This window comes from Callospermophilus lateralis, unplaced genomic scaffold (genome assembly GCF_048772815.1).
Source record: "Callospermophilus lateralis isolate mCalLat2 unplaced genomic scaffold, mCalLat2.hap1 Scaffold_63, whole genome shotgun sequence".
Taxonomy (NCBI): Eukaryota; Metazoa; Chordata; class Mammalia; order Rodentia; family Sciuridae; genus Callospermophilus; species Callospermophilus lateralis.
Window position 1 is genome coordinate 306,905 of NW_027514713.1, and position 144,179 is coordinate 451,083.

Here is a 144,179-nt window from a genome sequence, read left to right on the forward strand (position 1 = left end):
ATCCATTTTTTCAAACACTGTTATTAAAAGTCCTCTATTAATATGCATTGAAGTCTCTCTCTCCCTTTAGATAAAGTAGTGTCTGTCTTATGTCTATGTGTTGTAGTATTATGTGATTTTATATTTATACTTATGATGGTTTCTTGCTTAATTAAAACCATTTGTCATTATATAATGACTTTTTTTCTATTTTTACTTTTGGTATTAAGGTCTATTTTTTTGTAATATAAGAAAAGTTACTTCGAATTTTTATTTCCATTTTCTTGAGATATCTTTCTCTTAATCTTCACTTTTATCCTATGTGTTTTTTTAGAGGTGAAATGAGATTCTTATAGGCAAAATATAGATTTTGTTTTGTTCTATATATTATAGAATTTTATGTGTTGAGAATTTATGCCATTAAGGTGGTTCTTGACAGGCCAATATTTACTAGTGTCATTTGAGTTATTGTTTACTACTTGTGCTGTCTGACATTTCTTCCTGTCTTACTGTCTTCTATTTTTGTTATCTTGTACTAAATAGATTTGTACCACAACTCTTTGAGAGTTGAAAATTAAATGAATATGTAAATCTAATTGATATAGCATGTGCAGAATCAAATAATTAAAAGGTCTGAAGAGGCTTAGGTTTCTTACCTGTGACAATATCTACCCTCCTGACAAATACTATTTACTCTTTTATGTTTGCATTTTTTTGCACATTATTATTATTAGTAGTAGAAGTAGTAGTATGATTTTATTAATCTTTATACATCTTAATACTATGCTTTAAAGAAATATGCATTTATATAAAAATATGTTATAAGTAAATAACAGTGGTTATTTAGGGATAATAACACTAACCTATAAATCAGGTGAAATAAGAAAAATCTGATTTTAAAGCTTCATATAACAAAACAATAACATTAAAATCAGAAAAGATTAACCTTTTGGTTATTGGGGTAACTGGATATGATTGAACAATTAAAAGATTTTTTGCATAATTTGATTGAATTCCAACTGCATTAAAACCTAAAGTCAGCTGGGTATGGTGGTGCACACATGTAATCCCAGCACTTCATGTGGCTAAGGCAGGAGAATCCCTTGGTATTAAGGTGTAAATTTTGTGATATAAGAATAGCTACTTCTGTTTAATTTTTGTTTCCATTTTCTTGAAATAACTTTCTCTTATTCTTCACTTTTTTCCTATGTGTTTCTTTTGGAGGCGAACTGAGATTCTTCTAGGCAAAATATAGATTGTTTTTGTTCTATCAAAAATCATGTGGTGGTTGATACTTTTTGAAGTGCAAGAATCTCACAATAGATTTCTTGGCTCCTCTTAAGTAGAAGGGAATGGGGAATTGACATCTCATGGAATCCTAGCAGGCAGAGCAGGAGCTCACGCCTACAGGGTGTGATGTTCACCCCCAACTCTGTCCAGCCAGCTGTCTCTGCCCAGCATTGACTTAGATGAGCCATTTGGAATGGGAGTCATACTAGGGGTTCTGAGATTTTGATTTCTCCATTCGTAGCTTAAAATTTTTATAATGAGCACCAATCCTTAGAAATAAAAATATTAAAGACTTTTGAGGGGAAAAGTCCACTAGGTGTCCATCTAGCTGTGGGGCCTGCAGTAGTGTAGAGAAGGGAAGCAGTACCTTTCCAGCCTGCCAGGTGCCAGGTGCTGGCTGGACCAGGCGGGTGACAGAAGGGAGCCTATCTGCTCACTCTCAGGGGAGACTAGTCAAAGCCAGTTGGCCACAGGTGTTCTGGAGCCCTCTGAGGAGGGGAGAACTGCACATCTGTGACCAAAACCTGGCATGTAAGTATCATCTAGTGGGTATATTAGGGACAGTCACACATGATTCCCTTCTGGAAAAAGAAAAAATCAAAGCAGATTTTTTAAAAAAGCCATTTTGACCACTGGAATTTAGAAATGAGTTCTCTGGGCTCTGCAGTGAGCCAGTCAAGCCTGGGGCATGAGGGCACTTGCAGTGTGCTTTGAAGCTGGCATGCAGCTGGTGGGCCAAGGAAAGGGCAAAATCATTGTGATTATTTACAAGTCACACCTATTCTAGCTGGTAAGAGCCTGTGCCACTCATTAGGAAACATTCTGAATGCCACCACTGCTCTTGTGTATTCCCTCTTTAAGCAAAACTAAAAAGCATTAGCATTAGCATTTCCCATATGTGCATTATGTGGCATTTGTGTAGGTTTTTTCTTGTGTCTCGCCTTCACAATAACTGGTAACACAACACTGCAGAGTCCATGTGACCCTTTTGCAGATGGGACAACCCAGGGAGAACTGCTGAAGGCACAGTTTCATCAGAGAGTGAGTCAGACAGGAACTGATCAGCTTGTCTTAGTGAGAGCACAGACATCTCCCTGGTCCCCAGCTGTGGGGAAGGGCTCTCCCCCGAGGGCAAGCACAGAGACTGGCAAGGCCATTTGTTGGCAGGAACTCTCATTCATTTCCAAACAAAAATAGAAGGCTTGTGGAAGTCTTCTGAAAGCCACAGTGCCCATGGACAGCTCCCATGGCCACGGCCCCATGCCATGATAAAAAGCCTAGTTCACCTGCCAACAGTCAAATGGGTCTTTTGGTTTTTCAGAAAACATTGTCTCCAGACAGGCTGTCCTGATGATTCACCACCTTAAATATGGTGTCAAAAAGAACCTGGAGTCCCTCGCATAATCACTCCTAAAGTTGTCACTCAGGCCTCATGGCCCACAAAATTGAATGCTCCCAGGATAGAAGCCCTTGATGTATGGGCCACACAATGGCTGTTTTGTGGGTGGATCATAAATATTACTGCTATTGACACAGCCCTGAGGAACACATCCTCGAATCTCTACACACGAGTGCCCAAACCCTTTGGGGTGGTGCCTCTGACTGTCACCACCCGCTTCTCTCTTTCCTGAACTCCCTCCTCTGAGTCCATTTCTTCCTTTCACCTTCAAAAATTAGAAATCGATAAATGTTCTTGACAAAGATGCCGTTTGGCTGAACCAAACACCTTGATGGCCTGTCCCTTCTCTTGCACTTGGCTGACCCCAGCTGGCCCTCTAGGAGGCAGCCTTGTACACTGGTGTCTTTTAGTGTATGCTGGGCAGAGGCACAGTGTCTAAATCCAGCTGGGCCCACAGCAGATGTGGGTTCAGGAAGCACGCTCACTACAGCCATGTGCTGGAAAGATGCTCAGCTGGGCACCGGCGTAGCACCCATGTGGTACCCACGTGGCACCCACTCTGCTGCAAATGTGAACACCAGCTGCACAAGCTTGTGGTTCCCCTAACAAGAGTGGTTATTTTTGGCCATGTGTAATGTGAGCTTATTGAACACACATTGACCTTGACAGTTTGAAATGGCACCTTTTACCTGTAAGTAGGTGAGTGTGATGAGGATATTGGATGAAAATAACAAAAACTAAATATTATTAACTGCATGCAATATGCAGGCCAATGTACAAAGACTACCTGTAATGTCTCACTTAATCCTCAGAAAACTCCACTAAGTAACTGGGGTCCTGAGCGTGATTACACCAGACACCACTTCCCTATGTCCACAGCACTTTCCAACTGCAGATAGCCACACCATGAGTGCCCCTGAGTAAAGATCAGCCAGGTAGTGGTGTTAATAGCCACTAGACAAAGAGCACACAGCAGAATCATGGCCTTGTGTGGCCTCAAGACACTCAGCCTGCACCAGCATGGAAGAAACAGGGTGATGAGGTCGGTGACAGAGAGTGCACCTCACCCAAGCTGCAGGCATCCACCCATGGGGGTAGCACCCAGCTCTATCCACAGGCCTCTGCTCCAGTCACCAAGAAACTGATAGCCTTCTGGGGTCAGTGGCAATGCTTGTAAAAGACTGTCTAGCTGACCTGCATCTTGACCAAAGGCCACTAGTGTCACTGAGCCCTTCATTCACAGTCATGAAGTTGTTGGCAGCTCTTCCCCCCAGTTCTGCTCTGTCCCCACCCTGGGACCTGACCCTGTGAGTGACATCTCAATTAGCCCAGCACCTGAGTCATGTGACCCAATGAAAGACAATGTGATCACTGGTCAAAGAGGGCTGGAGTGCATTTGGCAAAGTCTTGTTTAGTAATAAAAAATGCTTAGAGTCAAGAACAATGTTGCCTAACAGCAACAGGACAGCAGCCCTCTCCTCACCTGCCTCCTCACAAATTATTACAATGTGCTAAAATTAAAGTTCAGCCAAAGATACTCTCTGTTGCAAATCCTCAAATCCACCAGCATCACGATCCAAGCAGCCATAGACTCTGACAATGATCATGGCTGGATTTCAATACAACTATATGTACAAATCAGGCACCAGGCTGGATTCATCCTGTTCTCTGCACTTGCCCAGCCCTGTTCTCCACTCCTGCTCTGGTCCCAGGCCCTGACAGGTAAACACTTCTTGCTCCCCAGCAACTCTAGAAATTGGTGCCTTCTCTAGAAGAGACATGAAGCTCTCTGCTGAATTCCACCCTCGTAAGTTTCAGGAGGCTTTGGCACCATAGGGAATTCAGGGCTAGAGATGAAACACTGGACAAAGGGCAAGGACTTGAGTGAAGATATTCCCCAACTGTGGCCCAAGCTAGGTTGAGCTGGAGAATCTGCAGGAGAGCTCCCAGGGAGAGGGCTGTAAGGATGCCTCATTTCTCCCTGAAACACACACCAGCCACCTCTGTTCCTTACCAGCTGATTTCCTACAAAGTCATGCCTCCACCACACCAAAATGTGGATCACTGCTGACAGGATCACATAATTTTCAAAACCTCAATGCCCTGGAACTTGGATTCAAGCACGGGCTTCATTCATTTATTCGACAACCATCAACTGTGCCAGGCCTTGCTATAGGTGCCACAGAGACAGGGGTGAATGAAACTGAATAGGATCTCATCTTCTGGGGAGAGAGTCAGTAGATGACTCCAGATATGGCAAGTGGTGAAATCTTTGAAGATCATGAAATAGGAAGACATGGACAGAAACAGAAGAGCAGGGAGTGGCTGAGGGCTGCACAAACCAGTGTGATCAGGGAAGGTGCCTCTCTAGCAGCCAAGGTCCAGGAAAGGAACCAAACCCAGGGAGAGGCAGAGAACATGTGTTTCAGGCAAAGGGCACATACAAGGACCTCAAGATGGGGGAATAACAGTAGATTAATTAATGAGCAGGGCTTTCATCTGCAATTGGCTCAACTCTGGTATCGAACTTGAGTGAGAAATGATCCAAAGCAGCCACAGATTTCCCCAGAATAGCTGTGTGTGAGATCCTGGCAGGAAGTTCAACTCAGTGCAGAATTTACTTGATAATTTCCAGGACAGAAGAGTATGGAGTGCATGGCCCTCCCACAGACCCTCAGCACCCTCCTTTTTATGAACTGGAATATCATCAATGACTCCATCCTCAAGTGTGGTCCCTGGGCCTTAGTTGTGAAACGAGTTTCAGTGAAACACAGGGAAAATCCCAGCTGCTTTCTGACCCATGAAGCAAAACCACAGGCAGTTTCGTGGGCTCTGGGATCCCGAATAAGTTCATCTGGGCAGTTGCCAACAAGATTCTTTTGGTCCACCTCCATTTCAAAGTTTGCCAATCCCAGCCCACCTGGGGACTCTCAAAGCAAAGCCAATTGATGAGGGGCTGGTAACTGGGCACACAGAACTCTGTCCCAACACACACCCTACCATACATTTCAATAAAACTATCTTCCCTCAGCACATCACTTGGTCCTGACATGCACAAAGATGGAGACAATAAAGGATGCAGGCTCCCCAAGAAACCATTCCACAGTCTCCAAAAATGAAAAGGGATTTACACACAGACCTACATAGTTTCCAGGAGGCACCATGGAAAGCAGATAAAGGAAATGCAAGTTAAGAATATTTTTCTTGTTTAAACAACATGTACCAAGTGAATGCGAGAGAACAGATGACATTCTGCTTCATGACATTAGAGTAATCAAAGTATATAGAGAAAACTTCTCTGTTCCTCTTCTCCTAAAGCCATAATTGTGTACCATTGCAAGAGGGACAATGCCCACAAAGGTGGTATGGCTGATAAAGATCTCAGAAATTACCAGCTTACTCATGAAGTCCTCGATTGGGTATACCACTTGCCAGGTGATTTGCTGGGTCCCAGCCAGACCATTGCTGTTGATGCCAAAGTCCCACTTGTAGGATCCCGTACACTGAGCCATTTACTCTGGAAACAAACACATATTAAAGTTCAGATTGAAGCACTTAACTTAGCATAATGTGAAGAATGCAGTAAATGGCCCATTCCCCTTTGTCAAATAAGGAAAAGATTGCCACCTTTGATTCACACATGGCAGGGTTCAAAGAAACTGACCCAAAGCTGCCTGTCTGTGGCCCCATCTCAGGATCAGCTTTCAGGATTCTCTGTGGACAGAAGGATGCTCCTTATTGAATGAGAAGCTGCAATGTATTCTTTCCCAGAACAAGGTGACAGTTCCCTCCCCTGTTCATCCGAGGAGGGAGGTGCCAGTTCCTCAGTGAAGGCCACCTTACAGCCCACATCAACCACCTCTGGAAAGGCCCATTGACCAAAGATCAGGCAAACAAGTTCTGGAGATGAGAATGTGGGCCTATCTTTGGAGGAGCCTCTGTTGCCTAGGTCCATGTGCTAGATGGCTACTGGCATTGTGGGAGCTACTGCTACTGAGCATTCCATCCAGTGGGGCAGAGAGCTGCAGGATGGGGACCCATGTAGGGACCCCTTGACAAGCATCTTCAGAGCCCCGAGCAGTGGTCCAAGCACAGGCTTTGGAGTCAATGGCTTCTACCACAAACTGGCTGTGGGACCATGAGAGTTGCTTAATTGGGCCTCCACTCAAAGAGCTGTCAAGTGGGAATAATGACAGATGTCCACTTTAAGGACTCAGGTTTCTAATTTTTGAAATGTTGTTCTCCTTAAAGACTTTAAAAATTATTCCTAGCTCCTGATTATATATATATATATATATATATATATATATATATATATATATATATATATATATACACACACACACACACACACATGTATATGAATATATATATATATATACATGTATATGAATATATATGTGTGTGTGTATATATATATATAATTTTATATAAGTCTGTCTATATATGTGTTTGTGTGTGTGTGTGTGATTTTAACAAATTCTTTTTTTTAAATTTATTGTTGGTTGTTCAAAACATTACATAGTTCTTGATATATCATATTTCACACTTTGATTCAAGTGTAACAAATTCTTTACATAAAATAAGGTATTGATGACCAAATCACACAAGATGTTCCTGAGAGACAGACTGACCCTTCCTTGTTTTCTTTCACTTTTCAGTGAGCCCTTTAACACTAGGAGAGGAGAAGCTAACACCAAACGGTGGTGAGGAGGGGGCAGCTGCACTGGCAAGGTGGAGAGGTGCTGCATGGCCGGATGAGGACCAGCTGGCAGCTGCCTCCTTCTTCTCAGCTCAGGTGTGAAGTGTCAGCCCACTGGGAGACACAGCCTGATGCATGCCACATGACCCATGATGTGCTGGCTGTCTTAATCAGCACTGTATTATGGTTCCATGGCCAATGGCTAAATATCATCAAAAAGCAACTGGGTTTGTCAAATTGATTGACAGGGTGGCCCTTCCCTCTTTCATTAGTGATTGCTTTCGTTTGGATCTGGGTGGTCCCCAGAGGCCAGGTGTTGATGAGGCTCCTTAGCCTGGTGTTGATGGTTTGGGGAACCTTTGGGGACTTTGCAGAAGGCTCTAGGTCATGGGCCTTAAGGGAGGCTGTATGAAGCCAGCTCCCTCCTCTTTCTCCCTTGTTCAGGGCAATAGTGAGTGGACATTTTCTCCATACTGTGCTCCCTGCCACAGGGTGCTAACTCACCACAAGCCCCCAAACCTGACCACAGTCTGAATCCTCTAAAACTATACCCCAACAAACCCCTTCTCTCTGCAAGTTGATCTTTGGTCCAGTAATGGAAGCCCGCAAACTGTCACCATGTTGTCTGGATGATAGCAGCAAAGAAAAATCCCAGAAGGGAGCTGGGGATGGATTCCAGATTTCCAAACATGGTCACATTTCCCAGTGCACATTGGACCATGGCGACAGCATGGGGAGGGCCTGTCCTCAGGAGAAAGCCTTGTCTTTGCTTCTCCTCTTCCCTGTGGACAACAGAGCCTCCCTCTGCCCCAAGCACAGTGCTCAGAAGAGGAGGGCTTTGAACTATGGGTCCTGGTGACTCACCTCCTGAGGTCTAGGTCCAACAACCAGTAAAGGCAGGGAAGCACTTGCCCCCACTGGCCAAAGGCACATTGCTTCTATGCAGAGAGCCATGTCCTCTGTCTTGTTCCCTTGGCTTCAGCTTATCTGTACTGAACCTTTCCAATTTGCTTCTTTTTCTAATCTTTTGTCTTTTGGCAACACAACCCTTTATCTTCTGGCTTCATCTTTATTACTGACATTCCCTCAGGATTAGTAGTCATTACAATATTTTAAATTAAGACCTGCACTTCCCTCCTAATTGTGTGCATCAGGGCACCTGACACAACATGTGTAATTCTTATTACAGAATTTCAGGCAGTTTGTACATTATGTTCTATTAAAAACTCAGTTCTACTCAAGGTTGTCACAACTCAGAGATCACAGCTTCCTGCCAGATGATGTGCTGAGATATATTCAAAACATTCCTGTTAGCAGAAAGTTTTCTCCACAGGCCTGTGCTTCACACCTCATTTGATATCACAATGCAACTGAAGGCATAAAAAGAAGCAGTTATTTATTTATATTATGGAATGGATTCTAGAGGGATACTAGATAAGCATAAAATATCACACCACAGCCACAATCCCTGCCCTTTTTCAGACCTAGGGAAAAGGGTGGGGCCAGAAATCTGTCAATCACACATCTCTTTCTCAGTCACTTCTAAGAACTTCAAACTCTGCTCTCAGAAGACAACAGTGACAACAACCTCCAAGAATTTGTGTGGTTCTCTGCATTTGAAACATTACCATTTGACCAAATATTTCAACAAAATTCCTTCTGCATGGAACCTGGACACCATCACCTACCCAGTGTCCCAGGATGCAGGGACAGATGGCACCCACAGCATGCTCTGGGGGTATCAGGACCCCTGACACTGTGGTGACTGTCTGGCTCATTCTCATTCAAGTCCCCCATCAGAGTCCATGGCCTCCAGATCCCCTCCCACCTTCCATCCCAGACCTTCAGCTGAGGTTGATGGGAACCCCTGACTTCAGGGATGGCTATGGCAGTTGCTTAGGGGATCACATGATCATAGTTATATCCCCAGGGCCATGGATGACCAGGACCTCTGCTGGGCCTGTCTGGGAAGAAAAGCTTCTATCAGAGTGAACACATCAACAGATGGATGCAAATGTAGTCAAGAATGGAGAGCACTTGAGAGGTGTACAACCATGGGAACATGGGGACAGGCTCTGAGTAGAAGGTTAGAGCCCCAATCTATCCTCCTCAAGAATGGAGAGCACTTGAGAGGTGTACAACCATGGGAACATGGGGACAGGCTCTGAGTAGAAGGTTAGAGCCCCAATCCAATGCTCCTGGTGCCCGTCCATCAAAAACTCAACCTGCCTGAATACCTTCATTGTTACAGGACCAAATGGACAAAACCACCTGATAAACCAAGCACTGGAGAGGAACTTTTCTACCAGGAATACGCACAGCAGTGCTGTTTGTTATGGTTTGGGTCTGGAAAGTCCCCCAAAGTCTTATGCATCTAAAGGCTTAGTCCCCAGTGCAGAAATGTTCAGAGGTGGTGAAGCCAGATTTAAAATTAGGTAGTCAGTGTAGTTAGGTAAATCGGGTCTAATATCAAGAGAAATCTAAAATGGAGGTTATGTTGAGAATAAATTTATGGAAAAGCTGAGCAACTCTCGGAATATTAATGAAGCCCAGAAAACAGTCTGCAACAGATTTGAAGACAGCCCATCCCAAAGAAAGTTAATGAAGCCCAGGAAACATCCCCCAACAGATTTGAAGATACCCCATCCCAAAGAAATGTTAATGAACATCAAACTTTACTCAGAAATGCCCAGATTACTTCTTTGGTCCACCTGTGTCCCAACCCTTCCCACCAAACTATAAAAAGGGGAACACATTCACCCTTCCATCACCAAAATCTATAAAAAGGTGAACACATTCTCCCTTCAACTGATTCCACCTCTTGGATCCCCTTCTTCCTCTGGGAGAAGTCTTTTCTGCTGTTTTTTTAATAAACTTCTAATTTTCCACTCTGACCTTGCCTTGGCATGCTTCTCTGGAGTTATTTCTCAACATTGGGGAAGCAAGGACTCGTCACTGGTCAACAGTGGAAACAGTGGGGATCATAGGAAATGACTCCATCCCCAGGTGCTGACCTCCTCATTGGAATAATGCACCAGATGGATTGAAGATGGGAATGGATTATTGGGAGTGGGACCCTGTTGGAGGAAGGTTATCACTGGGGATGTGGCCTGACAAGATTCCTCTCATCCCCAGCTCCTGCCTTCTCCACTCCCAAGGCCTGGGGCTGAGCAGCTCTCCTCACCACACCCTCCAGCCATTATGTTCTGCCTCACCTCAGGCACAGAGCAATCTATTTGGTCAACCATGAACTGAAGCCTCTGAAATGGTAAGACAAAGTAAACCTTCTTTACTCAGAGCTGCAGGGGGTCATGTATCCTGGTCACAGTAATGAAAAGCTTCATCACACACTGTGCAAAACAGAATAAAGCCACATCCCTTGACAGACACCAACTCTGAAGAGTACTATCTGCCCTCTCCCCTCTTCATTTCCTGATGGCAGAGACCATCTCCCACTACAAAGCCCAAAATACTACCCAACAGTTACTTCCCAAGAGCACCTGCTTCTTGGGCAAAGGCAGAGATCCCACGACTTACTGTTGAGCTCTTAAGGGAAGACTCCCCTAAAGACTGATTGTAGAAGAAGACACTTAGGACAAGTCCCACTCCTTTTCTACCAGTGAATATTTCTGGGTAAGTTTTCAATGCCTGAAAGAGCTGTAGCCATTTTGTGATCATGAGGAGATGAGGTAGAGGATGGTGGTCAGTTCTCTGGCTGGATTGGAGTAGAAGGACAGAAACACTGAGCAAACATGTGGTACCACTTTGTCACCAATAACAAGACCAACCAGATTTGAATTGCTTGGGATGGGAGATGACAAAATTCTTTTGTAGCAGCCATATGCAGGCAGATGATCTATTACTTGCAGCTGAATGCCCTGAGCTAATATTAACAACTTAAGAATTTGATGTGATCAAGAATTGGGGTGCTCAGTATTTGGGTATGTTCAGGATTTGGGGATGCTCTGGATTTGGGGTGCCTAACATTTAGGGGGGAGCAGCAGATAGACATAGATTTCCAGAGACATTGTGGTCACCTGAGGCTGCTAGAATGAGATTGAAGGGAGAAGTGTCCAGATCACCCAGACAGTGGTTCCTAACAGGCTTCTGACCAGCACTTATCTGAGGCCCTTTTTCCCCTGAAAGAGCAGGCATAGGGAAACACCAGCTGATGCTGTCAGGGTCACCAGGAAGAGGCAGCCACACCATGCCACTTCAGGGAACAGGCTGTCCCCACCACTCACACACCCACCAAAAATCCTGTGTTTGTGGTCCTCAAAGAATCTAATAGAGAAGAAAGGAAAGAGAAAATACCATGACAATGCAGCGTGACAGAGCAGTTGCCTGAGGGGCTCATGTACCCAGATAAGGAGCTGATGCCTCATTCGGGGTGAGGCCTGAGCCATGATTGTGGCTGCATAGCTGCCACAGTAATTAACCTGAATAACCACTGAAGATGCTTGCCCCACATATGGGACAGGGCAAGGGCCGGGACTTCAGGCAAGGGATCTCGTCACCCACAAGTTTTCCCGATGCAACATCATCAGTGAGGGCCTCTCTCTGCAGCAGAGCTGAGCACAGCCCACATACCTGAGGTTCGAGCCCCAGCTGTAAAAGTAAGGCTGCCACCCAGCAGTGCCACGAACCTAGCTTAAGACCAAAGACATGCACCAGTCCCCAGGTGTGACATCAGAAAAATGACTATTTAAGTGGAAAGGAACAATGACCCCCTCAGTGGAGCTGCATCGGTCTAGACACCACCACCAGCCCTGGGTTCCCACACAGTCTCTCAACTGCCTTGGGCCTTGGACCATTCACCTGCCCTGGGTGTCTGGTGGCCCATGCAGGCCAAAGTGGCCATAATCTGGGTGCTGCTGTGGCCCACTGCCCACTGGTCTCTATTGCTGGTTCTCAAGGCTGCGATCTTCACACCTTCTGCCACCTTAATTCTGAGAGGTAGGAAACAAAATGTATAATAAAACATCCCAGGACAACTCCACAGGCCAACACGACCTATAAGGGGGAGTATGGGCATACTATCCTCTCCCCAGGAGACAAGAACACTGTGAGTGGCTTTCTTCTGAAAACAAAGTGTCCTGTTATTTTTACGAGTGCCTGAAAATCAGAGTCCAAAGCTTTGGCCATTTCCATTAATTTTCAATTTAGTCTGAGTTTGGACAGGTCACTTCCTGCCACTGGGATTCATTGGGTGTGATAGGCATGTGGGGAAGTAGATGGACTCTGCCCCTCCCCTGCAAGTGGGAAACAGTCACCATGGGATGGGGAAGGCCAGGCGCTGCCACATCAGGGACACAGGAGGCCACTGCACTGAGCACTCAGTGATGGAGAATGCTCAGCAAAGCTCTCGCAGTCTTTCCTATGAACAGACAAAAGGAATGCCAAGGGCAGACGAGGCCCATGTGCAGGAGTCAGAGAGCAAAGACATGCATAGGGAGTTCATGTTCAGCACTGCTGAGACCTAGGGAGCCAAGATCCCCTCAAGATTAATCATCAGACCACATACGGTCCAAGGTGCTGCTGGTTAACACAAGATGAGCAAAAGTGAAGATATAGTAGACAGTGACATGGGAGGAATGATCTACAGATCATCTGATAAGAGCTAATATCCAGAATATGCAGAGAGTTCTTTCAAATCAATAACAAAAAGACAAATCATGCAAAGAAAAAATAGGCAAAGGTCTTGACTGCATAATTCTACAAAGAAGACATACAGATGGCCAACAGGTACATGAGAAGATGCTCAGCATCGTCAGTCATTGGGAAATGCAAATCAAGACCACATTGAGCCACCACTCCACACTCACTGGTTAAAATATGACATAAAGGAGGTGGCAAGGTCCTGAGAGATCAGATCCTCACATGTTGCTGGTGGGGATATAAAAGGCACAGCTGCCATGGAAACAGTTTGCCAATTTCTCAAAACGTTAACCTAGAACTACTGTAGGACCCACATATGCTTTCCCTTGTTAGGAAACTAGAAAGCAAAAAAGAAAAAAATCTGGGGAGGGTCTCATGAAAATAGATGAAAAACCAGAAGAGGAGGGAGTGGCAGCAGGGAGGAGGGAGTGGGGAATGAACTGGACCAAATCATGTTTGCATACTTATGGATGCAAGAGATCCCCTAATATGTATAACAATTAGTTTCTTATAAAATGACTACAGGACCAAGCAATCCCACTCCTAGGCTTAGAGTCCAAAGAATTGAAAACAGGAACTCAGTAAAATACACATACAAACGTGCACAAGAGCACTGTTTGTTTGTTTGGGGTTTTTGATTTGTTTTGTTATGGTACCAATGATTGAATGTAGGGGCACTTAGTCACTGAGCCACATCCCCAGCCCTTCTTAAATTTTGTTTAGAGACAGGGGTTGCTAAATTGCCTCGGGACTTCCTAAGTTGCTAAGGCTGGCTTTGAGCTTGTAATCCTCCTCCCCAGCCTCCCAAGCCACCCAGATTAAAGCTGTGCATCACCACCTGGCCAGTGCTGTTTATAATGTGCACAGGGGGCAAGAACTCAAATGTCCATCGACTGTTGAGGAAAAACTAAAGCATGGTTCATTCATGAACTTGGAGTATTACTGAGCTGTTTAAATGGCTGAAGAAAGATGCATGCTCCAACAGTGCCCATCAAAAAACTATTATATGAAGTGTGGGTAAGTGAACATATTGAGTGGTATGATTCATACAGAAAGTGAACCACAGAGACAGAAATGCAGATCAGTGGTCTCCAGGGTCTAGGAACAGCAGGGGAATTGGGAGGTACTGTTTAGATAGTGGGTACAAACTATTTTTTTTTTTTTTTTGGTGATGTGCTAAGTGCCACTGAATTGATGGCTTTAAAGTCGTTAATTTTAGGTTACATGAATTGTGACTCAATCTTTCAAAAAAGAAAAAAGTTTGCGGAGGGGACAGGTAAATGACCCACCATAATTCCATGTGGATGAAACTTTAAAAAATTTCTAAAAGGATTTGTCAAAATCCTAAGCTTTGTATGGCCCAAGCGAGCAATGCTCTTGTAGCAGAATTTGAGGTATTGAAGGATGGAGCTTGGGGGTGGTATGAAGCTCTTGCTGCTGCCTGCGCAGGGAACCCTGCAGTGGGACTGGGGACTCAGGTGTGCCTCTCTAACTAAAAAAAGGAAATGCGGTATTGTCCCCTCCAGTTGCTCACTGTCCTGCTGCCCTCCACTCCTGTTGCTCTCCCCTTCCTGACATGGATCCCTCCCCAGCTGCCCTTCTTTCCTGCCTCCCTCTTCCTTATGCCCCCTCTTCTGCATCCCCCCTCTCTCTCTGACAAGTCTGTCCCCAGACTCCCAGCTGCTTGGCTGCCATCTCTTGTTCCTGGCATTTTCTGAAAAACCTCAGCCAGGAGAGATGGCATCAACTGGAGACCCTCACAAATCTTCCCTGACTTTTCTGTCCCTTTTTCTGTATCCTGTTGGCTTTTTTAATAATGTGCACAGGTGGCAAGAACTCCAAACTTTCCAGTGGGTGAGTACAGTGGTCCCTATGTGCCATAGGTAGGGATCACTAAGGAAGCCTGTGACCAGGACTCAGTGATGCTCAAGGCTGCCAAGCACCTTCTCCCACTCACTGTTTCCAACATCCCCTGACACTTAAGAACTTTTTGGGATCAAGTGCTATGCACATAGCCCAAGGAAATAAGAAGGCACAGAGCTAAGGTTGGACTGTGAGTCTCAGATGGCATGGGCCACAGGCCAAGACCATGGACACACATTCCCAGGACCAATTTAACAGTAGGAAAATGACTTAGTAACCAATGACAACATGCCTCTGGCCTTCTGCTACAGGCCACTCAGCCTGAAGACTCTCATAGATCCATGGCACCCTCATCCCACTGGGTGGCAGGCATGCTTTCTGCTCCCATTTTCCATGTGATTACGCTGCTGAGGTGTCACTGGACAGGCTCTTATGTGGGTGGCCAAAGAGAAAACTGTCCACTTCAGCCAGCAAAAGTAAAGATGGCTCATATTTGGAGAGCAGATGCCACCATCTCTACTGGTAGCCAACAGGCAGGAGAGTGAAGTCAGTGCATCACTAGATCAAGGCCCCATGACCCCCAGGAAAAGCACTCATGATCCAAATGCAAAGGCACCACGACCAACCCAGGTCACAAGTGAGAACACCATGTCTGGTGTGAACAGGACAGCAGCAGCTGAAGGCCCACAGGGCTCTCATGGGTCTGTGTAGCTTCCAGGACCAAAATCCACGGGGGCCATGGCTAAACCAGTGGGCTCTGCACAGACTGCCTCAGGCCCTGCCTGCACCAGGCTGACCCCTCCAGCACAGCAACAGGACTCATTATCTGGCCTCCCAGATGAGAAGCCTGGGGAGCCAAGCAACATGACCAGAAGGTACACCTACTGCAGAGCAGGCCAAAGCCCAGACACTGCCCCTGGGAGGCAGAGCATGGCTGGCCACACAGGGGCCAGTCCCAGGCCCTGGCTCTGCCAGTAGCTAAGACTGTAATGGAAAGTGCTGAGAGTAAAATGCAGTGGTGTCTGGAGAGCTCCCCAACCTCACATCCACCCAGCACCTATGATGTGGCTTTATGTAGAGGGGGGGTCCTCCACCCCTGGAGTTCCTTAAGGATCTTCAGAGGAGGCTTGTTGTTTTAGTGTGGGTGCTGAGTCCAGGGAGTCGTGTCTTTATGAGACAAAACAGGAAAAGACACAGAGTCATGGATAAGATGAAGAGCAGAGGCTGGAGCACCTTCTCCATCCCACAACATCTGCACTGTGAGTTTGGGCACCCCATGCCCAGAGCACAGATCCCCACTGCTCTAACCACCACCTCCTTGGTCATTGGTGTGGTAGCTGAAGGCCACTTGTGCAGGGCAGTTTCATGAAGTCCTACGATGGTGTTGTGGGATGCAGGTGCAGAGCAGGAAGAGGGCAGATGTGTGCAGGGCAGGTGTGGTGCAAGTAGAGAACAGGTAGAGGGCAGGTCCTGGCATGCATGTTATTATACATATGATGCACAGAGGAGGTGTCAAGAATTTCTAGGGGACAACAACTATGCAAATAATACAACATGGCAAGTGAGGAGGAATGAATGGTATGAGTTTGCCGTGGAGGCTTAAGAAGCCCTAAACACGCCATCCACCAGCCCTCAGGACAGCAGGAGTCATGCAGGATGAAGGAGGCAGTTGGGCCAGAGAGGATCACAGAGGCACTGGAGCAGGTTGGGGTTCAGCTGACTCCCAGTGAGACCTGGGCAGTGTACCTGAGCTGCTGGGACTTGGCATCCATGTACATGAATAGTAGGTGATGACACTCACCCTCCTTGCCATGATGAATGTTAAATGAGCCACACATGTGCCCTGCATGGAGTATTAGAAACTGATCCATGTTAATTACTGATACTTTCTGAACATGAACCTCCAGATAATCCCCAGAGAGGACAAACTCAGCACTTGATCCCACCTGATCAAGTGGGATCACCAGTAAGCACCCAACTACCTCTATGAAGCCCCTGGGAGCTGCTCTAAGACCCCAGCAGCATCCCAACCACCTCCCCTAAGGTTCCTGGTAATGGCTCTAGGACCCCAGCAACATCCCAAACACCTCCCCTGAGGTCCTCTGGGAACTGTTCTAAAACCCCAGCATCACCCCAACCACCTGCTGTCCAGATATGATTTCCTTATCCACCTCCTGTTTCTTGGCAGAAAATTCTTCCCACACACCAAGGCAGGGAAAACTCCTCACTTTGGCATGGCAATTCCACTTCTTTCATAAAATATTTTGCTCTAGAGAACATCAAACTCTGAAACCTTTGGACCCATAAGACCTCAGTGCATATCTGAAAATTCGCAGAAATTTTATGGTGGTTGCAATTGTAAACACACACACACACACACACACACACACACACACACACACACAAACACCAACTCTGCTTCATGATTGCTCAAGTTCTATTCATAGAGCCATTTTCAGTGCAGCTCACTACTGAGGTTTAATTGATGCCTCCATTTCTTTCAGGCAGCTGATCCTATTAAATTTACACCCGAGGCTTCTCATGGTCACAGTGTGCCTGCCACAGCTCCAGATCTTATACCGACATCCATAAAGAAAGAAAGCATAACTCTCTTGCCCATAACAAAAATTCTGGAGCCAAAATTTTATGAGATGAATCCTATTGAGTATACAATTTTTATTCCTGCACCAAGGGCAAAGTTAATCCCATTTTAATCATCCATGAAGGGTTATCAAAGAGAAGCTCCTCAAAGAAGATTGAAGTTATAATTAAAGTGGAGTGCTGTGTATTAAAAGTATAAGCCCGATGCCAAACTATTGACATTTTGCACCTTTCTTTAACACAAGTTAATTTTTTTTCCCTAATCACAGTCCTTGGTCCAAATCTTCCCTCAATTTAGGTTACATTTGTTTGGAGCAATTTAAGCCCAGACTTCAACACTGATTCAGCAAAGATAGATATCAAGAAAACCATCCCATTCACAATAACCTCAAAAAAATAAAATACTTGAGTACTAATGTAACTAAGAAGGTGAAAGATTTAACAATTAAAATCATGCAACAGTGAACAAATAATTTGAAGAAGACCCTAGAAAATGGAAAAGACCTCCCATGTTCTTGTATTGGCAGAATTAGTACTGTCAAAATGGCCATACTACCAGTATTGTAATATACACATTCAATGTTATCTTTATTAAAATGTCAATTTTTTTTCACAGAAATTGACAAAACAGCCCTAAAATTCATTTGAAAGAATAAGATACACAGAATAGTCTAAGTGATACTAAGCACAAAGAGTGACATAGGAGGCATCACAATGATGTAGAGGATTTCAAATCATACTCCAGAACTGTAGTTACAGAAACAGCATCGTTTGGCATAAAAATAGACATGAAGACGAATACAATAGACTAGAAGACAAAGAAATAGACCCGCACACTTACAGCCATTGTATACTTGACAAAGTTTCCAAAAATTTATGTTGGATAAAAGATAGTCTTTCTAACAAATTGTGCTGGGAAAACTGGATATGTATATGTAGAAGAAGAAAACTGGAGCCCTGTCTCTCACCCTTCACAAAAGTCAAGTCTAAATGGATCCAAACCTTAGGAATCAGAACAGAAACCTTGCAACTTCTCAAAGAAAACATACAGTCAATACTCCAACATGCAGATGCAGCACCAGCTTTCTCAAAAAACCCTACACCCCCCAAAATAAAACAAGAATCAGTGAGTGAGGTAACATCAAATTAAAAGCTTCTGCACAGCGAATGACATGATTAAGAGTGTGAAGAGAGCACCTATGGAATGGCAGAAGACCCTGGCCAGCTGCTCCTGTGAGGGAGATCAATACCCAGAACACATAAAAACTCAAAAAACCTCCTCCAGAAAACAAATAACCAAATCAGTAAATGGCCAAAAGAACTAAACAGACACTTCCCAAAAGAAGAAAAACAAATGACAATAAATATATGACAAAATGCTCACCCGCCCTAGCAGTCAGAGGAATGAAAACCAAAACTGCATCAAGATTTCATCTCCTTCCATCTGCATAGCAATTATCAAGACCACAAAGAATTATAAATGCTCAGAAGAATTTTTGGGAAAAGGCACATTTCCACATTGCTGGTGGAACTGCAAATTAGCACAATTATTCTGGGAAGCAGGATGGAGATTCCTCAAAAATTAGGAATGGAACCACCATGGGGCCCAGCTATCCCATTCCCTGGTATTTATCCAAAAAACACTAAAATCAATATACTACAATGATGTGGGTACATCAACGTTTACAGCAGCAAAAATCACAACAACCAAGTCATGGAATCAACCCAGATGCCTGTCATAGATATATGAATTAAGAAAATGTGTTCTAGCCCCACAATGGAGTTGTTCTCAGCCATAAGAAAAAATGAAATCATGGGAGTGGAGAACACTGTGCCAAGGAAAATGAGCCCAGTCTCAGAGAATCAAAGGTCAAATGTTTTCTCTCACATGTGGAAACTAGAGTGAAATAAAGGAAAGAGGGAGCAGAGTGTCCAGGGAAGGTCAGTGGAGTAGAAATAGACTGAGAGGGAGTAGGGTTGGTCAAGGGCAGGACAAGGGAGTGAATTCTGAAAAACCATGTATGTGCATATATAAGTACACCACAGGAAATTTCAACTTTATATGTAAATAGAGAGAACCACTCAATATAAATAAATAGATGAGAAACATCTATAGAGTGGAGAAAGTAGAATGGGGGAAGGGAGCGGGGAAGGGAGTCCATGAGCTGAAATCAAATCCCATGCATTTATGACTTTGCCAGGATGAATGAAACTACTAGAAAGTACCACAATGCTCTCAAAAAAATTCCCTGCTAACAACTCAATACCAATCGGTGTCATCTGTTATATGTGTCCTGGCATCATTAAAGTAAAAACTACATGTAATTTCTCAAGTCTCTGCATATGGTCCCACATTTGGTACACACACAAAAAAGGAACATGGCTTCCATTATAATAAAAAATTCTTATAAATCCTTATACCACCATTCCAAGAATTTTCTTTTAAAGAAAAATGAAGAAAGGAAAGAAGGAAGGGAGGATGGAGTTGGGGGTTGAGGATGGAAGGAAGGAAGAATGTCTGCCCTCACTTAGCCATTGTCCTTGGACAACAGCTGCATCTATCCCACCCACTACTCTGACATCTCTGCCATCTTGGTTGTGCGGGCTCTGCTTACTGGCAGCTTCAAACAAAATATGCATGCAGTGCATCTTTATTGCAAGTCTTGTGATCCTGGAGGATTGACACATGCCAGGAGGGTGCTTGGCAACAAGAATGCAGCAAGGTCTATAGTCACTCCTCAAGGGAGAGTCATTGACAGTTAACAAGTGGAGAGGAGAAGACCAAGGAGAGCAGTGCTTTATAAGAGAGCAGCTTATACTGCCAGGCACAGTGAAGCTGGTGGGGACTGCAGAAGCCCTTGAATATTTCGGCTGAATTTACCCTTTCAATGATCATATTGGCAATGTCAAATGTGAAGTTAAAAATTCAATATTACGTGACAATATAAAATTGAAGAAGGGTCACAGATGATCTGCATGCTATAAATTCTTTGTTCTGCATATTAGAACATGCAAATTATTAAACCTGTGTTTTCTTTAACATAAGATCAAGTAAACTTATTATAATAATCTGAATTTCATTTCTCAAGGAATACACCCAATCAACATTTTTCTCATTTTTTAATTTTTGTAATTCTTGTGAAATCTTGGTTTCCATTTTAATTAGGCAAATATTCTCTAGGTACAGAATAATTTCCCTTAATACCCTCCTATTTTTGAATGGCAATGCTCATGAAAATGCATATTTTTTTGTGTGAAAATATGTGAATATTCTATCTTGGAGAAGAAAAGAACTCTCCCTTCCTTCCCAAAATAGCACCTTCCTTCCTGCCTCTGAGCCTCTGTACATGCTGTTCCCTCTGCCAGAAATACTCTCCCATGGGTGCATGTGGGGCTCACTCCCTAGTCTCCTTCATGTCTGGGTAGGTGTGACCTTATGGATTCAGCTTACATGACATGTGGAGACATAACAACATGGTTGCTCCAGAGTGCCCCAAGGGGTACTGACATAGGTCATTTCTCAGCACCATAAATGCTGACAAAATCACTGTGTGCTGGGTGGAGTTTGCTGCCAGCCTTGCTAAGGCATGAGTCTGACTGTCTGACATTCAACTAAGGTGACCTGAGGTGGGTTTCAGTCAAGAGAAGTCACCTGCACCTCAGTCCTGTTTGTGGTGTAGAAGACGGGGATGGGCAGGGCCAGGACCCCCCTTCCCCAGCTAGAATCTTCCTGTGAGGGAAACTGAGGCATCTGTGGTTAAGGGAGGAAGTCAGATGATGACCCTCAAGTCAATACCCTGCAGGGGGTAGTCCCTATCTTGGGCATGACATGGCCCAAGGCACTGACCTGCAGCTTGCTTGTATATACATGGTTAGCCCTGAGCTATGTGCCTCTCCTGTGCCTTTGCTGGGGGAAAATTCATGGGCACTATAGCATTCACATCAAGTTCAGGAAGTGATCGATCAGTGCACATTATCCCCAGATCTGCTGGGGGGAAAGGGGAACCAGCACATTCCAGCACAGAGGAGCTCACTGTGTCCATGGGCCTTGAGCTACATGCTCAGCCTTTTCTGGGGCCACAGTGTGGACTTTCCCCTTCATCAACCCCCACTATCTTTGCCCACCAGCCCCACATCTTACTCCATTCTTTGTTTGGGATGCCAAGAACCTGGACCAGGTACCCCCTGGAAACCCCTGCCCATGCACCAGCAACATGTAGACAGCCCTTCTTCTTACCCAGATTTAAGGGACCCACTAGGCTTGCTGTGCCCAGGATGATGGTCCCAGCAGGAAGTGCCCCAGTGGTCCTCCCTGTGCAATCCTGAGCCTTGGCCTCTCTTCTCAGTCTCAGGGCCTCCAGGGGCTGCCCTCACATACCTGGGGCAGGAATCAGTGACCATCACCTCCATTGAGCCCTCCCCCCAGGCCCCAGTAAGAAATGTCACCAACACTGTAGGGAGGGAGGGATCCCATGGACCAGCAATTCTCAGATTCAGAAGCACACAGGATCACTGGTGCCACCAGGGATACTTCAGAGTTCTGTGCCCACCCTCCAGAGCTGAGACTGGGCTGATAAAGAGGACACATGGGCTTCAGGGTGTGACTCTGCCATGGGCTCCAGGCAGCCCTCACCAGGCAGTGTGATCTGGAGCACATTTAAGGGAATCCCATTATGTGGGAGGAAGATGAGATCATCTCACAGCCCCAGAGCTAAGCCCAGCCCCAGGCGCAGTGCCTCTGCTCTGGTTAAGGGGAGCATACAGATTCTGTTTCTTTGGCCAACCACTCTGCCTATGATCAATTAGCAGAGAGCCCCTTGCATCCCAATAGGGATATGGAGGCTGGCAATGTGTGCCCTGCCAGGTGTGCCTTTCAAAATGGGATATAAACTTGAAAGATGATAGGGCAGAGTAAGGAGCCCTGAGAGCAGGCGGGGAGATCTCTCTTCACACCTGCCAGGAAGTCCTGGCCCAGTGGATCTTCCTTCTGTAGGTGCCTTCCCAGGAAGCAGAGAACCTTGAGGATGTAAATTTTTTGCCTCTGACTTGGAAAGGGACCAGGAGGACCAGCAGACCATGGGAGCTGAGAAAATGCATCTGCCAAAAATATGAGCTGGATAGGCCAGAACACAGCTCCAGGGTAATGCAGGAAGGGATCTGGGTACAGGTGAGGACCCCCAAAAGTGCCCTCGCTCCTAGGAGGGGCTGTCAGCTCTGGTCTCACCACTCAGCCTAACTGTCCATCTGAGAAAGTCAAATATGGCAGGTGCAGCTCGGAAGAACTCAGGAACAACACTAAACCATTTGTTTTACTTTGATGTCTATTCACCAAGACCCTGCTACACACCAGGAGTTGACTACCTACTTTTTGCTGTGGGAATGGCCATCCCCAGAGGCACCCGGGTAGCTTAGTGAAGTTGGGACCACACACCTGCCTTGAGGTCAGACTCCAGCATAAAGCCATAGAAATTACCACACCTCTGGCCTTCCAATGCCTCATCTGTAAAATTGGGATGCTGGAAGCCACAGGTACCTCTCAGCATCTCTGCAAGGATCAGGATCTTATGTGCAAAGAACTTACTGCAGACTCTGCCATGCAATATGTACCACACAGGCTTATGGTGATAGGTGATGGGGTCCAGGAACTGCCCCCTCAGAAGCCATTCCTGTCCACCTGCCACACTTCAGTCACCTTCAGTCCCACCCTGCCTCAGGGAAACACAGACCTGGAGAAAATCTCTCATGAATCATCAACAGCTCCTGCTCTGTGTCTCTCCATAAATAGGGTCCTTGGGAACAGTGCCACCTGCCCACACCCAGCGACTCAGCACCAGGGCTTCCCAGGGGAGGGGCACCCTGTGCGTTCCAGGCAGCTCAGGATGTGCCGGCTGTACTCCAGCTTCTGGGATTGACATGTGTGGCCAAAGCACAACATCTTTATGGAGAGAGACTGGTCTAAGAAGGAACTGTGCAATCACCCAAGCGAATCAGATTTTTCATCTTCTGGCCACAGTTGATTGACTCACAAAGATACAGGTGACCAGAACTTGTCAGGAATTGTTGAGCTCATTTGTCCTTCTACAAAGCACTGATTGCTCCAAGTATCCAGCACCTGCCAGAGACTAAAGCCAACAGAGGAACACAAAGGCAACAGATGGACATAGATCACTTTCTGGCCATATCTCTGAACACCTGGATCTAGCCAGCCCCGAGGCTATCCTTGAGCTTTTCAGTTATATGTGCCAGAAAATTCCCTTAAGCCACATTGGGTTGGGTTTATTCTATTTGAAATTGAAAGTTCACTAGCAAAAACAGTTAGGCACTGAAATTTTCACCACTCAGAAGACCAGACAAAATCCACCTGAGGTCCACAGAAGACACACACACAAGTGTATCCCCTGCAATTCAAGGTAAAATTTAAAAATAAATAAATAAATAAAACAGATGGTGAGTGGGTATTTATTGTTCCAATCATTTCTGTGAATACAGAGAGAAAATATTAAGTAAAGGGGATCCATGGAAATAGCCAGAGAGCCTCTCCTGTCAATATTTATCACAATAAGAATAAATATTAATAAACAAAGCTAAGATAGAAAAAATCAATTTATAGCTGCAAAGCAATATGATCTTTTACACAATTTAACTCATTTTGTGTCCAACCTGCTCTTTGTATAATGCTTGTTGACATAAACTTTCAAATGCTCAAGAAAGAACCACTTCATTGTGGTGATTCAAAGTAGTCCATGAGCCAGGGTGAAATGTTGTCACTTTTCTTTCTCTCACTCAAACACACTCGAGCTTTGCCCTGGTGCTCTAGGCACTCCTATCCTTGAAGAGCTGTCGGACACCTGGGTACTCACGCCACCGTGACACCTTCACAGCTCACCTACCATCTGTACTAAGATGGTCATCAGAACTGCACAGAACTTTCTTCCAAATACCAAATTCATAGGCAAAGGAACACCAACATTGCCTCCTAGAATTTCCAAGAAAAATAAAACAGCCCAAGCCAAACTCAAGATCAACCCACCCAAACAAAAACACAGAACTCCCCCTTCTGTGCCCTTTTAGAAATGACCACCAACCACTATGTGGACTTCACCAGCCACTGTAGTCTCAAGGTGCTGCTCACATCAAGTGACTGGCACCATAGAATGTGTGTGTCCCTATGCTCCCTGCCACTGTCCTCCCATGCATGTCCCCAGAAGCACCCAGGTTCCTAGCCACACCCCATGCAGCCTCAGGGTGGTCTGCTGGAGCTCAAGCCATCTTACCACACTCAAAATCACACTGGAGTCTTCTGCTTTGGGGCCTGTGCTATGCCCCTTCTGGCAGAACTACCTGGAAGCCAGTGTGAAGGGAGGCTGGACACAGAGGCAGGCTGATTTACATAGATAATAGGGCTCATCCCCCAGGAACTTGGCTCTGCTGGAACCTCTCATCTAACATCCTTCTTCCTGTAAATCACCCTGCTTCCTGATCATGGGTGCCTCTGGCCCACCTTTAGCTAAATCCCCCCACTGTGCTCTGTTCAGTGTGCACCAGTTGCTGCCTGCCTTTGCAAGGACACTCTAGGCCCTCTGAACCTTTCCCCCTCACACTTGGGGGCCCCTGGTTGTCTGGACTTTCACTGTCCATCCTTCAAGTCTCAAGGTGATGGTCCCTCCTCCAGAAAGCCCTCCCAGGGCATAAGATCAGGCTGTCTGCTGCTTCCATGAACTGCTTTCCTTCAGAGCACCCACCATGCTACATCCACCATGCATGCTTCATTAGTGTTTCCCCTCCTGGACTGCGAGTCGTCATCTTGCTAATTGTTGCACACCCTCCACTTGGTACCATGCCCTGCACACACTTGGTGCTCAGGATGCAATTATCAAATTAAACAACAAATGCCATGGGCCCCTGAGACTGACATATCTGGACTTTTTCCTGCTCAGAAGAGGTTGGCAAACTGCCGTTGAAGGCAAACTTCTCAGGTCTCCCAGCTTGGGGATGATGGCCCCCCTGCCACCCATGGCCTACAGCTGCTAATGAAAGATACGCCTTTTTGAAGTCTTATTAGAGCCAATGTTGCAAATCTGGGCACAAAGGCAGGTCAGGGAGAAGGGATGGAGGTTGTCTTCAGGGCCTCAGGACTGCATTCACTTGCCCTCCCATCCCATTTCTTACTGCCACCACTGAGGGCGGCTCAAGGCAGCCACCATGAAGGCTTCCAAGTGTTCTCACTTTACCTTACTTGCCCTTCAAAAAAACAGATGACTGAAGCAGAGAAACAATCCATATGCTCACAATCTCCCAGGGTTGATACAGAACCGGGCTGCAATAGGACCCTGCCAGGAGGACCCAGGAAGAGTCAACCAGCCAGGGCCACACAGCTGTGCACCCTCTTGGAGGTGAGATCTAGGCTTTGGTTTTACCCCTCTCTCTGTGACAGTTTATGAAAAGGCAGCTTACAGAAGGGCCAAAAACAGTGTCCCCAAGCCCTGACATCCAGGTTCAAAGCCTAGCTTTGCCCTGTTGGACCTGTGAACCTGAGGCTATTTATTCAGTCTCTCTGACCTCAATGTCCCTGTCTACAAGATGAGGACAAGCATGCAAATGTGGGTGGCACCCACCCCCAGGCACTGAATGAAAACATTCACACACACCTGAAGCACAGTACTTGCCTTGACTGTTGCAAATGTCTACGTGGCCCTCCTTCTGCTCTAGTGTAAATCTGCCTGTCCCCCAAAGGCACAAGTGGAAGACATTGGGAGTGGGGAACTACTGGGAGGCATTGGTACTCTTAGGATAGGAGGCCTGGTGGGAGGGAGTCCAGCATCAGGGGTGCCCTTGAGGGGAGAGATGGGTCCCAGCCCTTTACTCTTTCTCCTTTGTGCTCACAGCCATAAGGGCAACAGCTTTAATCCCTCACCAATCAGCACCACAGGTTCACAGCAACAAGCCCAATCCTTAGGATTGAAACCTCCAAAGCTGTGGGCTGAAATAAACCTTCTGACTCCATATGTTGAAATCATCTCAGGAATGTATCGCAGTTACAGAAAGCTGACTGACACACTTCCAACCATGTCCAGCTTCCTTATCCCCACTACATGCTTCCAGTCTTTCAGAGGGGTAGAAATCTCATTACACCCTGCCCCTAGCTCTGTCCCTGGGTGAAGAGGAAAGCCCAGAGCAGGCGTGTCTCCCAGGCCATAAACTCAGAAATCATTTTTGTAACTTTCTATTATTCAAATCAGTTTTGATTCTCAGCCCCTTTGGTCAGGCTAGTTTTTAAAATAAAGCTGGAAGAGATATCTTCTTAGATTTTCTGCATCCTCTTGGGGATCAAAGGCAGTGGGTAGTTCCGGAGTTCTGAGGCTGGACAAAGAGGAGAAAGAGAAGACCAATAGGACTTTTGTCATCTTCACACACAGGCCCTGCAGCCTCAGCACTATGCCTCCTGATCTTTCAGGTCAGCCATGGGTGAGAAGGGGGCTCTGATACTCACCTGACAGGCCAGAGGATTTTCTTAGGTCACTATGTCCCATTCCCAAAACCCTGGGAAGATCCAGTGCCTCCATGGGCCAGGCAGGTAGTGTAGAGCCTGGGAACCTGGTGATCACATTCACAAATCTCCAGTGCCTCCATGGGCCAGGCAGGTAGTGTAGAGACTGGAAACCTGGTGATCATATTCACAAATCTCGATCCAGAGGCTGCCCCTCTGAGTGGCATCAGGCCCCTTTCAACCTGGAGAGGAAGCAGCTCTCTGGCAACAGGACCTGCCATTCTCGTTTCGTTCACACCACTGGGCAGCAGAGCTGCAGCTGGGGCCCCCTCTACAGAGGTGGTCTCAGAGAAGCTCCTGCCCTTGTCCTTCTGACTATTCTCCAGGACAATTCTTCTCTATTTTTACAGTCTAAGGTATACCTCCTGAGACCACACTTGACAGAAAACTTTAATGGTGGATGGAAGGATGGATGGTGTAGGATGGATGGATAGATAAATGGGTGGATACAGGGATAAATGGTGGATGATGAATGGAAGGATGAATAGATGGATGGTAGATGGAAGGATGGATGAATGATAAATGGATGGTAGTTGAATGGATGGATAGAGTCAAACAGAAGGACAGACAGATGGAGATAGGTATTTCTCCATCTCAAGGATAAGCCTCTTAGAGTGATTATCATTTTTTACTCCAGACTTCCAATGTCCTACCTGATCCAGTCACAGCAGCTCCATGAATGACTACCTACAACAATGTTTGTGATATCTACAAACTAAGATTACAAATAAGATTATAAAAGCTATATCTGCTACTGCAGCCACAAAAGTTACCAACAGTAGCTTTCAGCCTAAAGTAGAAGAAAAGATCACTGAGGAATGGCACAGTGTGGTGGTTCTAATCTACATGGGGGCACACAAAGACCAAGGAAACCAAGCACCGGTTGACATTGCCTTGAGTGGCCTTCCTGCAAGGCCAAAGTCCATCATCTGCACACAGACCAGGCACCAAACAATTCTTAATTATTCAATAACCCAAAGAACCAATTTGGGTGCTCACATTCAAAACTTCTCTCTAAATGTTCAAGCCAAAAAAGCTCAGGACCCTCTTGCTTTGACAGTATCCACCCTATGCTCCAGATTCCTAAAATGTACACCACCACTTCTGATAGTCTTTAGACATAGCCTGCAAATACTGCCTGTAGAGAGAAATAAAATTTAAAGAAGCCTAAGGTCTCAGAGAGCTCAAGATGTGTTTCAAACAAGACCAATGTTGATCAAATAAATCATCACTCTTTCTGGTGCAAAGGCAAGCAGAATCTATTCATTTTCTCAAGTATGTCGGACATTTTTCATTAGTAGTCATTGCTACAACATTATTCTTTATACATACAATAATTCAATCTCAGTATGCCACTTTCCAGTATTCAAAAGTACCAACTACCCCAGTGCCTGTGCATGTGCTGACCACAGCTTGGTCTGGCCTTTCGTCCATTCCAGTCATCTAACCTTGCCTACTTCTTGCTGTGGATCCCTCTGCACTCTTGCTCTATTAAACATCAACAAGTACTTAAGCACCTGTTGGGCTCAGAAAATATGGACATCAAAAATAAAACAGAGTGAGCCCCTGTTCCTGAGGGGCTCACTCCCCACACATGGAGAACTGCAGTATTCTCAGCCCAGGACAGGTCAGCACACACGGCACTAGCCGACCCCACAGGCCCCTGGAATGCTGCCAGCAGGCCTGGCAGGGAAGGTCTGCTGCTTGTTTAGCCAAGCACACGTGGTAACTGGCCCATGAACCCTCCTTCTTGGAGAATATTCTAATGACGGCTTGCAATAGTATGTAGCTGTCACTGACAACTCAGAGCAAGGTATAAGAATTTCATAAAATAGAACCATCAGAAAGGACAAGCTCTGTCTTCTGGACTCCAAAGGAGGACAGACCACTAACTTAGGTCACAGCTAGTGTAGGTAGACAGAGGTGGTACTGGGTCCATGTCACCAACCCTTGGTGCTGGGTCACCTCTTTGTCTCAACTCCTGTGCTCCCCTCCCTCATGGTCCCTTTCTGATGCCCAGCCCACCTTTGCACACACGTGAGGGCCTTAGCTCCCTCCTTCCAGACAAAAGTTGTCCTGGCCACTTTAATTCCTGGCTATGTTTATTGATGACAAACCCCAGCCAACGACTGACACCATCTATCAGCCGGTAGCTTGGGGTTTCTAAGAATTGACTGCCACTCAACCCAACATGGCAAAGCCTCTAACTGAAGAGTGAACTGGTCTGTCATGCTGCCGCTGGTCAGAGATCTGAAGGGTGGTTGTATCCCCTTCACAGATGAGGTTCAGCAGAACAGAGAAGGTGATGTTCTCATCCAGGCTCAACAGGGACCTCTACAGGTTGTCCTGGGTCAGGTAGACTGCAATGCTGCAGATGCACTCTCAGGCAGAAGGCACCTGTGTGGGGCTGTCCTGGCCCAAGTGGATCTTGTCCTCCCACTCACCCTCCTCCTCTAGGGGATGCTGGACTGCCTCATTGGCCAGGTAGAAGCTGAAGGAGAGCTCCATGGCCATGCCCCCCAGCAGGGTCAGGATCTCTTCCTTGGGCTCCAGGTCCAGTTTGGAGCTAATCCACTCATGAAGCAGCTCCAGCTCAGCCATGCACAGTCAGGGGCCCCCCTGCAGCCAGCAGCTGGCCACCATCTCCCTGGACTCAAGAATGGCAAACATCTTGATGCAGGTTAGATCCTCAGCAGGGTCACTGTCATTCCAGCCCATGTGAGTGACATAGAACTGCACTTTGGGTCTGTTGGAGTGGATGGAGCTGTGGAAGATGTGGGACTTCACTTTGGGTCTGTTGGAGTGGATGGAGCTGTGGAAGATGTGGGACTTCACCTCCCAGTTGAAGGGAAACTTCTCCAAGTTACTGAAGGCCATGGGAATTAGCAGGAGCTCCATGGAGAACAGGCCATAGCTGGTGCTGACTGAAGGGGGCTCCAGGCTCTGTGGATCAAAAGGACTCCCCCTAGGCTGTAGGCAGGAGTTGCACCTGAGGTCTTGCTCAAGTAAGGAGTTGGAGATGTGCAAGCTGAAGGGGAGGAAGGTGGGCAGTGAGGAGAACCTCTGCAGGCCATTTATGGTGACTGGACCCTCGACCTCTGTGAGGAGGGCAGCAAAACAAGAGTGAGACCCAGTTACACTGTGTGAGAAGATGACCCAATGGAGTCCCTGCCTGCCACCCAGTGAGCCACCTGATGGCCACAGGGAAAGTCTTATAATTCCACAAAAATGTGTTCTTCAGGACCATCCCCAAAACCATGTGAAGTGGGAAGGAGCCCAGATGGTCACTGATTCCATGGCCCTGATGCACACAGCTGCCTCCTCAAAGGGAAAACGTTACTCCTCCAGATCTCAACCTCACAGAGAGAGCCCAACATCCAAGCATGGGGTCATCTTCATGGCTCATTACCCTGCAGACCAGACAGAACCCACCATGCCCATGATCCACATGGGGCCCACCCAGCTCTAGGACTTGGCAGCTCATGCTTCTCTCCTTTCCATAGGAGACAAAATTCAGATGCTGAGATATATCCAGAATCATTAAAAGAAGGGCAAATCTTTGGCTTCACACTTCTACTATTAGAAATTTCTCCTTCTGATTATTGGGGTGGCATGGAGTGTGTAAAAATTCCTCTACAAGGCCATTTGCTGCCTTGGCTAGAACTGTGAGCCAACTACCCTCCATGTTTCAGTATTCAGAGGCCCGTGTCTGGAAGGAAGTCTTGGCAGGTGGTACAGGAATTGTGGAAGTGATGGTCTGGACTAGAACATCTGCACACTCTCCAACCCCAGGTTCCTCTTCTCCACAGCCCACTCAGCACTGTCATCTCACCCTCTTCCCATCCTCTCCACTTGATGGGAATCTCCTCCCACCACAAGGCAGAGCAGGCTTCTTCCTCAGCCTGGAGGCGGTGACTTTAGCCCTCCTCTGAGCTTCTCTACTTGGCAGGGAACTGTCTACACAACTCCCCACTCTATAATCCATATACAGCCAAAGGAAATCTCTGGTAGGAGGACTGGAGGGAGGAGGCCATGAGAGCCACAGCATGTCACCCTTCCCCTCCCTGATTGTCCTATGCCTTCTGCTCTCACAGTGCTCCACCCTGGTCCCAGATTTCCCTAACAGTGACACTGGTGTCCTGCTTACTGCTGGGTCTCTGGTCTTTCCTAGTAGAAGTTAAACAAATGCTCATAGAATTCATGTCCACCAATTATGATTACAAGGTTTCTGTGCTTGAGAGAATAAATATACTGTGTTTGCTCTGAGTCTCTCTGGATTTTTCTCATTGTTGTGAACAGACACCATTTACACTAACATAGCCTTTGCCTCTTGCATTCTCATGCCATTCATTTCCTTCTGCAACATCATGTCACTGGGTTGCTAGTCTGGCAACCAGTTTTGCCAAGAAAGGTGCTGCAATTTTCATATAAAAAGGGATAATATCAATTAATAGGAGAAATACACTATTGAGGTGCCAGTCCACCTGGGTCCACACACCTGCCATGTCAGGAGACCATTACCATATTTCTGAGATGTGTAGTCTCAAAACTACTTTCCAAAAATGATAAAACTGAGCCACAGGGAAGTTCTCCAATCTGAACAAAGTCAAAGTCAGGATTCACACTTGTTCTTTCCACCTCCAAAACTTTCCAGTTCTGTCAATTCCCTGAGTTTCTCCTGGCCTGGTGGATCTACAGTGAAGGAGCTGGGACTCAGTGCTCAAGGCCAAGTTCATGAACCCTGCACTAGTCAGAAGGTTTCACTACTCTAAAATCACAGATGACTGTGTCCCCTATCCAAGGTGCCCACTGTCATCCTGGATCTCCAGGTCATTCAGGAAAATAGGTGCATCTGTCTCAGAGCATCTCAGCACAGCTGCTGGCAGAAGAGCCAGTGATGAGACCTTCAAGGCAAAAGTGAGTGTAGGAAAACGCTACTCCCTGGAAGCCCCCTGCAAATCTCAGAGCCTCAGGAGGAACAGCAGTGCAGCAACTTGAACCTTGGATGAAGGAGGCCAGCTGCAGGCCACCCTGCATTTGTGAATAGCCAACTCTGTGAGCAGGTTTCCCTTCCCCATGGCACCCAAGGCCAGGTCCTTCTATATCTCAGCCTTGGAAAAACTCATTACAAAAGCAAAAAGAGAAAAACTTCAAATAATCAACTACTGAATTTAAATGCTGCCAGTTTAAAAGATAAAATGGAAACAGATAAGTTTCTTCCTTTTCCAGCCACATGTAACACAAACTGGACAGAGAGAATGCAGGGCCACACCACAGTCCAGCATGGGTGCCAGTGCCTGTGGCTGGCAGGAAGGGTGATGCCTGCCTGCCTTTTTCCCATGACCAAACTTTTTGACTCTCAGGCTGGGTGGCCCTAGAAGCCAGCTGGGGCTCAACAGAAACAGAAAGAGGAGGAGAGAGGAAGGAGCTAGATGGAAGCAAACAGAACTAGACAGGAAGTAATCAGGAAGAAAAAGGGAAGAACATGTACTGATCCAGTACCCTGTGTCCTCTACTTGCAGGGCCTACATGAGGACAGATGGCAAAAGGAAAGGTGGCTCAGAGCCATGGCCCTAGCATTGCACATCAGAGATAAGAGGACATGTTTAGAGCAAAGAGTAAAAACTTAATAACACACACACAGTATCCAACAGAAGAGGAAACTGGGGCATGAAAGTCTTAAGTCATGCAACAAATAAATTGTGGTTTTGCGGCAGGAATCATGCAGACTCTAGAGTAGACATGATGGTGTTAAGGGGCATCTGAAGGGCAACCTCCAAGGCCAGACTTCTGAGACCAGAAGCAGGAACCCAGAATGCCAGAGCCCATCATAGTCTGTGCATGGAATCTGCCATCCTGGAAGACCCCTGGGTGTGCATCCATGGAGCTGTGGACAGAACAGAGGCGACCAGAGTCTGTAGAAGCTCCATGGGGGCGGCATGAGGGAGAGTGGGGGGTTTGTTTACTCATATTCAAGTTCAACAGACATGGACAGCAGGACAACTTGAATCAGTGATGGCACAATAGGATGAACTCCCACAGGCTCCCCCACAGAGGAAAACCCCAGAGGACACATCAGAGCTGCCTTGTTATTTAACAGGTCTCTCCTCTCACTGCAGGATGAGCTATGCCTTACACTCAGGGCCACAGACTACTCAAATGGTCTCCATGGGTCTTGAGTGTCCCTATGGTCCTCTGTTGATGCAAATGAACAACAGCAGGAAGACCACTTCTCTAAAAGTTCAAGGACCCTACTGGGCACATAGTAAGCACTTTGTGTATGCACATATAAATGAACATCAGGTCAGGGGGAGCCCATTCTGGCCACAGGTCCTGAAATGTGGAGCAGCAGATCCATTGACAGAGAGAAGGCAGGGACACACCACAGTCCAGCACTTTTTTGGAGTAAAGGGAAAGCAATAATAAAACCACCATCATCAACAAAGTATTGGTTTGAATATTTGATAGGCACTGAAACCATTATCATGATTATAGTAATTATTTGCATAATCATTATTACAGACCAAACACTGTTATGAGAACTTTACAGCATTAATGCTGTCAATCTCAACAGTCTTTCAGTTGTGAGGGATTGATTAGCATCCCATTTATAAATTAGGAGACAGAGTCAGAGAGGTTAAGTGACTTGCCCTCATTCACAACAATAGCCAGAGGAGGTAGTTGATCCAAATGGCTCAGATCCAGGTAGCCACTGTGTTCTGCTGCCAGAGGCCACTTGTTATACAGATTCTACACGGAAGGAGCCCAGTAAGTATGGCAGCGAGTTGTGAGTGTGGCTTTTAAGGGCCACATGTGGGTCATTGGCTGGACACTGTCCTGTGATGAAGCAGGAAACAAGGATGGGGTGCTCTCAGCAGTCCCTGGGTGCCAGGGCAGCCTCACCACAGAATGCAATAATCAAGTTGGGCTGATGCCTGCCCAGGCTGTAGCAGGAAGGACCAGAAGGCAGAGGGCAGCAGCAGGATGCAGTCAGGCAGCTGAGGGCTTCTGTGTGGCCTGGAATGGTGGACAAGTGACATCTTGACTAACCACAGACCACACCACACACTCTGGCCCCTGATGGCACTGAGGATTGGAGGAGACAGGCCACAGCCCAAGCCTCAGGTGCTTCACCAGCAATCACAGGAAAAGGCACTGTTTAAAAGAGAACCAAAAGCAGGTCTGTGCCCTAGTGTGATGGCCACCACTGCTATGTGCCAGAACCATCCAACCTACACCCACAGGACACATGGCCTCTGCCTCTGTGGTTGTGGGTGTCCCACAGCTTTACATTCAGTCTGGAGCCAAAAGGGGCTTTTCCTGTTACCTGATGTAAGCTGGGGCCTGGGAGCTGAGTATTCTGTGGCTGGATTCCACTGCTGGGAATCCAGGGAACTTGAACATTTTGCATCAAGTGCCCAGTTTCCACCCACTCCTGGTCACCAACATGAATGTCCATGGCTCTCCTCAGTCATTTCTGGGGTACATCTTGCCTTGATCATGAGGTTGTTGTCCCATGTGGCTAGACAACTGTATCTGTGGCTTTACTTTCCCCTTTTAGGTGATTCCTGGGGCTTTGATTTTTCCCTGAGTCCTGTCACCCAAGGGGCCCACCTGCTGGTCAGTCATCCAGCTTTCTTGATCTGCAGGTAAATTCTCACATGAATGCACTAGGGCTGAGGGCAGCACTGAGGACACAGCTACCACTAAAGTGCTGGGGACCATGTGGGGTTCCCTCTCCCAAGAAGTTATCACCCACAGCCCTGCAGAGCCCAGCTTTATGGGGGGAACAGGGACTCTGTAGAGGAAACCAAGTTAATACTTGGTGTCCTTATAAACAGAGGGACTATGAGGACACCAACACATGCAAGAAGACCGTGTTAGGACCCAGGAAGTGCAGCCCCCAGAAACCAAGTATGAGCCACAATAGGACCAGCCTGCCAACACCTCAATCTTGGACTTCCAGCCTCCAAACTCTGAAGAACAAATTTCTGTTGTGGAAGTCCTCCAGCCTGTGACCTTGGGGACAGCAGCCTTTGCAGGCTAATGGAGGGACTGCTGTTCTTTACTATATTCCTGTCAGCTGGACTAGCCTGTCTTCTGTCTTCCAAATCAATGTTAGAATCACGTGTCCAGTTGCCCAAGCCAAAACCCCCAGACAGCCCGCTGGAGGTGAGGCCTGCACATTGGGGTGGCAGTGCCCCTCAACTCCCTACCACAGGACCCCCATCAAGTATCTTATAGTTTCCTAGAAGGAGCAGATGTTCTCTTTCCATCCAACTACATAGCTCCATGTCACCTCTATAATGAAAGACCTGGAGCTCAGCATAAGCTGCAGCCTGACCACAGGTATCCCCCTGAAAGCACAGAGACACAGGAAGGAAGGGGGAGATCCAGGAGCAAAAGCTCAGAGATTTGGTGTATCCCCATAAGTATTTCAACATGTGCAAGAGAGGAAGCAGGTGGGTGAATGTTGGGGAGCAGGCAGCAGAGGCCACCTCAAGCTGTAACTTGGGGTTTGTGCAGAGTTCAGGGGCTGTGCTGCCACTGGCCTCCAGAAGTGTTCCTAACTCACTATGGCAAAATACCATGAGGTGAGGAGTGGGACATGGGGTTGACATCAAGCACTGTCTACATCCTGTAGATGAGAGCCCCCTCTCCAGGAAGAACCCATCCCAATGCCCACACCCTAACCAAAAGGCAAGATATTTGATATTTATCCCCAGTAGACATTCCAAAAAAAAAAGATAAATTATTCCCAAAGAACCCTTGAAATAACCCACTGAAAAATATGAGGTGTCCAACTGTGAATGCTTGTGCTCCATTCTTATTGAGATGGAGACAAAGCAGCCATTGTGTGACCATGAAGACCAGAATTAAATGATAAGAACACAAAGCAGGAAGTCAGAGGAGCAAGCCACAGCATGAGAAAAAAGATTCCTGCTTGGTTGAGCTTTGTGGCCTAAGATTCTGTTACTTATAGATAAATACTAACTGAAAAAAAGAAAAAAAAAACAGAAGGCAGGTAAATAAGCTAATCCTCATATTCATTTTTAATTTATAGCAACAGTTTTATATCAAATGCTTGAGGTAGGAGAGTAGCACATGTTCTATAGGTAATCACAGAAAACTGAAGACTTTGGAGAGGGAGATTGAGATCATGGTGCAATAGAAGGCTCTTATCTGTCTTTGAACATTTTCCCTAACCACTGTCTCCAGGTTTGGCTGAGGGTGAGTAGGTGGGTTCTGCAGGAACCTCAAGGCATAGACAGTCTTGTAAATAATACTGGATTCTGAGTGTAGAACAAAGAGAGTGAGGAGTCACGTCAGTCAGGGAGATTGCCACCTGTCAGGATTTATAAACACACAAACCCCTGCTCTGCAGAGCACTGATCAAAGCTCCACAGCTAGGGACCTAGCCAGCCTCTCCTGTTCTCAGGTGTGGCCGTAGGATTACTTCTGACCAATGAACTATGAGCCCAAGTGTCACACATCACTTGAAAGGCAGAATCAATTGCTGTCACATTCCACTAGGGACAAATTGCAGACACAGAGGCCCTAGAGTATGGCAAAGCCACTACCTAGAAGCAGCCTGGTTCCCTAATACCCACATGGAGGACCCTGCCTGCCATACATGCACACCCACATGGGATCTGAGCAAGAAGTCCTCTTAGGTAGTGCTGAGCCACAGGTGGAGCAGTCACAGCCATCAGTGAGAAACCACCACATGCCATCATGTGGTCTGGTCGCATGATGACACTCATATCAGGCCCCTACTAAAAAGACTAAAACCTGTCAGAGTCCAGCTCTACCAGGGTGTCTCAGGAGATGAACAGATGGTGAGGAGTCAGAAAAGGCAGCAGAGAAACAACACAGATACAAAAGTGAAGGTCCTGAATCCCAATCTTTACTTGTGAAGTTAATCATATGTACTTTTCATTTTGGCAGGCTCACAGTATTTTGTTATTACAAGACAGGAATCATTAATCAAAGAAACAAAATACTACATAGCTACGATTACATAAGAAGAATGTATCTTGGCTTATGCATAAGCAAGCATTTTTTCTTTCAGTTCACATTTTGCTTTGAGCTGTTTCTGCTTAGTTAGCTTTTAATAATAGTTAGAAATGTCCCAGACTATTGGCCTATACCTTCAGTATTCTTTCTTGACTTACTGACTAGAACCGGCACTGAGGTTATGACAAGTGGTTAACTAGATAGAGAGGCTACTAATTTAATCAAACAAGAGTAAGAGCACAAACCATTGTGCACAGGAACAAGAACAAGTTACCCAGTACCAAGCACTAATCTGTCTTTTTAACATTAATTTTTCTTCTCTAGATTTTAAATTAATTTCTCAAAAACTTCCTTGACTGTTTTTCCTACAGGGGGTTTTTTCATTAAACATTAACAATCTACATTCCACAGCTGAATCGTTGCATTTAGAGCAAACAGATTTATTCTTTAGAAATAGTTGCATTAATTGGGAAAGTCATATTTTTTCTTCATACTTAATGATCATATGAGAAGTTGCAACTATACTTATCAACAAGAATACAAAAACAAACCTCCCATTCCCAGAAACATTCTGCACTCCTCCAGAGGATGGACATCTTGCACCATCCACCTCAGTAGGGCCTTGCCTTTGCCAGAGTTAGGGGAGGGGTGCAGCAAAACCCTCTACACACTTCCTTCTCAATGCAAACTGTTTTGTTAGCAAGGAGAAAATAATGACAGAAACAATATAAAAAACTGCTGAGCCAATGTGAAGGATTTCTGGTGTATCCCAGTTGTAGAATGTGCATTATCAAATGGATTATATGGACCTCTTAGTGACAGTAATTTTGAGTTCCTATAGGCACTGTCAGCTGTTAAACAACAGGAAATTTTGATGACCTTGTTCTAATTTCTATTTCTATTTATTCTAAATTGAACACCTGGGAGGTTGTTTATATCAGAGAGAAAAATTCACTAAGTAATCCTGCCAGCTCTGCTGCCATCTGATGGGGAGGCAGCTGAGCTCAAGGGAGGCAGGGAGACACCTGGGCTGCAGCCAGACTGGTAGGTTATTTCTCAAGATGAGTCACTTCATCCCCACTGAGAATCAAATTCACTGTGTGTCAAGTGGGGTGTCAATTTCTATCACCTTCCAAGGCCACTCCATGAGGTAACCCAGCAATGTGGCACATTACAATGCAACTGAATGTACAGGAATGTCACTTAGAAAGCCCCTTGCCATTGGACTTCTCACTAATTCAAGTGAGACTTTCTTCATCAGTTCACTAGGGGAATAAAAGATGATTCCTTAAACACGAAGAACACTCAAACCATGTAAGTCTACACAAACCTGGGATAGAAGGGCAGATATATTTGTTGGCGAGTTTACAGCTTGGCTAAGCTTCAGGCCTGGCTGGATTCATCATTTAAACAAGGTGCATGTTCACAAATATCCTGGTGGATGCATGCAAAAGAAACTGTGTGCATCCATGGAGTGGGTTATCTGGCAATAAAGTAGAGCGTATGATGGACACCTATGATGACAAAGCTAAATCTCGAATACATTGTGCTGAGCAGAAGAGGGTGACCTCAAAAAGCTGCCTAATGTATATTCCCTTTAGTACTGCTCTTGAAAACTCAAAACTGCATGGGTGGAGAATGGGTTGGCTGTTGCAGGAGAGCAGGGCTGGGGAGGCTCTGGCTACAAAAAGTCAGAGCACAGAACAGGGGTGTGGGAATGAAGCTGCTGTGTGTCCTGTATTCTTCACTCAAATACACCAGAAAGTGTATTTGAGTAAAGAATAAAGTGATTTTTAAGATGCATCATCATCATCGCTCTTCACTATCGTCCATGAAGCTGACTTGATTCTCAACTTCCACATAAGTGTGGAACCAGCAACTCCAGGCTCACATTTTGCTTCCTTGAAATCTAAGTGGAAGTAAAGGGAAAACTTTCTGTTCCCCAAAGTCTCAGGAAAACTATTATCAGGGCTTCTCATTGGCTCTGAGGGCCATGTGCCCAATCCCTGGGCTAATCCCTATGGTCAGGAAATGACTTATTTTGATTGGCTCAGTCTTGGTCATCTGCCAATTTTTGAACCATCACTATGGCTAATAAATGGCTTCTTCTGATTGGCTCAGCCTGGAACATATGCCCATCCCTGTATCAATCACTATGATCAGGAAATTGTCTCTTCAGTTTGGCTCAACTGCATTCATGGTCCCTCCTCATTAGCCTGGAGATGGTGTCACCCTTAGCTGAAAATTTGGGAGGGCCCCCCAAAGCATCATCAAGATGCTATTTTGACAAGAAGACAAGGAGGTTCAAGGTACAGAACAACACAAAGTCCACTGTCTCTGGCTGCTCCTGTTTATCCTAAGTCCAGGCATGTTTTCCAGCCAATGCTGCTCGCAAAACCACTGGGGCTGCAAAGAGAAAGAAGAATTGCTGTGTCCAAAAAACATTTTAGCAGCTACCCTGTGGGAAAGTAGTGCCTTTGCAGTTTGATGATGCACTATACTTGAAAGACAAGTTGGAGATTCAGAACACAGGATCCAAAGCAAGCCAATCCCAACTGAAGCACTCCTTTGATGCTTCAAGATTGATATCAGAGGCAGTAACAGCACCAGCTCTGTGCCTGTGATCTGAGCATTCTCACAGGGCCTCCTGACCAGAAGGGAAAGTGCTGGGCCTAAACTCTGCTCATAGGGTTGCCACTTCTGAATTCTGAAGACTTTGACTTTGAACATGCTCTTTGGGAGTGACATCTGGTAGGAAAATGGGGCATGCCCACCAGCAGAAGAGCAGTGGGCCACATGCTTGCTGCTGATATCAAAATGATTACAAGAAAATGTGCTGCAACTATGATGAGAAAGTGGGGAATCCACTGCTTTGAGAAACCCTGCTGGCTGTTCAAACCAGAGCTTGCTCCAAATGAAGAGAAAAGGCAAAGATGTTCTACAAAATTGCAACAACCAAAGAACCCATCACATCCTTTACCACCCATGTTTCTTCCAGCATCAAAGCACTTTTGCTGAACATGGTCACACACGAGGAGAACAGAGACAGGGAAACCCCGAGCCATTAGCTTCCACTCATTCCCAACTCATTGGCCACTTATGGATATGAGGCTGGTGAGATGGGAACTTTTTGAGAAGTCAAATAAAATTGCTGAATGGGCTCAGGGAAGTACTTCTGTTGCTCCAGTGGGGACAAAATACCTGCACAGGCATGAGCTTCAGAGCAGGAATGGTGTAAATCTGAGGCACTTACATAAGAGTTAACTGCTATGACATTTGTATTGAAAGTTTATATTTCACACTTAAAATGAATGGGAAATATTATGCTATGATTTAGGGTTTTAATTTTTCTTATTTAGAATATCATTAAAGAGCAAATATAAATTCTATAACAGAGGAGAGAGACCCAGAAGGAGGGAAAGAATTTATATTCTCTCCTTTTAAAGGCATTTTTGTCATTGTTAAACAGAAGACTGCATTTCCTTGGGCTCTGAGTGCATGGGAATTACCCCAGGCATACATTCAGGCCACCATCCCCACTTTTCTCTGGACACCTTGTCCAGAAGATTAAAAAGCAGTCTCTGGGGACTCCATCAGACTCACAAAGTTGTTGTTCTTTTTCTTAACCTACTCAATAGTTTTTTAAAAATGAAATTGGTCACACAATATTTATATTTCTGGGTTTTCTGTAAAAATAAAATAAGCTTTGAGCCAGCTGGATAAATGCCCTGACCAGCAGCCACAGTTTGACAGCCTTGGTCACTGCACTTAACTAGTGCCTGCTCCATGAAGTTTGCCACAGGCCCCATCCCTCCCTGACACTCACCCCAGCTCTCTCATTCACATGTGTACCAGGCCTTTTCCTCCTGCCTTAAAGATGAGAACAGCACTGAGGACAGCAGACTGGAAGATGGATGCAAAATTTCAGGACCTGCATGAGTGGTGGCTGGAATCAGACACCTGTGATTCAGAAAGGTATTACCATGATTTTCCTCATGCAATGGGGGGAAGCATGTCCCTGTCTCATCTGGTCTGTGCTGTTGTAGCAGAATACTTAAGGGTGGGTGACTTATAAAGAAGAGAGATTTATTTCCTATGGTTCTGGAGGCTGAAAGTTCACAATGAGGATGCTGACAAATGGCAAGGACCTACATGCTCTGTCCCTCATAGGGAATGTGGAAGCGCAAGAGTGTACTCCCACACATGGGGACAGGGGACATGGTCAAAATCTTCCCTTTATCAGGAGCCCACCCCAGTGAGACCACATGAATCCATTGCTCAGGGGACAGCCCCTGTGGCCATCAAACCCCCAAAATTCCTTCCCTCAATGTAGTCACACTGGGGAACAAGTTTCCAACCCATGAATGCTGGGGATACATTCAAGCCCCAGCAGTTCCCCAAAGAGCTGTTTCCAAGTCCCAACCCCAGTTTCTGCAAATGTGACCTGATTTGGAAATAGGGTTTTCCCTATGTGTTTATGTTAAGGGTCTTGAGATGAGTCATCATAATGCCAATGACAGTGTCCTCATAAGAGAACTGACAGCATGCTTGAGACATACAGAGTCCCAAGAGTGCCTCAAGTGTAGATGGAGAGACCAAGAGGGACTGCAAGTGCTGCTGCCAACACCAGAGCCTGTCCCAGTCCTCTCCCTGAGCCTCAGAGGGAACCAATCCACCAACACCATAGTTCTGAATTTCTGGTCTCCAGAATATAAGAAAACCAGTTTCTGTTTTCTAAAGACACCAGCTTTCTGACAATTTGTCACAGGAGCCAGCAAATAGGGGAATAAAACACTCTCTCTAGCTGGAAGAACAGCCCTGCTTCAGCTTCCTGAGCTTCAAGGTCCCAGATGTGGGCTGCTGGCTTCCTCAGACATTGTGCTAAGTCCACCCTGCCTGGCGCCAGCAGCCCGAGAAAGCCCATCCGGCAGGCTGCTTACTGTCCCTTGCTCCATCTTGTTACAGATGCACAAAATGCACATCTTTGACTCGCAGGATTCACCTTGCACCCGGAGCACAACAGGAGACAGACCCTACTATATGACAAAGAGGAACATAAGTGACGCCCAAAACAGCTTTACTCCTGGGCCCTGACTGCGCCAGCACAGCAAACGCCTCCTGGGCTTGCTCTTGCCATTAGTGGCACCCCACCTTATGGGTTCAGCCCTCCATCAGCAGAGGGTGGAGTGCATGGATCCAAGGGGGACAGGCTGCACCATCACCCCATGTGAGTAGGAATGTCCCAAGCCATGCCATCTAGAAAAGGGAGGAGGTCAGCAGAAAGTCAAAGCAAGCCCTGGGCTCCTGATGGGTCATAGTGAGCCTGTGGCCAATGAGGAAAGCTTTGCAAAATGACCAGAACAGAAGAAGCCTCTGAGTTTATGTGCTTCAAGGCCAGCTGGTCCTTGTGGGCTTGAATTTGAGATGCAAGGTTCCTTGATGTAGAGCCCTAGGAGTCACCAAAGCAAGGCCTCTCTTGAAGGACCATGTCCTTCTTACCCCACCTCTTCCTGCCCTCTACTTGGGCCCTCACTGTGCTGTTCTCAGCAGTCTTTGATATATGGCATATACCCTGAAACAAAGCTGAACTCACTCCATGCACCATCACCTCCAAATACCTTAATGCCAGCTCTGGGAGATCAATGACTAAGTTCTCCCCATTTCACAGTAGAGGAAACTGACACTCAAGGGAACATAGCTCTTGTCTGAAACCACCAGGACCCAGTCAGGTCTTCAGCTTCTTCTGACTGATTCCCTTACCACAGTACCACCTGGCCAACCTGAACCTAGGGTCACCTTGATGGCCTGAGGAAAACCAGGACATCCTAGAGTCTCAGGTCCAGCAAGGAAATTGTAGAGCATCCAGCCCAGTGACTTAGAGGCCTATTTTTTAGCTATGCATATTTTCATTCAAACAAAACATTTTAAAATCTATACACAACACCTAAGATTAACAGGAGTTATGTGGGACACAGTGGCAACACATGTTCCAACCACCGACCTGGAAAACCTTCCTCATAAATGTGCTCCCTGTTGACCCCAGGGGACTTTAATTTTTGTCACATAGTAATGTCTCCTTATGTTGCTAAATATTCGTTTTTAGACTTTTGTGCTTCATATAAACAGCATTACCCTGTGTCTGTCTGTGATGGCCCTTTGTGCTCAACATTGTGCCTGTCAAATCACATCCATGGAGCCATCGCTGGACCTGCCCACTCTCTGCCTTTCACAGCTCCACTGGTGGGAATGCAGAAGGGGGCTCTTCTTCTGTAGGGTACTCAAATTGTTCCAGATTTAAGTGCCTGTCTGTGCCTCAGAAAGCAGTTCTCTTAGACCCTACCTAACCTTGCTCACACCTCCATCCCCACTTTCCCTGGAAATGGAGGGGTCCAGTCCTGGAAGCCATGCCTACCTCCCAGGTGGACACTGGGGCCAGTGGTGGGAGCCCATCATGGAAATACTTGCCAAAGTCTACCAACACAGAGATGATAGAACCACATCCAGAGCCTGTCTCCAAGTCCAGGGAAAGTCATGTGGGCAAGAGGTAATGCATGTGGTGGGAGATAATGCATCCCCCTCCCCACATGTGCTTCTTGCTTGTGCCTCTCTGCAAGTGCAGTGAATACACGTGTCCTGTGTTATGTTTTTGTCTTTTTTTTTTAATTGGTTGTTCAAAACCTTACAAATCTCGTGACATATCATATTCATACATTAGCATACATTAGCTTTAAGTGATTTATGAACTCCCATTTTACCCCAGATACAGATTGCAGAATCACATTGGTTACACATCACCATTTTTACATAATGCCATACTAGTAATTGTTGTATTCTGCTACCTTTCCTATCCTCTACTATCCCCCCTCCCCTCCCCTCCCATCTTCTCTCTCTACCCTATCTACTGTAATTCATTTCTCACCTTGTTTATTTTCCCATTCCATTCACCACCTCTTATATGTAATTTAGTATAACAATGAGGGTCTCCCTCCATTTTCATGCAATTCCCCTTTTCTCTCCCTTTCCCTCCCACCTCATGTCTCTGTTTAATGTTAATCCTTTCTTCCTGCTCATTCTCCCTGCTCTATTCTTAGTTGCTCTCATTATATCAAAGAAGACGTTTGGTATTTGTTTTTGAGGGATTGTCTAGCTTCACTAAGCATAATCTGCTCTAGTGCCATCCATTTCCCTGCAAATTCCATGATTTTGTCATTTTTTAGTGCTGCGTAATACTCCATGGTGTATAGATGCCACATTTTTTTAATCCATTCATCCATTGAAGAGCATCTGGGTTGGTTCCACAGTCTAGCTATTGTGAATTGTGCTGCTATGAATATTGATGTGGCAGTATCCCTGTAGTAGGCTCTTTTAAGGTCTTCAGGGAATAGTCCGAGAAGGGCAATAGCTGGATCAAATGGTGGTTCAATTCCCAGCTTTCCCAGGAATCTCCATAATGCTTTCCAAATTGGCCGAACCAATTTGCAGTCCCACCAGCAATGTACAAGAGTACCCTTTTCCCCACATCCTCGCCAGCACTTGTTGTTGTTTGACTTCATAATGGCTGCCAATCTTACTGGAGTGAGATGGTATCTTAGGGTGGTTTTGATTTGCATTTCTCTGACTGCTAGAGATGGTGAGCTTTTTTCATGAACTTGTTGATTGATTGTATGTCCTCCTCTGAGAAGTTTCTGTTCAGGTCCTTGGCTCATTTGTTGATTGGGTTATTTGTTATCTTATTGTCTAATTTTTTGAGTTCTTTGTATATTCTGGATATTAGGGCTCTATCTGAAGTGTGAGGAGTAAATATTTGTTCCCATGGTGTAGGCTCCCTATTTACCTCTCTTATTGTGTTATGTTTACACACCCAAGTCCAGCAGGGAGCCTCCTTCTGTGGATGCCCAAGGGGTGGTGCTCCAGATTCCTCCCCATTCACATGGCACATTCTGCCACATCCCTGTGTAGTACCAAACCCAAGGAATCCTCCCAACAACGACAGGTACTATTACTTGCTCCCTTTGATGTGGAAGCTGAGGCTCAGAGAGGGTAAGCAACCTGCAGAGTCACACAGCTGGGTGGAGTGGGGCCTGGACTTGAACCCAGGCAGTCTGGCAGGAGCCTGGACCCTCCCCTACACTCCAGTGGCCTCTGTGGTATGGTTTCCCACCACCCCAGGGGGCTCACCCTGAAAATAGAAACTCAGAGTCACTGAACAGCAGATATCATAGGCACAGCTGAAGGCATCAGCAGGCTGGATGGGTTCAAAAGAGTCGAGTGGCCTGGGAGCTGTGCCCCTCTGTACAAAACACACGTGTCTTCCTGGGCCAAAAGGACAGGCTGACACTACTCTGCCCCTTCAATAGGTTTTCAAAGTCATAAATTTAGCTATTCATGTGAAATCTTTTGCCATTAATTTTATCTTCTCAAATATTGTCCTGGGTGGGGATGCTGGCACTGACCTCTGATGAGAAGCCTGCTCTGCAGCTCATGCTGAAAAGTCCTCATGTCTCCAGCCCTCTGCCAGTCACACCAGGAACAAGGAGGAAGCCACAAGTCCTTTGCACTACCTGATCCCTCCATGGGTCTCTACATACAGTAGTTGGCTCCTTCTCATCACTCAGCTCCCAGCTGAAGGGCCACCTCCTCCAGGTGGCCTTTGCCCACCTCCTTTTAGGAAGCAGCCACATGGAGGCTGAGGAAGGTGTGCGGGGCTCTCTGTACTCTTTCTGTGATTTCTCTCCACATTTGACATTTGTTCAAAATAAAGGAGTTTTAAGAAGAAAAGAACCTTTAGCCTGGTGCATTGAGGAAAAGCAGGAAGGTTGGGATGATCAGGCTGGGAGAGAAGTTCAGAATCAGGCAGGAGGGGATGTACTAGGTTGGCCCGAGGAAGAAATCTGAGGTTTGATTTCTTCTCAAGGAGTCTTGAGCAGGAGCTACAAAGATCATGGGTGTTTTTCTACAGGACTGTCACCTAAAGGAGAAGCTAGATGTCCTCAAAACAACAGCAGAATCCAGAGAGGACCTGGAAAGGCAGTTTCCCCAAAGACAGAAAGAACAGAGAAGCCCCCAGAGCCTGGCAGAGAGAGGGTAGGGGGTCCTTCTGGAGATGACACTCTGCAGATTTTGGACCCAGGATAAACTAATGTTCCAAGACCATCTGAGCTCTCTGAGGGTTGACCCACTCAGAATATTCTATCTTGGTTAAAATAAGAGTATTTTACATTTTAAGAACACAGACTCCTGGCTTCTTCTGAGACATTAGTTCTAGTGGCCCGAGCTGGCCTTCACCCCAATGTGGCTACAACTGCTGGAAGGAAGACTGTATGTGGGATGATACCCCAGTCACCCCAGTCCCTATGACCCCCAAAAAACCAAGAGGCAAGTGAGCCCAAATCTGTGCTCAAGTCCTAGTTCTTCTGCTTCTTGGCTGGATAACCTTTGTCAAGTTATTCCATCTTCCTGGGCCTATTTTCTATGTTCACTGGAGCTCCGTGAGGCTGCATGTGTGAGTTGGGACACACACCAATGCTCAGAGCCACAGCTGCTAAATAGCAACTAGGGGCTTGTTACTCAACTCCCCCCAGGTGAACAACTCAGCAGCTGGTTTTTCAGGATGGCCATTTCCAGTCCTCCAAACTGTCCAGCCTGTCAGCTGCAAGGTAACTGTGAAGGGATGAGCCTTCAGCCCAAGAGAACCCTCTTGAGCCCATCTGAGGGAAAGAGGATAGAAGAACCCAGAACTGAGCAACAAAGACACCCAGCCTACAAGGGCTTCTTGGAATGTTCCCCCACTCCATGGCCCACCATGTTGTCTCCCCTAAGGGGCCAACATCCAGAAGGCATTCAAGCCACCAGAGCTACTGGAAGCAAACACGACATTGCTTGTGTAATTTTTAGTACAATCTCTGAAAGAACAGACTAGGCAACCCAGATAGTCATTATCACCAAGAAAGAAAGCTCTTGGCTTCACCTTGTGATGACTAATTTGAGCTGGAAAAAAGACCTTTGTGCCTGCCTGGCTGGGTTTGCCACGTGGAGAAGGGTTCTGGCTTTTCAGGGTACTCCGCATGAGCTCTGGTGACTCACCCTCCTGTAGGAAGACACCAAGAGCCCCTTCAGAGTCTGCCCAATGGGCACCTATACTCTGCAGAGCAAGGTATCTGTGGGAAAGCCCTGTACACCACCTTCAGGGGCCCCAGGTGTAACTTGTTCCATTACCTCACCCTCACGCAGAAGTCAGCTCCATCTTCAGAACCAGATTTGTGAGCCAGGATGATGGTCAGGCTGCCAGTGTAGCTCCAGCAAGGCCTCCAATTACTGCTGCAGCTGTCTCTGCTAATTCCTGTCAAAATATACAGGTCCTGTGAAGGAAGACTGTGTTAATGTCTCCAGAGGGCCCAACAGGACTTTAAGACTGGCTAGGCATGGTGCACCTGGCCTTGATTTCTCCCCACAGCCATATTCAGCATATACCACCCAGCAGCGGGCATATGAGAACAAATACAGAAAGGTGTGCCCTGGTTCCAGGGGGAATTAGTCCCATTCAACTGGTATTAACTGAAAGCCGCCAGGTGCTTTGACACAGAGACATGAGGAGATGCTCAACAGAGAGGACCACTTTGGTGGCACAACGACCCCCTGCAAAATGACAATACCCTTGGTCAAAAATTGTTAAGCACTTAATGACAAAATTACATTCTTATATGTAAATGAATATACCACATAAAACCCAAAATTCTAACACAATTAAAACCCCGCAAAGTATCCCTGACTGTGTGGTGGCAAGGTGTGACTGAAGCCAGACCTCAGCACCAACATGCAGATTTTGTAGACTCAACTTTAAGACACTTTTAATACTGAAATGCAGACAGCTTACCCATCACCGAGTGCAGGGTACAGCTCCTTGGTCAACAGACACTCGTGACCAGATAGCTGTCAGGTCAATGTTAAGCCAGGATTCTTTTTCATAGTTATAACTAATCTGTGCTTGGGCTTGAATTTTAATGCAATTAATTAAAAAATCCCAATGATAATTCTTCACTGAACTAGAAAATCAATCATGAAATTTACTTGCAAAAATAAGAGACTCAGAATAGTAAAAGCAACACACAGCAAGACAAGTGAAGTGGAACACATCATAATAGTTTAGCTTAAACTGTACTACAGAGCCACAGTAACACAATTAGCATTGTATCAGCACCAAAACAGATGCATACACCAATGAGTGGTACAGAATAGAAGACACAGAGACAATCTCACAAAAACACAGTTATCTCATGCTAGACAAAGGTGCCAAAAACTACATTGGAGTAAAGAAAGCCTATTCTACAAATGGTGCAGGGAAAATTGGAAAGCCACATATAACAAAAAGGAAGTAAAAACCCCTCTCTTACTCTGCATGAAACTCAGCACAAAATAGGTCAAAGACATCGGTACTAGAACAGAGACCCTGTGCCTAATAGGAAAAAAAAAAAAATAGGCCCAAATCTTTACCATGTCAGCTTAAGATTTGACTTCCTTAATGAGACTTCTACATTCCAAGAAGTAAAATCAAGAATCAATAAATGGGATAAATTCAAACTAAAAAGCATGCTCTCAGGAAAGGAAATAATGAATAATGTGAAAAGAGAGCCTAAAGAATGAGAGAAAATCTTCACCACATGCACCGCAGGTAGAGCATTAATCTTCAGGTTATATACAGAACTCAAAAACTTAACACTAGAAAAACAAATAACCAAATCAATAAATGGGCTAAAGACCTGAACAGACACTTCATAGAAGAAGCAATAAAACTGACCCACAAATACATGAAAAAACTGATCAACATACATGGCAATTAGAGGAAAGCAAATCAAAACTTCTGTAAGATTTTATCCCATCCCAACCACCAAAGCAATTATCAAGAAGACAATTATCAAGTAACAATAAATGTTGGCAAGGATGTGTGGAAAAGGATGCATGCACATATTGCTTGTGAAAGTGCAAATTCCTGTAACCATTATTGAAAGCAGTATGGAGATTTCTCAAAAAACTTGGAATGAAAACAATGTTTGACACAGTTATTCCACTATTAAATTTAAACCCAAAAGACTTAAAATCAACATATTCCAGTTACACAGCCACAACAATGTTTATAGCAGCTCAATGCATAATAGCTAAACTATGGAACTAACCTAGGTGACTTTTAACAGATTAATGAATAAAGAATCTGTGGTGTGTCGAAGTATATATAAAAATATATACATATACATATGTGTGTATATACATATATATGTATGTGTGTGTGTGTGTGTGTGTGTGTATATATATATATATATATATATATATATATATATATATATATACATATACATATATATGATGGAATACTACTCATCCTTAAAAAGAATGAAATTATTACATTGGTGGTAAATGGACAAAGCTGGGGAATATCATGCTAAGTGATATTAGCATGAGCCCAAAAAACCAAAGGTGGAAAGTTTTCCCTGATATGAATAAGCTAATCACAGTTGGGGGGGCTAGGGAAGAATAGAGTTACTTTAGATTTGGTAGAGGTGTGAAGGGAAGTTCAGGGGTATGGCAGGTAGAATGGATAATAGAATGAATCAGACATTATCATCCTATATACATATATGACTATATGACTGATGTGATTCTAGATCATGTACAACCTGAAGGATGAGAAATTATACTCCATATATGATATGTCAAAGTGCATTCTGCTGTCAGGTAGAATTAGAACAAATCTTTTAAAAGTAGATTAAAAAATGATAACATGGGCTGGGGTTGTTGCTCGGTGGTAGAGTGCTTGCCTAGCAAATGCAGAGCCCTGGGTTTGATCCTCAGCACCACATCAAAATAAAATAAATATATATTGTGCACATCTACAACTAAAACAAAATATTTAAAACAAGGATACCAATCTGCAGGAAAAACAAAATTACTATGCTATCTTCCTTAAATGGATTAATCTGGAGACTATCGTACTTCCTTAAGCTAAGTCATTTTCTAAAAAGAAAAAAAAAGGTCAAATATTTTCTCTGATATGGGGAAGCTAACCTACAATAGTAGGAGTATGTAGAATAGAAGTGTGGTAGATTAGACAATGGGTAATGAAGAGAAGGGAGGGGGTTAGGAAAATAAGGCAGAATGGGCAGAACTGAGCAAATTACAAAGTTTTAGCTTGTAAAGGAGAAAAAATACAAAATAAAGACATCCTGATATAGGTACCCGTGGGACATCTGAAATCCTACGAAAAGTGTAACTGCATTTAGCCAAGGCAATGTCTCTACGTCCCTTTTAGAAGATAAAGGGTTGCAAGGGGTCTCTAGCCCCACAGCTGCCCACACAAGTGCTCAGGCTTTTCTGGCTGTGAGACATATGCTTGTTCAGCCTTGATGCTAAAACCCCTAGCTCTCCTTTGGAGAGCTTGCGTTAAGGAGCAGGGCCTTTTGGCATCAAGGACTAGAAGGTGCTCCGTCTTCCCATATTCCCATACTGTTGTTAATTTTGGGTGCAACACATTCCCCGCTCTCCTCTTCCACTTGCATGAGTTCCTCCTTTTCTCTCCTGCTGGAGACCGACTTGCCAGCCGCCTACCAACTGGAACAATCAGCCCTCAGGCCACTAGTGGGCAGTCGTCTTTCTTGATAACACTCTGTGCTAGGAAGTGTCATGCAAAGCCTATGTGGTGTGGTGATTATTACCACAGCAAGCCCCGGGCCAGGAAGATTCAGAAGGCACACACGGTAGCCATGTTTTTCATCAGGAAGTCATCAGGTTAGTAAGCTAACTTTATGAATTAGGCTATTTTAATTGTCAGCTTGTTGATACATATATGAGATTATATAAGATTGATAATTTTAAGCAATATTTATTTTAGGCATATTTGGTTAGAATTGATTACATAGCTAGGAGGATCTTCTCTTTGCTGAATAAGTTCTCCTGGATTTCATGAATAGTCTCACTCCTGGATTCTTAAAAAATATGCTTATGATCATACATAATTTTTCAAACTAGTGAAATTGTAAAATGACTGATAAATGTAATTTATTTTTCAGAAAAACCTCATACAGTTCTTTTGGTAGTTACAGTGTTGTAAAAGTGAAAACTCGAAACACTGAATTTTTTGCTAGTACAATATGCTGTAGATTAAAATCTAAATAATCTTATAAAGCCTATTTGTTGTTGTTGTTGTTGTTTAACTTAATTTTATTTAAGTTGTCATTACTGATTATCAGTGTGATTACTTAGTATGAGGTCATACTCAGTAGGGTGCTCATTTAGTTTTCCCTGAAGATAAGTGATTATCTCATAAAAAATTTATAAAGCTAAGTATGCCCCAGACTCAGACAAAAATGGCTTAATTGTGGTATATGACCTCAGAGAAAAAATTATAATGGAATTGTCTGTTGTCTGTGTGTTTAATGTGAATAATTTTTGTATTTTATTTGCCTGGGTTGAGTTTGCATTTTATGAAAAGAATTCTATATAAAAATGATTTTATATGAAAATAAAGAGTACACAGATTTTGAAACAAACATAAGTTATCCCAGCCAATTGCCAAATACCAGAAAACAGCCAAATAAAAGATAAATTTCTCAGTCAGAACCATAGTTATTTCTATTATATTTTTTATGTGTGAAACTTTTTTTAAAGTTTGCTCTTGTGTTTTGTGGTGCTAACTGGGTGTGACTTTTCTGTAAGCTCAATGTATTTTACAGGGTCAGCTTACAGTTCTAGTATGAGAAAAACTGTTGTATTTCTTTTCCTCCTATGTTTCTTGCCTTATTTTTCTTTGACCCTTCTAATCAGGAAAAATCAATAAAATTATTAAATCAAGAATGTGAGAGCTGATATCATACTTTGAACTCATATCTTATTTTTCTATATGGGCCTTTGTTAATTTATAAACTGGAAAAAGAATATGCTAATTTTTACTGTCTTGCCTTTGGTCAGCTATACACTAGTGATATTCAATTTATCTTTTCCGCTTTGGTAAAATCCAACCTCTCCCAAAGGTTTAGACACTAAAGCAAATGGAAAAGATATTCTAATGTTATTTTATTGTTATTTTTACATTTTTAAAATTTTACTTTTATAAATGTGGTTTTACTGATAAAACACAACAGATTGTTTTTTTGCCTTTGTTCTATTTTGGAAGTAAATACTACATTAATTTTTTTTTTATTTTAGGAAGAATTTTTGAGCTTGTTCTTTATTTATAAATGGAGTTTGTTCTGAAGATTAAACAAAATGTATTCATTGTTGCTGCATTTCAAACTTAGCTGGTACCTGAAACACAGAAAATGTTCAGTACTTATTAGCCATTGTTATTTTCATGACTTAGAGAAATTTTTATCTTTAAAGTAGGGTTTTTAGTGATTAGAAACTAAATTTTCCACGCACAGTGGCTCACACCTATAATCCCAGTGGCTAAGGAGGCAGGAGGATCAAAAATTCAAAGCCAGACACAGCAAAAGTGAGGTGCAAGTCAGTGAGACCCTGTCTCTCAATAAAAATTTAAAAAGGACTGAGGATGTGGCTCAGTAACCAAGTTCCCCTGAGTTTAATCTCTGGTACTCTCTGCAAAAAAAAAAAAAAAAAACTAAAATTTTACAAAAATTTATCTTTGATAGATCAATTTGGTTATGCATTTACATAGTAGCTTAAATGTTTGAACTGACCCGTCATACTTATTGATGTTTAAATTATAATATCATTGTTGCATTAGTGATGATATATATGATTTAGCTTTATTATAAATTTGGAATATTAATCAATTTTCACTTTGTGTGAAGAATCAGGATAGTTTCTTTGCTCAGGAATTGATATTAACTGCACAGAAGTGATAGCACTAACTTAGTAACTCAGAGAAATCAGTTCCATTCTCATCTCCCAGTATTTTTAACAAAAATCAAAATGATTTTACAAATATAAATAGGTACAGAAAATTCTTCACATACATTATGTAGAGATACTTTTGTCTCTAGGTAATTTCAAAGTAGAGGATATTTACATCATTTATTCAGATGCCACTTTTCTATTTTAATACATTCTGTTTACCACTTGGTATATTTTCTATGTACCCATATAATTACTGCCTATGTAATTATTTATTGTTAAACAAATAAGTACTATGCAGTATATTTAACCTTTTATCACAAACATCTAGTTAATTCTCTATTGCCCTCAATTTATTTTCATAGAACTTATTTCCTTTTAGCCTAAAAATTTTGCTTTAACACTTTCTATAGTTTAGATGTGCTGAAGATAGAGTTTCTCCACTTTGGTCTGTCTGAAAAGTTTATTATTATGCTTGTATACATGAAAGAGGTTTCTATGAGGTACAGAATCCCATGGCAGTACTTTTTCTTCAGATTGTAAAGAATCTATTCTCCATTTCTTGATCTTTCATAGCTGTTGTCATTATCATTGTTTCTGTTGAAATATTAGATGTTACATTAGATCATTTTTTACATCTATATAATGTCTTTATTTATTTAATGCACTTCTATGATTTTTCCTTTAATTTTAATTTTCAGCAAATTGTGGAATGTTTATATGCTTGGATTTACTTAATTAAACATTTGTATTCTTTTTGCATTTTTCTTAAATTCTTGGTTTTTTATTGCATATTTTAGTCAATATTCTCTGTGTATTTTCTTAGATATTTGTTTGACCCCATTCTCACTTTCTGCTTCTAGACCCTAATTATAATTCTTTTTTGATCTTCTGTATTGTATCTCAGATCTTATGTTTTTTTTCTTCTTCTCTATGTTTTTCCTCTTTTTATTTTAAATACTTTCTATTGATTATGAGTTTAGGTTCACAAATTCTTTCCTCAGCTATGTCCAGGTTACTGAGCAGACAATGTAATAAAATCTTAACTTGTCATGTAGTGTTTATTTCTAAAGAATGTTTTTAAATCTACTTCTAAAATAATGTCTTTTTATTTTCTTATTTTAAACTGCCTGTATAGTAATTACAATATGTAGGGCCCCTCTGGTTCTACTGATTTTAACCATGGGTCACACCATCATGCTCCTTCCTTATTGTGTCTAGCAATATTCATGCAGTAGATATTGTATAAAATACAAGCGGGGACTGAAGTAAGGTATATTCCCTCTGACTTCTAAAATCCATGCCCCTTTTTTAGACTGATAGTGTGCTGAGGCTGTGGTGAGTTGCAGGAGGCTGAGTGGATTAGATCTCCAGTTGATCTAGGGCTGGGCTTTTTGCTTCTGGAGTTTTAATTCAGCTGTCCTCTGGCTTTGTGATTTATGAGTCTTATGATCTGAGCATTACTGAGACTCTGGTAATCTATTCTTTGACTTTAAAACTGCGCTTCCAGCTTTCTAAACTGTGGAATATATCTTTCTGTTTTAGATCTCTGATATCCACTTTAGGGCTATTGTTGAGGTTTTTTTTTTCAATTTTTAGTTCCACACTTATAAGGAATAGTAATCACTGTGCCTTTTTAATTATTAGAAGTCAGATTTTTTTTTTTTGATTGTTGAACAAGCGGTTCAACAGAATTTTCTGAAATAAGAAGTGTTGTATATATGCTTTAACATGATGGCCATTAGCTACGTATGCAAAGAAGAAAGTGAATTTTTAGTGTCAATCAAATTCAAGAATTATCTGTAACTACAGCCCATCATAATCAGTGGTATAGGTTTGGGTCTTGTATATGTTGTAAAAGCAAGAGCTCACTGTAAGTAGCCATGAGAACAATTCACAGATCGATTGATCATGGTTTTAAAATGTTTTAGATGTTCTGCCATTTTTAAACATATGTGAACTATTTCATTTACTTGTAGGTAAACCCCACTCTGACAAAAATCTAGCTTTACTTCTTATAGTTTGAACACACTCAGCTCTGTAGATCTTCTAAAAGTTCAAAACAAACCAGCCTGAACAAGGAGGAATATGTTATCAGGCTAACAGTCTATGAAGATATATGTAGAATTTAATTCAATTCCTAACTATGTCCTGTCATACACACCCCAACACACATAAATACACACACACTTGTTAAGAGATTAATGCCATTTAAGAACTTGCCAGGATGTGGACTGAAAGGAGGAAACTATGTACAATTGGGTGTCTTCACTAAATTAGACAACTTCCCTTCAAAAACGTACTTAGGTGTTTTTTTTCTGTATAAAGCAAAGGCTAAATTTTACTACAACCTGAAAGCAATAATTAAATTGTTTAAAGATAAGAAGGAAAGTCTTTTGACGTTGTTCAAATTTTTATGTTCTTTTAGGAGGATAGTTCCTGAATTTATTTTTTCACGTTTTTTTTTTAAATTGATTTTAAAGATTCTGTTTCTGAATTCCTATTGAAATCACATTGAGAATGTTATTGGCTCTATTTATTTTACCATTGGAAATTATTTACATTTTGTGAGAGAAAATGCAAATGTGTGTGCTTTTTTCCCCTTTCTGTGTAGCTGAAATAATTTGCCAGCATAAAAATTCTGGAGGAAAAACTCATCTGTTCAACCTGAAGACTGTTTTCAGACCCTGATGGTACATTAGCATCTTCTGAAGTAACATAAATTATCCCAAAGCTAACATAAATTATCCCAGAGAAGGAAGCCCTACAGCTATTTGAAGAAATAAGGATAAGAATTTTTATTCTCTATACAATGATGTAAAATCGTGTTTGCTTTTATGAATAAAACTCAAATCATATTTGTAAAGTAGATTTTACAGGGTGATTCTAGATGTCACTTAAGAAAGCACTTTAGCTTAAATGGTTTTGGGACAACAAAAGTGAGAATCTGAAAAATAATGACACTTGTTATTAGGTTGTACAGAGTACACAAAAATAAAACTAAAGAATCAAGTGGCATATTTTTTCTAAACAACATTGTCTAGGTTGGTTGATTTTTAATCTTGCCTCTTTTTATTTCTTAGTTCTTAGTGTGTCTGTGATGATTATGGTTCTGAAACTGTTATGTTTGTAGAATTGAATTGCTCCTTTTACTGTGTGCCATTTCTGGTAGAGACACAATCTTCTTTGAGGCCAGATGATTCTGTGACTCAACCCAAGATATTTAAGCCAAGAGAAATAATTTGACCACTAACCCACATGTTATGAATATTCAACTCATTTTAAGTAAATAAGTGTTAATTTAAGCTAAATAGTTTTATTTAAATATACAGTTCCTACTCTTATGGTCTTAATTCCTAGGATTACCAAAAAATAAAAATAAAAATAAAAATCAAATGAGTAAAAAAATTGCCAGAATGTTTTATTAAATACTTAAGTTCCTTGTAAGTTCATTGTAGGAAGAAATTTTGTGAGACATCTATGTTCTGCAAACACCGCAATAGATTGAATATTAAGTACATTAGAAAAATTTAGTAGAGATAATGAAAGAGGTCAGGTCTTAACTCAAGATAGGCTTTTGTAGGCAGAGGGGAAGTAAATCTCTTGAGAAGAACAAAATGACAGTGAGCAAAGATGTAGAGCTTGATCAGAAATAGAGGTGAAAAACATTATATCAAAGTGATAACTTTTGTCAAATTAGAAGATTTTGTGTGCTATTCTGAGGAATTCTCTATTTTTTCCAGAATCATTACTTATTCTGTTTGTTTCTGTTTTTCTGTGTATCGGTTTTAATCAACTTATCAATTTGTAGGGTAATATTTATGTTCCCCTATTTTAAGAGTGTAAAATTTGTATAAACTTTAAGAAATGTGAATAATGTTATACTGTCACATTTTATATTCATCGCAAATATTTGTGTTTAGTGTTACACATGAGCTTCAAAAGACCCCAGAAAACATCAGTGCCTAGTTTTTGCCTTCATAAGTATTTTCATAAGTGTCAGTGATTTTAACTATATAACACTGAATGTATATTTTAACTAGTAATATTTCTGCATGAACCCTAGGCTATGTCATATCTTGATGCAGTGCAAGTTCTGATTTGTTAACCACATATGTATCACACCTCCACTCTTTTCATATCATGAGTGGATTAATTTTCAAACAATAACAACAACAACAACAACAAAATATTTCTAGCCTTAGCCATTGTTGTTAAGGCTTGAATGAAGACAGCTCTCTTTAGTGTACCATTGGGGACTCAGGATTGCAAAGTTTCTTTTCTTACCTCTCCTCTGTGAACTCTAATTGGAATTGTTTACCTTCACTACCCATGACATTTTGGAATGAAAGTTTTATGGCTCTCTTGTGACTACCAGGTATTTTTTGTGGTCATAACAGTGGGCGCCATATGAGTAAGCAAATGAAAGAGACTATTGATGTTAAACATTCAGGGAGATGACATTTTCTTACTCCACACATTTAAAAATAAAAGTATGAAGAAGTATTAATTAGAATTTATTCATTTTTCTTACTGTTAGCCAACAAAGGAGGAAGTCTGTCAGTTTTAATAAGATATATAAAACATATGAAAATACACAATTTAAAAGTATTTACAGAGCCCACACCAGCCTATGAAAGACTCAATCTCACAGTAGGCCCTAGTCCATCCAACCATAAGAAGACACCCACTGGAGCCCAGCCTTCAACATTAAGAATCAATTGGAAAGCCAAATAAAGGACACTTACTGAACACCAAATGTACAAAATTAAAACATATCTAAAACAGGACACATTATAATGAAAATGTGTAGCGTACAGAATAAGAATAGAATCTTAAAAGCTGCAAGAGAGAGGAGTCTGATTACATATAGGGGGAGACTAATTTATATCTCAGCAAATTTTCAACCCAAACACTCAAAGCCAGGAGATCATAAAATAACAAATACCAAGCTCTGAAAGAAAATTGATGCCATCCAAGAATCATATGTCAAGAAAAATTAAGCTTTAGATTTGATGATGATATAAAAACCTTCCATGATAAAGAAAATTTAAAAGAATTTACAAAGTCTGAATTATAGAACACCCTAAGAAAAGTATTCCATGAAAAGGAAATTAAAAACATGAATAAAAATCAGCAGAGTAAGGTATCACACTAAAGAAAAACCTAATCAGAGGGAAAAAACAAGTCATGTTAAATACCAAAAATAAACAAACATGGCTGCAAATACAAATCATGTCTCAATAATAACCTTGAATATTAATGCCAAAACTTACCAAACAAAAGACATAGACTAGCAGATTGAATTTTAAAAGACTCCAAAATACAGTGCCTCTAAGAGAAAAGACATCCACAGACTGAAGGTGAAGGGTTGTGAAAAATAATACTTGTCACATGGACTGCAGAAGCAATAGGGGTTTCTATCTTCATAACATATGAAGTAGAATTCAAGCTAAAGTTAATAAAAAATATAAATAAGGACACTACATATTGCTCAAGGAAACCATACTTTAACAAGACTTTACAATTATAAATATATATGCCCCAAACAATGGAAAATCTATGTTCATCAAACCAACTCTTCTCAAGTTTATGAGCCAAATAGACCATAACACATATTTTTTGGTGATTTTAACATACCTCTTTTATCAATGGATAGATGTTCCAAACAAAAGTTGAAATAAGAAACTATAGAACTCAATAATGCAATCAATAACATAGACTTAATTGACATATAGAGAATATTTTATTCTTCAAAAAGTGAGTACTCTTTTTCTCTGCAGCACATGGGTCCTTCTCTAAAATAGACAATATATGACAAATCAACTCTTATAAATATAAAAAAGTAAAGATACTACCCTGCATTCTATCGTATCATAATGGAATGAAATTAAAAATCAATCATCAAATAACAAATGAAAGTTAATCCAACACCTGGAGAATAAATAATATGCTGCTTCCTGAACAATAAGTTGCAGAAGACATTAGAAGAAGAATACAAAAAAATTAGAGATGAATGAGAACATAGATGCAACATATTGAAATATCTGGGACACTATGAAGGCAGTTCTAAGAAGAAAGTTCATTGCATATAGTTCATTCCTTAAAAAAGATAAAGCCAAAGAATGACTTAACTCTATATCTCAAAAAAAAAGAAGAAAAAATCTATACCCAAAGCAACAGAAGATAGGAAATAATATTAAAGCTGAAATTAATGGAATTGAACAAAAGTAATGATTGAAAACTTGACAGAACAAAAAGATGGTTATTTTAAAAAATAAATAATATTGACAGACTCTTAGCCATACTAATAAGGAGAAGAAGAGAAAAAACTCTAACACACTAACATACATGATTTAAAAAAGAAATATCTCAACAGACGCAATAAAAACTCAGAAGATAATTAGAAATTATTTGAAAACTTGTACTCCAATAAAATAGAAATTATCAAAGGCATCAACAAATTTCTACAGTCATATGATTTGCCCAATTGGAATCAGGATGACACACACAATTTAAACAAATTGGTTTCAAAAAATAAAATAAAAGAAACCATTAGAAGCCTACTAACCAAGAAAGCCCAGGACTGGATGGATACCCAACTGATTTCTAGTAGGCCTTTAAAGAAGCACTAACCCCAATACTTCTCAAACTATTTTATAAAATAGAAAAAGAGATTACACTTCCAAACACATTGTATGAAGCCAATATCACCCTTATTCTAAAACCAGGCAAAGCGATATCAAAAAAAAAAAAAAAAAGAAAACTTCAACCTATATGTCCAAGGAATGCAGATGCAAAAATTCTCGATAAAATATTGCAAATCAAAAAACAAACAAACAAAAATATTGAAAAGATTGTGCACTATAATCAAGTGGTATTCATCTCAGGAATGAAAAAAGGGTTCAACATAGAGAAAGCAATAGATGTAATTCATCACATTATTGACTTAAAGATAAGAATCATATTATCACCTAAATAGATGCAGAAAAAACTATTGACAAAAATGCAAGCACCTCTTCATCTTCAAAACACTAGAAAAATTAGGAATAACAGAAACATATCTCAACATCTTAAAGACTAGCTATTCTTAGCCCCCAGTCAGAATCATTCTAAGTAAGTTAAATTAAAGGCATTCCCTCTAAGAACTAGAACAAGACAGGGATGCCCTCTTGTTTCTTATATTCAACATAGTTCTTGAAACACTGGCCAGAGCAATTAGACAAACAAGAGAAATTAAAGGGAGGCACATAAGAAAAGAAGAACTCACATTGACACTATTTGATGATAATTTAACTCTGTACCTAGAAGACCCAAAAAAATCCACCAGCAAACTTTTAGAACTAGTTAATGAATTCAGCTAAGTAGCAGGATATAAAATTAACACCCATAATCCAAAGGCATTTCTATATATCTGTAACATATATTGAGAAAAGGAAACAAAAAACAACTACTCAATTTACAATAGCCTAAAAATAAATAAATAAATAAGATGCTTGGGAATCAACTTAATGAGAGAGGTGAAAAATCTATACAATGAAAACTACAGAATCCTAAAGAAAGAAATTAAAGAAGACCTTATAAGATAGAAAGATCTACGTTGCTCTTGGATAATCAGAATAAATATTATCAAAATGAAAATACTACCAAAAGCACTGTAAAGATTTAATGAAATTCTGATCAAAATACCAATTACATTACTCATTGAAATAGAAAGAGCAGTCATGAAATTCATTTGGAAAAATAAGAGATCCAGAAGAGCTAAAGCAATCCTTAACAGGAGAGTGCAAAAGATGGCATCACTATACCTGATATTAAACTATACTGCAGAGCAATAGAAATAAAAACAGAATGATATTGGCACCAAAAATGACAGGTAGAAAAAGGGTACAGAATAGAGGACATAGAGACTAACCCACAAAATTACAATTATATTAGACAAAGGTGCCAAAACATGCATTGGAGAAAAGACAGTCTCTACAATAAATGGTGCTGGGAAAGTTGAAAATTCATATATAAAATAAAATTAAATCCCCATATCTCACCATGATCAAAACTCAACTCAAAATGGATCATGGACTTAGGAATAAAACCAGAGACCCTGTATCTAATAGAAAAATAGTAGCTTGTAATCTCCATCATGTCAGATTAGGCCCTAAATTTCTTAATAAGAATCCTACACCACAAGAATCGTAATAAAAAATTAATATATGGGGTGGATTCAAACCAATTTTTTTTAGCAAAAGAAACAATCTGTGAGGTGAATAGAGAGCTTACATCTGGGGAGCAAAGTTTTACCCCTCACACATCAGATAGAACACAATCTCTTGGGTATATAAAAAAACTGAAAAAGCTAAAAAAAATAACCCAATCAATAAATGAGCCAAGGATATGAACAGACACTTCTCAAAAGATACAATCAATCAACAACTATGTGAAAAAATGTTCATCAATGCTAGCAATTAGAGAAATGCAAATCAAAACTACACTAAGATTTCAACTCACTCCAGTCAGTATGGCAGCTATTATGAATACAAAATACCCTAATTGATTGCAAGAATTTGAGGAAAAAGATACACTCATACACTTGTGGTGAAATTGCAGATTGGTACAGCCAATATGGAAAGCAGTACAGAGATTCCATTGAAAATAGGGAATGGAACCACAATTTGACCAAGCTATCCCTCTCCTCAGTCTATTCCCAAAGGACTTAAAAACAGAATACTACAGGGACACAGCCACATCAATGTTTATAGCAGCAAAATTCACAATAGCTAAATTGAAGAAGTAACCTAGATGCCCATCACTAGATTAGTGGATTTTAAAAAATGGAGTTGGAGGAGATAATGCTAAGTGAAGTTAGCTAATATCCCCCCCCCCAAAAAAAAAATGCCATATGTTTTTTTTTCTGATATAAAGAGGCTGATGATAGTGGAGGGAGTCATGTGAGGAATATATGAACTCTACATAAAACAGTGGGGTGGGAGTGGAAGAGAGGTGGCAGGGGATGAGAAATAATGGTGGAATATGATTGTCATCATTTTCCAAAGTACATTTTTGAAGAAACAAATTTGTTTAGTTCTAAATGCCAAACACTGGAAACACCCAAACGGCTGTAATTGGTGAAAAGACACATCCATACAATGGAATACTTTGAGCACTTAAAGGAAGAAACTACTAATATAATCAGAAACAGAGATATATATCAAAATAATTACACTGAGAGAAAGAAGCCAAAAAAAGTTCCATGTGATATAATTCCATTTACATAAAACCCTAGAATAAGCAAATTAACCTACAGTGACAGCAGAGAGGTAGGTGGGTGGTTGCCTGGAGAAAGGGACAGAGAACCATAAGGATAGAAGTACAAAAAAATTTGGGGTGGTGATGGATCTGTTCATTCTCCTTATTGTGATGATAATTTCTTGGGTGTGCACTTGTTTCAGAACTGATGAAATCATACTCTTTAAACATGAAGTTTATTGGGTGTCAATTAGACCTCAATAAAACTGTCTTTAAAAAAGCTACCTGAATTTTATAATATCTATTTTAAATTTCCCCTTTTCCATTCAGCATACCAACAATCTTTCACTATAGTAAACTTACTCATGTAACTTCTTAAAAAACATCTTTCCTTTGACCTTTACTCTATATAAACATGATTGTAAAAGAAAATTACTATTGGATAGAAAAGTGAACAAATTGGTATCCCTGGATTGCACAGTTGTCTGTTTACTGGCTTCAAATGAAGTCTGAATGTTTAGCTAAACTACCAGTACTGAAGGCTCAGTCACTGAATACTGAAAACATCATTTTTGCAAGCTGCCCTAAAGCAATTCACTAATTCAAATAAATATTTGCTGCACATGTGCTCTCTGTATGGCACTGTTGAAAGGGCTTGATTTCATGCAGAATAGACAGTTCCACATTACAAAGTTATTTCATGTCTTCTTTTGGAATAATTTGTAAGGTATAGCAACAGTTAAATCACAAGATGAAAGAATAGCCATGGAAACAGGCCACAGATAGCCTTGAACAGTGACTCTTCTAAATAAAGGTTAAAATAATAAATTTCATTGATAACATGACTGAAGAACTGTATCCTAACAGCTTAGAATTCCAAAATGACAAGTATCTCTCATATCTTAAGTGAACTCAGAAAAAACATTAAAAATTATTTCCACGCACAGCAAATATGGAGTCTGCCAGCTCTAAGAGGTCTTTCTGGCTTAGAAATATAAAAGGATGTGAAGACAGACCCCCAAATGATTTTTTTTAAATACCCATAACAATAGGAAGTTTTAAGTAAATTCTCTAAAAAGAATACTCTGTAACAGCATATTCTTCATTACTGAGCTCAGCTAACTGGACCAAGAATGGAAATTATTATATTTTATAGATGATACAAGCTTAATTATTCATCACAAATAAAACCATCCATAGCACCACCACCATGTTCAAGACACTTTACAGCTTAGCAAGGACATCCATTTGAAAACCTTCCACTATCCCTTACAATGATACTACCCTTTAAAGTTGTTTCTGTAAAAGAACCCAAAACCTACTCCATTTGTGTACAATGAATCGAAGCATTTTCTATTCTCATATATAACTGATTAGAACTAATAAATAATTTAAAAAAAAAAACAGAAAACTCATGCCAGATACACAAAAATCTATAAAAATCACTTGTCAGTGATAACTGTGGATGGTATGTGCTTCAGATTCGCTCAGAAAGTTACTCTTCTAATTTTTTTTTTTAGGTTGTCTGCCATGTTTTGTGTTTTCAAAGGTACAATTTTGCTAAACCATAAGCTTTTAGTGAATTTTGGTTGACATGATTCCTCTGCAGGTGTTCCAAACACATCATACCCAAATTTATATCTACATTAAACACTACTTACTAATCCTGAGTGTTCAGTAACCATGGAACTCAAACCATGAGCTCTCCAAGCACAATATTCAAGTATTCTCATCTTCACTGAGAAGCAATATCCACTAAACAAAAGATGAAACCAACCATAATATTCAGCTTTTGCATCTTCTATTTATTGATTTTTGGAGTTTTACAAATGAAAATGGTTTGCTTTAGGTAAATTGGTGAAAAGAAAGCACAGTCATTTAACTGCTTATAATTAAAATTATGAAACTTTACATCTCACCTCTGATACTGATTTTAATTACAATTTTGAAATAACACCTGCTACAGCTTGAGTTCCCTTGAAGCTAAGAGCCAATTTGTAGTTTCTTGTGATCCCTTCACTGTCAATTATTGCCCTCCTAATGCATTTTATTTTGAAGAAAAACACTGTTTCATGCAGTAAGATCTACTTGTAATTTGCAATGTGCTTGGCACTGTGATTACCAGTTTATATGCAGCAGCTCTGCTCATCCTCACAACAATGCTATGATGGAGAATGTTATAGACAGGTAGAGTGTCACTGACCTTAATATACTTGTCCAAGGTCACTGAGCTACTTCCCATTACTAACAGCACACAGTATATCTTGAAACTTTTATCAAGAGGGCCGCAAATGGGACCACACCTGCCAGAGAATATGGATTCATCCCACCCTGACTACTTCCCATTTAATCTAAGCACATTTATTTTTCTCTATTCACCTTAATCTGACCATCTGCCTTGGCCTTTTAAAAAATAATTGTTCTCATGTTTATGAACACTGGTCTTCTATTTGTTTTACATGAGGAGAAAGATGTCTATATGAATCTTCTGAGTAAAGATTCTGCTTTAGCGAAACTGTAGTATGAATGACAGATGGCGGGTGCCCTTGGAGCAGCCCCTGCAGCAGAGGCGTGCAGACTCGAGCTTCCCCCGCCCTCCCTGAGTCCCTGAGCTGCCTGGGACCCCCACCCAGGCCTCGATGGTGCTTTGCTGTCCAGCCCCAGCCCTGCCGCCTGGCCCCAGGCCTGGCTGCAGACGCTCCCGCCTGGAGCTGCACTGTGCCAGGAGCCACCCAGCGGCCACTTGCCTTTCCCTTCCTGGAGCGCATTCCTGACCCCCCTACCCCCACTTCTGCATCACCAACTCGCTGATCACCATATTGGTGGAGCTGGAGGAGGCCCTGCTGCCCATAGGCGCTGAGCAGGCAAAGAGGGCCGTGAGTGAAGGTGGTGGCAGCGGCAGACGGGGGCAGCGACAAGGCCTCCGGTGGCCTTGAAGTGCAAGAGCAGCCGGGCAAGTCCGGCGGGCTGGTGGTGGAGACCATCAGCAGGCTAGGCGCATGGTGGCTCATGGCTGGTGCACATCTACGTGGAGGCCAGGAAGGTGGCGGGTTTGACCAGCAGAAATGGAGCGCACCTAACTCAAGTACTGGGAGCTCATGCTGGTGCAGAACTACACACTGCTGCAGGTCAAGGGCACAGGTGCCAATAGCTCCTTCAAGTTCAACTGCGAGAAGCTGGAGGCCTGTGAGCGTCGCGCCCCACCCCTGCGCCTGACACGCACAAGTCCAAGAAGTTGGCACAAGCCCAAGAAGCTGGCGGCGCAGTGCAGCATGGACTCCTGACTCACCAAAGGTGCCATGGCTGATGAGTGCCTGCCCCCAAGGCTGCGCTTCCAAGGACAAGGGCAGTAGGTGGTGGTGGTGGGGAGTAAGAAGGTGAAGAATGCAGCCAAGTCCAGCGGCCCCAAGGTGCCCAAGCACCACAAGTGTGAGCCCCTGCCCCAGAGTGTCCAAGGTTGAGGGGGACCATCCTGGGGGGCCTGGCCTCCCTTCCCTCATGAGCCATGGGGAGATTTTTGAAACAGCCTGGGTGATTACCTGATTGGCTCTCCCCTTTGGCAAAGGCCATCACCATGTTTCTGGCCCCACCTGGATGCCAATGGGCTGGGCCCCAGTTAGCAGGCTCGCAAAGGCAGCCGGCCCGCTCCTTCTTGCTGCCTCTGGACTCTCCACAATTGCTCTCGCACTCCTATCCACCCACGGGCCTCTGGGAAGCCCAATAAAAGATTGTTGACTTTGAAAAAAAAAGAATTCTAGTTTAGACAGAAGGATTTAGAATTAGAACTTGGTGGCACATGCCTGTAATCTCGGCAGCTCTGTAGGCTGAGATAAGAGGATCTCAAATTCAAAGTCAGCCTCAGTGATGGTGAGGTGCTAAGATACTCAGTGAGACCTTGTCTCTACATAAAATATAAAATAAGGCTGGGTATGTGGCTCTGTGGCTGAATGCACATGATTTCAATCCCTGGTACACAACCCCCTCCCCCCAAAAAAAGAGATATAGAAATGTGTATCTTCTTTTTGCAACTAAACTTTGAAAAGTTTTTGGTGTTAAAAATTAACCAATGTGCTGACATTTTTATATGTTTCCTATTTTATTACCAATGAGATGCTATCACCTATAAGACACTTAGAACATTCTTATTCTATGTACCACACAGAAGAAAAATTTCTATGTGGTTACAACATGCCAATTTTAAGATTCCATTCATCTCAGACGTGCATCTTAAAAATCAATGAAATGCCTTAATTATTTACCAGAATTGTATGGTAAATTATTTGGTTTCCTTCTAGTTAACTCTTATGTCTCTCAAATGTAAAACTCCATAAAGGCATGAATGTTTTGTCCATTTGACAACATATCTTCCATGCTTAGAAATTGGAACATTTTCAATATCTATGTAATTTGTTGACATGAAGTTTAGTTCTTTTTTCAAGGTTTAGTGCTTTAAAATGAAAATTGGATGAGGAAGGATTTCTTCTACTGTGTACACTTCAGAACGCATATAATTTCTACAATAACAAAACAAGAAGTCTCATTGATCAGGTGGATAAATAAAAGGAAGAATCTTAAAAAGATGCTAAAAGCCAGAGTTTGGTGTCTAAACCACAGCTGAGAGGGAGATGATTTCCCATCGATTTCACTGTTGGTGTCGGTTTAAAAAGGTTTCTGGGGCATATCCTGGTTTTCAGGCATCTCTGACATAGCTCAGGTGGTGCTGGGGTGTGCACATGTGGTCCCCAAAGAGAAATACCGTGGAGTCTCCCAGCCCTATCTTAATGGCCCAGAAAGCAGTGAACAGTCACTGATCTCCAGTGAACATTAGCTTTTTCCTCCTTTTGGTGATGACAATTTCCTACTTTGAGGGGTCAATGATTACCAGTTAGATTTGCTTCACACAGCCCACTGAGACCATGGGACAAGCCGTCACTGGGGTCTTCACTGCTGTATCTGCAGCTTTCAGGCCTCTGATCCACACCACCTGTCATCCAGCCTCAAGCTTGACTTTGGCTCTTCTGAGATTGCATATTTCTATGAACAAGTGCTTTGTGCTATCTCTTTCTTTCTCACCTCCCCTAGTCCTTCACCTACTTTATCCTCCCTCTTTCTCGCCCATCCTCACATCAATTCTGATTCTTTGGAGAACTCTAACTCATGTGTGCACCACCACGCACATACACATACACAAAATCTGCATGATAAGGCCCTAAGGATTCAGGAAAATTCACTGTCTCTTGTCCTGAAACTTAATTTATGCTTAAGCTCTATGGTTTGCTGGTAGTTTTGAGTCCCTGTGAAGTCCCATACTAAAACACAGGGCATCTAATGTAATGATTTTGTTGGTAAGATAAGTCAGTTCCAGGACACATGCAAATAGATAGGGAGGAAGAAGGTGCAAGCCCCAAAGCAAGAGACATCTGCATCAACATCTGAAGCAGCATGATGGGGGCCACTGATGAAAAGATGCACTTTATGCATATAAATATAGAAAATAAATATTAAATATATAAAGATATATTTTTGTATAAATGTGTAAATAAAATGATAAAATTACCATAAATATACAGTATATAAATGGATATGTATTTATTATATAGGTCTATATACACACATGCATATACATACATGCACATGCACATGTATGCCTGCATACATACGTATATATGGTTATTAGACCAGATTTTGCTTGGTTCCAAGGAAACATAAATTTTAAAAAAACAAGCAAAACTAATAACTTACTGGAATGTTACAAGATTGGGTTGTGGAAAGACTGGAGGCAAAGAAAGGAAGGCTGTGGAACCTTAATGGTACTGATGAAGAGAGTCAACTCTGCACCTAAGCTGGGGTTCTGTGCCCTCAGTTAGTGAGAGTTCAGTGTCTCTGACTGGTCAGCTGTGGCACTGTGGATACACCCCTGAATCAGGATGCAGCCAGGAGTATGACAGGAAAAAGACATGGAGAAGCAGGCACCATGGTTAACCCTGGCAGAGCAGTACAGGGAATGTTCCACAAGCAAAATCTGTGGCTTGTCTTCTGAAAGTAGAAAAGATAATTCCTGAATAGGCCAAAGAAATAGCTATTTATTATGATACTAGCTTCCACCTGGCGATTTCCTTACATCATTTCTTGGGAAAATTATATAGGTGTATTTTTCTGAATCCCACATTCTAAGAAATTGAGCTTAGGAAGTGAGAGAAATAGGAAAAAGGATTAGAGTTTTACACTGAGAAGAAAAGAGCACCATTCCACAGAAAGATGCTGCTCCTCAAAGGGACCCAGTGGTGCAGAAAAAAGAGACAGCAGGGGTGCCAACATTCAGAACTGAAGGTCAGTGTCCTGGCTCCAGCCAGGGCAGGAGAGAAGGGGCCACCAAGATCGCTCTCTTTGGGGTTCTGGGGAGCTATGACCACATGACAAACACATGTCCTTGGCCCTGTTTGCTGCTAAGGGTGACATCTTACAAAGTCAGCACTGTGCTAATCACACACCATTCTTTTCTCCACTCTATGATGTTGCTCCAAGAAATAACAGGCTCTGAAGCAAAACAAGCCCTTCTCTGGCATTTCTAGATGGGGTTTTGTGCAGAGCTAGTCTTGCCAAAATATTAGACCTTATATTAGTTAAAAACCACCCAGCAAAACCTGCAGGTGTGTGTCTATGTTTGTATGTTCAACCAAGGTTACAGCTCTCTGAATAGTACCAAACATACATATATATTGTACTAATTACAAAATTTTATTGTCTCTCTCATAATATGTTAAGCACATAAAAATGTCAGAAAAATTTTAACAGCAATTCATGATTTAGGTAGTTATTTGTGAGGGGGGGGTTCAATTCTGGTCTTTTGTTTCTAAATCCCTAAAATCAACATCAGTCTGGAATGTGAAAACCAACAATCACAGGAAGTGGCATCATTCAGAGAGCAGAGATGGAGATGCAGAGTAACCTTCCCAAGATGGGACTTGTCTTCCTCATTCAGTGCAGGAGACTCTAAGAAAGGAAGACAAGGAAGGCAGGGGAGTTTTGGCAGGGAGGAGGGAGACAGAGACACTGTGTGTTTGTGTGAGGCAGAGCTATAAGAAAGAAAGGAAGGAGGGAAGGAAGAAAGAAGAGAGGAAAAGAAGAAAGGAAGGAAGGAAGGAAGGAAGGAAGGAAGGAAGGAAGGAAGGAAGGAAGAAGGGAAGGAATGAAAGAAGGAAGGAATGAGAAGGACATGAACTCTCTCCAGGGAACAAGGAGACCCTTTATAAATTCAACATTTGTGTGAGTTGAGTCTTGGGACTACATAACTCCCCTAACTTAGCTCTCCATTTTTAATGTAAGAATTGTGTATATTAAATAAAAATAGGCCTTGGAGACTACATTTAAAATATGCTAGAAAATTAATCTTATGGACAACATTATATTCTTAGTAGGAGATATTACCCACCATATTACTGTCCTGGATAAGACAGGAGTATTAAGAATTATTACACCATACAAGGCATTTTCCCTGAAATGTGACATTGTTATGCACTGGTCCATTCAATTAGTATGTATAGTCCCAAACAGTGAGTTGTGGTTAAATGGTATGTAATAGGCAAAGTGCCTGCTTTTCATATGACTACTTTGATGTTTTACCACAGACAAAACTTAACTGAAAACATGCAGTATAGAACATAGGCTTAAAACATCAGTTTTCAATTAAGAATACATCCTAGAAGATTTTCTTAAAATATAAATCTATGAATGCCAAACTCTTATTTGGCCATTCATCTTCTCTCCTTGGGTATTTCATATAATATTCAAGGAACATACAGTCTTAAACATTGTGCTTTCATGTTGACCATCTTGAATGTCAAGATAAGATTCAACATATTTTAACTTTATGAACCATAAAAATTCATTGACCGTCAACTGTGTGAAAACTCTAAGGCTAGACTCTGGGATGAGGAGTTCGTTAAGCCACTGTGCATTTTCTAGCTTGCATGGTAATTGCTCTTAAATTTAGAAACTGTGTGATTACCAAGAATTTCTAAAAAATATTCTATAATTAGAAAGAGGCAAATAGCTGCAAATTAGTCATATAAGCATATATTACATTAATACATCTGAATAAATTAAGCATGTGTGATCACAAAACAAAAACAAGGACCTAAAACTCCTCACACAGCTATGAAAAGTGCTGTAATTACAAAGCAGAATAATTTTCTTTTAGGTCCAAAGCATGTGGTTTCAAAGTCCTGTAGCTAATAAATATCTGTATGTTCTTTATTCCAAATTTATTGCTGTGCATGCATTATTATAGTTTGTTTGAAGGATTATGCTTTGATCTAATGTTTCATTTCAAACAACTGTCTTAAAATTACTAAGAACTTTTCTTGTAACATTCATCACTAATTGTATTAGTACCATAGTTATATGGTGAATTTTGAGCCTGCAGGAGTTTATTTAAAATTCAAAAATTCTGTGTCACTGAAAACATAGAAGATATATTAGCTGACCTCATTGTCTAGGAAATAGGAATATTTGAAAGAAATTATTTTCAGGTATTTGGTCATTTGAGGTACTGATCTGTGTATAATAAGTAAAATTTAATTGTATTTGCAGGTTTATGGAACTATGCTTCAAATAAATGTGCCTTGAGAGAGAATATTAGTGTATTTAGCTTCTACATCTATGTCTAAAAAATTTACATAATATCATAAAAATTACATGATTTGTTTTTAAATACTAGTCAATGTATCTTTCTAGTATTTTGCAGAGATTCATGAATTTGGTATTTTTGCTTCAAATATATTTTGTCAAAAATAAACAGAACTTGGTCATAAAGCTTCTTCTAGACCTTTGACCAAGTCTTGCTTTATTCCTCTTAGTTTATGTACCTTCTTACCTGAGGTATCTTCTTTTCCCACGTGAAATTAAGGATAAAGTGTGCTGCCAAGTATTCTGCTCTTTGGAAAGAGTTGTTTTTTTTTTTTTTTTAATTTTTCAAGGCTAAGCCTGAAAGATACTGTGCAGTGTTGTCATTTTATTTCAGTTTACTTCTAAATAAAGCTAACTCATACTTATTTTTAGTAAAATTTTGATAAATGTTGGCAAATTTCCTCTTCTGATTCAAAAAAGGGACCTTTTTCCAAAGGAAAATAAATAGGTGTTGTATCAATTCTTTGCTCTGAAATTGATTTGTGTTTTCTTAGAAAGAGTACAACATCAGTGACTATCTTCTTGTTTAGTTATTTGCTTAGGTATTGGTCACACTCTAAAAGTGTGACCTCAGGGGAAATTCCAAGAAAGATAGAGTAAAATAAGTAGAAGCCATCAATTGACTATACTTTTGTAACTTCAGTAAGGTTTTTGAAGTACTATATGACTTGCGTATATGTCTGGCTTCCATTTAAAATCACTAATGATAGATTATAGATGATAAATACAGAATAACCTCATGATTTAATGGAAACTAGTATTCAACCTGGTATTCTAAATGAATCAGACTGTCCTTTAATGATACATAAAAATAGATTTTTATAAATGATACAATTCTAAAAAGCTGTTTTCTGTGCCTCATTTCAAAGAGAGTTACTCAATATAGAAGAAAAATAAAACAAAGGAAGCAGAGTTTGTGGACAGAAACAGTGGCTCTAACTACAGTTCTCTAAAAATTTATGCTGATTCTGCAGTAGATCTTGAAAATAGTTTTGTTAACACACCTCAGTTCGACCTTTAGAATGATGGTTTAATAGAAATATTAGCTAGTGAATAGTCAAGTGATTGAATGTAGCAAAAGTTAAAAGATTCTAGTGATCTATTTTCCTCATCACACACACAAAAAATGAGTATTAGAAAATACAGAAAAAACGAAGTGATGAAAAAGGAAGAAAAAACTCACTAAACACAAATAATGGAAAGTCAAATTCTGCATATGAAACAAAATTAATTTTGCACTTTTTATAATATTTGATGGGATAGAAGAAAGTAGTATTTATTTTTCTTGATGGGAAGAACATCCCTCCATAAGCAGCATTCATGTCCTGATATTGGATGTCAGACAGGCTAATAAGTTAGAGAAATAAATCATTCTTACTTCTGGTGTGTGTTTTGTAATGGGAACTATTTTAAAAGCAAATTTGTGATAATTCTTACTTGTTTTTAAACTTCACAAATTTTGTGTAAACAAATAATACAACACATAATTATTTTTAAAAGAGAATAATTAACTGATGAAGCATGAACACAGGGACTTGTAACTATTAAAAAAATAGAGAGGGGTGTGGTGGTCTTTACAGATGCTGATACTCAAAAATAATAAAGAGTCCAATGTAGATTAAGCAGGAAATTACAGAACACATATCGTTATGACTACATAAATGATAATCAATTAAACACCAAAGCCTTTTAATATTTGACTCATTAGGCCTAAAGAGAAAGAAGTGGTCCTGTAAGCTAAATTGGTTTTCCTCTCTCTCTTCTTGCAATTGGAAAAAATAATGGGAACACCTAATACATTGTGAAGGGTCTTCTATGTATATATTTCAAAATTATGGTCAATATCATACAACTAGTAGTAGGTATGGCTACATTTAGTTTCCTTTTAGAACTTTTCATAGTTGGAGATAGAGTGGAGGCTGCTGATTTGGGTGTAAATTTTGGAAACTACTGTTTTATATAGCCGTGGGGATTGAACCCAGGGATGCTTTATCATTCATATATATTCAAAATTCTTTGATATTTTACTTTGAGACCTGGTCTCAGTTACCAAGGCTGGGCTTGAAGTTGGGATCCTTCTGCCTCACACTCCATGATTTTTGAGATTTCAGGTATGTACCACCACATCAGGCCAGGACACTACCTTTTATTTTTTTACATGAATCTAATAATCAAAACTATTTTAAATATTCCTGCCTTTTCTTTGATGTAAAATATTCAATACTACCTATCCAAATTGATTTTCACCATCACATTCTTTTTTTCAAAATGCCAATCTTTATGTTGTGTAGTTATACATTTTTTGACCCTAAAAAGATATACTCAATAGATTGTATTCTGAGTTAGCAATTCAATTTTATATGTGTTTTAGAAAAACAAATTGCCATAAATTGTTCTGGTCATGCTCTTTATAGAAGTACCTTCCCCTTAGTCATCATCAAAAGAAAATAGGATGAAATTTAGTAAAGTCAAAAGCTAAGATACAACAGTTGGCTAGTTGTTTCAACCAGATGTTTATGATTTGATTGTTTCTCTTTTAAATTTCTTATTCTGATTGCTCTGATGGCTTTTCCTATGATATTTAATAGTCAGCTCAATTTAAAAGCACTAGTTTATGTGAAAATTAGATTCTAAGGGAAACAAATATCTGAAACAAATTAATATTACTCAATGTTTCTCATGATTCCTCTTACCATCCTGGTATTGCAATTCATAGAGCTTTATGTGACTTCCATTCCTCACTATATTTCACTAATCAGCACATGCAGAAATAATTTCTCAACAAATTTATATTAAATAAGTAGCAATTTAGAGAAAATCAGATATAGTTCACACCGGTGAAATTAAAACAATATATGTGGCACTTTGCCAAAGAATACTTGGCATATTCAAATAATAAAATGAAAAATTATTGATTTCCTTTATGTGATAGGACACAGTTTATTGTCGTGTTGTTTAAAAAATATTGACAGTTTCCTTATGAAAAAATAGATGTTATTTTTTACCATGGATTTTACTTGAATTTTTTTTTTAATTTTACCCATTTATCTTGAACACTGAGAAGGTATTTGCTGCGGTCAAACACAGTGAGATACTGATCAATCAATTGTATTTTCAACTAATGTTGTAAAATGCATCTCTGAAACATTTTAAATTGTTTTCATTTTATATAACAGCATCATGCACACTCAGCACAAGAAAAGGTTTGTCATTAATTTTGGTATTAATACTGGGTTAGGTACATTGAAAAGATGTTGAGAAAATTACATCTATAATGGTGGAATCTCCCAATTCTTTGTTTTCATTTTTCCTTTGGTGCTTCTTCTATTGATATTAGTATGTTAACTTTAATTTGAATTGTCCATACAGTTTCTTAAATCATAAGACCCTTAGAATTGAGGAAATCACATATAGAATGTTTATTCCCCAAACTGATATAAGATTCAATGAAAGACTTCAGCATTATTAATGTACATTTTTTCAAAATTCCATTAAGTAACAATGTGAGATACAGTATTAAAATTTTAACAATACACCCTAAGCAAGTATGTAGTGTTCCAATTATTCATTTACTGAACTTCATTCATTCATATTATAATAGTTGATAAAAAACCACACATCAGAGTGTCTGTTTTTGAAAAAAAAATTGCTTGGTGAATTTCTAACAATGCAGCATGCAATTTTTATTTATTATTGGTTCATCATACCCGCATTTTACCCACATAGTAAGATTGTTATAATATTCAATAAGTTATAGCTAAAAATATGAAAAACCACATACCATAATTTACAAATTATATAAATGCTCTTATTATTTCTTCATCCTTCCCAGAAATATTTATCAGGAATTTACTATATGCTAATTAAAACTTAGTTTATCCTAATTATTTCAGATATTTCAAAAAAAACTACAAGATCTCATTTGAAAAGGGTAATATAGACCTCAGAAGTAACTACTGTTTCTCTAGTAAATAATGTGTATAGAAATCTGCTAAGGTCTTGGGGTATGCAAATATATTTGGGATGCATCAGAGAGTGCATATGAAAAAAAATATTATTTATCATGTTATGTAAGTGAATGAAATATCATACCAAAAGGTTAAAAAATTAACTTTGGGGAAAAAAAGCAGAAGGATACACTAGTATTTGAAATAAGGTAATAATAATTTTTACTATAATTAGTTGTTCCTGGGTCTCATTTCACTCTTTTCTTTAATTATCTATCCATTTTTTTTAATTACCCCTATAGATGTTATTGGAAAATATTGGCATTCAGTGAATAATGCCACCAATTTTCTGCTCTGCAATATTAAAGAACTATTTCAGATTTATTGCAATGAATAGTTTTATTTAAAGGTAACAGTAGGTTTTCAATGTAGAAATTACTAAAATAAATTTGGGTGTTCTCAAAAAGTATATAACAACCATATTTGATGAACTTTGTGTCATAGTGTATAAGAAAAGTTGCTTCCCTACCCCAAACCAGACATCATTGGAATAACCTTGTGTAGTATCAGCATGTACAAGTTTAGATGAGGACTTTTGATTCTTTTTTATTTTACTTCCCACCTACATCATGGCTTATTTTTTATAAGCAAATTTCTATGCTTGTTAAACCTCTCACATATCTCAGAATTCACTAGGAGGGATCCATCACAATCTATAAACAAACATATGTGAGATAGTGTATATATTAATATATGAAGAAGTTCAAGAAAATATTGATCTGCTCAATAGATGGTGCAGAAACTATAAAGAAAGCTAAAAATTGAAATTGAAATATAATACTCACAATAATTAATAAGAATCATGTAGTATTTGGAAGCAGATTTTTTAAGTAGGAAGCTCTTGAGACTGATGTCCACTGCATCTTTTATATGAATATTTGCTCTCTTTTTGAGGGCCACCAGATTTTATCCAGTACACTTTTGACTTAATATAGCATATTCAGAAAGCCCACCATTCTCATTATAAACCTACGCATGGTATATTATACATACATTGAGTTTTTGCACAGACTTTTACCTTCTTTTAATATATCTAGCCCTTAGTCTTGTCACATTCAAATTTATTCAGTCTTCATTAAGTAGTGTAATTAAATTCCCTTTTGTCCTTAAAATAAAATCTCCCCCTAAAATAATTTCTATATTCTAAATCATTTTATTGTAGTATCTAGAATATTTATAAGTACTAACAAATGACATTCTATGTCTCATTTTACTATTGTCTTTCTCATATTACTTCCATTATTAATTGAGCATATTCCCCAAATGTTCATGTGTTGGGAACTTACTTTCCAAAGGGAGAGAGTTGGGAAATAGTAGAATGTTTAAGAAGTGAAATCTAGTAGATTGTGGTTAGATCATTGGGGGAGATGCCCTTGGAAAGGGTTAATGAAATTTTAATGGGACACAAGATAGTACCTATTAAAGCAGATTAATAAAAAAGAGCAAGTCTTCTTACTGGATTTCTCTAACTTCTTTCTTTTCATGTTCTCTATACCACTCAAATGAGCCCTCACCATAATGCCATCTCATGTGTAATGCAGGTGAAGGGGCTTTCACAGGAACTGAGAAGATTCTGGTACAATGCACTTAAATCTTCAGAACTATATACTCAAAAAATATTTTAAGTTAATTAATTTATATATTTATTTATTTATTAGTTGTAGTTGAAAAAAAATAACTTTATTTTATTTATTTATATATTTTTATGTGGTGCTGAGGATTGAACCCAGCTCCTTGCATGTGCTAGGTGACCACTCTAGCACGGAGGAAAAACTCTAGCCCCTCAGAAAATAATTTTATGCATTTATATCTCTTTTTATACATTGGTCTGTTTCTGATATTTTTCTATAGCATTATAAAACAGACTAAAAAAATGATTTTGAGTCTAAGGCCTCTTACTATGAGAGTGAGTAGAACATCTAAGGCTACATTTTAAAAGTGCTGGTATAGTTTAGATGCAAATGGCTTAGCATTTATGATTCTTACTTTTTTTTAATTTTTCAAACGTGATATCTTGTATTTCTTATATTCCTCACGGTGCTTAGGTAAATGTATTGCCATTTACTTTGGGACTCAACTATGTGGAATTGATTCTGTTTAGAAAAGCAAAAGCAAAAGTGGCTCCTTAAAATATAGCAAAGACTCTATGAGAATGCTTTGATTTTTAATGGGAAGAATTGCTACTGATCATAGAGGAAATTTAAATACATGGCTACATTTTGATGATACCCATTAATCAGAAATGATCTCAAATGACTAGATCAAATTCAGCCTCAGCAACTAAGTGTGGTTTCAAGCAACTTAGCAAAACAGTCTCAAAATTTGAAAAAGTAGAGAGAGGGCTTAGGACTGTGGCTCAGTGTTTAAAAATCCCTAAATGTAAACTGAAATACAAAAAAAAAATACAGTTTGAAATGTTACAATTTAGTGTTAATCATAAAAAATAGATTTCATATAATTATTTTCTTCAGTATTCAAAAATGAAAATAGTAATTTTTGATTTAGAAAACAAAAATTACATGCTTTTAAAGATGAGGTTTCTGCACTATGCATGTATGATATTTATGACTGATATTTCTACCAAATAACTTGATAATGCTTAAAAAATTTAAACAAAAGTTAAAGACAACTACTTATTTTCTATATTTAAATCAGTAATGTCTTTTACTGATCCTCATATACATCAAGGTGCAATGTATACATAATGACTTTACTATACTCTCACATTTGTCAAAGTGTTTATTATAAATTATTCATTTTTATATAAGGCATACATTTTGGACAAAATCTGTTCAATGTTCACTACTGGTATGAGTTTTCAGATGTTCAATAAATTTAAAATTTGAATAAGTTTTCAAAATATTATTTAACTTTTTAGGGTTTCTGGGCATAATGAATTCTCAAAAAATCAGTCGTGTTTAAGAAACATTTAGTTATGACATGTAATTTTTTTTCCATTTGTATTCTCTTTAACCAGTATTGAATGCTGAGTATTGGTGAATATATTTTGGGGCCATTGTCACATTGTCAATTTTCACACTTCCAAACTTTGTCTCTTCTATGATTATTGTGGTGAGTATTAGATTTCGACTCTTTCTTAGAGGAATGGTACGATGGTCTCATTTGTAAGGCTTCTCTCCAGTGTGTTTTCTCTGATATCTAGTAATGTATGATATATAATTTTAAAAGTTGCTACATTCTCTATATTTATGTGTTCTTTCTAGAATAAATAGCTGAGTGGTGAAAAAGAATTGATTTCTTATTAAAAGCTTTGATACATTGTTTTCATTTGTATGGGTCCTTTTCTGCATAAATTCTGTTGTTAATGAGGGTTAGTTTTTCTTTAAAAGTATTGACACTTTATATACATTCCACATTCACCAGGGTGTCTTCTGCTGTAGTGAATAAAGTTTTATTTTTTATTAAAAGTTTTGCCACTTATGCACATTTGTACGGCTATTCTCCAGTGTGAATTCTGCTGTGGTGAATAAGGCCTGTTTTATGGCTAAAAGCTTTGCCACATTCCTTATATTTGTAGGGATTTTCTCCAGTGTGAATTATGTTGTGGAAAATTAAGGTTTATATTTGAGTAAAACCTTTGTCACATACTTTTCATTTGTGATGCATCTCTCTAGTGTGAGTTCTGCTGTGGCAAATAAAATGTGATTTTCGACTGAAAGCTTTGCTGCATTCTTTACATTTGTGGGGCTTCTCTCCAGTGTGAGTTCTTTTGTGGCCAATAAGATATGAATTTTTACTGAAAGCTTTGCCACATTCTTTGCATTTGTAGGGCTTCTCACTAGTGTGAGTTCTTCTGTGGCGAATAAGGTCTATCTTTTGACTAAAAGCTTTGCCACATTCTTTACATTTGTAGGGCTTCTCTCCAGTGTGGGTTCTTCTGTAGTAAATAAGACATATTATTTTACTCAAAGCTTTGCCACATTGTTTATATTTGTATGGCTTCTCTCCAGTTTAAATTCTCTGGTGGTGCACAAGTTCTGAATTATTATATGATTTCTGGTGTTCATGCTCACTTGAAGTTTTCCATATTTTCTTTTGTTGTAAATAGTCAATATTACAACCTCTATATTTTCCACATATCACTTTGTAAAATATATGTTTTATGCCCTTTTCTGGTGAATATTCTTGGGTATCTTGAGAATTTAGGGCTAAAATAAACAAATTTAAAAAAAAAACACAATACCTACTAGAGTGGGATAAATATACTTTGCATACACAACATGAAATTAAGGTAAAATAAGTACATCAGGAGTGTAGCAGAGTAGTACTTTCAAAGTCATCATAAATTCAAAAATATATCAGTTCAATAAATATGTACAGACACAGGGGCTGGGGATGTGGCTCAAGTGGTAGCACGCTTTCCGGGCATGCATGTGGCCCGGGTTTGATCCTCAGCACCACATACAAACAAAGATGTTGTGTCTACAGAAAACTAAAAAATAAATATTAAAAAATTCTCTCTCTCTCTCTCTCTCTCTCTCTCTCTCTCTCTCTCTCTCTTTAAAAAAATACATAGATAATTACCTTGAAAATATTACCAAAATTATTCTAGAGACCACAGTATCTAAGAGGAGTACACCATTAAGAAGAGAAATATAATAAAGAGAAGGAAAGTATGTTACTTTTATCATCCACAGCCTGTTGTCCTTCATAAGATAGCATTACGTATTTAGGAAATATCTACCAGCTACCTTCACTCTCAGTAGAATAAGAGAAATGTAAAACATATACAAACTTTTGTGGCTTTTTCAAAGAGTGTTCAAAAACTGATTTTTGTCTACGATGACATAAAGATTTAAAAATAAGCAGTAGATTTTGAGTTATAATACCACAAATAGTGAACAAGGGTAAAGAGACTATGGACTTTTAATAAGAAATATGAACAAAACAATTATTAAGAAATATACACATATGTCTATTAAATTTTCCATAAAACATTTTAAAAGACTATAAAAATCTTGTATAGCCTATGCCATAATACTTGGATGAAGTCAACACATGACAATCAAGTAAATAAATTGATTTTTAAAATCCTGTGATATGAAAATTTATTTAATTGTCAAATACAGTTTTATTTATTTACTAAATATATTATGGTATTTTATACTATATATCAAAGGTAAAATGACTAAACAGAATGAATTAACACAATAAATTATTTCTTATACTTATCAGTTTTGTTCTTACAAGGAATTGTATTCCTTCTACTAGTATTTATGAAGAACATAATACACTCACCATTTGGTAAAACAAAACTCTTGACCCTCTTATGCTCAATAAAATAAAAATATGGAGACTTTGACTATAATATCAACCCTACACAAAACACAGTAACTGGTAAGCATAATTTTACTCACCAAATTTTTGACTTCCACATGTCAATCAAATAGTTCTGCAACTTAATCTCTGCCATCCACATTTCACTTAATGCAAATCCTGAATGCATTGCTTAAAACACTTTATAGGACAAAATAATTTCATTACTAAATAATAATATTATACAAGCACACTATTTTTACTCATTTGATCATTGATGGGCACATACATTGAGTCCCTACCTTTAATACTGAAAAAATGTTTGCAATAAACAGAAAAGCAGAGGTATCTCTTCAATTTTTTGATTTAATTGTTTATGGATACATATTTCGTACTGGCGTTTCTGAATCTTTAGGTCATCCAACTTTTAATTTTTCATATGTGTTTCTTGAGATTAACCCCCCAAATTTGACATTACTGAGCTACAACAAAAGCCTTTTTAAAATTGTTTTAAACATGCTGTTATCACCTTTCTGTGACTTCCCTCAAACATGAAGTACTTTTGAATGGCCTCCCAATTACCAAATATTACAAGGATACAGCACTGTTCTTCTGTATTTTTATTTATTTAAAAGTTTTATACTTTTTTTTCAAAATGGACTATATAATCTACTGTTGGCTCCTTTAATGAACAATTAAAAAACAGTACAGCAAATATAAACAAAGAGAAACATGGCTTACTCCAAGTAGCAAGATAAGAAAAAAATAAACATTAAAAACTGAACATTAGGATACTGACAGTTATGAATTACTCAAAGAACACTAAATAACTATTTAAAGAAAGTTTAAAGAATAAAATTGTGACAAAAAATATTAATATATTTAGGCACAAATTGTGTATGTGAATAATTCTTTAAGAATAAATGACAGGGGGATTCCTAGTGTGCAAAGCTAAAATTCTACCAATATGAGAGAGGCTTATCAAGCATGACCAAGGTTAATAAAAGTCTAAACAACTTGTGAAATACTGTAAAAATTAAAAACCTATAGAATATATAAAGGGTATCTCTCTTTCTCTCTCTCTCTCTCTCTCTCTATATATATATATATATATATATATATATATATATATATATGTAAAGGGAAGTGTGAAAAGAATCTAAGCATGCCACAATAAAAATCTATGATCCAGAAATTAAATAATTAATCAAAAAAGAAAAAATATGAAATATAGAAAACAACTTACAAAGTAGAATTATGATGAGCTATTCACTTCAAAATATTTATGATCATCAATGCATTATTGCAAGTCACAAAACAAAAGAATTGAATCTTAAAAAAAAAAAAAAACTGCCAAGTCAGTTCTAGCAGAGAGCATGAAAAGAAACCAAGCATGATCTGCTCCTAGAAGTCCTATTTACTTAAAGATGGATAATGCCCCTGCCTTTACATCTCATCCTTTTGCATAATATTTAATCAATAAGATATAGTTTTAAATAGTGAAATTTCTCATAATCATTTTGGACAAGTTTTGTTGATTGAGCAAATTGTATCCTAATATTTGCCTTTTAAAATAAAGACAAACAAAGATCTAGCTTCTCTCATATTAATATGCATTACATATTGCTTTATTTATACTTAATGTGCTCAATATACAACATAAAGTTAATACTCAAAATTGGTCATCTGCATTGAATAGACATTTTATTCTCAAACAGCCATTACCAAAAAATGTATGTAATAATATAAGATTCCACCTGACCAGCATGAGAAGATCCTATGTCTTTGATCACCTGGGGAAAAGCATGGACTGTTAAATTTATGGCAACATGTCCTGTTCGGACTCTAGCTTGATTAATGAAATATAGCAATTATAAATGTACACAAGAGACTTCACATGCTGATTTATAAGTTTCATTTAACCCTGGAAGAGAAGAGTCAATTCAAAGAAGAGAATAATTATTCTCCTCACATGAGGAGAAACATTAAAAGAGGAACACAAGATACTATAATTCCAGTTACATGGGGGAAATAAAACCATTAACAGCCTCAGCTCAAAAGGAGTTGGCTCAAATAGGTTAGAATGTACTCTGGAAAACTTAGTTACTGCTTTGATTGCTACACTCACTCAAAACTCTGTAAATGTTTTGGTCTTCATAATAATGTTACTCTGTTTTTGTACGCCAGCTGTGGGAAATTCAGTACTGTCAGATCCTGGATTTCTACAACCCATTACAATACCTTGACTCACTTGAATGAAATTGTTATATACCCTCAAAAATTTCTAATGGTACTCATTGTTGTCTTAGCAGAATAACTGTGTCCTTATCATCCACATGGTATTTAATAGGTCACCATCCTGTGCAATTTATTTATAAAAGATCTATTCTTCTTGATAAAAACTGTGATAATTGAGTGAACCTTCTCTCTAAGGCAGAATGTGATACTTTGACATTCTCCTTAGAGGGTTTCCTTGGACTAGCTCTATGGGCTTATGAAACTACTATGAAATTCACCTATCCTATCATAAAAAGTATTAGCCATGCCTCCATGGCCGTTAATATGCTTAATGAAGAACAAAAACAACATTGTCAAGCCATACTTGATATTCATGCTGCAATTGAGTGTCTGGAATTGTTACATCATAATGGATATCAGAAGTTTAATAACATGTGTTCCTTCAATGTAAGTGATAATAGTAATTTTATTTCTAAAGAGTTAGATTACCTTAAAAATATCATTAATAAGGTCCAACAAGATAATTGATGTTTAGACTTGTTGGATTGGATAATTTCATGTTTACTCAATTTGATCCGGGTCAAAAAAATATTTATAGGTGGATGTTTACTGATGTTGGCACTTGCTGTTGTGCATGGCTGCCTTATTTTTTGCCCCCACCAGCATTAACAAGATAAGTAATATTATTTTTTCAAAAGGTATTAAAAAAGGAGGGGAGGCTGTAGGTATTCTGACCATGGAAATAGTCAGGAAAGTGTGGGGGTGTTGATAACTGGCACCCTGAGTTCCACAATAGTAATGCCTAGCAGTTTCTCCCTGAAGCTATTAAGACAACTCTACAGGTGCACTATCTAGTTTCTGTGGTAATGTTCTTAGAGAGAAAGGGCTCTTTGTTTGTAGTAACTGTACCTTATCTTGGTTAGCTATCACTTGGGGTTAAAATAACACTAGGTTAGAATGTAGTCGTGGTAACAGAAGCTATGATATTTTGGGGTATACTATGTACAGCCGGGATGAGGAGTGGCCAGTTTTTTTTTTTTCTTTTTTCCTTTTCACTCTGAGTGTGTCTCTCTCTTCTGTTTGCTTCTTTACAGGTTTCCTCACAAGATTTGTAACAGATCATGCTGGCCCTCAGAACAAAAGGTAAGTTTTGGTCATTAGTCTGAATAAACGGGGACATCACTAAAGAAGAAAACAGAGGACTACAAAGGATTTGAAAATAAATGTAGGGCAGTATGTGTTCAATGATTACAATCAAAAGAAATAAAGCTAAGCTTCTGAAATTTTTTTCTGGTGAATAACTACTGTGTCAACATTTTTTAGTTTTGCTTTCTCCATTTGAATGTCTCAACTGTGTCCCCTGCTATATTAGGCTACAATAGTTTACATGATTAAATTATGCTAGGTAAAACTTATCTAAAGTGAAGGATGTATAACACACCAAGGAAGAGAGAGATTAAAGAGCAAAATAATATATATTAAAGAGTAAAATATCTATATTAAAAATGCCCCTTTTCTTTGAAACACAAATCTGAAACTCATTCTTATAGAGAAGTTCCCAGAAGATACAACAGAAGTAAATTAAATAATAATTATTAATTAAAATTTTTAAAAGGAAATTAAACTTACCAAGGAAGGTAAAGTTTCTGTAGTTCTCTAACATCACATCTTTATATAAGTTTTTCTGAGCAGGCTGAAGGCATTCCCACTCCTCTTCAGTACAATCAATGGCTATGTTAACAGTATCTGTTAACATAGATAATGTTAATCAATGTTAATCAATGTTAATCAATTAATCAATGTTAACAGTATCTGAAATAAAAATAGATAAATAAATAACACATTGACCACATGAACATTTTCACAGTTTGCAAGGTAATTGAAGTGGAAATGAGAGTTAACAAATTACCATGTAGGTGGTGAGTTGGAACACAATGATACTTTATCTACTTCTGCAGATAAACTGATTTAAGTTCAAAAAAGTATATATATTCTGCATTTATGAAACACAATGTAAAACTCAGGCATTACCACAAAAATATATATTTTGTAATTTTTTATATAATGATCTAAACTATACATATTGTTCAGATGAGGAAAATTATGGTAATTAAGAAAGGGAATCATCAAATTTTAATTGTACAACCACTAATCAGAGATTTACTAAAGTGTAGAATCTTATTTGTTATTACTTTAATGGAGCTGGCAATTCTGAATATGTAGAGTGAGATGTCTAGTAATTCCAATACCAATGGTATAACAGAATTTTTTGAAATGTAACAAGGTAGGTAGACCACTTAATGAAAATATTTAAGAGTGAATTTAAGTTCAAATATTTTATGGTATTTTATGTATGTTATTAATATAAAAAATAGCAATAACAATCCTGTTTGGATTTCCCTTTTTATACTTTTAACAATTTATAACATACAAAATAATGTATACATTTATATAAAAACTTTGATATATATATATATATATATATATATATATATATATATATATATTGTATGATGTTTATAATATAATATACATATAGCTTTTCAAACAAATATAATTTTTTATTTTATTGGTTCTTTCTAGTTTTACCTAATAGTAAAATCAATTTTATGGCATTATGCAAGAATGGGATATATCTTATCCTAATTAAAATCCTATTCTTGTTGGTAGCTATCATGCTAGGATATATATATATATATATATATATATATATATATATATATATATATATATATATATTGTTTACCATTGTGCAATCTACTGATCATTGCTGTTTCCCACCAGAGTCAGTGCAGCCAGTTTCAACCAGACTCACTATCCAGTCTCAAGATTTCTCTGCACACTCATCATTTACTGTATTTGTAGGAACCAAGTGTCCTCCCTATAAATCACAAAGTACGTATACAGAAGAAAAAAATCAGGTTCACTGAACATAAGTGAGGGAGCCTAGAAATAGATACCCACACTGGTAGGCTTCACACCAGATGGTCAAAACTTGCTTCTCTTTACTGAATGTGTGTGGATTTGTCAATGCTTATATAAAGGCTCTTGATGGGACACAACTTATGTCTTCATATGTTCAATCTGAGCCTAGTGAGTTTTTTTAGTGACAGGAGATGACCTCAAATCCACAAATAAATAATGTCACAATTGTAGGGTCTTATCTGTACATTTTATTTTTATTTCTTTTGAGGCTCTGGGAATTGAAATCCAGTTCCTCAGGCTGCAGCTATTTTAAGGCAAGGAATCATTGGAGAAGTAAAATCCAGCCAACCCAGAAAAACATTTTATTTGTAGATTATACATGTAAATATATTATTTATGGATGGAAATAATACAGTGACAATCCTGTAAAATTTCAGTTAACAACCCTTGTATGGAAACATATTGAACATTAAAATTATATAAGGTCAAAAAATAATTTTTTTAGAATTCATATAAAAATATAAAAATTGAATTTTATAGCACAACACAAATTATCCACTATGAGAAAATTACCATTATGTGACTAAAATATTACTAATGAAGTATATGTATTTTTGGAATAGCACCATCAAAACTATGTCAATACTTCAGAAAATTGCAGTTCACTACCACATTTGAGAGTTATGCTTGTCCTGAGTTCAGGAAGATAAAGGATATGACCATTTCTTTATATGCTACAGGTTAAAAATACATTTTTTTCACCAATATTTCTCCTAAGATATAAAAATCTAGAGAGAAACTGCCCTGAGTGAGGGCAGGGAGATTCAACAAGAAAGTGTATGATGTGTGATTTTGTGTGTGTGTGTGTGTGTGTGTGTGTGGGTGTATTTGTTTTTTCCCCAGATCCAAAGATTTGAGTCTATTATTTAAATTGATTAATGGAATATTCCTTATTTTATGGCATGTCCTTAGACCCAAAGGCCTATCTCTAACATTTTCCTTTAATTCCTAGGATGAAAGCCCCTTAAGAAAGTGGAATTGAAATAAAGATGAATTGTGTTGTTATAAATGATGTCATACACCTCTAATCCCAGGTAAAGGATTCGAAATTTTGCTTCTTTAGGAATATTACTAAAGCACAAAAAATAGAAAGAAGTATCACTAAATGGAATGAATTCAAACTGAAAAGATTCTTCTCAGCAAAAGAAACAATCAGTGAGGCAAAAAGTGAACCAGAGAATAGGAGCAAATTTTTACCACATGCACATCAGATAGAACCCCTAATTTCCAGGTTATATAAAGAACTTAAAAAACTTAATTCCAAAAAAAAAAAATTTCCCAATCACTAAATAAAATGGGCTAAGGAACTGAGAAGACACACTTCTTAGAAGATAAGCAATCAATCAATCAATAAAAAATGTTCAACATGTCTAGCAATTAAAAAATTGCAAATCAAGACTACTCTAAAATTTAATTTTACTTCAATAAGAATGACAGTTATTAAAAATACAAGCAAAAAATATGTTAGTGAGGATGTGGGGAAAAAGGCCCACTGTTACACAGTTGGTAGGACTCTAAATTGGTGACACCAATGTGGATTAAGAATAAAGAGATTCCTTAGAAAACTTGGAAAGAAACCAAAATTGACCCAGCTATCCCACTGCTCAGCTTAGACCAACAAGAGCTAAAAACAGCATAATACAGTCGCATATCCACATTAATGTTTATAGCAAAACAATTCACAATAGGTAAACTATAGAACCAACCTATATGCTCTTCAATAGATGAATATATAAAATATGGTCTATATACACAGTGAAATATTACTGAGCATTAAGAGAATATAATTATGGAATTGGGAAGTAAATGGATGGAGTTGGAGAATATCATGTTAAGGCAAGTAAACCAATCCACTAAACCAAAGACTAATATTTACACTGCTAAGTGGATCCAGATCCACAATAAGGGAAGTGGGAGGGAGCATGGAAAAAATAAAGAAACTTTGAATAAGACAAAGGGGAGGAAGGTGATGGGAGAAGGTATAAAGGTAAGTAAGATGGTAGAACGAGATGGAAATATTTTGTACACAAAATAGTGTTACATGGGTTTTGTAATTATACTTTCTGTATAAGAGAAATAAAATTTTTTACTCCACTTGTGTACTATGAAGTGAAATGCATTCATCTCTAATAGCAAGTTAAAAAAAACTTAATTGAATTTTTAAAAAATCAGGAAAGAGACTTGCCTTCCCCTAGATCTATATATAAATGTATATATGTATATATTCTATACATAACATGAATATATTTAATGTATATAATTTATAAACAATTTTTCATATTTTAATCGATTTTTTAAATAAATAACAACAGAAGCATTACAATTCTTATTCCATGTATAGAGCACAATTTTTCATATCCCTGGTCGTATATAAAGTATGGTGATACCAATGTGTGTCTTCATACATGTACTTTTGATGATGAACTATATTACATTGCACCAATCTTGCTAATCCCCTTTCCCCTTTCTTTTCTTCTCACCTCTCTTCTTTATTGAGAATCCATGTATTTCTCTCATGCTCCCCCTCCCTACCTCATTATGAGTCAGCCTCTTTATATAAGACAAAACTTTTAAAAATTTTTTTTGGAATTGCCTAGCATCACTTAGCATTATTTTCTCTAATTCTATCCATTTACCTGCAAATTCCAGATATAATTATACACCTAGAAAACTCAAAAATCTCCACCAGAAAACATCTAGAACTAGTAAATAAATTTAGCAAAGTAACAGGATATAAAATCAATACCCATAAATCAATGGCATTTCTGTATATTAGTGAAAAATCTTCTAAGAAATGAATATAGAGGGGGATCCAACATGGCGGCCGGCGAGGAAGCTGCACTTTCAATATCTCCACATTAACGGGATCAGAAACACCAATTAAAACAGCTACATTCTACCTACTGAGGATCTTCTAGCAAAATTCCGTTGAAAGGAGACCTGCCGAGAATTAGTAAGTTTATTAGACGTGACAGTTTGCCCCAAACAAGTGAAACTTGACTGGCAGCGCGGGCTCAGAGTCCAATCCCGCGGCCACCCGCCGCTTCTGCAAGCGGCAGGCGGCCCAGAGCAGCGCGGCAGAAGGGTCCCCGCCCAGCCAGCAGACAGCGCCCGCCATCCCGGCTACCCTGGCGGCCCTGCTTTCGCCCGGCGAACAGCCACCCCACCCGGCTGGTTCTTAGCCACGCCGCTGCAGACACCCGGCTTTACAAGCACCCCCGGCGGCCCTGCTCGGCGAGAAGGGTCCCCGCCCTGCCGGCAGACAGCTCCCGCCATTCCGCTCTTGTTCTGCAAGCAGCCACCCCGCCCGCTTGGTTCTTAGCCACGAGGCTGCAGCCGCCCGGCTTTACAAGCGCCCCCGGCGACCCTGCTCGGCGAGAAGGGTCCCCGCCCTGCCGGCAGACAGCTCCCGCCATTCCGCTCTTGTTCTGCAAACAGCTAGCCCGCCCGCTTGGTTCTTAGCCACGAGGCTGCAGCCGCCCGGCTTTACAAGCGCCCCCGGCGACCCTGCTCGGCGAGAAGGGTCCCCGCCCTGCCGGCAGACAGCTCCCGCCATTCCGCTCTTGTTCTGCAAACAGCTAGCCCGCCCGCTTGGTTCTTAGCCACGAGGCTGCAGCCGCCCGGCTTTACAAGCGCCCCCGGCGACCCTGCTCGGTGAGAAGGGTCCCCGCCCTGCCGGCAGACAGCTCCCGCCATTCCACTCTTGTTCTGCAAGCAGCCACCCCGCCCGCTTGGTTCTTAGCCACGAGGCTGCAGCCGCCCGGCTTTACAAGCGCCCCCGGCGACCCTGCTCGGCGAGAAGGGTCCCCGCCCTGCCGGCAGACAGCTCCCGCCATTCCGCTCTTGTTCTGCAAGCAGCCACCCCACCCGCTTGGTTCTTAGCCACGAGGCTGCAGCCGCCCGGCTTTACAAGCGCCCCCGGCGACCCTGCTCGGCGAGAAGGGTCCCCGCCCTGCCGGCAGACAGCTCCCGCCATTCCGCTCTTGTTCTGCAAACAGCTAGCCCGCCCGCTTGGTTCTTAGCCACGAGGCTGCAGCCGCCCGGCTTTACAAGCGCCCCCGGCGACCCTGCTCGGCGAGAAGGGTCCCCGCCCTGCCGGCAGACAGCTCCCGCCATTCCGCTCTTGTTCTGCAAGCAGCCACCCCGCCCGCTTGGTTCTTAGCCACGAGGCTGCAGCCGCCCGGCTTTACAAGTGCCCCCGGCAACCCTGCTTGGCGAGAAGGGTCCCTGCCCGGCCAACAGACAGTTTCCGCCATCCCGGCTACCCTGCCGGTCCCGCTCTTGCCCTGCAAACAGCCACCCCGCCCGCCTGAGTCTTAGACACGCGGCGGCAGCCGCCCGGCTTTACAAGCGCCCCCAGCGGCCCTGCTCGTCGAGAAGGGTCCCTGCCCGGCCGGCAGACAGCTCCCACCATCCCGGCACTCCTGGCGGCCCGCCCGCTCTGCGAAGGGTTACCCCACCCGGCTCTTAGCCACGCGGGCGCCATCTGCCTGGCGCTGAGGGAGCCCCCGGCGGCCCAGCGCAGCCAGAAGGGTCCCCGCCTGGCCCGACAGAAGGCACGTGCCCTTCCGGCTCTGCTAACGGCCCTGCCCACCCAGGAAAGGGCTCCCCACCTTGAGAGGATGGGAAGGAAATCTAACCAAGCCTCTATGAATTAGCGAACTGGGATCTAAAACCAGAGATTATATCAGACCAGAGACAAGCCAGTTCCACCTCTCCCTTCGGTCACTCCTGCAAGGAGCCAGGGGCCGGCCATAGCAGAGAGGGGAAGTCACCAAAGATCGGCCAAAGAGATTCCTTCCCAGCGGACTCTAAATTAGCAGGAGCGGCGAGGGAGCCGGACGGAGCTGGCGGGAACCGCGGCAGCGGCACGGGAACCGGCGGGAGCTGAGGCGGCGCTGACGCAGGAGCCGGCGGGAGCCGCGCGGCGCGGGTCTCCCAGCTACAGCTCCCACCAGTGCTGACAACTGAGGTCTCTTGCACCAGATACGGGGGCGTGGCTACCAGAAGAACAAAACGCGATCAGTATGAAAAGACAAGGAAAGAAAGGACCACAAGCAATGCAGGTCAACTCAACTTTAGAAGAGGTAATATCTGCAGCAGATGGAATGTCAGATAAAGAATTCAGGATATACATGCTTCAGATGATCTGGAGTCTCAAGGAAGACATTAGACAGCAAAATCAGACAATGAAAGACCACTTCGACCACTTCGACAATAAATTACACAAACAAATCCAAGAAGCAAAAGATCAATTATACAGGGAGATAGAGGTTATAAAAAACAAACAAACAGAAATCCTGGAAATGCAGGAAACAATAAACCAACTTAAAAACTCAATTGAGAATACTACCAGCAGAGTAGAACACTTAGAAGATAGAACATCAGACAATGAAGACAAAGTATTTCAACTGGAGAAGAACATAGACAGCTCAGCAAAGCTGTTAAGAAACCATGAGCAGAACATTCAAGAAATATGGGATAACATAAAGAGACCCAACTTAAGGGTCATGGGGATACAGGAAGGTATTGAGGTCCAAACCAAAGGAATGACCAATCTATTCAACGAAATAATACGAGAAAACTTCCCAGACTTGAAGAATGAGACAGAATCCCAAATCCTAGAAGCCTACAGGACGCCGAATGTGCAAAATCATAAGAGAGCCACACCTAGACACATTATAATGAAGATGCCCAACATACAGAATAAGGAGAGAATTTTAAAAGCTACAAGAGAAAGGAAGCAGATTACATTTAGGGGTAAACCAATCAGGATAACAGCTGATCTTTCAACACAGACTCTGAAAGCTAGAAGATCCTGGAATAACATATTTCAAACGTTGAAAGAAAAGGGGTTCCAACCAAGAATTGTGTATCCCGCGAAATTAAGCTTCAGGATGGAAGATGAAATTAAAACCTTCCATGATAAACAAAAGTTAAAAGAATTTGCAGCTAGAAAACCAGCTCTTCAAAACATCCTCGGCAAAATATTACAGGAAGAGGAAATGGAAAATATCAATGAAAACCAACAGCGGGAGGTAGTTCAGTAAAGGTGGGGGGGAATAATCAAAGAGGAAAACAAACCATGTTTAGTAACATAAATAAACAAATATGGCTGGAAGAACAAACCATATCTCAATAATAACTCTAAATGTTAATGGCTTAAACTCACCAATTAAGAGACACAGGCTAGCAGAATGGATCACTAAACAAGACCCAACAATATGCTGCCTTCAGGAGACACATCTGATAGGAAAAGACATACATAGACTGAAGGTGAAAGGTTGGGAAAAATCATATCACTCATATGGACTTCGCAAACAAGCAGGAGTGTCCATACTCATTTCAAATAAAATAGATTTCAAGCCAAAGTTAATCAAAAGGGATGAAGAGGGACACTACATACTTCTCAAGGGAACCATACACCAACTAGACATAACAATTATAAATATATATGCCCCAAACAATGGTGCAGCTATGTTCATCAAACAAACTCTTCTCAAGTTCAAGAGTCTAATAGACCACCATACAATAATCATGGGAGACTTCAACACACCTCTCTCACCACTGGACAGATCTTCCAAACAAAAGTTGAATAAGGAAACTATAGAGCTCAATAACACAATTAATAACCTAGACTTAATTGACATATATAGAATATACCACCCAACATCAAGCAGTTACACTTTTTTCTCAGCAGCACATGGATCCTTCTCAAAAATAGATCATATATTATGTCACAGGGCAACTATTAGACAATATAAAGGAGTAGAGATAATACCATGCATATTATCTGATCATAATGGAATGAAATTGAAAATCAACAATAAAAGAAGTAAGGAAAAATCATGCATCACTTGGAGAATGAACAATAGGTTACTGAATGATCAATGGGTTATAGAAGACATCAAGGAGGAAATTAAAAAATTCTTAGAGATAAATGAAAACACAGACACAACATATCGGAATCTATGGGACACATTGAAAGCAGTTCTAAGAGGAAAATTTATTGCTTGGAGTTCATTCCTTAAAAAAAGGAAAAACCAACAAATAAATGATCTAATACTTCAACTCAAAATCCTAGAAAAAGAAGAGCAAAAAAACAGCAAAAGAAGTAGAAGACAAGAAATAATTAAAATCAGAGCTGAAATTAATGAAATCGAAACGAAAGAAACAATTGAAAAAATTGACAAAACTAAAAGTTGGTTCTTTGAAAAAATAAATAAAATCGACAGACCCTTAGCCACGCTAACAAAGAGAAGAAGAGAGAGAACTCAAATTACCAGCATACGGGATGAAAAAGGCAATATCACAACAGACACTTCAGAAATACAGAAGATTATCAGAAATTATTTTGAATCCTTATACTCCAATAAAATAGAAGATAGTGAAGGCATCGATAAATTTCTTAAGTCATATGATTTGCCCAGATTGAGCCAAGAGGATATTGACAACCTAAACAGACCAATATCAATTGAGGAAATAGAAGATACCATCAAAAGACTACCAACTAAGAAAAGCCCAGGACCGGATGGGTATACAGCAGAGTTTTTCAAAACCTTTAAAGAGGAATTAACACCAATACTTTTCAAGCTATTTAAGGAAATAGAAAAAGAGGGAGAACTTCCAAATTCATTCTATGAGGCCAACATCACCCTGATTCCTAAACCAGACAAAGACACTTCAAAGAAAGAAAACTACAGACCAATATCTCTAATGAACCTAGATGCAAAAATCCTCAATAAACTTCTTGCGAACCGGATACAAAAACATATCAAAAAAATTGTGCACCATGATCAGGTAGGATTTATCCCTGGGATGCAAGGTTGGTTCAATATACGGAAATCAATAAATGTTATTCACCACATCAACAGGCTTAAAAATAAGAACCATATGGTCATCTCGATAGATGCGGAAAAAGCATTCGACAAAGTACAGCATCCCTTTATGTTCAAAACTCTAGAAAAACTAGGGATAACAGGAACATACCTCAACATTGTAAAAGCAATCTATGCTAAGCCTCAGGCTAGCATCATTCTGAATGGAGAAAAACTGAAGGCGTTCCCTCTAAAATCTGGAACAAGACAGGGATGCCCTCTCTCACCACTTCTGTTCAACATAGTTCTCGAATCACTGGCCAGAGCAATTAGACAGACGAAAGAAATTAAAGGCATAAAAATAGGAAAAGAAGAACTCAAATTATCACTATTTGCAGATGACATGATTCTATACCTAGCAGACCCAAAAGGGTCTACAAAGAAACTATTAGAGCTAATAAATGAATTCAGCAAAGTGGCAGGCTATAAGATCAACACGCATAAATCAAAGGCATTCCTGTATATCAGCAACAAATCCTCTGAAATGGAAATGAGGACAACCACCCCATTCACAATATCCTCAAAGAAAATAAAATACTTGGGAATCAACCTAACAAAAGAGGTGAAAGACTTATACAATGAAAACTACAGAACCCTAAAGAGAGAAATAGAAGAAGATCTTAGAAGATGGAAAAATATACCCTGTTCATGGATAGGTAGAAGTAACATCATCAAAATGGCGATATTACCAAAAGTTCTCTATAGGTTTAATGCAATGCCAATCAAAATCCCAACGGCATTTCTTGTAGAAATAGAGAAAGCAATCATGAAATTCATATGGAAAAATAAAAGACCCAGAATAGCAAAAACAATTCTAAGCAGGAAATGTGAATCAGGCGGCATAGCTATACCAGACTTCAAACTATACTACAGAGCAATAGTAACAAAAACAGCATGGTACTGGTACCAAAACAGGCAGGTGGACCAATGGTACAGAATAGAGGACACAGAAACCAATCCACAAAACTACAACTATCTTATATTTGATAAAGGGGCTAAAAGCATGAAATGGAAGAAGGATAGCATCTTCAACAAATGGTGTTGGGAAAACTGGAAATCCATATGCAACAAAATGAAACTGAATCCCTTTCTCTCGCCATGCACAAAAGTTAACTCAAAGTGGATCAAGGAACTTGATATCAAATCAGAGACATGGCGTCTGATAGAAGAAAAAGTTGGCTATGATCTACATACTGTGGGGTCGGGCTCCAAATTCCTCAATAGGACACCCATAGCACAACAGTTAATAACTAGAATCAACAAATGGGACTTACTAAAACTAAAAAGTTTTTTCTCAGCAAAAGAAACAATAAGAGAGGTGAATAGGGAGCCTACGTCCTGGGAACAAATCTTTACTCCTCACACTTCAGACAGAGCCCTAATATCCAGAATATACAAAGAACTAAAAAAATTAGACAATGAGATAACGAATAACCCAATCAACAAATGGGCCAAGGACCTGAACAGAAATTTCTCAGAGGAGGACATACAATCAATCAACAAGTATATGAAAAAATGCTCACCATCTCTAGCAGTCAGAGAAATGCAAATCAAAACCACCCTAAGATACCATCTCACTCCAGTAAGATTGGCAGCCATTAGGAAGTCAAACAGCAACAAGTGCTGGCGAGGATGTGGAGAAAAGGGTACTCTTGTACATTGCTGGTGGGACTGCAAATTGGTGCGGCCAATTTGGAAAGCAGTATGGAGATTTCTTGGAAAGCTCGGAATGGAACCACCATTTGATCCAGCTATTCCACTACTCGGTCTATTCCCTAAAGACCTAAAAAGAGCACACTATAGGGACACTGCTACATCCATGTTCATAGCAGCACAATTCACAATAGCAAGACTGTGGAACCAACCTAGATGCCCTTCAATAGACGAATGGATAAAAAAAATGTGGCATTTATACACAATGGAGTATTACTCTGCATTAAGAAATGACAAAATCATAGAATTTGGAGGGAAATGGATGGCATTAGAGCAGATTATGCTAAGTGAAGCTAGCCAATCCCTTAAAAACAAATGCCAAATGTCTTCTTTGATATAAGGAGAGTTACTAAGAACAGAGTAGGGACGAAGAGCATGAGAAGAAGATTAACATTAAACAGGGATGAGAGGTGGGAGGGAAAGGGAGAGAGAAGGGAAATTGCATGTAAATGGAAGGAGACCCTCAGGGGTATACAAAATTACATACAAGAGGAAGTGAGGGGAAAGGAGGGAAAATATAAGGGGGAGAAATGAAGTACAGTAGAGGGGGTAGAGAGAGAAGAGGGGAGGGGAGGGGGGAGGGGGGATAGCGGAGGATGGGAAAGGCAGCAGAATACAACAGACTCCAGAATGGCAATATGTAAATCAATGTGCAACTGATGTGATTCTGCAATCTGTATATGGGGTAAAAATGGGAGTTCATATCCCACTTGAATCAAAGTGTGAATTATGATATATCAAAAACTATGTAATGTTTTGAACAACCTACAATAAAAATTAATTTAAAAAAAAAAAAAAAAAAAAAAAAAAAAAGAAATGAATATAACTACCCCATTTACAATAACTTCAAAAAAAATAAGATACTTGTAAAGCAAGTTAATAAAAGAGGTAAAAGATCTAAAAAGAAAAACTGCAGAACCCTAAAAAAAATAAAAAAAGACCTTAGAAGATGGAAAGATCTACCTTGCTCATGAATAGGCAGAATTAATATTATCAAAATGACCATGCTAACAAAAGCACTATACAAATTTACTGCAATTCTGATCAAAATTCCAATGGCATTCCTCATAGAAATAGAAAAAGCAACCATGAAATTTATCTGGAAAAATAAGAGACCAAGAATACCTAAAGCAATCCTTAGCAGAAAGAGTGAAGCAGGTGGCATCACTATAACAGAACTTAAACTAGACTGCAGAGCAATGGTAAGAAAAACAGCATGGCATTGGCAAAAAAAAAACAGACTGGAAGATGATTGGTACAGAATAGAGGACACAGAGACTAACCTACAAAATTACAATTATAATATATTAGACAAAGGTGCCAAAAACATGCACTGGAGAAAATATAGCCTCTTCAACAAACCAATATCTCTCACCATGCACAAAACTCAAAGTGTATTAAGAACCTAGGAATTAAACCAGAGACACTGCATCTAATAGAATAAAACACAGGCTCTGATTTTCATCATGTGGGATTAAGCCCAAATTTCCTTAATAAGACACCTATAGCACAAGAATTAAAACAAGTAATCAATAAATGGAATGGAATCAAACTAAAAGGTTTATTCTCAGTAAAAGAAACAATTTGTGAGGTGAAGAGAGAGCCATCATCCCAGAATGAATTTTTTACCCCTCACACATCAGATAGAGCTCTAATCTCTAAGGTACATAAAGAACTCACAAAGCTAAGAAAATAATAATAATAATAATAATAATAATAATAATAACAACAACAACAACAGCAACAACAACCCAATCAAGAAATGGGCCAAATATTTTAACAGAGAATTCTTAGAACAGAATGTACAGTCAATCAACATTTTTTCTATATATCTGATTGGTTATGGTGCTCCCCTTACAGGGCCAAGTATAGTTCTGGTTCAGTTTCTAAGGAAGGGAGACATGAGCAAGAAATATTCTCAACTCTTCTTTATAAATAATAAAATAAAATTTTCTATGTCATTTTCTAAACATAGCTGGACATAGGAAATACAGGCTTGAAGCAGAGAACATTTTTATTAGAAACACAGTGTAAATAAAAGACAAAAAAAATTATTTGCACCACATTGAACCATAAGAGAAATGGAACCTGGAATTCAGAAAAGATTCAAACTTTTATACTTGAGAATGTGGATGACATGGATGCCTAAAGTGAAAAGGTTATTACAAGCTTTTGAAAAAAAATTCATGTGAGTGGCAGATAATGGTTAACCACAGTGTCTTCCAGGGGCTTTGTCAGCTCTGCACTACAGAACATACAGGTGTTCATAGCCTCCATGAAGAGCATTATTCATCTGTGTCCTCTAAAATTATTCCCATAGTACAGATGAAAAAACATGGGTATCTGGATAATAAATGGCAATTCAGCAGCCCACAGAAAACTACCCAGAGACAAAACTTATGAAATTTCTTCAAAGACCTTCAATGTATTGTTAGCTCCTGACACAGGGATGTCAGTCTGGGGAAATATTATTTTCTCTCCATTTTGAAGAGAGTGCTTTGAGAATACATTTCAGGGACAAGATAAATACTTTTTTTTTATGTTAAGAAACTCTTCAGAAAACAGAGCTCACAAGACAGATTTCTTAGAAAGGTAAATGCCTAGAGATTAAAAAAAAAAATCTGTGGCCTTGAGTGACTCAGTAAGGAAATAAATCTAAAAGGCTTATTAGAAACTGAAAAGCACAAAAGTAACTATTTCTAAAAGTAAATATGTTCATTATTTGCTATCTCCACAACAGGTCATTGAGTAAACAACAAATTATGTATGAATATTTTTAGAATTGGCCAAATTTTATTCCATATGATATTATATTAAACCACAAAATCCAGATAATAGAATTTATAATTCACTGCCAAAAATATTACAGAAAAAAAGTTTTTAAGGAGTGGGTGTTTACTAAATATGTCATTTAACAATTTTATTACCATATGATTTTAAAGAAATTTATTCATTTTCCTGCAGCCATAGTGTAGAAAAATTTCTTATTTATTTTTCCTGTAGTAATTAAAAAAGATAAGCCCTAAAATCCACTTTAAATAACCTACCCTTACAATTATACAAGAAACCTATAATAAATGAAGAGTAAAGAAAAGAGTCAATTTTAAAGAATAATTTAAACCTTTTTCTTTTTCTTGAAATCAATCTCTAGCTGCATTTTGGATCCTTTTCTCATATTTCCAGCCAAAAAAGATATAAAGGACAGAAGCTTGAACTGCAAATTTATACTTGAGATATGTTTATTAACAATAAAAATTCAAAATTTTTAGAAATTTAAGAAATACAAAATAAAAACCCATCATGGGAACAATTAAGTAATATTGATGAACATTTAAAACAAATTAATAATCATTAACTCAAAAAGAGTTTAAGTTAGTATCTATTTGTGGAAACTATTTTGCTATTGAATATACATGATACTCCCCATCACAGAGATTTACTGAAATTAGAGCATTTGTGATCATGATAACATATAAATACACAATGTCACAATGTTACTCACCCAAGAACTTGAAGCCCAAGGGCATGGATCAATACAATATACATCTTGGAAGAGATAAATAATAATCTGTAGGAAAAATGGTCACTAGGGCCTGTCACATTTCATAATATATCCAGTTTAAAAAAGAGCATAAAATACTATATATAATCTTTACATAGTTGCCTCATGCAAGTGGTATTTCACATATGTACATTTTTAGAAACAAAATATGTAGAAGTTATGAGAAAATAAAAGTCACAAAAAGCACATAAAAGACTGAATTATACATCCCATGTATAGATGACAAAACTCATCATTACAAAGGTGATAATTTTCCCCAAAATTAACCCACAAGATATCTCACCAAAATTGCTATGCACAAATATGAATATGTCACAGTGAAGTCTACTTTTATGTGTATTCTATAAAACAATATTTTTTTTAAAAAATGTATGAATTAATATATGATAGAAGAAAGTAGGAGAATAGGGAAAAGGGAAATACTGGATACTTAAGGGGAGCAAATCATATTTCATGTTTTAAAGTTATGTCAAAATAAACCTGAATCTTAAATACAACAATAATGCAATAATAAAAAAACAAAAAACAAAACAAGCTTTACTTTAAAGGAAGTAAGAAACCAAAGCATAAAGTTTCAAAATTCATCTACAAAGTTATATGCAACTTGGCCAAAAACCTTTGCAATTATAAGAGCAAAAAAAGAACTTATCATGACCTACTATGTATATATACTGTGAAATTATAATATTAAAATAATCATCAAAGAATCATGATATAAATAAGATCCTCATATGAATAAATATGCATTTAAAAACAGTATGCTTTATTGCAATAGCAAATTTCAGATAAAAAAAATAACAAAAATAATCTCAGTAACTTAGATAGGACCTTTCTCAAAATAAATTTAAACCTGTTAACTCCAGAGAAGTGTGCCAAGGTAAGTTTAGAGTGGAAAGTAAAAGCTTTATTAAAGGACAGTAGAAAAGACTTCTTTCTTCCCAGAGGAAAAAGGGGAACCAAGAGGTAGAATCCATGAAAGGGATTTTTTTTTAAATACGGTCTTTTTAGCTTTTTTATAGCTAAGGTCTTCCTTCAGCTATCCCATATTCCTGTCACATTGCTGTCCTTAGTTCTGTTATCTTGCACTTATGGAATGTAGGTGGGAAGGCCCAAAGAGTGGAGGACAGGTGGGCTGAAGGAGTAATCTGGGCAGAAAGGGCTTTTGGATTAGCATCTCTATGTTTGCTGTGAGCTGCTTCATTAAAATTTCCTTGGGATGGTCTCAGGGCCTTGGGGACATTTTCAATTCCCCTTTTCCTGGACTCCATTCTCAATATGGTGTTCATTCTTGATTTTACTGGATATTAGACCCAATTTACCTAACTACACTAACTACCTATTTGTAAATCTGGCTTCACTACCAAGGATATGGCTAAGTAGTACAGTATCCCTCAGTTTATCTAACTTTAACAAAATAATAATAATGAAGAAAGTAAAAATAAAAGAATGTCAAAATGAAAATTAGCTAGCTCAAGAGGAAATTAGGTACCCCAAAATGACAGCTCCTCTCCTGCAGGAAAATGGCCCTTGGAGATTTGATTTTGATAATTATTCCACCTGTCAATCTCCAGCATCTGGGCTGCAGGAACACACCTGCCACATAGTATTTTCTGCAGAAGCTGAGAATGCCCTTTGAGCATAAGAAAGGCAGCAAAGAGTCTATGCCACTGACATGTTCCCTACCTGATTGGCCAGTAGGACTGAGGACATAGTGGCCCAGTGGAGGAGTTAAGCCTGCAGACTCCAGAGACTGCCCAGAGTCCCAATCTGCTAGCTCCTGTTTTCAGCACAGCCAGTCTTGTGGTTCCAATAGTCTTTCTCCCCCAGCCTACTTTGCTAGGCCAATGCACACTCACCATTGCCTGGTTTTCAGGAGTAGGGCTACTTGGTATCCTCAGTTCCTTCAAAGCAGAACAACCTGTGACCCTGAAGTGTAAGACTACAAATGGCAAAAAAGAAGGACTCAGGAGATAAGAAGTGAAAGCCCACCCTGCTCCTCCCTGATGACACACAGGATTGGACAGTTCCCACAAAATGCTCTTGATTGAAAAGGGCTTCAGATCATGAACACTGAAACTTAGAGAAGTGAGCCCTTTTTAGGGAATATTATTTAATCAAGAAATTAATAAGGGCTAGAATCTCAGGTCGTTGAGTGCTGCTTTTTTTAATCTGAGAAATGTACCCGAGAGTCTCAGGCTGCTGTTATTTTAAGGCAAGGTTTTTTCCATAAGTGGGAACTAACCCAACCAACAGAACATTTTCATTTAAAATCAGTTATAAGGTGATTTCAGTTTATTGATTATATATTCTTGTATATTATTCAGGAATTAATATAAAATAATGACAATAACTATCAAATTTTATTTAGTTATTTTGATCTCTGCTGTTTTTAGGTGACAGATTGAACTTTGAACTGGGAAGAAACCCCCTAAAGTAAAAATGCAGAATAAAAACAACACAAAAGGGGCTGGGATTGTGGCTAAGTAGAAGAGTTCTCACCTACCATGTGCAAAACGCTGGGTTCAATCCTCAGTACCACATAAAAATAAATAAGTGAAATAAAGATATTGTGTCCAGCTACAGATAAAAAAAATACATCGAAAACATAAGATACAAGGTGAGAAACCAGCCTCTTCCTCCGAGCAAAGACTGTCCAAAGAAGAGGGCGTGACCCTTGTCTTTGGAAAGGCACCCAGAGCACTCCTAGGCATATATCCAACCTGCTGAGTTGTTTATCTACAAGTAACAGGAGAGATCTGCTGTGCCTGGTGTCCCTGATTCAGTCAGGCTAGGTGGGGACCAATAGCAACACCTAGCAGCCACCAATCAGCAAGAGACAGGGAAAATACCTGGGATTCCAGATGGCCCTTCCAGTAGTTTATGGTGGTTGATAACAATTTGGAAAACCATTTAGTTCAGCACATACTCCCCTCAGGGCCTAAGCCAATCAGTTTAAAGGAATCCCCATCTTGTACTAACCAATCACCCTTTCCAAGCTTGCTCCCACCAGTGAATGTGCTAATCATGTTTTAGAGTTGTTTATGATTTTCCCAAGGTGTGTGATGATTTTCTAAGAGATGCTGTCATGTATGTGGAGTACCTGGCTTCCCCAAAGAGATATAAAACTGCTGCAAACCCTGGGCTCAGGGCCTCTAAGCCACCAGTTGCTGTGTGTGTGTGGAGTACTGAGCTAGCTCACAATTAACACCTCTTTGCTGCTTACATCGATCTTGGTCTCTGGAGGTTTTTTAGTGGTCCCAAATTTGAGCATAACAGTAACTTCTGAAACCCATGGGAAAAGAAGACAGCACTCAAGTTCTCTAGGACTGCACTTTTATAGCACTAAAATTTGCAAAATGGGGGTGTCTTGAGAACTTACACAAATAACAGGATTTTGACAAGTGTAATACAAAGGCATGTAGTAGATTAATTGTCTAAATGGTTCAGCACTTAGGGAATAAGTTTATATTACAACATCAGAATTTATGATGCACCATTAATGTTTCAGAGTGAGTTGTTATTTGGTCAGGGAAAGCCAGAATTTATGAGTCATCACTAAAGTTTCAGGGAGGGTTGTTATCTCATCAGGGAAAAACCAGACATGGGTGAGTTCAAGGCAATGGCAGGTATTTCAAGCAAGTTTACAAATCACAGTAATTTATAATGAAGCAGGAATTAACTTTTCATGCCTGTGTGATGAGATGACTCCAATGTTAAAAGGAAATTAGGCTGGATTTTTCACTTGCTATAGCCATAGCTTTTAAAGTATATATTTTATACTTTAACAAGTGTGAGCATTAAATTATTAATATTAATCATTACAAATTTTTTAAAAGACCAAGTAAAATAGAAACTAAGATATTTGTTATTAAATGCATAAAAATTTTGATTAATATATTGATAATATAAACATGGAAATTTTGACAATTATAAAAAGACATTTAATATAATGGCTTCAATATTATAAGTCCCTCATGTTCAGTGGGTCAGTCCTTCAATGATTTTTTTTAATTTTTTTAGGTCATTTTGAATTACACTTCTGCAAATGTTTGTTAAATATACAAATATAAGATTTTGTATTTTGTAAAGTATAAAAATGGCAGATTTGAGCTCCTATCAGGATTTTAAAACTTATAAGCCATGTGGGGCACTTTTTTTTCATATTTGCACACAGTACAAATTTAGAGAGGAATGAGTTGGAGATATAGTCTACTGTCCTGAGCAAAAGAGAAATTTCCTTAGGCTATTTCTAAAGATTTTAACTTTTCTAACGTTTCAGATTTTTTGGTAATTTGAAAAAAAATATTTATTTTAAGAAATAAATTGTTTGAAATTAATTATTTATCTTTCTGCATTATTTTTCACTTTCATTGATTTTTTTAGGAGAACTAACAGAACAGAATTCCAAAAGTGTTCCATGTAAATTTAAAGATATGTTTCTAATGATCAAAATAGGAAGCAGAAGCAAAACATCATCTAGTTTGATGGTTCTGCTTCAAACTAGAGAGTTACTTATTTATTTCTGCTGTTATTCACTAGGTTCATCAGGTTTCAGAAATCACCAACCAACACAGAGAAAAGTCTTTTTAGTTTGTTTCTCATAACCGATTCAAGCTAAAATACACTACTAGAATCACTGTATTTTCAGACCAAAGTGTGTTTCTAAATAATAAAAATATGTATACATAAATATAAAAATAAATAAATAATAAAATATAATATTAGATAATTTTTTTAGATAATCTTCTTGTACATATTTCCCTCTAGACACAGTTCTGGGAACAAAGTATCACAAATAAGACATGGATCCTTCATTGCTACACAGAGTAATTAAGGCACATACTAAGAGCTTGGTATAAAACTTGGCATAGAGATATAAATAACTAGAGAACTCCATAAAAAATTATACCTAAATGCTAAGCAGCAAATTCATAGTCTTTAAGTACAGAAGAGACAAGTTTTCATAGCAAATTTTATCACTCATTTTCTGCTAATAAACAGAGATATAGATATTTATTAAGAGATGGTTTTATGCATATTTTTGGTTTAAAAAGGGAAAGATCAAATAATGTAGGTGATTTAAACATGAGCAATAATATTTTTCTGCATTCAGTATCTTTTTCTCAGATATATAAATTATAATTAATTCCAACCAGTAAAATGCAGAAATAGTTTAAAGATTATTCACTATGATTAAAACTACTTAATATGAGAACCAAGACTCCCATTCCAAATGTTTATTTCTGACAAAAACACTGCTTATTTTAAACCATTTCTGTAGATATTATTTTTGTAATAAATATTTTGGTAAATTTTTGCATATTACTTAATATATTTATGCTTCTCATTTTCTCTTTTGTCCTATTTTACTACCTATATTCTGAAAGAAAAAATTTCTAACTCCTAAACTCCCTTGATATTTGAGATATCTTTTAATTTTTAAGGTTATATTATTTCTATAATGAATACTGTGCTTTCAGTAAATAATGACTATTATTATGCACCTGGCTCATTTACAAGAGTTTTGTTGTGTTCTTTGGTTTTATTTACAGTGAAGTTAAAAAAAAAGGTAAATGTTGAACCAAAACACAAAGAAAAGACCACCAACTCCAATTTTAAATCAAATTAAATCAAGATTGTATTGTGTACACAAAAGCTGGTCAGAACTGTCTCTTACAAGATCTCATGCTTGAGATCATCCCCTTATCTTGAGGAAAAAGTTTTTACAGCACAAAAAGTTACAAAGGAGTTGGGTGTCTAGGGTACTTACATCTAACAAGATTTTGACAAGCATAATACAAAGGCAGATAGCAGGTTAAGTATCTACATGGCTCAACATTTCAAGATAGGGAATAAATTCAGCTCCAGACATTAGAATTTATGAGCTGCCACTGAGATTTAGAGAGAATTGTTATTTGGTCAGAAGCAACCAGGATTTATGAGGCACCAGTAAGGTTTTAGAGAGTGTTGTTATCTGGTAATGGGTAGGCAGGCATAGATAAATTCAGAACACACATAGAAATTCCAAGCAAGTTTAAAACATCAAAATATTGTCAGGCCAAGGAGAAATTTTATTTTTCTTACAGAAAGCAGAAGCAATCTTTTTACCTCTAAAAGCTCTAAGAGAAGATTTAATTTTTTGTATTTTCTCACATCTAATGGCTTCTGGCATTCTTTGGTTGGAAACCATAAATGCTTCTCTTCTGGGTTTATGGGGCTTCCAAAACAAACAAACAAACAAACAAAATATATAGATATAGATATAGATATAGATATAGATATAGATATAGATATAGATATAGATATAGATAAGCCCTTCTCATGGGAAAGATGTTTCTAACATAGCAAGTAACTACCCTTTAACCCCACATGGTCTGACAACCATATTATAGGATATGAAAATCCCTCCAATATGCTTGTTCTTCCAATCATTTTTTGCAAAGATTGACAAAAGTCAATTCATTGCATAGAATGATTGAGGTAGATCTCTGCTCTGCATTCAAGAACAGATGGTAAAAGAGGCCCCAAAGTGAGTTTAGGATAGGGCTTTACATGACATAGCTGACAAAATCCTAAAAATAGGAGAAAACATAAATTCAGAGAGAACCATACCCACATAACCTCATTTGACAGAATCAAATTCATAAGAAGAAAAGAGGAAAGAGGCAAATCTAAAGGGGTTTAACTATATTTTCTTTTTTAAAATTGCTATTAATATCTCCCACAATTATAGAGTTCTGGATCTCCTCAGTCACTACTTTATCATTATCTTTAACCTACAATGCATGAGGCATAATGAATTTACCCTCATACTCTTGTACTTATCACTTATTTTTTCTATAAAAATGTATATGTATACAAATATATTTTTCCACATTTCAAAGATCCTACCCTGAAAATTTCTGTGATTTCACTTCCCTGAAATGCATTTTCATTATTTCATGTCAGTTCATCTAAGTATTCCATATCATCTGTTGGAAAAGATGAGACAACTCTAAGGCCCTTCTTATTTGACTATTTATAAACTATAATTAAAGGTCAACCTCAGAACCTCCACAAAACTTAAGTCTTATTCACCTTTCTCATTCATACTGCTTTATTTTTTAAGTAGGTAGTAGAAATTTTATTTTGAAGAAGAGTAAGTGATTTAAAGCCATTCAGTGTACTTTAGAGGATCCCAAAAATATACAGTTGTGGTTCTTAAAAAACCTTATCACTGAAAGATCTGGATTACACTCCAGGTTGGACACTGATACTATGCTTCCATTGAAAATGGTTTTTTGGCTGTGAATATTGTCCTTTCACTTTCCCCTATTGTCTTGGAAATGTGAGGATTGTGTGAATTTTTAGAATCATTATTTTGAACATAATTAGCATAGACCCATTTGATAATAGGAGACATCCATACTCTGAAAAAATTAGAAGACCCTTCACCAAGCCCTAAAAAAGTGATAAAATAATCTCTGGAAAAAAACAGTCATCCATTAGATTATTTTTTAAAAAAAAAACTAAGAATAAGTTTAGTTAGTAATACATTACTGTACTAAAAAAGTGATATAAATTCAATTTTAATTTTTAAAGTTGTTTCTGATTACTATAAAGAGAGTACAAAAAGCTGGGTACATGGGCTGGAGTTGTGTCTCCATGGTAGACTACTTTGCTAGCATGTGCAAACCACTGAGTTTGATACTCAACAATAGATATAAAAAAAAATTCTTATTTTTTTGGTTTTGTTGTTTATATACATGACAGCAGAATGCATCACAATTCTTATTACACATGTAGAACAATTTTCATACCTCTGTTTTTATATAAAGTATGTTCACATCAATTCCTGTCTTCATATATGTACTTTAGATAATAATGTCTATCACATTCCACAATTCTTACTAATCTTTACACAACACTCCTACACTGGCTACTTCACATAAGCTTGCCTCAGGGATTTAATGCATTAATCAAATAGATTTTCTGCAGCCTATTCAGTGCTGTTGGAATGGCTAGTATAAAAATCTAAAACTGTCTTGTATATGCCTGAAATTCTAGAATCTATGAAAAATGATGCAGGAGAATTGTAAGTTCAAAGACAGCCTCATTAACATTGCAAGGCACAATCAACTTAGTGAGAACCTGTCTCAAAATATAACATAAAAAGGAATGTGGATGTGTCTCAGTGGTATGCACACCTGGGTTCAATACTCAACACCAAACAATACAAAACCAAGCAAATATCTCATAATGAATAGGGATTTCAGGGTACACAAATACGTAAAAATGTTGGTGACAATTATATATTTTTTTAATTTTTTTTTAGAGAGAGAGAGAGAGAGAGAGAGAGAGAGAGAATTTTTTAATATTTATTTATTTATTTATTTATTTATTTTTTTTAGTTTTCGGCAGACACATCTTTGTTTGTATGTGGTGCTGAGGATCGAACCCGGGCTGCATGCATGCCAGGCGAGCACGCTACCGCTTGAGCCACATCCCCAGCCCCGACAATTATATTTAATAAATATATTTTTATAAAAGTGTTAAGGTTCTTTAAACGCCCAAAATAAAAATGCCACATAATCCACTAGTAATAATTTGGCTAGGAGTGCAATGTTATATATTCCTGTACTCCCAGTGGCTTTGGAGGAAAGAGGTAGAAAACTAGTGGTTAATTCTCAAGTTAAAGACCAGCCTCAAGAACTTGGCAAGGTCCTAAGAAACTCAGTAAATCTCTCTCTCAAAAATAAATAAATAAATAAAAGTGTTGGAGACTGGGTATGTAGCAAACTGGTAAAGTGCCCTGGGGTTGATCTCTAGTATTTTAATAAATAAAAAGTTATAAATAATAATTATTGGTAAAAAAAAATGTCATAGAATGCACTAATAATAACTCTGGATATATATGTAAAGGAATTGGAATTCTTTTGCTAAATATATTGCCACAAGTCTATTTTTATTGCATCTTTATTCACAGTATCTAATAAAAGGAAACAAATGAAGTACCTTTTAGATAGAAAGTATATCAGAAAATGTCTTCCACCTACAAAGCATCCAATTAGTCCATCCCTTCAGATGCTACACACTTAAAATTCAAACTTGTCACTAGAAGGAAAGACTCAGATAGTGGTGTTTTCTAAATACTCCAACAAATTGGAATCTCTGGGAACCTTGTTTCAGATATTCTAAAACTCAGAACTAGGTCATATGGAGGTCAGAATGAGAACAAAACACTCAATAAATTCTTCAATGGGAAATCTTAACTCAGACACTGTCATAACAGAAAGCAGTGTTGGAGACAAAAAAATAGATTTTGTTTCACTGATTTCTGGATTATGAATTCAAGTAAAAGATATATTAGAAAAAAGTTAAGGCTACTGGTTAAAATCTATGTAAAATAGGTTTTAAAAATTCAACAGGAGCTGGGTGTGTTTGTGCAAGCCTGTAATCCCAGTTGCTAAAGAGGCTGAGGAAGAAGTATCAAATTTAAAAGCCACCCTTAGCAAAAGTGTGGTGCTAAGAAACTCACTGAGATCCTGTCTATAAATAAAGTAAAAACAAAACAAAACAAAACAAAACAAAACAAAAAACCCTGAGGATGGGTCTTAGCAATCAAGTATTCCAAAGTTAAATCTTCAATATCCCCCATAAAAAAAGTACCAGGGGACTGGGGCTGGGGCAGAGTGGTAGCACACTTGTCTGGCACATGTGAGGTACTAGGTTCAATTCTCAGCACCCCATATAAACAAATAAAATATAGGCCTATCAACATCTAAGAAAATATATATATATATACATACATATATATAATAATGTACCAAGTTATTGAAATGGACTTTAATCTAATTAATTTGCTGTGTACTTTAGCCCTTAAGATTTAAGTTGGCCAGACATGGTGGTGCATGCCTGTAATATCAGCTGTTTCCAAGACTGAGACATAAAGATCATGAATTCAAAACCAGGCTCAGCAATGGTGAGGCATTAAGCAACTCACTGAAACCCTATCTCTAAGTAAAATACAAAATAAGGGTAGGAATGTGGCTCAGTGGTAGAGTGCCTCTAACTTCAATCCCTGGTCTCCCCCCAAAAAGTAATGGGGCTGAGTAAATAGCTCAGCTTGTAGAGTGCTTGCCCGCTAAGTATGAGGCCCTGGGGTCAATCCCCAGGACAGAGAGAGACAGAGAGAGAGAGAGAGAGAGAGAGAGAGAGAGAGAGAGAGAGAGAGAGAGAGAGAGAGAGAGAGAGAGATTGAACTTGCATGTAATTTAAATTCAAGTTACTTGCACTTTTATTTTTTCCTGCCACACAAGAAGAAAGAGTTTCCTGAAATGTTTGGAAAGTTTCTGTGGATTATTTATTTATTTACTTATTTTTATGTGCTGCTGAGGATCCAACCCAGGACCTTTCATGTGCTAGGTGAGTGCTCTATCGCTGAGCCACAACCCCAGTCCCTTCTGTGGGTTTTTTTTAATAAAATAGTCTGACCATAAATAAGGGAAAAAAAACAAATTAATTAATAAGTAAATAAACCCTTAATTGATAACTCATTACAGTTTTAAAATTTCTTAATTGGGACACATAAACCTCATTTAGGAGAGATTCATTCTTTTTAAAGTCACCTAATTTTATTCTGCTTTCTTCTCATGTAAAAATCTCAGAATGATAAAATAAAATCTTTAAAAAATACCCTTCAGTTCCTGTAGAAATACATAAATGATGCATCCATTTGAAATAAAAAATCAGAAAATACTGATTGATAATGCTGAAAGTGGAGTTTTGAGATGAGCCAAAATTTCTCAGCTTTCCAATTGCATCTGGGTGCTTGTCTCATAAATTTTGAAAAAAAAAATCTAAAAAATGGAACTCCCACCATGTGGTAAGAGAAATGATACCAGAAAAAAAAACTCATTTTTTTTTTTGTACCATCTTAGAAGTTTACTAATGTTTTTGGGCATAACATGGAGCATAATGCATTTAGAATAGACTTTGGAAAAGGCATCCTGACTACCATATGGGTTCACTTTTATTCCTTTGATGACCAATTCTTTTTTCTTCAAATTCAATCAGGAATCACCCCAGGACAAAGGACTTTGTTAAAGGTGTTCCCACAAATGGGCTACTAGGTCTTCAACATTTGAAATAGGCTTTAATGGTGCTCATTAACATATCTTTCAGTTAGCTTCCAGGTGTGGTTGAGTGAGGCCCATTATCCTGATTACATGGTCATTATATCTATTCTATTTTATACTTATTCACTGTGAACAGAAAATTCTAGTTTAGGATATGTGAACAGAGAGCTAGAAAACTAGGGATTTATTCTGAGACCTATGGAGAGCTACACTGAAGTTCTGGATTTCAGATTTTTGTTCTGGATTTGAGATACTGCTTCCTCTACATTCAAAAATCTCAGGACTCATGAAAAGAATGAGTTAACAGCCAGCATCATCAAATTCCTTAGGCCCTAAGAAATTCAAAGGGACCCTGTATCCAAATAAAAATATTAAAAAAAGGGTGGGAATGTGAATCAGTGGATGAATGCCTCTGGGTTGAATTTCTGGTACCAAAAAGAAAACAACACACAAACACACACACACACACACACACACACACACAAATAAATAAATAAATAAATAAATAAATAAAATAAACAAACAAACTCTCATAAGTAACAAACCCTAAAATCAACAGCCTCTCTCATGCATAAGTACAACAAATGCATTTAGGGTTCTCTCCTGATAATTATCTCAGTGTTCACTATGTAACCTGGAGATATGCTGGACTCATGGCATATTGAAGCCCACAAAGGGCTTTAGAAAGAAGCTGAAAACACCATGCAATTATGGAACAAAATGCCCAGGTTTTCAACTGCCGATCTAAGCCTCACTAGACTAGTCAGAGGCAAGTGAAGGGTAAGCTGCTCAACAGTGATCCTCTGGCCACAAGACTCTGGAGAGGACCATGAGGAGTCCCTAGCCATGACTGCCAGTTTCCACCATTGCCACTTCTGTCAGCTTTAAGTCACCTTGCTACCCAGTCTCAAAATAGCAAGGCACACTTACCATTTTCTGGCTTTCAGGGTTCTCAGTGTTCTCCCTGTGATTTGTTTTCAGATTCTGCATAACACAGACACCCGGGCTCTGGATCCAGGACAAAAAGCCTACAAAAAAATTGAAAAAATGGCGGGCTTCAGACAGGAAGGGAACTGAAGATTATGGAAGCACGCTCCCTCATCACCAGCTGTGTGAGGATTGGACAGTTCTCATCTAAGAGACTGATTGGTCAAGGCTTCAGGCACTGCCTCCAACCTGAGCCAAGTTGGCACAGAATGAAAGTCTGAATGACAGGCTGTTCCATTGTCATTGTTAAAAGACTACAGATGAGGTCTGAGAATATAGCTTAATCAGTAGAGTGCTTGTTTTGCTTATATAAAGCCATGGATTCAATCCCATGCACTACACACATACACTCCTGCCAAAAAAAAAAAATAAAGGACTTTGAGGACTAGGGTTATGGATCAGTGGTAGAGCGCTTCCCAAGCATGCATGAGGTACTAAATTGAACACAGAGCACCACATTAAAAAGACAAAAAACGAACAAACTTCTAATGGTATTGTGCACGTCTATAACAAAAAATATTCAGGAAAAAATAAAGACTGTGTATTGGACTTCTGCACCCTCACTACAGAACTCATAAACACTTTTAATATAACTTATACATATGTGTCTTCAGACAGTGTCAAAATTCTCTGTGATGGCTTTTCAAGTAACTTATATTACAGGTATGTTTCACAAACCTGAAATTCTCCCCACATCTCTTATTACTATTATTATTATTATTATTATTATTATTATTATTATTATTATTATTTGAGGGTCTGTGAATGTGGTTATTTTAAGGCAAAGTTTTCTTCCAATACTAGGACCTATCCCAGAGGGAAGTGCATTGACATTTATAACTGTTAATAAGGTTAAAGCAATTTGTGTATAAATATGTCTATATTTTTATTTATGAAATTGATGTCACAATTTCTTTAATTTTTTAACTTCTCTGTTCTTTGTCTCATAAAAAAACAGTTTGAGCTTTAAACTCATTATCAATGTCCCCATATCCCTTCTCCCCAAAAAGAGACTCAAATTATTGAGTCTCATAAATTTTGGATCCTTTATTTAAACTAGAGAAGTCTATAGATTTTCTTTTTATTTTCACCCTTAAATGAATCCCAATTTTCATAGCTTTTTTGTTGTGTAACTGATTTCTAATATTCTGCATACTTTACCCCCAAATCTGATCACTTTGGACTATTGATGTTTTGATGGAGGGGATCTCAAAGTGGTCATGCACAAGGCAGAAAATGGATATAGTAAGATGTAAGACTGAAGATTACTGAGAATGTAGATTTTTGCATTACAAAAGTATTGGTGGAGTATATTAAAGTGGGGAGAAAAAGAGCAATGAAAAAAAAATAGAAAAACTTGAGCAGTAGACAGATTCATATGATACAAGTCTACAATGATGGTATGAATGGAGAGGAGTAGTGTTCTTGGAAGCAGCAATAAAATTTGGGGAGAAAGAAAAAAGTAATTTACTGCACAGTTCCCAATTTAGAGAGCCAGGTGAATGGGTTCTGTGTTCAACTCTTCCCACCTAGGAGTGGAAGTTATGGTTCATAGGGTATGTCTCAGTAAGCAGTAAAACACCATTTCCATGAACCTTTACATTTTTCATGGCTACAAGCTGAGTTTGTCAATTCCAGTCACATTACATCTTCGAACTTGTTAGTTATTCATTAATTAAATAATCCATTCTATTATTTATTTGTTCCTTTATTAATTCACTTTTTCTTTAGTTGTCATTGTTTTCACATTACTGGTGATTATATAATTGCATAAATATTCTGAATTTTAACTTTTTCTTAAATATTGTTTTATGTGTTTAGTCATATATTTACTTTTCATTTAAATGTTTTTTTCCTTGGCCAAGCCTGATTTATATTAGAACTTAATCTTTGTTTTTGAAGACTAGATAAAATCACATTATTCCAAATAACTCAAGGATCTATCATCTTGGCAGAATCCTAATCACCCACTAAAGTTGAGTCTGGGTCAACTAAAGCTGTGTCCAAACTCCTTTTTTCTTATACAAACCTTAATAAAGAATTCATCTCTCACTTTTATATGTTGGAGAGCAGACTAACTTTCCAAAGCAGCAGTTAATTACCTAGATGTGTTTTCCCACTAGCTCACTATTATTTTTAAATTATTTACATCCTTGACACTAAGAGTGTCACTGATTACATTTTTTAATTTTGCAATCTCTCTCTCTCTCTTTCTCTCTTTCACTCTCTCTCTCATATTACAAATTGAAATCAGATATTCTTTTTTAATGCTAGTAAACACTCTCAGCCTTTAATAAAATATTCTATAAAGAAAAATGGTTTGCTGATTTTCTTACAGCCTCACTAAGTTGCTGAGGCTGGCTGACTTTAATGTTTTAGAATATAAAGTTATACATGTTAGCATTATATATATATATATATATATATACCATTGTGTGTGTGTGTGTGTGTGTGTGTGTGTGTGTATCGTTGAATACTCACCAGTTGTATATAAACAAAAACAGTAAAGCAAAAGTGAATGAAAAAAAGTGGAATGAATGAATGAATGAATAAATAAATAAATAAATAAATAAATAGTAAATAAATAAAACAGATGAAAAGTACAAAGATTTTATGTGACTGAAATTATCAAATGTTGATGGTGGCCACACAAATTTTTAAAGCCACTTGGAAATGGTTTTATACTACCTACTTAAAAATACTCTGTGAATTATGAATTCCACTCCAAAATGGGAAGTAATAAACACATAATCCATTCATCTGACTCTTTCTTTTAAACAGAGTTACCTTCTTCCTTTGCTTGTACCTTATTTCTGCTTGCAAAGAAACTACCATTTACCCTCATGCTACTATTAATCCACAACTAGACTTCTTAAATCTGAATCCTTGAGCTTGTCATTTTTTTCCTCTTTCCTTCACAGCACTTTTTTTTCACTACCCCTATATACTCCACCAATACTTTTTTATGAATACTCACTACTACATACTCAGCATCCACCAATCTCACATCCTGACCCATCCCAATTCTGCCTTTTCCATGGATCACTTGGGATCCCCTCCACTCAGATATCAATAGTCCAGAGTAAGGTCAGTTTAGGGTGTTATATATGCAGGATTTAGAAGTCACTTACATAACAATAAGCCTATAAAAAGTGGGGTGTATTTTAGCTGAGGTTAAAAAGAAAATCTACAGACTGCACTGTTAAACTGATGTGTCTAAAATTCATTAATCTCAATAATTTGGAAAAAGAAATTCTATAAAAAGAAGTGTAAAGAAAAGAACATAATACATAAAGTGACAAATTTGATGACACACCAAGTATATATATCCAAAGAGTGTCATATATTGGTGCTTTCAAAAGACAAATTAATTTGAAATAAATGTGGTTAATGTGAAATGTAGTAATCATTTATTAATTATATATAATGGTAGTATATATGTATATGTATAAAATGCATTGCATATAATTATGAGTATATGTTGCAAGAAATGAACTTTACAGTGTTTTATTTTAAAATTTTGCTCAAACACTAGAAATACCTAAATCTGGGTTTATGTATTACCAATTATTCAGAATACATTTTATACTTTATAAAATTTATCACTGACCAACAGACTATTTTTTTCAATTTTTATAAGGAGTAGTATTTATTTCCAATTAGAAAATAATGCCATCATTTATTTTTCATTTTTAATTACTTTTTAATTATATAACAGCAAAATTTATTACAATTCTTATTAAACATATAGAGCACAATTTTTCATTTCTCTGGTTTTATACAAAGTATATTTACACGAATTCACTTATTTATACATGTACTTTATATAATAATATATATCATATTCCACCATCATTTTTTTAATAAAGTATTTTTTTGAGAGAGAGAGAGAGAGAGAGAGAATCTTTTTTTGTAGACAGACACAACACATTGCCTTTATTTTTATGTGGTGCTGAGAATTGAACGCAAGTCCCACCCATGCTAAGTGAGCACTCTACCACTAGGCCAGAATCCCAGCCCTCCACCATCATTTCTAACCCAATAACCCTCCCCTTCCAACCCCCAACAGGTCATTTTGATACACACTGAAGTATGCTATGAAGTTATAGAAAAGAGTATATACCTTATAATAATATGAACAGATAAACTTTTGTAACTAATACATAGATCAATAATAATAATAATAATAATAATAATAATAATAATAAACTTTCCATTTACAAAAAAATAAAGTATACATCTGGTACAACTGACATCTTTTCCAAAAGAAAAAAAGGGGTTATTTGTGGGAAAATGATACTCAATGCTTTCTGAATATCAAGAATAAATTATTTTCAGAAATAATATATATATTTCAATATAAAAATAAAATAGAACAAGTTTCCATGACACACACCTCTAATCCCATTGGATTGGGAGGCTAAGGCAAGATAATCCTGAGTGCAAAAACAGTCTCAGAAACTTAGCAAAGCCCTAAGCAACTATGTGTGACCCAGTCTCTGTGTGCCCCTGATTTAAATTTTCAGTAAGAAACAACAACAACCAAAAGAATACAGAGTATTGATGAGGACACAAAACAAATTCTCATGAAGTAAAGATGGAGTAGAAATTGCTGTTTTTCTTCATGAAAACTGTTTATGTATATATGAAGTACTCTTCACCAAGCAGCATAAACCTGTAGAAATTATAATATGTGTGTACCATGACAGTGTACAGTTACATGAGAGCATAAGACTAGAGCTGTACTTGCCAACACAGTGGAAATATGAGGCCTTGGAGGAAAGAGGAGGTACATTCAAAAAAAATAAATAAAAATAATAAAGCTTGAGAAAAATTGATAAATAGAGCCCAGAAAATTTTTTTATTTAGTTAGAGTACATAATACCACATAAAAGTATTATACTGAAGTTACATCTGTTAAAGACATTACATGTATAATGGCTTTCAAGGAAAATATGTAGAATTTATCACAAACTAAATAAAAATTACAAAACACATAAAACACCATGTGTGTAAATAAAACTAATCATTACAAATTGTTAACTCAATTTAATATATAATATTTTCCCATCAAAATTTTAGCCTTTTTTTTAATAAAATAAGAGAGCTGGATGTGGTGGTGCATAATTGTAATCCCAGCATGTTGGGAGGCTGAGACAGGTGTATTGTGAGCTCAAAGCCAGCATCAGCAAAAGTGAGACCCTAAGCAACTAAGTGAGACACCATCTCTAAATGTCATACAAAATAGGTCTGGGGTTGTTGCTCAATGGCTAAGTTCCCCTGAGCTGAATTCCCAGTACCAAATAAAAGAAAAGAAAAGTCCAAACAAAAAAAAAATCATCTTGGAAATAAAATATGTAAAATACCTCAAAACCTTTAATAAAAAACAAATAATATTGTTATTTTTATGTGATTCATTTAATTATATTGCAATAATACAGAACAATAAATCATAACATGAATCAAATCTGAAACCATATGTATATGAATAGTATTGTTAAGGGCAATAGAAAGGCATATGTAAAACCAACCATATGAAAAATAACATTAGATTGAATAAATGAATCTATCCAACCTAAAGTTAGAATTGGGACCTAGTCACAAAGTTCACTGTAAGAGTGTGTGTGCAGAATGTGCAAGGTAGTCAGTTCCAACCTTAACAACACTACAAAAGGCAAATGTTAAGAGAGAATGATGTAGAAAATAAAGCAGAATATTAAAATGAAACACACTCTCTCTCTATCTATAGATACATTTAAGAAAAAAACTGCTATGTCTGTCTCTTTGGCAAAATTATAATGAGTAGAGAGATTTATATACACTGGATATTAGACCTGTCTTGAGCAATGTACTACATTTGAGACAAAATTCCCAATTACCATCATCACTTATAGTAAACAGAAATTTGAGAGAGGGGCTGAGGATGTAGCTCAGTTTTTAGAGTGCTTGCTTTTTATACACAAGGCCCTGGATTCAATATCTAGCACCACAAAAAAAAAAAAAAGAAATAAAAGAAAGAAAGAAAGAGAAAGAAAGAAAGAAAGAAAGAAAGAAAGAAAGAAAGAAAGAAAGAAAGAAAGAAAGAAAGAAAGAAGGAAATATGAGAGAAGTAATACAAAAAATGTGGTGATAGCAAGGAGCCACAAAAGCTTTTTCAAGTGTTTCATCAGCTGTGATCAAGACACAGAAATACCCAAATATCAAAGCTGCCAATTATCTCAAAAAAAAAAAATATCTGACAGAATATTTTCCCAACTGCTGTTGCTGACAGATGAAGTTTACTTCAGCTTGTATTTTAGGGAAAATAGGGAGGAATCCAGTAATCTACTCTTAGTTTGAGTGAGATTTTAGCACTTCCTGAATCCTGCCCCAACCCTGACACATTAGTAATAATGCCAGAACTATCAATTGCTCCTAGAAAAAGTTGTGTGTATGTATGTGTGTACTGAATGTCTCAACTTTAACATATTGTTTACATTACTATGTTTCTGATACACTAGTAATAATTCCAGAATTACCAATTGTTCCTAGAAAAAGATTTTGTTTGGTGTGTGTGTGTGTGTGTGTGTGTGTGTGTGTGTGTGTGTGTACTAAATGTCTCAAGTTTCACATATTTTATGTTACTATGTCTTGAAGTTCTAAGCTCTGGAACAAAAGGTGACTGAACTTATGTAAATCTCTGTAGATTTCAAACAAATGAATTTAAATCCTTTCCCAGCACTTTTATAAACTATGATACCAAACAGTAATTCAGAAAGGAGGTTAAAAACCAATTATCCCTGTTTATTCCAACAAATCTTTACAGAATAGTCCTACATTGGCTACTTCATATAAACTTTCCTCAGGGATTAATTGCATCAGTCCAAGAGATTTTTTTGGAGCCTGAGCAGTGTTGTTGAAAATGTTATTATAATAATCTGAAAGAGCTAGGTGTGGTGGCAAATATACTAGTGGCTGAAGAGGCTCAGTCAGGAGGATTGTAATTTGAAAAACAGTCTTAACAACATAGCAAGGCTGTAAGCAACTTAGTGAAATATTAGTGATATATCACCTGTCTAAAAAAAAAAGGACTAGGGAGATAACTCAGTGGCTACCACCCCCGAATTTTAATTCCTAGCACCAAACCACACCAAACCAAAGAAATATTTGAAAGATAGTAGGGACTCCAGAGTATATGTATATATGTATAAATAAAAATTTTGGTTGAAATGTAAAACTAATAAAGATACTTTTGAAAAAAGTATCATGGTTCTTAAAAGCTCAAAATACAAATGCCAAATAATCCACTAATAGTAATATTTTGAAGCAGAGTATTATTGTGAATGTCTGTACTCCCAGTGGCTTTGGTGTACTTATTTGTTGGCAGCCTTTGACCTCATTTGCTGTGTACTTTAGTCTTTGAGATTGAAGTTGGCCATGCATGGTGTTGCATGCCTGTAATCTCAGCTGCTTCAGAGACTGAGATAGGAGGATCCTGAGTTTGAAGTCAGTCTCAGCAATGGTGAGGCACTAAGCAACTCAGTGAAAACTTTTCTCTAAGTAAAAATTAAATATAAGTGTAGGGATATGGCTCAGTGGTAGAGTGTCCATGACTTCAATCCCTGGTTTTGCCCCCCCAAAATATGGGACTGGGGATATAGCTCAACTGGTAGAGTGCTTGCCTTCCAAGAATGAGGCCCTGGATTTAATTACCAGTACCACAAAAAACAAAAACAAAAACAAAAATGAAAGAAAGAGAGAGATTGATCTTTCATCAAGTTAGTCCCACTTTTATTTTCCTGCCACACCAGAGAAAGGTGTTTACTGAAATGTTTGGAATGTTTCTATGGGTCGGGGCCATTTTAATAAAATGATCTTACATATTAAAAAATAAATAAATTGAGGACCCATTCCAGTTTTGGAAAAATCCTTTTTTTTTTTTGGAACACATAAACTATACTACCTCATTTAGGATAGATTAATTCTTTTTAATGTCACCTAATTTTATTCTGCTTTTTTCATATGTGAAAAGCTCAGATTGTTGTTAAAGATGGAACCTGGATTATTTCTCTTCCAGGAGCTTAGGTCCATGATGCACTGAATGTTGCAAACTTTGAATGGCATCCAAACAATCACCTCCAATACCCATGAATGGTGTGAACTTTGAATATGACAAGCTGACACAGTAATGCTAATAAAATATCAGCTTGTTGAGTTCATGGAGCTTTTCCAACATTTCTACAAAGATGATAAATCAAATTTTTTTTTAAATGCCCTCCAGTTCATGAAGAAAAATAAAATAAAATATGGGAAAATAATCATTGATAATATTGAAAGTGGAGTTTTGAGATGAAACAAAATTTCTCACTTTGCCAATTGCATCTGAGTGCTTATCTCACTAATTTTGAAGACTAAAATCTGTTATCTATTCCCCATCCCATGTGGGATGCAGAATGATCACAGGTATACTCACTTTTGTGTGCCATCTTAGAAGTTTACAGATGGTTTTCTGCAGATATCTAGCTAAATTTATTTAAAATAGGCCTTGGAGAAAGTATCCTGACTACTCTATATGTTCACTTTCACCTTCTCCATGACCCATCTTTCCTCTTGCAAGTTTACCATGGGACAAAGGACTTTGTTGAAGGTCTTCCCAAAAGTGGGATTTAAGATATTTTACATTTGAAATAGGCCTTAATGGTGCTCCTTAACATATCTTCCAGTTAGCCTCCAGGTGTGGTAGAATGAGGTGCATTATCCTGATTACACAGTCATTTTACTATCTATTCTATTTTATACTTATTCACTATAAACATAGAAACCTAAATTTGAATATTTGAACAGACAGCTAGAAAACTAGGGGTTTATTCGCAGACCTAGGTAGAGCTAAGTGGAATTTCTGGAAATGAGATTTTTCTTCTTAACTTGTGATACTGCTTCCCCTCCATTTAAAAAGCTCAGGATCATGAGGAGCATGAGTTATAATACAGCATCAGCAACTTAATGAGGCCCTAAGAAACTCAAAGGGACCCTATCTCCATATAAAAATATTACAAAAGGGCTGGGGATGTGATTCAGTGGCTTAATGCTCCTGTGTTGAATTCCTGGTACCAAAAAGAAAACAAAACATGAAACAAAAAACCTCTAAAAGTATAACCTCTCTTGTGCATAGAAACAACAATGGAGTTGGGGTTCTCTCCAGATAATTATCCCAGTCTTCACCACACAATATGGGGACATGCTGGACTCATGGCACATGGATGCCCACAAAGGGCTTTAGAGACAAGCAATTATGGAACAAAATGCCCAGGTTTTTAATTGCTGATCTAATCTTCACTAGACTAGTAAGGGGTGGGGGTGTGGAGGTTGAGCTGCCACAGAGACCCTCTGAGGACCTTAGGCCTGAGAGTACACAACTCTATTTTAAAAACTCCAGTTTCAAACCTGCAGTCTCACCAGGACACACACAGAGCACTGCAGTATGGCCTCAAACAAGTTACTTCCCCTCAACCTGATAAACAGAGTGAAGCCCCTGGCAGTCTGTCCTAGCCTGATAAGAGAGAAAGGCAAAAAGTTCAGGGTGGAGACCACCAGACCAGATGTTTCTGACCCCAGGGTAAATGATGTCATGGAGAAATCTAGTGGTAGCTGAAGAAGATTGCAAGGGGGGTCAAAAAGCCCAAAATTTAATATAAATAATATAACTAATTAACAGGGATTCAGCCAGCCAAATCAAGGATTCACTCGAGATGGAGAACCTGAAGAAGACCTGACATCCCATCACTTGTCTTCATTTCCTCATCTTCTGCATGATTCTCACCACTCTCAAACTGTACTCTCTTGTATAGACCCTGGTGAGAGCTGCAACTTCTCCCTGTCATCCTTTCCTCAACCAGTCATCTGCTCCACACTAGGAAAGCCCTGCCTTGGTGTTTGTTCTGATTACCCTGGTCTGAGTGAGTGTGCATATGCTGGATATAAAGCCTAAGGCTTGCGACTTTTGAATTTAGCATGCAGAGGGAATGTCTGTAATTAGCCTTTGTCATAATTAAGTGTGCTTTGCAGTGCTTAGAATTAATTTATAATTGTTTCTCTGAATTGATTATGTCTATTGCACTACCCAGATTTAAGAATTATTGTTTTCTTTATTAAGAACATATAGAGTAAAATTGTATTGAGTAATTAAGTGAATAAAGCATTGAAAGGTGCAGAAGTGTATGGACATTCTTTATTTCTCTCCTGTACTACATATGTCAAAATTGTTGCCCCCTCCCAACAAGTCCCTAGCCACAATTTCCAGTTTTCGCCATTGCCACACTTGCCAGTTTCAAGCAAACTACTTATTCAGTCTCAAGATAACAAGGCACACTTACCATTTCCTTGCTTTCAGGGTTTTGAGCGTTCTCCGTGTGATTTGTTTTCAGCTTCTTCTTAATACAGAAACTCAGGCTCCTGATCCAGGACAGAAAGCCTACAAAATGATTAAAAGAATGGTGGCTCCAGACAAAAAAGGGAACAGAAGATGGTAGAAGCCCTCCCCCTTATCACTGGCTGTTTGAAAATTGGACAGTTCTCACCTAAGAGACTGATTGGACAAGTCTACAAGCACTGCCTTCAACCTAAGCCAAGTGGGCCCAGAATCACGTCCAAAAGGCAGGCTGTTCCATTTTCATTGTTAAAAGACTAAGGATCAGGGCTGGGGATATAAACTTAAATAAGAGAAATTAAAATACTACTTATATGGTATTTGCTGACATTTTTCTACAGTGGGTATATTGCTGTCTATAACTGTATAAGAAGTCGCTCTAAAATTTACTAGTTCACATTTGGATTGAACTCCATTCATCTGCAATATTATTGCAGCATGTTTTTAGCTGTTAAGATTACTTAACTTCAGAGGGTGATCTGGCAACCAAAAAAAAGCACTGTGAATCTTCTTCACATGATATCTCAGAATCAAATCAATTAAGGTGGGCTTGTTCTCATGAAGGAGATATTGTTCTAAAAGCAAAAGCAAAATTATTAAAAATATTTCCTGACTAGGTACCTGACAAGAACTCTTTCATAGCCACAAATTTATATAAGCCATAAAAAATAAGAAGAGCCCTGACCCAAAGTTTGGAGAAAACATTCTGCATTTGGCTAGAGTAGGAGATTTGACTAGAGTAGGAATCAAATTTAATTATCAAATTTCTGTGCACAGATAAAGCTAAAGGACTACTGATATTATGGCACTAATTCTGCCTTTTATAATAGATGAGGTTTTTACAGCTGTTCAGTGTCAAAAAATATTTTTAAAATCCCACAAGTACTGTGTGTGTGTGTGTGTGTGTGTGTGTGTGTGTGTGTGTGTGTGTGTGTTTATATGGGTATAGTACTTGTGGTTAAACTGAGGGAATTATTATTTCTGAGCTATATCTTCAATTTTTTCTTTTCTTTTTTTTTTATTTTGAGACAGGATCTTACAAAGATGCTTTCTTGTGTGCCCACAATTTTTAAGTACATATCAACATCAAATATGCCTGACCCAAAGGCAAAACATACATCATTTAGGAGCCATGGTTCATTATTATTTTTAAATTCTCTTAAAAGTTAAGTACTGACATTTATTCAAAAAGGAGAATTACACATTTATGGTAGCTCATGTCAGCAATCTTAATAATTTGGGAGATTTAAGCAGAAGAATCACAATTTTTAATTCAGCCTAAATAAAGCCCTAAGCAACTAAGCAACATTTTGTCTGAAAACTGAAAATTCAATAAATAAAATACAATTAAAAGGGGCTGGTGATATAGGGGTTGAGGAAAACTATCCTGGGTTAAGTACTCATTTCTCTCCCCTTAAAAAAAGAAAAGAAAAGAATAAGAATAAGAAAAACAAATTTTTTACATTCTGGTGAACATTTTATTCAATGGGGAAAATATGTTTGAAAAAAATTAAGAAGCTTATAGCAAGGATTTAAAATAAACTTGGGAAACAGCTGAGAACTGAATTGAAAAATCAAGGACAATTAATATTTTTTAAATTTCTTATGAGGAGAAATTTAAAAACTGGTATATTTCATTATAGTTATAATAAAAATGCAGCATGCTATGGAAACAGCAACAAAAAGACTGTATTTGTATCACAAAAGTTTTATAAATGGAGAAAATAAAACATGAAACACTACGTAAAAAATTGGAGGAGAGGCAACATTAAGGTAATATATGTAATCTAAAATAAAAAATACACTAAATATACACTATATGAATATTATCTGGGAGTATGTCTACAAAACAACACAATACTCCTTGCATAAAGCAGAAGATTTGTGATAGTCTCAAATTTAAAATAGTCTCACATCTGTGGCTGCTGTGCAGGGGCTCATATCAAAAAGCAAGTTTGGGGGCTCATCTCAACTTTTGGGATGGAAGCCTGCTACTTTTGAAGGCAGCAATAGCCCATAACCAGCCTCTAAATTCTATCCCTCATCCCCCCAAGTTATTACATAGAACTTTTTTTATGCAGGTCAGACAAAGATTGCACATGTACAACATTTTACTGATGTAAGAGGATGCTCACAAACAAATGTTTTTGACCTTCAGTACATACATTGAATGAGAATGTTTATAACCTTGGCTACTTGCTAAAAACCTAGCCCTCTAGAAGCCTGGCCAGGTATTAACACACTTGGTATTTTTTGGTCTCTAAATGCCTCATGGCATTGAGCATTTTAAAACTTCTACTGTAAATAGTAATGCAAACCTATCCATTTTTAGGGTACAGCACAGAATGCTTTTTATCTCTAATTCTTACAAAAAAAAATCTTGCTCTCTTGCCACCTGGGTAAATAATTGTTTTTAAGCCCACCAGTTCTGCTTAACAGGTAAAATGGGGTAAACTTGGATACCTGGGCTGGCCATGCCTGTTGTTCACTGGAGTCAATGGCTTCTGTTGTTTCATTTTATGCATCATCCATTGACTAGACTTGAAGGCCATTTCCCTTCTTCTTCTCTCCAGATTCAATCATCACAATGGGAAGGGTATTTTCAAAATACAGAGATTTTACTCTATTGGATGTACTTTGGATTCCTAGACTTCTTGATTATCTTGCAATTCCTCATTCTGGTAGTCTCTCATACACTTGCATCAGTTTTTGCTCTCAGATCTATTGAACTCATTCATCCCATGGCCAGAGCAGCTGCACATGACTCATTTGACTACTTCTCCAAATCATCTATGCCACTGCTGTTACTTTTTTCTTTGGCCAGGAGCTGGGGCCTGGGCTTCAACACTTCATTGACCCTTCAACTTTCAGGGTTCATGTTTGCCCACAGTGCATTCAGAATCCTTATTTCTGCTTACAAGAAACTAATCCAAATAAATCACAACTCTCCATAGGAGTCCATTGTAATAGGACTGAGGCAACTAAGTATTGTATGCTTCTTGGTGTCCATAGGTGCCACCACACCCATAACAACCTCTATTAATCTATTAGGAGTGAGATATCTTTCACTTGCAAATATCCTAAAGACTATACCAGTTGCTATGTAGGTATTGAGACCCAGGATGTAAAATTTGGATCTCTAGCAATTGAGATATGTGAGGCAGAGTTGGCAGTGTAGTCATGTTTTGCAAAAAATTAAAAAATTTTAAAAATTAGTTCCCAAACAGCCCAGAGCCTTCAGCCCTTAGATTCCAGTATCATTCCATAGGCCTTTTCATATATAGGCCAGAAAACAAAGGTGAATGATCAATATTTTACATAGTGAGCACATGCTCAATAGAAAATGTTTATGAAATGAATGCATACACTAAATCAGGGTATTTATTACTTGAATTAATAATAATAATAATAATAATAATAATAATAATAACAACAACGATCTGTTGGAAGCATCAACAAAAGAGTAGATATAGCTATGTTTGTCCTTTATAATGATCCACCCTTTTAGGATTTATCATCAAAAAATCTACACACCTGAGGTCTTCTGCAATCATCTATTAGCAAGGAAGTAAGAGCTCTGCATCCACAGGCCACACAAAAATATGCTGTATTGTGATATGACAAGAACACAATCCCCCTGCCTAGGATTACTAAAAGCCATCTCCAGATGGTATTAAGACAAGCTCATCATCCTTTCAACTTATCATTGATCAACTGCTATGTGGCTTAAACTAAATATGTAATATGTATTCAAGTAATAATGATATTATTTTGGTGATCAAGAATATACATACGGGCTGGGGATGTGGCTCAAGTGGTAGTGAACTCGCCTGGCATGCGTGCGGCCCGGGTTTGATCCTCAGCACCACATACAAACAAAGATGTTGTGTCCAATGAAAACTAAAAAATAAATATGAAAATTCTCTCTCTCTCTCTCTCTCTCTCTCTCTCTCTCTCTCTCTCTCTCTCTCTAAAAAAAAAGAATATACATACAACTGAATATGGCAGAAATCCATTCCTGTGCTGCTGCTAACAAACCAAGTGCCATGTGATTTCGCAGCACAACTTTTTGTATCTGATATTTTTCTTTATTAACTAGAGATAGAGCCTGCTTTGTATGATTTAATATTTGAATGTGTACTTTGTATCTTATTTAACAAGGATACATAACAGAAAATACCTCATCCTCGTGAGTTTAAAATTTTATTTATCATATAGTCTTCTCTTTAGCTATAACCACACCATAATTTTCCAAAGGCTGTAAGGCCAGCAGAAAAACTAGAAGTTCAAACATATTGAGTAACATTTTCAAATTAAATCAAAGTTTAAGCAGTAAAAAATTGTCTGGATGAAATGGAGATCAACAAAAAGACTGTATTTGTATCACAAAAGTTTTATAAATGGAGAATATAAAACATGAAACACTACGTAAAAAAGTGGAGGAGAGGCAACATTAAGGTAATATATGTTGTTGACTATAATTATGTTGACTATAATAGATAATGTTATTTCAATATACATTGAAATATTGGTTTTAATATTTAAGCCTTAGGAAATAAGCCAGAATTAACAAAGTGGTGATTATAACAGCTGTTTCTCTGCTTAGCATTTCAATTTTTCCTGTTCATAAACGTGAAAACAAGAGTCAATATTGTAATGCATGTCTGTAATTTCTGTGACTCAAGAGGCTGAGAAAGAAAGATTTTAAGTTCAAGGATAGACTCAACAACTCAGTGGGGCCTTAAGCATCTTAGTGAGAACTTGGCTTGTATTAAAAAAAAAAGTGGGCAGGAGATGGGATTTGTGATAATGTGCACTGAGTCTAGTCCTTGGTACAAAAAAATCCTGCTTTTTTGTGCCACCATCTAACTTCTAAGACAATAATGACAGATTGATAATTCATGTAGTCTAGAGGATGTGAGTTGTGGCTTTGGGGGTCACATAGAGTTGACCCTGAATTCCAGTAAAGTTGCTTAATATTTGTGAGACCTTTCAAATATTCTTTCACACTGAACAGCTAGCTTAACCTCATCTATTACAGAAGGCAAAATGATACTGAGTGTCAAAATATTAGCAACTTTTTAGCCTTATCTGTACACATAAATTTGACAATGTGTTCTTACTCCTCTTCTAGCCAAAGTGCAGAGTATGTTTCTTAAACTTTGGATCTGAGCTCTTATTTTTTGTATGTGACTTATGTAAAGCTATGACTATGAACATGTATTAGTCAGGAAACATTTTGAATACTTTGTTTTTGCTTTCACAACACTGTCACCTCCATGAGAATGAGCCCACCTTAATTTATTTGATTCTGAGAAGAAGGATGCTTATTTTGGCAACCATATCTCCGTCTGAAGTTCAGTAACCTTATCAACTATCACCTAATTGCATGCAGTAAAAAGATCCCATATGAAACCAGCCTTAATTGATGATAATCCCACACATGATACAATAATTTTTATATAGTTTATTCTTATTCAGTGATAGAAAACTAATCCACTAACCATAGGCTGAATGCCAGGATTCAATCACACACGGAACTGAAATTATGTGAAAAACATCATGCCTTATAGGTTGTGGTTGAATTTTTATTAATTTAAATTTAAACTTTAATCTCTTGACAGGCTTTATTGAACTATATAGAAATGTATGTAGACTTCTAATCCTTTAATGTTTGATGATATTCTCACAGAGCCCCATACCAAAGAAGAAAATTGAAATCACTACCCTACATTAGGCTAAAGACAAAACTGCAAAATAAGTTTTTCTTTAAAATGTTTAGACTCTAGTTTCTGGGTGACTGATGATCTGATGACCTAGAGTCTTCTCTCCAGCGATACCCATGTCTTTTGGTTACAGTATTATATCTAAAATGGAAACAGATCTGTGCCCAAAATCCTGTGAGAAACAGTGTCCACTTTTGTACACTTCTGAGTTGTAGATGGCATCTCTTTCAAAATGCACAGCCTCTCCTGTTCTTTGGCACTGAAAGAATGTTGATTGGTAAGTTTATTTTATAATCTATGACACAGAACTAAGTTGTCCAGTTTTTTCACCTTGCTGAGGTCAGGGTATTCATAGATCTCAAACATGGAATATAGCTGTGGTGAACATAGATATCCCTGAGAGGTCAAGAGTGAATTTTAGGATGAAGCTTGAAAAATACATTTATTTATTAGTCAATTTATATTGTCAAAATAATAATATTTTAGATATAGTGGTTTAAGTTATTGTAATTGTTTAAGCTGTCCATCTTAATATTTAATAAAAATTTTTAAATTATACTCATGCGTTATATTGTTTTTCCCTCTGGGGAAATATTACTGCCTTAGGTTATTGTTTAGATGTTTAAAATACAATTTTATTTCTCATAAGACCAGACAGCAGTAAAGTTAAATAAAATTTTAAAGTAATTGTGATAAAATTTTAATCATTAAAATATATATTTTTGCTGTGTGGGAGACGTTGCCTCTTGGTTTTATTTTCCCCATTGGGTTTCTCCCGACTGAAGTTAAGTTTCCATCACAAGAGAAGAATATCACATAATCTTTTACCCTTCCCACTCTCACTAAGGTCATTATGTGGCTGTAGAATTTAAGAGTGGTGAGAATAATGAAAATGATGAGACGTGATGAGAAGTCATTGCAAGTCCTCATGAGCCTCTCCATGTCAAGTGCATTTTTGTTTCAGCTGGATGTACATCTGTTCATTTGCTCTATTATTTATACTAAATTTTCAGGCTTTTTTACCCCCTTTTCAATCTTTATTAGCTACCACCAGATTCTTCCATGACATCATTTACTCTAGGACCAGATTTAATTTAAATCTGGTCTGGTGGTCTGTACCCTGGAACTGGCCTTTAATTTAAATCTGGTCTGGTGGTCTGTACCCTGGTCTTCTCAGTCTTTCTTCTTATTAGGTGAGGACAACCGGCCACAGATCTCACTCCGTTTATCAGAGTGAGGGGAAGTGATTTGTTTATGTCTGAGGGCAATATTGCAAGGCTTTTTAGGCATGCCTGGTGAGACTGCATGTTTCAAACTGAAGTTTTTAAAATAAAGTTGTTTAGGCCAGGCCTAAGACCATCCTCATAATGTTGTAATTAAATTTGTCCAAATTTTTTTTTATATTTATTTTTTAGTTTTTGACAGACACAACATCTTTGTTTGTATGTGGTGCTGAGGATCGAACCCGGGCTGCACGCAAGCCAGGCAAGCGCACTACCGCTTGAGCCACATCCCCAGCCCAAATTTGTCCAAAATTAAGTTTTGTTTTGCTTTGTTTTGTTTGTTTAATGTATTTGTCCTCAATTGAGTTTTTTTTTCTTTTTCTTTTTTGTACCAGGTATTTAACTCAGAGGCACTAAGACACATCTCCAGCTCTTTTTTTGTATTTATTTAGAGAGAGGGTCTCACTTAGTTGCTTAGTGCCTTGCTTTTATTGAGGGTGGCTTTGAACTCATGATACTCATGTATAATTCTCCTGAGCCACAGGGGTTATGACCTGTTCCATCAATTTTGCTTTAACTGAGTTTTTAAATATGTAAGACAACTTTATTAAAATGACATTTCCAAGCATTCCTAATATTCAAGCAAACTCCTTTGTCCTGGTGTGGCAGGGAATAAAAATGGAACTGGCCTTTAATTTAAATTACAAGCAAGTTCACTTGCAAGGGCTTATTTAGAACACAGTTAATTAGAAAGTCACAGGCCATGGCAATATTGTACTTTCTTAAAATATTATTTTTCTTATTTGTAGATGAACACGGTATCTTTATTATTATTATTATTATTATTATTATTATTATTATTATTAATGTGGATCCAGTATCAAACACACTGCCCCATGCATACTAGACAAGCACTCTACCACTGAGCCACAACCCCAGACCATTACCTGGTATTATTCTTTAATATTTACTTATATTTTATTAATTTATATGTGGTGCTGAGAATTAAGCTCAAGACATCATATATGCTAGGTGAGCACTGTACCACTAAGCCACACCTTCAGCTCTTTCCTGGTACTTTTAAAATACCTGTTTTACATAAATTGTAATTAGTAGCCTTAACCCTTTTCCAATATCAGTTTGGATTAAATCAACAGTCTAGAAATCAGTGAAGCAGAGAGTTTTATCTCAAACTCTGATTTTACTTACTTTTCCTTCCCCAGATTCAGTCACCTTATCAAAGTATCTGAGTAAAGATTCCCCCTTGAGAAATTTACTGTGTGTTATCCAGATTCCAAACTCCAAAATTTACCTACTCCTTAGTTTTAGAAAAATTTACACAATTTGCCCATAGGTACCAAAATCTCTTGGATTACTCAGAAAAATCCATATCTGAGTCTTGCCTTTTAGGGAGCAGTTTGAATTATAAGTATGCAGCTTTAAGGCAAGTAGATGGATGGTCTGGAGCTGGAATAAACCTTTTCATCAATACCTTGCATCTAAAAGCACTTCATTTGATTCCTATTATTAGATACTGTGAATAAACCTACAATAAAAATGGAAGTGAAATACTTTCTTTAACAAAAATCTTCCAGTTTCTTTAGACATATATCCAGAATTATAATTACTGTATTATAGGGCATTTTTTAACCAAGAATTGTTATTTATTTTTATTTATTTAGGCACTTTTCCACTGTGTTACACACACACACACACACACACACACACACACACACACACATATATATATATATATATATATATATATATATATATATGTATTTTTAATAAGACAGGGTATCACTGAGTCACTTAAGCTATTACCAAGTTTCTGAGGCTGGTCTTGCACTTAAATTCCTCTTGTTTCATTCTCCTGAGCCACTGGGAGTACAGACATTCACAATAACACCCTGCTTCAAAAAATTAATATTAGTGGATTATGTGACATTTTTATTTTGAGCTTTTAATAACCCATAATAATTTTTTCAAGAGTATCTTTATGAAATTTTTATTGTAGCAAAGTTTTTATTTATACATATACACATATACCCTGGAGTCCCGACTATCTTTAAGATATTTGTTTGGTTTTGTGTGGTTTGGTTCTAGGAATTGAACTCTGGGGGTGCTTTCCACTGAGTTATGTCCCCAGTCCTTTTTTTGAGACAGATAATATATCACTAAAATCTCACTAAGATGCTTATAGCCTTGTTATGTTGTTAAGGCTGTCTTTCAAATCACAATCCTCCTGACTAAGCCTCTCCAGCCTCTAGAATAATTGCCAACACACCTAGATCTTTCAGATTATTATAATAACCTTTTCAACAACACAGCCCAGGCTACAGAAAATCTCTTTGACTGATGCATTTTATACCTATGGAAAGTTTATATAAAGTAGCCAATATAGGACTATTCTGTAAAGATTTGTTGGTATAAACAGGGATCATTGTTTTTTAACCTCCTTTCTGAACTACTGTTGGGTATCATAGTTCATAAAAGTGCTGGGAAAAGAATGTAAATTCATTTGTTTGTAATCTACAAAGATTTACATAAGCTCAGTCATCTTGTGTTCCAGAGCTTGAAACTTCAGGACATAGTAATGTAATCAAAATATTTTAAAGTTGACAAATTCAGTACACACCTACAAACACACACACACACACACACACACACACACACACACACACACACACACACATACACACACACACACACAGAAAAAAACTTTTTCCAGAAGAAATTGCTAGTTCTGGCATTATTACTAGTGTGTCAGGATTGGGGCAGGATTCAGGAAGTGCTAAAATCTCACTCAAGCAAAGAGTAGTTTACTGGATTCCTCCCTATTTCACTTAAAATACAAGCTAGAGTGAACTTCATCTGTCAGAAACAGCATTTGGAAAAATATGCTGGCAGATGTTTTTTGAGATAAATTGACACCTTTGATATTTTGGTATTTCTGTGTCTTGATCACAGCTGATGAAACACTTGCAAAGGCTTTTATGGCTCCTATATATTACCACATTTATTTTTTGTATCAATTTCCCCATATTTCTTTCTTTTTTTATGGTGCTAGAGATTGAACCAAGGGCCTTGTGCATAAAAGGCAAGTGCTCTAAAACCTGAGCTACATCCTCAGCCCCTCTCTCACATTTCTGTTTACTATAGGTGATGATGGTAATTGTGGAACTTTGTTCAAGACAAGACTAATATCCAGTATATCTAAATCTCTCTACTTATTTATGATTTTTCCAAAGGGACTCTCATAGTAGTTTTTTATTTAATATAACTATAGATGGAGGGAGAGTGTCTTATTTGAATATTCTGCTTTTATTTTCAACATAATTCCCTCTATACATTTGTCTTTTATAGTTCTAATTCTTAGATTTTTTTCTTCAAAATTTATGAGACAAGCACCCAGATGCAATTGGCAAACTGAGAAATTTTGGCTCATCTCAAAACTCCACTATCAGCATCATTAATCATTATTTTCCAATGTTTTATTTCAAATGGATGCATCACTTATGTTTTTCTACAAGAACTGATGGGAATTTCTAAAAGATTTTAACTTATCATTCTGAGATTTTCACACCAGAAGAAAGCAGAATAAAATTAGGTGACATTAAAAAGAATGAATCTCACCTATATGAGGTTTATGTATCCCAATTAAGAAATTTTAAAAACTGTAATGGGTCATCAATTGAGGGTTTATATTTTATTAATTGATTTGTTTCTTTATTTAGTTATGGTCAGATCATTTTATTAAAATAACCCACAGAAGGGGCTGGGGTTGTGGTTCAGTGATAGAGCACTCACCTAGCACGTGAAAGACCCTCGAATGGATTCTCAGCACCACATAAAAATAAATAAATAAACAAACAAATAAATAAATAAATAAATAAAACCCACAGAAACATTCCAAACATTTCAGGAAACCCTTTTCTTCTGGTGTCGCAGGAAAAAATAAAAGTGGGACTAACTTGAAGTTCAATCTCTCTCTCTCTCTCTCTCTCTCTCTCTCTCTCTCTTTCTCTCTCTCTTTCTCTACTGGGGATTGACCCCAGGGCCTCATGCTTAGAAGTCAAGCACTCTATAAGCTGAGCTATTTACTCAGCCTCATTTTTTTTGGGGGGGGGAGACCAGGGATTGAAGTCAGGGGCACTGTACCACTGAGCCACATTCCTACCCTTATTTTGTATTTAACTTAGAGAAAGGGTTTCACTGAGTTGCTTAGTGCCTCACCATTGCTGAGACTGGTTTTGAATTCATGATCCTTATGTCTCAGTCTAGTAAACAGATGACATTACAGGCATGCACCACCATGCCTGGCCAACTTCAATCTTTTACTTACTTATATGTGAAGGTGAGAATTGAACCCAGTGCTGCACATGTGCCAGACAAGTGAGCTACCACTGAGTCCCAGCCCTAGCCTGGTACATTTTTTATGGGGGTTATTGGAGATTGAACTCAGGAACATTGATTATGAAGACACATCCCAGGGTTATTTTTCTTTACTTTATTTAGAGACAGGATCTTAATGAGTTTCTTAGCACCTCACTTTTGCTAAGGGTGGCTTTGAACTTTTGATACTTCTTTCTCAGTCTCTTCAGCAACTGGGATTACAGGCTTGCACCAACACACCCAGCCCCTGGTACATTTTTAATACCTGTTTTACATAGATTTTAACCAGTAGCCTTAACTTTTTTCTAATATATGTTTTCCTTGAGTCCATAACCCAGAAATCAGTGAAACAAAATCTATTTTTTATCTCCAACACTGCTTTTGGTTATGACAATGTCTGAGTAAAGATTCCACATTAAAGAATTTACTATGTCTTGTGTTCTCATTCTGACCTCCCATATGACCTAGTTCTCAGTTTTAGAATATCTGAAACAAGTTTCCAAGAGATTCCATTTTTTTTGGAGTATTTAGAACACACCACTTTCTGAGTCTTGTCTTCTAGGGACCAGTTTGAATTTTAAGTGTGTAGCTTCTGAAGGGATGGACTAATTGGATGCTTTGCAGCTGGAAGGCATTTTCTGAAATACATTCTATCTAGAAGGCACTTCATTTGTTTCCTTTTATTAGTTACCATGAATAAAGATACAATAAAAATAGATGTGTAGCAATATATTTAGCAAAAAGGATTCCAATTCCTTTACATATATATCCACAGTAATTAGTAGTGGATTGTATAACATTTTTTTACAAGAATTATTTTGTATATCTTTTTATTTATTTAAATACTAGAGATTAACCCTGGAGCACTTTACCAGTATGCTGCATACCCAGCCTCCAACACTTTTATTTATTTATTTATTTTAGAGAAAGGGTTTTACCAAGATCTTGAGGCTGGTCTTTAACTTGAGAATAAACCCCTAGTTTTCTACCTCTTATCCTCTTAAGCTACTGGGAGTACAGGCATGTACAACCTTGCACTGCTATCCCAAATTATTACTAGAGGATTATGTGGCATTTTTATTTTGGGCTTTTAAAGAACCTTAACACTTTTATTAAAAATATACTTATTAAATTTATATTGTCACCAACATTTTTACATATTTGTGTACCCTGGCATCCCTATTAATTATGAGATATTTGCTTGGTTTTGTTTGGTTTGGTGCTGAGTATTGAACCCAGGGATGCACACCACTGAGACACATCCACATTACTTTTTATGTTATAATTTGAGACAGGCTCTCACTAAGTTTATTGTAGCCTTGTTATGTTAATGAGGCTGTCTTTGAATTAACAATTCTCTTGCATCATTTTTCATAGCTCCTAGAATTTCAGGCATATGCCACCATACATGACAATTTTTGATTTTTATAATAGCCATTCCAACAGCACTGCATAGGCTGCAGAAAATCTATTTGATTTATGAATTAAATTCCTGAGGCAAGATTATGTGAAGTAGTCAGTGTAGGAGTGTTGTGTAAAGATTAGCAAAGATTGTGGAATGTGATGGACATTATTGTCTAAAGTACATATATGAAGACACAAATTGATATGAACATACTTTATATATAAACAGAGGTATGAAAAATTTTTCTAGATGTGTTAGGTGCTGGACAGGCTGAGTAAGCTGTCTGCAGGACATGCCAAAAAAAGTTAGCTGCAGGATGACCTGGTCACTCAAACCTCCTGTCTGGCTCTTTATCACCTGTTTGCTTCAAGCCCAAATGCCCAAGCCCCCACTCAAGGCTGAACACTCAACCCCCTGCTCAAGGCCAAACACATAATCCCCCTTGTGCCAACAAGGCAGCTTGCAGACCCAGAGACCTCATTAGATTTGGGCTCTAAAAACTCCCTCCTGCTGGTCCCCCCTCTCTCTCTTGCTATCTCTCTTTCTCTCTCTCTCTCTCTCTCTCTCTCTCTCTCTCTCTCTCTCTCTCTTCTCTTTCTCTCTTTTCTCCTCTGTTGCACTGCTGCAATAAAGATCTCTTGGTTGTTCTGAATGTTGTGGTCAATTTTCTTTCAATATGTGTAATAAGAATTTTGATGCATTCCACTTTCATGTATTTAAAAATAAAACAAAAAGATTTCTTTTTATGTATTGCTGAGAATTAAACTCAGTGCTTTGAACATGCTAGCAAAGTAATCTTCCACTGAAACACAACTCCAGCCCATGTACACAGCTTTTTATACTCTCTTTGTAGTAATCAGAAACAACTTTAAAAATTAAAATTGCATTTATATCACTTTTCCTAGTACAGTAATGTATTACTAATTAAATTATTCTTAGTATCTTTAAAAAATAATCAAATGAATGACTGTTATTTTTTTCCAGAGATTATTATATTACTTCTTCAGGGCTTGGTGAAGGGTCTTCTTTTTTTTCAGAATATGAGTGTCTCCTATTATGAAATGGGTTGTGCTAAGTGAGTTGAAAATAATGATTTCAAAATTCACACAATCTACACATTTCCAAAACTATAGGGGAAAGGGAAAGAACAATATTTCTAAACCAAGGAACCATTTCTCATGGAAGCATAGTATCAGTGTCCAACCTGGAGTGTAATCCAGATCTTTCAGTGATAAGGTTGTTTAAGAAACACAACTATAGGTTTTTGTGATCCTCTACAGTACCCTGAATGGCTTTAAATCATTTATTCTTCTTCAGAATAAAATTTCTGCTACCTACTTAAAAAATAAAGCACTGTGAATGAGAAAGATGAATGAGACTTAAATTCTGTGGAGGTACTGAGGTTGACCTTTAATAATAGTTTATTAATAGTCAAACAAGAAGGGTCTTAGAGTTGTCTCATCTTTTCCAACACATGATATGGAATACTTAGATAAACTGAAATAAAATAATGAAAATGCATTTCAGGGAAGTGATATCACAGAAAATTTTAGGATAGAATCTTGGAAATGTGGGGAAAATATATTCATATACATATCCATTTCTATAGAAAAAAATAAGTGATAAGAACATGAGTATGAGGATAAATTCAGTGTGCCTCATGCATTGTAGGTTGAAGGTAATGATTAAGGAGTAACTGAGGAGATTTAGAACTCTATAATTGTGGGAGACATTAGTAGTAATTTAGAAAAAGAAAATATAGATAAATTCCTTTAGATTTGCCTCTGTCCTCTGTTCTTCTTATGAATTTGAAACTGTCAAATGAGATTATGTGGGTATGGTTCTCTCTGAATTAATGTTTTCTTTTGTTTTTAGGATTTTGTCAGCTATGTCATGTAAAACCCTGTCCTAAACTCACTTTGGGGGCTCTTTTACCACCTGTTCTAGACTGCAGAGCAGAGACCCACCTCATGCATTCTGTGCAATAATTTGACTTTTGTCAATCTTTGCATATAATGGTTGGAAGAACAAGCATAATGAAGGGTCTTCCATATCCTATAATATGGTTGTCAAACCCTGTGGAGTTAAAGGGTAGTTACTTGCGATGTTAGAAACATCTTCTGTATGAGAAGGGCTTATATATATTTTGTTTGTTTGTTTTGGAAGCCCCATAAAGACAGAAGAGAAGCAGTTAGGGTCACAAACAAAGGAATGCCAGAAGCCATCAGATGTGAGAAAATACAAAAAAATAAAATCTTCTCTTAGAGCTTTTAGAGGTAAAAAGTTTATTTCTGTTTTCTGTAAGAAAACTAAAATTTCTCTTTGGCCTGACAATATGACAATATTTTGATGTTTTAAACTTGCTTGGAATTTCTATCTGTGTTTTGAATTCACCTATGCCTGGCTATCCCTTACCAGAAAACAACCCTCTCTAAAACCTTACTGGTGCCTCATAAATTCTGGCTCCCACAGATCAAATAACATTTCTCTCTAAATCTCAGTGGCAGCTCATAAATTCTAATGTCTGGAGCTGAATTTATTCCCTACCTTGTAATGTTAGCCATGTAGATCCTTATCCTGCTATCTGTCTTTGTATTATGTTTGTCAAAATCTTGTTAGCTGTAACTACCCCAGACACCCACCTTGTTTTTAACTTTTTGTGCTCTAAAAACTTTTTCCTGAAGATCAGGGTAATGATCTCTAGCATGGGATTTTGTAAGAGACAGTCCTGGCCAGCTTTTGTGTACACAATACAATCTTGATTTGATTTAATTTAAAATTGGAGTTGGTGGTCTTTTCTTTGTGTTTTGGTTCAACATTGTAAGGGTCTGGCGAAACGTTGGAGGAAGAGACCACCAAGAGACTGACTCATGCAATTGCAGAAGGGGGTTTATTGGGGATCCATTCCAACGCGCTGGGGCTCCCGGCCCACTCAAGAAGGGTGAGCAGCCAAGAGCCCCAAGCAGGGGTTGAGCAGAGCTTAAGTACACTTCTTGGGGAGGGCGGGGGCTTTGCATACATCAGAACAAATCAGCATGAGGCGTGGGAAAATTGAACAACAAATCTGAGACATGATTAGTACATTCATTAGCGGGAACAGATTGGGCAGGGGTGATTGGTTATTCCTAAGCAGGTACACATTCAAACTGATTGGTTCGGGCCCTGTATGCTCTAGGCTATGAATCAGCAAAATAGCCTAGTAGGGCGTTGTCTTAACTGCCTCAGGGTGTAGCAGAGGAATTTAACAATACCTGGTCCTTCACTTTTTAACTTCAATTTCTTTTACTCTTACACATTAACCTTTTTTTTTAACTTCACTTTAAATAAAACCTAAAGAAAAACTCCTGTAAATGAGCCAGGTGCATAATAATAGCCATTCTTTACTGAAAGCACTATATTCATTATAGAAGTGATATAAGCTTATCATTAAATTAAAAGATAGCTCAAATATCAAGGAGGTATCAAGGGAGTTTAGGAGTTAGAAATTTTTTCTTTCAGAATATAGGTGGTAAAATAAGTTGATGGCACATGTGCTGAAAGGAAGACAAGAGTCTTTGAAGAGGAGGCAACAGAGATTTTAGTCTTTCTTAGGTCTATATTTTGCACCAAAGAGACAATTTGAAGCATCAATATATCAAGTAATGTGCAAAAAAATTACAAAAATATTTATTACAAAAAAATAATATCTATAGAAATGGCTCAAAAGTAGCAGTCTTTTTTGTCAGGAATAAACATTTGGACAGGAATGGAAGTTTTGATACTATTTTTAAGTACTTTTACACATGGTGAATAATATTTACACTGTTTCTCCATTTTACTGGTTGGAATTAATTAAAATTCATATATCTGTGAAAAAGATACTGAATGCAGAAAAATATTATTGCTCAGGTTTATATTACCTACATTATTTGATCTTTCCCTTTTTAAACCAAAAATCTGCATAAAACCATCTCTTAGTAAATATCTCTATGTCTGTATATTGGCAGCAACTGTGTTATAAAATATACTATGATAACTTGTCTCTTCATGTACTAAAAGACTATAAATTTGCTGCTGAGTATTTAGGTATAATTTTGTATGGTGTTTTCTACTTATTTAAGTCTCTATGCCAAGTTTTATATCAAGCTCTTAGTATGTGCATTAATTACTCTGTGTAGCAATGTAGGATCCATGCCTTTTTTTTTAAAGAATTTTTAATATTTATTATTTAGTTTTCAGTGGACACAACATCTTTATTTGTATGTGGTGGTGAGGATCGAAGCCGGGCTGCACGCATGCCAGGCGAGCGCACTACCGCTTGAGCCACATCACCAGCCCGGATCTGTGTCTTAATTGTGAAACTTTGTTCTTAGAACTGTGTCTAAAAGGAAATATGTACAAGATAATTATCCAGGAAAAAAACTATCTAATATTATATTTTTATTTTATATTTATTTGTTTATGTATACATATTGTTTTTATTATTTAGAAACATATTTTGTTTTGAAACTACAGTGATACTAGTGTATTTTAGCTTGAATTGGTTGTGAGAAACAAACAAACTAAAAACCAAGGACTGCTTCTTTAACCTTAGGTGAGAGTAGAATTGATGCATGTAACCTTCTGATGAGGTGGGCCTTTCCTTGCTCCTTTCAATGGGGACTGCAGGGGAGTGTGAGAGCTGCGAGACCTGAAGAACCAGAAGGCATCCAGAACTCAGGCTTCCATGACAGAGCTTGCAGCTTATTAGGTGTTGTGCTGGCCAGGTCTACAGGTTACAGAAGGGAAGAGTTTCACCCATGTCCCACCCAGTGCTGGCTCACATGAAGCATCCAGAGATGGAGTGAATCAACAGTCTGAAGAGTGAGCCAGGATGTGGGCCTGAAAGGAATGTGAATTCTGAGGTAAGGGTAGAGCTCTGCAATGGTTGTGTCTTTTCCCAAAGATAGGTTGACATGCTGCCCCTGAGGACAGGATATGAGCTGATTTGGAATCAGGTTGCTGCAGAGTTAGTCAAGGTGAGGTCACAATAAAGAAGGGAGTGGCCCTACAGTGGCTTTTCTGTGTGTCCAAACCCTCAAAAATCCCAGTTTTCAGGCGTAAGTTGTGACCACATCCCTTGTCTTCAGGCTTAGTCTCTGTGGCTGGAAAGTCCCCCATGGTGGGGCAGCAGCCCTCTTTCCTGGAAAACAGGTGAGCCCTAAGGCATGGAATCTCAGGCATGTTAGGTTCTTAGAAAGGGGTTTCCAGCATTTTGAACAGCCTGATTTATCCAACACCACTGGTCCATGTCATTTCCCATCTAAATTAAATTACTTAAAGTACTTTCTTTCAAAATACTAAGATTTTTAAAGGTGGTTATTTAATTAGAAGTGCCATGGGAGAGACAGATGATCCTAATAGCCCACTTTATCTCATGAGTGATCTCAGAGTGCAGGTGGCCATTCTTTGTGGCGATGGTAAGATCATCTATGTCTGCCCTTTCATTCTCAGGTTGACTGCTCAGCTAGAATCTTCTATCAAATACTCACTCTCCTTTCTTCTTCCTCCCTTCCTTCTTCTGGGAGAGAAATGCTAGTCTACATAGTAGAAAAACAAAAAATTACAATAAAGATTGTCCTGAGTTTATGAAATGTATCAGTTTGTTGTCTTTCATTTACAAATCACAGAAAATCCAATTAAACAGGTTTAAACAAACAATAAGGAGTAATATTTTGTGTAACTGAAGTATTCAGGGGAAGAGTGGACTGCAGACCCAGTAGCATCTAGGGGTTCATCAGGGTATAATTTATCTTTACTTTCATTTTTGCCTTCTACTGTGTGCATCCCATAGTCAGACAGGCTCTTCCCTCGGGAAGAAACTCCAGCCTCACATCCTTCTGGGTTTAAAGCCAGAAGAAAAGAACTTTTCTCAGGGAGTCATCAAGCCCTGGGTGTGTTCTAATCACATCCTGGGTGAAAGTGGAGGGGCCTATGTCTTCTGGACTCAGTCCCTCTTTGGCATTGATCTGCAGAAATGGCAGCGCATATAGCTGCAAGGTGGTCAGCAGGTCCACTGCAGTCCTCATGGGTCTGCCATTCCACATGGGGGTGGGGGGGGACTGTCACTGCCAGCCTGGCAAGTAGCAGGCAAGTAGCAGGTGGGAGGAGGAAGTACTGTGTCCAGCTGATGGCAGGTTTTTCAGATGTCACCCCGGGAAACCATTTCAGGGCTTTAGACTGATAGCACTGGGGAGAAAAGAAACTTGGTGAAGCCTCTCTTACAGACCCTCATGTGGATGGGCAGACCCAACAAAAAAAAAACCTCTAGCCTGATGTCTTCCAAAGAACATGTGCTGTGTACTTCTGCTATGAACTTCACCTTCCATAAGATTTGTACATGGAGGTGCCACTCTCCAAGGCCACTGAGCTTATATTCTGTAGGATCCAAGGTAGCATGGCCATTCCCCTAACAATTCCTCTAGTTGGAAGTGTATGGATGACTCACTTACTTCCCCCTCCTCAATTTTCCTGAAGCATTACTCACAGAGGATTTGCAAATGTGCCAATATGTGCAGATGTTAAACTCGAATTTGAGACCCCCAAAAGACCACCAGAGACCCAAGATCAATGTAAGCAGCAAAGAGGTGTTTATTGTGAGCTAGCTGGGTCCTCCACACACACACACATCAACTGGTGATGCTGAGAGGCCCCAAAACCAGGGTTTGCAGCATTTTTATACATTTTTTTGGAGAGAACAGGGACTTCACATACATCATAGCCTTTTTAAGCAAATCATCACACACCGCGGGAAAATCAAATAACAACTCCAAAACATGATTAGCACATTTCCTGGTGGGAACAAGTTGTCTAGGGGTGATTGGTCAGTACAAAGGGGGTATTCCTTTGAACAGATTGGTTTAAGCCAAGAGGGGTGTACGTGCTGAACTACATGGTTTCCCAACATCATTAACTACTGGGAGGGTCATTTAGCATCCCAGGTATTTCCCTGTCTCATGCTGATTGGTGGGTGCTAGTGGGCTGCTATGGGTCCCCACCTAGTCTGACTGAGTCAGGGACACCTGGAGCAGCAGATCTCTCCTGTAGATAAACAACTTAGCAGGGTGGGAATTTGCCTAGGAGTGCTCTGTGGGTTTTTCCAAGTACAAAGGTCATGTCCCTTCCTTGGACAGGCTTTGCTCTAAGGTAGAGGCTGGTTTTTCACAGACACTATGGAGAACAGTGTGGAGGTTCTTTGGAAGAATAAAAATAGAATAACCGTATGGCTCAGCAAGCCCTCTTCTGTATATATTAAAAAAAAAAGAGAGAGAAATAAAATTAGCACGTGGAAGAAACATCTGTACTCATGTTTGCTGCAACATCCTTCACAATATGAAGGGACAGAATCCATCTTAATGTCCTGTGGATGGATGGATGGAAAAGCAAATTGTCAGGTGTACTGTGAAATATTATTCAATCCCCAAAAGGATGGAGATGCCTGCGCTTTCAGGACTTGGGTGGACCTAGAGGACATTGTGCTGAATTACACAAGCCAGGCACAGAGAAATCTGGCACAACCTCACTTACGTGTGCAATCTAATAATGTGAATTTACAGAGGCTGAGAATAAATGGTGGTCACCAGGGGTGATGGCAAGAAATTGGTGTTGGTCAAAGCTACATAGGCACATGTATGCCAGGTGAGTGAGACCTAGAGATCTTCACCCCAGCTGCTCAGAGTTAAGAATGTGGTATTTTGCCTTTTAAAGGCTGTTAAGAGGACAGCTCTCTGGTTAAGTTTTTATTTTTGCATAACAAAACAAAGCACACAGGGCAGCCTGAGGGAATGGCTGGAAGCCTTGTGGCCCCAGGGTTTTTCAGGTGTCTCCAGTGGCCAGCCCACTGAGCTGTACCATCAGATATGAGGAATTATTTGTTTCTATTGTGCCTCCTACTAAGGCAGGGGTCTTGAAGTGGCAGTGCAGGTGGCTTCTCCAGGGGCCAGGAGGCATCTTATCCGCCTGAGCTCTTAAGTGGATGCAGCTGCTCAGGCCAAACACTTTACACTTTTCCAGGCCCCCCTCACTGCCTGCAGCTGGGGGAGATGTGCTGCACATGTGCAGAGACCTCTGGCCAAGGGGCAAAAACTGGGAATGCAGCCCACCCTGCTCCTCAGTGCACAATGTAAGGTGCAGGAGATCCCAGGACTGGCTGCCTGCCTTCCTCTTCCACTGTGCTCACTGCCCTGTTTAACTTGTTTTTATGGTAAGTAGATTAGTAAAAAATTCCCTGTTTTTTTTTTGTTTGTTTGTTTGTTTTTTCTTGGAGACGGGGTGGTAGAATGGCCCTAGGCCTGAGTCTAAGCAACTCTATTTTTAACAATCTGCATTTTCACCAGGCACACCCGCAGATTCTTCCAGTATGGCCTCAAAAAAGTTCCTTTCCCTCTCCTGGATAAAGAGAGGGAAGCCCCTGGCAGGCTGTCCTCAGCTGATAAGAGGGAAAGGGGAGAAGATAAGGGTGGAGACCACAAAAACAGATGTTTCTGAACCTAGGGTGAATGATGTCACTGAGAAATCTGGTGGTAGCTGATAACAATTGAAAGGGGGGTAAAAAAAAAACCAAAATTTAGTATAAATGATAGAGCAAATGAACTGGGATTCAGCCAGCCAAAAAAATGATGCACTCGAGCTGGAGAGCCTGATGAGGACCTGTCATCCCATCACTTGTCATCATTTCCTGAGCCTCTGCATGATCCTCATCAGTCTCAAACTCTACCACCTCATATGGGCCTTGGTAAAAGCTGCAACTTCTCCCTAGGATCCTCAACCCCCTCCTCAACCAGTCGTTCACTTCATGCCAGGAAAAGCCTGCCTTGGTTCCAGACCTGATCACCATGGTCTGAGTGTGCATCTGCTGGACTCAAAGCCTAAGACTTAAGACCTTTGAACATAGCATGCAGAGGGAATGTCTGCCATTAGCCTATAACGATTAAGTGTGTTTTGCAGTGCTTAGAATTAATCTAGAATTGTTTGCTGTGAGTTGATTGTGTCTACTGCTGTGCCTAGCATTAAGGATTGTCATTTTCTTGATGAAGAACCTATAGAGTAAAATTTCATTGAGTAATTTGAGTGAATAAAGCATTAAAAAGGGCAGAAGTGTGTGGACATTCTTTATTTCTCCCCTCGACTGACTGTATATGTTACAATTTTGCCCCTTCATTACATAGGGTTACTGGGGATTGATCCCAGGAGTGCTTAACCCCTGAGCCACATCCTGGCCCTTTTTATTTTTTTTTAAGATAAGGTCTTGCTAAGTTGCTTAGGACCTCACTAAATTTCTGAGGCTGGCTTTGATATTGTGATCCTCCTGAGTCTCTGTGAATATAGGCATAACTCTTTTTTTCATAGAGGGGTAGAAAATTAATTTCGGTGGTTTTCCTTTTTATTTGTAACTTCAATATGGAGATCTCTCTCTCTCACTTTACCAAAAACTGTTTTCTCCAAGACAATCCCACTGGGCATAGTCATGCATCAGAGCCTCAAATACTTTAAGGATGGTGGGGTCAGCCCAGGGGGTGTTTCTGCAGAGCTGTGCTGTGAGCACAATCTTCTCCACATAAGGAGAAAGTGGGGGAGATGACCTGACAGAGCCACCAACAGAACTCCAGGTGAATCTGCCCATTAGGTGTGCATGGCCACAGGTGCCTGGCCTTGATTCACCTTGCAGACAGCAAGGTCTTGGTGGTCACACAGTGGTCAGCTGCACTCGAGGGACAGTGGAATAAGGCATCCAACCACTGCACCCACAGGGGACATATTGGCCTGGATGGGGAGCTGTTACTGCTGTTGACTGGTGACAAGTCCTTGCTTACCCAGTGTTGAAGAATAACACCAAAGAAGCATGCCGAGGCAAGGTCAGAGTAGAAATTAGAAGTTTATTAAAGGACAGCAGAAAACACTTCTCCCGGAGGAAGAAGGGAACCCAAGAGGTGGAATCATGGAAGTGTGGTTGTCTCTCCATTTTATAGTTTCTTTCAGTGATGGAATGTAGGTGGGAAGGCCTGAGGGGTGGGACACAGGTGGGCCAAAGAAGTAGTCTGAGCAGGAAGGACTTCATTAACACTTCTTTGGGATGGACTTAGGCCTAATGCCTTTTCAGGACTTCATTAACATTCCATGAGTTGTCCTGTGTTTCCTGGAATCATTCTCAGCATGGCCTCCAATTTAGATTTCACTCGGTATTAGACCTGATTTACCTAACTACACTGACTACCTAACTTTAAATCTGGCTTCATAACCAGGCAAAATGACCCGGGTATTGTGAGGTCTTGCTCTTCTGCAGGGAGAGATGCCAAAGGAATTGGAGCAGGAAGCGGGAGAGGTAGCCTTCTATGAGCAAGGCTGTGCTGTTTGGATGGTCACTGAAATGCCTACTAGACAGCCCCCTTTGCATACCCATCAGGCCCTTGGAGAGCGA

At 38.9% G+C, this 144,179-nt stretch overlaps 1 pseudogene; it reads right to left on the reverse strand.

Moving 5' to 3' along the window:
• Positions 1-3,177: 3,177 nt before the first annotated feature.
• LOC143389529 (transmembrane protein 132B-like) lies at positions 3,178-65,150 on the reverse strand (annotated as a pseudogene).
• Positions 65,151-144,179: the final 79,029 nt, after the last annotated feature.